Here is a 144,179-nt window from a genome sequence, read left to right on the forward strand (position 1 = left end):
CAACTATTTGTTGTAGTAGCGAGTTCTGCATTCTCACCACTCTTGTGATAAAGGGGCTTCTTCTAAATTACCTGTTGGATTTATTACTAAATATCTTAAACATCTGCCCCCCAGCTCTCATCTTTCCTGCAGGTGGAAACCTCTGCTCTATGTCCATCCTTTCAAAACACTTAAAATCCCCTATCAGGTCACCTCTCAGTCTTCCGTAGAGAAAAGCGAGTCAGCCTTTTCAATCTTTCATGATGGTTACAACCTCTCAGTTCTGGTAACATTCTAGTTTTTTTTTGCTCTTTCTACAGTGCTTCTGTATCCTTTATATAATATGCTGAGCAGAGCTGTTCACAATACGCCAAAGGCTGAATTGTCCCAAATTTGCACTAAGTGCAGTAGCGGACTGATAAAACAACCTATAAAAGGCAAGAAGACTGCAGCCCCCAGATTTAGATACACATCCCTTAAGCACCTTTTGGACACTGTGGAGGCTCACTGTGATGTCCTCTATCCCAGCTCTGGCCATAGGAGGGGCAGCAGCATTACCACTCTGACTTGGTAGGAGCTGGCAGTGATGGTCAGTGCCAATGCTGCACAGAAGAGGTTGGCCATCCAGTGCAGATAGAGGATGAATGATCTCATCCAGGCAGCCAAGGTATGGCAACCATCTCGTCACTCTAAACTCACACTCAAGCCCATCACACATTCACTGGCAGCTCACTCACTGCCAGCTCAAGGGACATCACCACTCACTCTTTCACACACACGCTCACATCTCCATCTAGCCTCATCTGCTCTGGAGACTGCCTCTTCACCTCTCAGCATGTTGAGGCCACTTGCACAGATCAATATGTGCCCGCACACAAACCCTGGAATACTCCTTCCCCAGTACAGCCCTCACCCTGCAGCCTCTTCCCTTGCCTGAGGCCACTTCTCCCCCCTCCCAAAGCAAACCCTAGTCCTGCAGCCATTGAAAAGCCACTCACACTTTATGGCTGGTCTGGTAAGTAAAGAACTGCCCGTGAGACCCCTTAAAAGTTCTTTGATGTTGTCTGTGAAGCCCGGTGCTGATGACTGTGAGTGCTACCGGAAGCAAGGTAGGCAAACAAACCTTGAAGCCTTGAGTAAAGTGCAGCTCGCCAGGTGCATGTTACTTATGTGCAGTTGTGAAACACGTCGACGTGATACAGACGACCCAGCAGGGGAGGGATGACTCCGGCGGGCTGGCCTTATAATGATATGCAGATGTGTTCCAATGAGGTTCCTGACATCCGATGGCAGGAAGTGCAGCTCACCGTCGATGGGCTGAGCGGACAATCTCAAACTGGTTTCTTGGCTTATTTTTGGCTGAGCACACCTGATGCTAGCAGGCACGGAAAGTTCCATCCCAAGTGTGTCTAACTAAGGTTCTATACAAGTTTCACCAACTTCCCTGCTTTTTGATTCTGTGCCTCTAGAAATAGAACCTACTGCTTTGTTTTTCCTATAGCCACATTAACTTGAAGATTTTGGCGATCATCGCTACTGAGTCAATCTATTCCTCCCTGATGTCCATACATATGCATTACATACACATAACTGTATCCTTAAGCTACCCCATTCAAACTTTTGTGGCAAAAATTAGTGAAGACCAAGGCAGTCTCCATTGCTACAAATAGGGCCGTGTATTGCTTCAGAGCCTAATGTTAAGAAACAGTTGAGAAACAGAGTTGTGGGCTTAATTCACTCAAATGGCATGTATTAGAATTGGCAAGGTTCCCAGCAGTGATTCTACTCCAACACTCTCACCTCTTAAAATATATAGTTCCAAGATACCCCTCACCCTCTTCTTCCCACCACCCATTAGAATCCAACATGAATGCAGAAACCCAGCTGATCTGGTCCCCACCGAAAATCCCTGCACATCCCTCACTTGCGTGGCAAAAAGCATGAGGAATCCTTAGGCAAAGGTCTTCTATTGACAATCTTACCTCATCCTGAATACGAGAACTCTGTGCAACCTCACAGGCATCACTTGACTGTATAAGAAAGAAGAATTTATCTTTCAGGTTCTCAGGACATTCCAATGTGCTCAACAGCCAATGAAGAACTTTTCCAACTGTTGTCACTGCTGGAATGTAGGAATGTGCTGTAATTTGCAAGCACAGGCAGACTATGAGTGACCTTGACATCACAAGTAGGTGTAATCATGTCCTCGCTGAAGATCTACACACTTGCCTTTTCTAGCAGCAAGTTCTGCATTGTGAACAAGTGCAGGAAACATGACAGATTCTTCATTCAATAGCCCACTTTTCCACAACAGCTGACCAACTGAAGTAGCTAAATCTGCACAGATAGTGGATCAGGGTTGGGACTCATTCCCTCATCAAGGGCGTTTTAACTCATTAAAAGCTGGATTGACCAAGGGAAGCACTAACTGAATCAGTTCTCGAACATGCATTCTCCGAAGTATCAGACAATCCTTACTATTGTACTAGCAGAACCTGATTGATCAGGGAGTTTTTTTTACTATCTTCTATATTAATAATGCTCTTGCACATTTTATGTATCTCAAATTCAAAAATTATTACATGACTATGAGGTGTCAGCCAATCTTTATGGATTTTGGTTCCGTGCTGATATCTAGAAGTGTGAACCACTTACTAAGTATTCTATGGACAGGATTTTTCCAGCCCTTTGGAGATGGGCTGGGCTGGGAGGTGAGAGGGTTGGTATTATGATAGGGAAAGAAATCAAGAGGGAAGCCCAATTTCTTCCCACTGCCATGGCAAGTTGTCAGTGATGGGAACCTCAGTGGAAAGGCCACCACTAATTGAGCCATTCAAGTGCCCAATAAAGGGTCACTTCCCACCCTGTTGGCACTTAATCATGCCAGGAAGAACCACCATTGCTTCAGGAGATTGTCAGGTAAACCTTGGCAGCCTCCCAGTGGGACCCTGTTTTGGTGGGCGGGGGGTGGGGGGTGGGGGGCTCCTCCTCTCCTTTATGGTCGTTCCATGGCCCACAGAGGGGATCCCTGGTGGTAATGACTGGCTGCGTGGCTTAAGGGGTGCAACTACTGGAATATGAACCCACTGCACCCCCCACCCCCCCCACCCCCCACGATCATCAGGCCTTGCCTGCCAGGCCCCGGCTTGCTGCAAGAAACTTAACATGTCATACAGAAGCAATCTCCCCTTCATTCTGCAGCCTCAGTGTTGGCCACTGTTAGTGGTGGCACTGCCAAGGCTGCCGAGCTGCTGGCCCTTTTATTGGGCTGGCAGCTCTGGGAGGTAAGCCACCATCCTCAATTGATTGGCTGTCTCGGTTCATTGGCCGCTGGTGGCCCCATGGCCCGCCAGCGTGGGTCAGCCCCCATGTTCAGTCCCAGTGGCTGGACGCTGTCAATTCCATCAAAACTGAACCCAAAATGCCTGCGAATGAATCACCTCACTCTGCCTGGTTAGTTGCTTTAGGTTACACATATTTGGCAACAATCAAGAAAGAGCAACAAATTCCTACAGAGATCTAATTAGTTCTGGTTTGACAGAATACACGATCAGCTCAAGAATGCCAATATTTCATAACGTCCTTCCTCACATAGCATGACTGAAGTACAAGCAACAGCTTGGACCTCCCTGATTTGGGGATAATGTGTCAATAATCTTAGAAACTCCTACCATTTGGCCATTTTTCAATTAAATTTGACATTCATTAGATAGATCATTTAATTAACTCATGAATTGGATGCCACACACACAATCTCCAGAGATGTTAAAAATCACTTTGGAAACAAATGGGAAAACACTTGTAAACTTTCGCCCTTTTATAATGATGTTTAGAAAGAACACCAGAAAGCCCTCTGGCCTACTATTAACTTCCTAATGTTAAGAGAGAACCATTTGGAAAGTCATTAAATATTAAGAATGCCATCAGTTTGTGAGTAGACCTCGACCACCCCAAATTAAATATGCGTGTAGGGAGTCCTAATTTATTTGCTGCCACATGGAGTGGTTGAATGCTGATAGCATTTGCTACGATCTTCAGCCAAAAGAGCTGAGTGGATAATCCATCACAGCCTCCTCCAGAGGCCCCCAGCATCACAGATGCCAGTCTTCAGCCAATCCAATACACTCCTCGTGATATCAAGAAACGGCTGAAGGCATTACATAGCGCAAAGGCTTTGGGCCCTGACAATATTCCGGAAATAGTCCTGAAGACTTGTGCTGCAGAACTTGCTGTGCCTCTAGCCAAGCTGTTCCAGTACAGCTACAACACTGACATCTACCCGGCTGTGTGGAAAATTGCCCAGGTATGGCCTGTACACTAAAGACAGGACAAATCCAACCCAACCAATACTGCCCTTTCATTCTACTCTCGATCATCAGTAAAGTAATGGTAGGGGTCATCAACAGTGATATCAAGTGGCACTTGCTTAGCAATAACCTGCTCACTGACGCTCAGTTTGGGTTCTGCCAGGGCCACTCAGCTCCTGACCTCATTACAGCCTTGGTTCAAACATGGACAAAGAGCTGAACTCCTGAGGTGAGGTGAGAGTGACTGCCCTTGACATCAAGGCTGAAACATAAAAACATAGAAACTAGGAACAGGAGTAAGGCATTCAGCCCTTCAAGCCTGCTCAGCCATTCATTATGATCATGGCTGATCATCCAACTCAGTAGCCTGCTCCCGCTTTCTCCCCATACCCTTTGATCCCTTTTTCCCCAAGAGCTATATCTAACTCCTTCTTGAAAACAATGTTTTGGTCTCAACTACTTTCTGTGGTAATGAATTCTACAGGCTCACCACTCTCTGGGTGAAGAAGTTTCTCCTCATCTCAGTCCTAAATGGTCTACCCCATATCCTCAGACTGTGACCCCTTGTTCTGGACTCCCCCACCATTGGGAACATCTTTCCTGCATCTACCCTGTCTAGTCCTGTGAATTTTATAGGTTTCTATGAGATCACCCCTCATTCTTCTGAACTCCAGCGAATATAATCCTAATCGACTCAATCTCTCCTCATATGTCAGTCCCGCCATCCCAGGAATCAGTCATGTAAACCTTCGCTACACTCCCTCTATAGCAAAAACATACTTCCTCAGATAAAGAGACCAAAGCTGCACACAATATTCCAGATGTGATCTCACCAATGCCCTGTATAATTTTAGCAAGACATCCCTGTTCCTGAATTAGTATGTTGACTATGAAGGCCAACATACCATTTGCCTAAAACAAAAACAGAATTACCTGGAAAAACTCAGCAGGTCTGGCAGCATCGGCGGAGAAGAAAAGAGTTGACGTTTCGAGTCCTCATGACCCTTCGACAGAACTTGAGTTCGAGTCCAGGAAAGAGCTGAAATATAAGCTGGTTTAAGGTGTGTGTGTGTGGGGGCGGAGAGATAGAGAGACCATTTGCCTTCTTTACCACCTGCTGCACCTGCATGCTTACCTTCAGCGACTGGTGTACAAGGACATCCAGGTCTCATTGCACATTCCCCTCTCTCAATTTATAGTCATTCAGATAATAATCTGCCTTCCTGTTTTTGCTACCAAAGTGGATAACCTCACATTTATCCACATTATACTGCATCTGCCATGCATTTGCCCACTCACTCAGCTTGTCCAAATCGCACTGAAGCATCTCTGCATCTTCCTCACAGCTCACGCTCCCACCCAGCTTTGTGTCATCTGCAAATCTGGAGATATTACATTTAGTTCCCTCATCTAAATCATTAATATATATTGTGAATAACTGGGGTCCCAGCACCAATCCCTGCGGTACTCCACTAATCACTACCTGCCATTTGGAAAAAGACCTTTTATTCCTACTCTTTGTTTCCTGTCTGCCAACCAGTTTTCTATCCATCTCAATACACTACCCCCAATCCCACGCGCTTTAATTTTACACGCTAATCTCTTATGTGGGACTTTGTTGAAAGCCTTCTGAAAGTCCAAATAAACCACATCCACTGGCTCCCCGTCATCAACTCTACTAATTACATCCTCGAAAAATTCCAGTAGATTTGTCAAGCATGATTTCCCTTTCATAAATCCATGCTGACTCTGTCCAATTCTGCCACTGTTTTCCACGTGCTCAGCTATTAAATCTTTTATAATGGACTCTAGAATTTTCCCCACTACCGACGTCAGGCTGACTGGTCTATAATTCCCTGTTTTCTCTCTGCCGCCCTTTTTAAATAGTGGGGTTACATTAGCTGCCCTCCAATCTGTAGGAACTGTTCCAGAGTCTATAGAATCTCGGAAGATGACCACCAATACATCCACTATTTCTAGACCCACTTCCTTAAGTACTCTGGGATGTAGATTATCAGGCCCCGGGGATTTATCAGCCTTCAATCCCATCAATTTCCCCAACACCGTTGCCATACTAATACTGATTTCTTTTATTTCCTCCCTCTCATTTGACCGATTGTGGCATCAAGGAGCCCTAGCAAAACTGGAGTCAATGGGAATCAGGGGGAAAACTCTCCACTGGCTGGAGTCATACCCAGCACAAAGGAAGATGGTTGTGGTTGTTGGAGGTCAATCATCTCAGCTCCAGGACATCACGGCAGGAGTTCCTCAGGGTAGTGTCCTCGGCCCAACCATCTTCAGCTGCTTCATCAATGACCTTCCTTCCATCATAAGGTCAGAAGTGGGGATGTTCGCTGATGATTGCACAATGTTCAGCACCATTTCCAACTCCTCAAATACTGAAGCAGTCCATGTCCAAATGCAGAAAGACCTGGACAATATCCAGGCTTGTGCTGACAAGTGACAAATAACATTTGCGCCACACAAGTGTCAGGCAATGATCATCTCCAACAAGAGAGAATCTATCCATCACCTCTTGCTGTTCACTGGCATTACCAGCACTGAATCCCCCACTATCAACATCCTGGGGCTTACCATTGACCAGAAACTGAACTGGACTAGTCACGTAAATACTGTGGCTATGAGAGCAGTTCAGAGGCTAGGAATCCTGTGGCGAGTAAATCATCACCTGATTCCCCAAAGCCTGTCCACCATCCACAAGACACAAGTCAGGATTGTGATGGAATACCCCCCACTTGCCTTGTTGAGTGCAGCTCCAACAACACTGAAGAAGCTCAACACCATCCAGGACAAAGCAGCCCACTTGATTGGCACCCCATCCACAAACATTCACTCCCTCCACCAGCGACGCACAGTAGCAGCAGTGTGTGTACCATCTACAAGAAGCACTGCAGGAATTCACCAAGGCTCCTTTGACAGCACCTTCCAAACCCATGACCACTACCATCTAGAAGTATAAGGGCAGCAGATAGATGGGAACACCACCACCTGGAAGTTCCCCTCCAAGTCACTCACATCATGGCTTGGAAATATATCGGCCGTTCCTTCACTATCGCTGGGTCAAAATCCTGGAACTCCCTTCCTAACAGCACTGTGGGTGTACCTACATAACATGGACTGCAGCGTTTCAAGAAAGCAGCTCCCCACCACCTTCTCAAGGACAACTAGGGATGGGCAATAAATGCTGACCCATCCAGCGAAGCCCCCATCACGTATGAATAAAAAAAAAACCTCACTTAGCGCAATTCAGGGATGAAAATATGGACACTGTCATTTGAAAAAGAGGCCATGGCATAATTTAGCCACAGCCAGGATCAGTAACTCAGCCCACATGAGGCTGACAGTGCATTTTGACCAAAATCACATTGTATCAACCAATGAATTACACTAAGTCAGCTCATGATTTGGAGGCAGGGCCAGATTTATGGCAAGGGTCACAGCAAACAAGCCTATTTTACAGCAAACAATGTCTATTTACTCAACAAGATCTATATAAATAACACAGTACAAAAACAGCTCACATACTCAGCAGAGTTTATTGTAAAATAATCTCTCTGAACTATATCAAACAGAACTCATGACCAAAACTACAGTAATGTCTCCATAAGTCCATAAGAGATAGGAGCAGAAATTAGGCCATTCGGCCCATCAAGTCTGCTCTGCCATTCAATCATGGCTGATAAGTTTCTCAACCCCATTCTCCCGCCTTCTCCCAGTAACCTTTGATCCCCTTACCAATCAAGAACCTATCTATCTCGGTCTTAAATACACTCAATGACCTGGCCTCCACAGCCTTCTGTGGCAATGAATTCCATAGTTCCACCACTCTCTGGCTAAAGAAGTTTCTCCTCATCTCTGTTCTAAAAGGTCTTCCCTTTACTCTGAGGCTGTGCCCTCGGGTCCTAGTCTCTCCTACTAATGGAAACATCTTCCCCATGTCCAGTCTATCCAGGCCTTTCAGTATTCTGTAAGTTTCAATCAAATCCTCCCTTATCCTTCTAAACTCCATCGAGTATAGACCCAGAGTGCTCAAACATTCCTCATATGTTAAGCCTTTCAGTCCTGGGATTGTTCTCGTGAACCTCCTCTTGACCCTCTCCAGGGCCAGCACATCCTTCCTGAGATACGGGGCCCAAAATTGCTCACAATATTCTAAATGTGGCCTGACTAGAGCCTTATAAAGCTTCAGCAGCACATCCCTGCTTTTATATTCTAGTCCTCTCGAAATAAATGCCACTTGATAAATGTCTCCTAGTCACAAGCAGTAGTACTGTATCCAGGCATGATTGACAGGGGAACTAAGTAATTATCTCCCTTCTGACTGGGAAGCGTGGTGTCACTATAGGCAGCTCATATTTACACTCACAAGGCTACATGGGCTTCCCTAGCCCAAGTCCAATGACAGGAACAAAATTGTGATTTTCCAACAACTTTCCAACAACTGTGTACTTGCAATTTTGCAACTGTTGTGCAACAAGGGGACACAGTGGCCAGTGACTGTCAGCTGGTTCCTAGCGGGTGTTTATTTGCTACTATTTTGAAGCCTATAGTGGAGATTTTCCACCAGGTTCATTTGGCACATTTCAAAAGATTTTTCATCCCCTATCCTGCTACCTGCACCATCACCCAGTTTAATGTGTAGAAAACTGTGAGCCCTCCTACTCAGGTTAAACATGTTGCTGTACCAAGGCACGTTACCAGTGGGTGAAAAGAAATGTCTTGTTAATTTTGTATCTGGATGCTAATGCAATGCTGAAAAAAGACTTGGTAAACTTTTAAGTGTTTGCTTAATTTACATTCAATTGATCAGATCCTGTGTATTATAAAACAGAAAATAACCAAGGGTCATTTGGCAATGTGGTCTGTGATATCTATAATTATTTAAATTGGATGTTGCCAGGACACAAGCCTCCAACCATTTGGACAAGCATCACAAATGTCCTTATTGTGCAGCTGTGCTCCCTGCCTCTGAAAGTAGGACGTCTTTAATCATATCCAAACTGTTTTGTATTTGCTGCATTTTACACTGGTTATCACGACACTTTGAGATAATTATATCTATCTTCCTTAATTTCTGTAATTAAATTGTTTGAGAACGTTATGTTCATTTGCAAGGCACTTTTTCAAAGTCAAGAAAATGCACTTTGCTCCTAGCTGAAGTCTCCATTTTCAAATGACCTGAGATTAAACCTGTGATACGGTTCAATTCTGAATTCACCAGTTACTAATTCCCAAGGAAATGCAGCATTGAATGCACAATGTGGAGGGATACACACATTTTGGGTCAGACGTGTAATCCATATACAAGCTGGTATAGAGCTCTAGGCTATAGGAAGGAGGTTTTAAGGAGAGCACAGCACAGGTTCAATATGATACTGCTTAGATACTGAGAAAATGCAATATTGAAGAAGGAATTGAAAAGTTTGGGTCCTTTTTCATTAGAACACCACAGATTGCAGTCGATGTGATAAAAGTGTTTAAAGTTATGAAAGGATAGGGCAGACTAGATAGATAGACGCAGACTCTTTCCAGTAGTTGATGAGTCTACAACAAAGAGACATAAATCCAAAATATAAGAAATTTGGAAGTGAGCAAGAGAAACTTACTGAGATTTGTGAGGCCGTAGCTTTTCACTTTTAAAGTTATTGGTTGAAGAAGAAACCATGGCCGGGATCTTACCAGGAAGGGAGGCTGGAGGCTGGGAGGCTGGGAGGCTGGAGGCTGGGAGTTAGGGAGGCTGGGAGGTAGGGAGGTAGGGAGGCTGGGAGGTAGGGAGGCAGGGAGTCAGGGAGGCTGGGAGTCAGGGAGTCAGGGAGGCTGGGAGGCTGGGAGGCTGGGAAGCAGGGAGGTAGGGAGGCTGGGAGGTAGGGAGGTAGGGAGGCTGGGAGGTAGGGAGGTAGGGAGGCTGGGAGGTAGGGAGGCAGGGAGTCAGGGAGGCTGGGAGTCAGGGAGTCAGGGAGTCAGGGAGGCTGGGAGGTAGGGAGGCAGGGAGTCAGGGAGTCAGGGAGGCTGGGAGTCAGGGAGGCTGGGAGTCAGGGAGTCAGGGAGTCAGGGAGGCTGGGAGGTAGGGAGGCAGGGAGTCAGGGAGGCTGGGAGTCAGGGAGTCAGGGAGGCTGGGAGTCAGGGAGGCTGGGAGTCAGGGAGTCAGGGAGGCTGGGAGGTAGGGAGGCAGGGAGTCAGGGAGGCTGGGAGTCAGGGAGTCAGGGAGTCAGGGAGGCTGGGAGTCAGGGAGGCTGGGAGTCAGGGAGGCTGGGAGGCTGGGATTCAGGGAGGCAGGGAGGTAGGGAGGTAGGGAGGCTGGGATTCAGGGAGGCTGGGATTCAGGGAGGCTGGTAAAATGGTATTGGAAGATGCCAAGAAGGAAACAAATGTGTGCCTGCTGCCACCGGATAGTTTGAGAGATAGAAGTAACAGCAACTTGGCCATCTGCTGGCCAGAGGCAAGAGGTCAGTTATGGTAATTAGCTGGCTGATTTATTAATGGCTATTCTACACCTCCACCAATGCTGTAATAGCACCCCATCATGTAAGAAAGTATGGCCTTTAATAAGCAGATATTTTCTGCATTTTATGGGATTAGCTAAGCAGCATCGATTCTCTCTCTGGAAAGAGGATTTCTAAACATTTTGACTTCTAAACAGTCTTAGTTCAGGTTGCCACGTTGACGTTCCTAAGCTGTTAGGATGGAGTCTTGTGCACCCCCTTATCCATCCAAGCGAGTGTTTAGAAAGGGCCAGGGTATGACCATCAGCACGATGTAAACTAAAAACCTGACCTCGAGCAGGGTGACGAACAGGGGAGGTGATAACCACCCTAACATTGGGTATATGTCCTATATCCATTGATCAGAAGGGTTTGGATAGGTGATTGACAGCAGGATAAGCTACCAGCTCCCAGACAAAGTGCATATTAACACGTGCTCAGGCACAAGAGCCATGTCTTGGAGGGGTCTTTTGTTGAGTTGTTTCGATGAGGTTGCCGTACCTGTCAGCAGCCACCATCCCCAGAATGGACAAGGAGAGGGAGGAAGATGAGATCAACACAACCCAGTCTGTGCCAACTGTCCATCTCTCTCCTGGGATCAGTAAAATGCTCTCAACTCTCACAGGTCATATATTTTTTCTGTCTATTTAGTTAATGCATCAAATCAAAGCTGTTCTTCTTAATAAACATAATAAACCATCTTAAAACTGCCCTTGGAGGTACCTGTGGCCCCCGAATGCAAACTCTTACAGCTGCACGCTGAGATCACTTGGTACGTCGAGGCAGCCTTCAGTGGAGGGAGGGGGGTGGGGGTGTCTTCCTTTAATGATGCTCTGTGGCCCAGGGAGGGACCCTCCCCAATGGCAATACCAGCTCCCAAGACTCTGATGCCACTGCTGGAGAATTCAGACCTTTGATCACCCCGCCTTGCTTGGCTCTGGCACATTGAAAGAATTCTCTCTGGCCCTTCAAGGATGCCTCAACATGGAAACTTCTTCCTTCCCCATCCAGTCTCAGCAACAGTCAGCTCTATTAGTGGCCCGGCCAAGGCTGCCTATTTGCTGACCCTCCTGGCCTGAGGAGGCTGGCTGTCACCATTAGTGGGATCGTGGCCCCAGTGTGGCCTCTTAATTGGCTGCCACTTGTAAAATCATCTCCATGATCCCTCCATTCACTCACATTCAAAGTTAGGTTCAATGTGAGATTATAGGAATAGGGTGGGTAAACGTGATTTAGGCTATTTGGTCCAGAGCTACATACATTAAAGCTTTTGAAGTCATTGAATGAGCTCAGCCATCTGTTCATTACTCAAAGAAGGGGAAAAGATGAATGAGCTGTCACTCAATGAAAGGATTAAATCAAAGGGGACAATTGACACAGTCACATCTGAATATCAATGTTGTTCAATGCATAAAGGTACTTTATCCAGAAAGCAGAGAGTAGGGAAAATGGGTTACTTTGGGTTGCAAGCTGTAATTAGTAAAGTGTAAGAGGGATCAGTGTGGGCTCTCAACTATTTATAATCTATAACAATGACTTGGATGAAAGGACTGGTGTGAGAATGGATTTTTTTTTTAATAGGTTGGGGAATATTGTGTTATTCTGTAAAGAAGGCTGGGTGTCCGGGTGTGGGATTTAATTAAGCTGGGCAAGAAATTGATAGGAGTCAGGTTCTTTGGGGGGTTTTAAAACGTGGAAAGAATAGAGGTGTTAAGTTTGAGGTATAAGTAAATAGGTTAGATCTAACATTTGCAATTTTTAGAAAAGTGAGAGTTTTGTTTGAATATCAAAGGGGAGTGAAGGGTAACAAGTGACATGTTTGCATCTTGCAGGAGCCCTATTGGTAAATAGTACAGTGGAATATGATATTTTATTGACCCCAGGGCAAAGACAAGGTGGAAACATGAAAGATTTTATATTTGGAAAGGTTTGAATTTTAAAGAAGTGTGAGAAAAATGGAACTAAGATGAAAGGGGAAAAATTGTCTTTCAGAGTTGCTATTGAGCTGGAGCTATGGAGATAGGTGGAGATAGCTGGAGCTGTTTGAGCTGTTTAGCTATAGGTGGAGCTCTGGGCTGGGAGAGGATGCAGTTTGAATCACCCATCCAGTCAAGTCAGAAAAGTCTTGGGCTACAGCAGTTTTATTCTGAAGTGGATTCCAGTGCAGAGTGGAAGAGGGTAAAGGATATGTTGTATGCCTTTGTATGCTACAGCAGTTTTCCTTGTGTAATATTACTGGGTTTCATAATAGACATCTAAAAGGGAGTGTTGCCTGGAAGGTGTTTACTTCTAAATTTGATCAAGTAGAGAGTTTTTGGGAGAATGTTTTACAAGACTAACCTTACTTGTGTAACTGTAATCTTGTGTGCTTAAGTTTTCTTTTATATTTAGTAAAAAAACTTTTACTTTTAATTTTTCAAGTACCATAATTGTTACTGGACTTCGTACTGCTGAGATCAGTGCATCTTCTTCTCATTTTCAGAGTATAAGGAAACAGGCTACGGCCCATAAGCCAAGTTTCCCTCTAGGATTTGGTTTGCGCAGCAATTAGCACCAGCTGAGGTCATACACTGATCGTATGGTTGTTAAATTTGCTGATTATACAAAGATAAGTAGGAAGCTATGAAGAGGACATAATGAGTGTGCAAACGGACATAAATAGGTTAAGTGAGTGGACACAAATTTGGCAGATGGAGTACAGTGTGGGAAAGTGTGAAGTTGTTCACTTTGGCAGGAAGAATAGAAAAGCAGCATATTATTTAAATGGAGAAAGATTGCAGAATTCTGCAGTACAGAGGGATCTGGGTGTCCTGGTACATGAATCACAAAATGTTCGTATGTAGGTACAGCAAGTGATTAGGAAGGCAAATGGAATGTTGTTATTTATTGCAATCAAATGGAATATAAAAGATGTGATGTTTTGCTACAGTTGTACAAGATGTTGAGACCACATCTGGAGTATTGCTCACGGTTTTGGCCTCCTTACTTAAGAAAGGATATAAATGTATTAGACACAGTTCATAGAAGGTTCACTTGACTGATTCCTGGGATGAACAGGAAAGGTTGAACCTGAATCCATTGGAGTTTAAAAGAAGGAGAGGTGATCTTATTTAAACAAAAAAGATCCTGAGGGGTCTTGACAGGCTGGATGTTGAAAGGATGTTTCCCCTTGTGGGAGAGACTAAAGCTTGGGAACACAATTGATAAATAAAGGGTTGGCCATTTAGGATGGGGATGAGGAGAATTTTTTTTCTCTCAGAGGGTCATTAATCTATGGAATTCTCTTACCCAGGAAGCAGTGGAGGCTGGGTCATTGACTATTTTTAAGGCTGGGCTGGGTAGATTCTTGATTGTCAAGGGAGTCAAAAGTTATGGGTGGGGGGTGGGGAGACAGGAAAGTAGAGTAATCAGATCAGTCACCAGCTTATCAAATGGTGGCCCAAGTTCAAAAGGCCTATTCCTCCTGATGAATATATTCATATTTTATCCATTGGATAAGGAACTCTAATGCATCTGAACACTTTTACACTTTACAATGCTAGCCAACTTAATGGTCATTTACCTTTTAAAAACAAATCTCTATCATCAATCACAGCATTACGTTATGGTATATGTAGTTCGCAACACCTTTGAACTTAGCTTTCAAGAGGTTCCCGATTCCAAAAGAGGCTTCCCCCATGATTCACAGCACTTCCGAGCTAGTGTGAACCACATCACTTTCAGAAGCCAGTCCAACTCCATCAAAATTGCCAGGTAGGGGAAGGGGGGTCTAAAATGCCCACTCCAGCAATGAAGCCAGCAAGATTGGGAATATGGCATGCAGGATTTTCACCTGCCCCATTTCCCACACCACTAAAACTTGCCGGCGATGGGAATGGTACTTCCACAAGCAGGCCCAGCTTTCCTTTTTATCCCTGACTACCCGATGTGATGGTTTGCGCTGCATCAGGATGGGAAAATCCAGCCCATGGAGTTTCAGCAACTGCCCTTGCCTCTGCGCAACCAATAACAACAATGGGTATTTTTGGGCTCCTATGACATGAAAATAAAATAAATCCCAAACTTTATTCCTTTGCCATGTTTAAAAAATGGATTTTCTGCTGAACCAAAAAAGATGGCTGCTACAAGTCACAAGACCACAGGATTGACCCTTTGTCCTGGAAGCTACCAACAGCAGTTACAAGAACAAAATAATTCCTCTTTCAACCTGTGGAAATTCACACCTCATTTTATAGGCCCCTCGTAATCAATGAAAGCAGAGGAAGTGCAGATGAACCAGCTCTTCCAACCTGAACTATCACAAAAGAGAGTGATTGAAACTCATTATATTGGAAGAGATGCTAATAGCCACTTGTCTCCCTCCTAAGGGGAAACAATGGAATTCTGGCCAGAGGCACAGAAACTGATTGTTAACTGCAATAAATCCATTAATGGGCCACAACACATGACCCAAGCCTTTAGGCTTTTGGACAGTTTTAACATTAGTTCTTTGGCCTCACAGGCAGACTGCTGTGTTAACATAAACTGGAAAGGAATCCAACAGCCTGGCTAAGCAAGCAGCCGATTAACATCTCTCAACTCCTTGAAGCCTGCTTTGTTTTAAAATTCTCTGATCAATGCCTGCCAAGCAGTCTAAGCATAATTCATTTCAAGGATTTTCCTGTTTTCGTCTCCAACTAGAAATTCTTCAGGACTGAACTCAGCCGTGAAGGAAATACCCTCTGGATTTTAACTTCGTGGACTTTAGAAATCACGTGAACTAATATCCATTTCTGTGGTTCTTGTACTGTGACTATCCATAGTTGTAAAACTCTTTTTTTCTGTCTTCCCCTGCCCTCCACTTTCTGTGTATGTATGTGGATAGTGGAGTGGGACATTGTGAACACTCCTCCCCTTGGTTTTGAATGTGGAATAAACTAACCTTCTGAGTTAATCATAACACGAGATTGCTGCAAGTTATTAGTAAATTGGATCACACAAACTGAGGGTTTGGGAAAACATGTCACTGCATACTTTAAAAATAATTCAAAATGCCTTCTGTTTATGGACAGCTGATGAGAGGAAAGAATTACAGTCTTTCTCCTGTCCGTAACAGTGCGTATGGATGCATGGTTTCATACCTGGGCTCCAGGTGATGTCTTCCAGCAGCTGTCATCCAAAGTCTCAGAGGCTCTTGATGGATTTATAATGAACATCCCCCATCAATATGGTGAAAGAAGCTGCACAGTTTCCTGTTCTAGATCTCCAGGCCCAGCAATTCAGACCAGACATGCACCTTACCCACTGCTTAATCCAGGTCTTCATGTGAAGGATTTTGGCAAAGGGGAATAGTAACTTTGAGGTGATTTCCACTTGGGAAGCCTCTTCTCTCTTCAATCATTTCTCCTTTTTGCATAATATTAACTCATAAATTGGCCCTAGACTAGAGTCTAACAGGGAGGTGTGGCATTTTGGAACTAACTCAATCCCAAAGGGATCCTGCAACAAGGAAGCAAGCTTGAAAGTTAGCTTTTCCCTTATACCTGGTCTACCCTGCTCTCCCTGTCTGGCTAAGTGATACTGCTGATGACTGCTGATATTCCATTGTGTTATGGAGGTTTTATGTTGGGCCAAGAATAAGCTGAATGGATTAGTTCTCCCACCACCACCACCATTGCAACCATTACCAGGACCATCACCTAAACAGCAAATCTCTGAATCCATCATCCTCACAGAAATACAGAAGCAAAAAATAAGCCCTTAGTTATCATGAATTTTGTTTGTCATTTCAAAAAGTACTTTAATTCTCTGACAGTTGGAGCAAGGTGTTGATGTGCTTTGGCTTCTACAGTAGAACAGTAACTTTTTAGCACCTAAACAACTCACCAAGTCTCCATCAACAGCAAATTCCAAATCCTCAACCTCTACTTTTTTTCATTCATTCATGGGATGCGGGTGCTGCTGTCTAGGCCAACATTTGTTGCCCATCCATTATTGTCCTTGTTCAGAGGGCATTTAAGAGTCAACCACATTGTTGTGGATCTGGAGTCACATGTAGGCCAGACCAGGTAAGGATCCAGGTATTATTGAGTGGCATACATGGTGAGGGATAATGGAAGTCCAAGATGTACATACTATAATAAAATAAAAATACAGCAGATACTGGAGATCCAAAATAAAAACAGGAAGCACTGGAAAAGATCAGCAGGTCTAGCAGCATCTGTGGAGAGAGAAACAGAGTTAACATTTCAAGTCCAGTGTGACTATTCTTCCTCCAAAGAAGAGTTATATTATACTTGAAACGTTTGCTCTGTTTCTCTCTCCACAGATGCTGCCAGACATGCTGAACTTTTCCAGCTTTTTCTGTTTTCATTGGATATACCACAACATAGACTAGGCATAGACTTAATGGACCAAGTGGCCTCTTTCTGTGCCATATTGACTCTATGACTGTCTTTGAAGATATGTGATTTCCAGGTGGGAAACACAGACTATTTTAAGTTCTTATTATAATTTCCAACTTCATTTTCAAACACACGGTGCTAATAAAGTCACCCTTCCATGGCTAAAATTTCAGTCTTCTTCCAAGTCCCAGTGTCTCAATCTCACTTGTCCTTCTCACCTTTAAGAAACTGAACAAAATGCTTCGAAAAGCACAGCCATCTTAAAATTCATTCCCTCTTAGCCCATATCCTCACTACAATAACAGTCTTGTTTTCAATATTTACACATGGTTAGACAGCAACAGAGCCTTTCCATCACTTTGCTGTTCCTGACAGGACTTCTGATGCCTGCAATCTGACAAGATTACTTTCATGTTACTATGTCAGTTTTTTTGCAAACTAGGTATTAGATTCCTCTAATGTTGTAGCCTCACAGAAATACAGAAGCAAAAAATAAGCCCTTAGTTATCATGAATTTTGTTTGTCATTTCAAAAAGTACTTTAATTCTCTGACAGTTGGAGCAAGGTGTTGATGTGCTTTGGCTTCTACAGTAGAACAGTAACTTTTTAGCACCTAAACAACTCACCAAGTCTCCATCAACAGCAAATTCCAAATCCTCAACCTCTACTTTTTTTCATTCATTCATGGGATGCGGGTGCTGCTGTCTAGGCCAACATTTGTTGCCCATCCATTATTGTCCTTGTTCAGAGGGCATTTAAGAGTCAACCACATTGTTGTGGATCTGGAGTCACATGTAGGCCAGACCAGGTAAGGACAGCAGATTTCCTTCCCTAAAGGACATTAGTGAACCAGATGGGTTTTTACAACAATGGACAATGGTTTCATGGTCATCATCAGACTTTTAATTCCAGATTTTTTTTTAATTCAAATTCCACCATCTGCCTTGGTGGGATTCAAACCCAAGTCCCAGAGGATTGCCCTGTGTCCCTGTATTACTAGTCAGTGACTAGTCTGTATTACTAGTCGATACCAATATGCCATCACCTCCCTAGAATGGCAAGGGCAGCAGATGTATGGGAATACCTCCACCTGCACATCCCTCCAAGTCACATGCCATCCTTACTTGGAAATACATCAGCGTTCCTGCACTGTCGTTGGGTCAAAAACTCGGAACTCCCTTCCTACCAGCACTGTGGGTGTACCTACACTACATGGACTGCAGCGGTTCAAGAAGGTGTCCCACCACCACCTTCTCAAGGGCAATTAGGAATGGGGAGTTACTGCTGGCCCAGCCAGCGGTGCCCACACCCCATGAACCAATAAGAAAAGTAAGGAAGTTGTAGACACTGTAACAGTGATTCTGACATATCTGACATAAGTTTCCACTTGCCCATCCAAGGATATATGGGTTGGTTAGCTAAATTGGCTAAATGGCTAGAGTATGATGTAGAATGTTGCTGACAGCATGCGTTCAATCCCTGCACTAGGTGTGCTAGTGCATGAAGGTCCTGCCTCCTTGCCTTGTGGGGTGGAGCCCACAAGCTACAAGCAGCCAAGAATGCTTCTCAGGTGGAAAGAGATGCTTATGGCCCTTTGGGACTGTGGCTTGATACATGTGAGGCTATTGACTTAGGGACAGAAGCAAGGCCCTAAGACAGAAGCTCCTGGTCTTACACCACGGTATAATTGATAAATTTTCTCAATCCTATCAGGAAGTGAAGCCCAACTTGGGATGTAATAAGTTTTAAGTCACTTAAGACTGCTCCTTGGTTTAAGACTCACTCCATGTCGGTAAGAGTTATGGTTTTTATTTTAAGCATTGGCAATAATTAATACATTACAGTAAGCAAAGCAAAATACTGAAGATGCTGGAAGTCTGAAATATAAATAGAAAATGCTCAAAGTACCCAGCAGGTCAGACAGCACCAACAGAGAGATAAACAGTTAAAATTTCCAGTCAATAGCCTCTCATCAGAACTGGAAATAGTTAGAGATGTTACAGCTTTTAAGGAAAGAAGCAGGGTATGAGGGAGAAGGGTAAGAGCAAAAGGGAAGGTCTGTGGCAGGATGAATGCCAAGGGATATTAAATGACAGGAAGGATAATGGTGCAGTGGAAAAAGGAACAGTAATGGGGCAGGTAAAGAGAAACAAAAGAGTCTGCAGTAAATGTAAATGGGAAAAGCAGGATGTTCACCAATATCTGCCATCTGAAAGATTGGGCACGCTGCTTATGGTTTCAACTTGTTGAACTCAGTGTTGAGTCTGGAAGGCTGAAAAGTTCCAAGTCAGAAGATGCTGTTCCTTGTGCTTACATTAAGCCTCAATTGGACAGCACAAGAGGTCAGGGAGAGAGGGGTCAGAGTGGGAATGGGGCAGAAAACTAAAATGACAGGCAACCAGAAGCTTGTGGTCACACTTATAGATTGAATGGAATTGTTTCACAAAGCAATCGCCCAATCTGCATTCGGTCTCCTCAATATACAGGAGATCACATTCTGAGCAATGAATAGAGTAAATAGAAAGGAGTAAGAGTAAATTTTACTGTTTCACCTGGGAGGAATGTCTGGGGCCCGGAATGGTGTAAAGGAAGAAAGTAAACTGGCCGGTGCCATGGAAAGGGAAGGGAGTGTGGTGGGCAATTGCAGAGTGATCCAGGCTATTGCAGAAAGAGTGATCCCTTTGGAATGCTGAAAGGGGAATGAAGGGGGCAAGGTGTTTGGTTGTAATCTCTGGATTATTCCCAGCGCCAGGTGCTAGTGAGCTCAGAAATAGGAGAATAGCGCAGTTGAATACGTGGCTTAAGAGTTGGTGCAGGAGGGAGGGTTTTAAATTCCTGGATCACTGGGAGAGTTTCTGGGGAAGGTGGGACCTGCACAAGTGGGACGGTTTACATCTGAACCAGCGGGATTAACATCCTTGCGGGCAGGTTTGCTAGTGCTGTTGGGAGGAGTTTAAACTAATCCAGCAGAGGGAGGGGACACAGAATGTTGGCAGAGTAGGGACACATCATAATACTGTAAAACAATCAAGTCAGAGGGAGTACGGCTGCATTAAATTTCAGGGGAATAAGGCAAGGCTGGATGGCCTCTACTTTAATACCAAGAGTATTACAGGTAAAACGGATGAGTTAAGGATGAGGATTGACATGTGGAATTGTGATATAGTAGCCATCACAGAGACATGGTTGAGGGAGGGGCAGGATTGGCAGCTCAACATTCCAGGATATAGAATCTTCAGGCAAGACAGGAGAGAGGGTAAAAGAGGAGGAGGCATTATATTATTAGTTAAGGAGTTGGTTAGTGCAGTAAGGAGAGATGATATCTTGGAGGGGGGAATTGAATGAAGCTTTGTGGATAGAGCTTAGGAATATAAAAGGGGCAGCCACGTTGTTATTTGTTTATTATAAACCCCCAGATAGTCAGCAGGAAATTGAGGAGCAAATGTATGCATAATTTGTGGAGATGTGTAAAAACAATAACAATAGGGTAATTATATTAGGTGATTTCAACTTTCCCAACATTAATTGGGATAGACATAGTGTTAAGGGCTTGGATGGAGTGGATTTCTTGAAATGTGTACAGGAGAACTTTTTAGGTCAATATGTAGAGGGTCCAACAAGGGACGGTGCATTGCTGGACCTAATTCTGGAGAATGAAGCCGGACAGGTGGCTGAGGTGGTGGTGGGGAAGCATTTTAGTGATAGCGACCACAACATGGTACAGTTTAAGTTTGTTATGGACAAAGAAATATTCAAGTTGCAAAAAAATCTTTTGGATTGGGGGAGAGTGGATTTTAGTAAAATAAGGCAGGATCTGGCCAAGGTAGACTAGGAATAGCTACTTGTGGGGAAATTTACAGAGAAGCAGTGGGGGGCGATCAAAAAGGAAATGGGGAGGGTACAGGCTTAACATGTTCCCTCTAGGGTGATAGGAAGGAGTAACAAGCCCAGAGAATCATGGACGACCAGAGATATTCAGGTTACAATGAGAAAGAAAAGAGAGGCTTCTCGCAAGTACTAGGGAAGCAAATCAGCGGAGGCATTAGTGGAGTAAAGAAAGTGCAGGGTGGAGCTTAAGAAAGCAATTAGATGAGTAAAGAGAGGATATGAGAAAGCTCTGGCTGGTAAAAGTAGAAGATATTCTATAAGTATTTCAATGGGAAGAGGATAACCAGGCAAAGAGTAGGATAACCAGGGAAAGAGTAGACCTAGGGGGCAATCTATTGGGTGAAGCCAGAGGACATCGGTAGAGTGTTGAACAAATACTTCACATCCATCTTCACCCAAGAGAATGAGGATGAAGGTATGGAACTTGAGGAGAGAGACTGCGAGGTTCTTAAGCAAATTGATATCAGGAGTGAAAAGCTATTGGAGGTGTTGGCAGGCTTAAAAGTGGACAAATCTCCAGGTCCGGATGATTTGTGTCCCAGACTGCTGAGGGAGGCAAGGGAGGAGATCGCAGGGGCTCTGACCCAAATTTTTAATTCCTCTCTGGCCACGGGGGAGGTGCCAGAGGACTGGAGAACAGCTAATGTGGTTCCGCTATTTAAGAAGGGTTGTAGAGATAAAGCAGGGAACTACAGGCCAGTGAGTCTCACGTCAGTGTTAGGGAAACTATTGGAGAAAATTCTGAAGGAGAGAATCTATCTCCACTTGGAGAGGCAAGGTTTGATCAGGGATAGTCAGCATGGCTTTGTCAGAGGGAGGTCATGCCTAACAAATGTGATTGAATGTTTTGAGGGGGTGACCAGGTGTGTAGATGAGGGGAGTGCAGTTGATGTAGTTTATATGGATTTCAGCAAAGCCTTTGACAAGGTCCCACATGGGAGACTTATAAAGACGGCAAATGCGCACGGGATACAGAATAATTTGATAAAGTGAATTTAAAATTGGCTTAGTTGTAGGAGACAGAGGGTGATGACAGAAGGATGCTTTAGTGACTGGAAGCCAGTGTCCAGTGGTGTACCACAGGGATCTGTGCTCGGTCCCCTATTATTCATCATTTATATAAATAACATAGATGACTATGTTGGGGGAGGATTAGTAAATTTGCAGATGACACAAAAATTGGCTGGGTGGTTAACAGTGAGTTTGAGTGTCTTGGGCTACAGGAAGATATAGACAGGATGGTCAAATGGGCAGATAAGTGGCAGATGGAATTTAACCCTGAAAAGTGTGAGGTGATACAATTTGAAAGGAGTAATTTGACAAGGAAGTATTCAATGAACGGCATGACACTAGGAAGTTCTGAGGAACAAAGGGACCTTGGCGTGTATGTCCATAGATCTCTGAAGGCAGAGGGGCATGTTAGTGGGATGGTGAAAAAGGCATATGGGACACTTGCCTTTATCAATCGAGGCATAGATTACAAAAATAGGGAGGTCATGTTGGAGTTGTATAGAACCTTGGTGAAGCCAAAGCTGGAGTACTGTGTGCAGTTGTGGTTGCCACATTATAGGAAGGACGTGATTGCACTGGAGGGAGTGCAGAGGAGATTCACCAGGATGTTGCCTGGGATGAAACATTTAAGTTATGAAGAGAGGCTGGATAGACTTGGGTTGTTTTTGTTGGATTAGAGAAGGGGGGTGGGTGACCTGATCGAGGTGTACAAGATTATGAGGGGCATGGACAGGGTGGATAGGGAGCAGCTGTTCCTCTTAGTTTAAGGGTCAGTCACGAGGGGACATAAGTTCAAGGTGAGGGGCAGGAGGTTTAGGGGGGATGTGAGGAAAAACTTTTTTACCCAGAGGGTGGTGAGGGTCTGGAATGCGCTGCCTGGGAGGGTGGGGGAGGTGGGTTGCCTCACATCCTTTAAAAAGTACCTGGATGAGCACTTGGCACGTCATAACATTCAGGGCTATGGGCCAAGTGCTGGTAAATGGGATTAGGTAGGTAGGTCAGGTGTTTCTCACGTGCTGGTGCTGACTCGATGGGCCGAAGGGCCTCTTACGCACTATGTGATTCTGTAATACTATGCAGCTGGCTTCTGTTCTTCATGTTCCAATGTTTTATTCATTCCTCCATCCAAAAAAAAAGGGAAAAATAATTGCAGGCATTCAAATCTAAATGAGTCTGTCAGGTATGGAGCTTAGTGCACTAATTATAGGACAATTATTGCCCCCTCAAGAAAATCTTAAAAGGAGAGCTACAGAATATGAATACTCATGATGGAAGAGAGTGTTCACAGATGTTAAGTGCTTGAGAAGTGTTCAGATTTTATCACCGAAACAATGAAAGAAAATAGGCTGTCTGCTGAGTCCTTTGCTAACGGTGATCTTCTCCAAGTTCTGCACCACAACCCACTTTCAAAAGTAATGTTCTATTATGTGACAAAACAGTCAACTTGGTTTTTTTTTGTGCTCCCCACAAGGATTGCCATTAAAGGGGCCTGGCCTTTAGGAATTTCTGATGTGCAAGATTGAAGTTACTGTATGAAAACAGGAGCCATTTCTACAGTCAGTGGGAAAAATGATCACTCGAAAATATTCGCAGTAACATTCAGCTCCCAAAAGTGGAAAACATCTTATTGTAGATGGTATATCCTGGAACTGCCTCTGGCATCGCTACTGATAAAGCTAGTGAATTTATTCTCCTGCCTGCAAAGATCACCTAGAAAATAATTTTCTTCAGGTCTTTGAGTGGTTTCAGGACCAGTATAATCATGTATACCTTTGACTTCAATAATACCATTCACCACTTATTATGGTGAAAACCCATACAGACCAATTGATACCTGCAGGGTCAACAGGCACATAATACAGTTGAAAATTATGCCTTTCAGGACAATATGTGAGAGTCATTTGTTACTCTCAGAGCCTTGAAATTAAGCTTCAATGCAAATTCGCTGAACTCCACAGCACTGGGAGACAAAGCTATTGCATGAATGATGACTATTGGCCCACTAGGGAGGGTGGAATGGGGGAGGGGGATGTGGGGTAGACGAGATCTCTTCCTTGTGTTTGGGTTCAATTCCTGTTGACATGTCCTGTAGTGGAAGATGAGAACCAAGTCAACCCTTTGTGACAGAATCAATAATCCAACACCTACAGCACTCTGGTGAGCTTCACTCATTAATGATAGCGAGAGGTTCTTCTTGTCAGTGAGAGCGAGAACCTTTTCCTTGGTTCTGTATGACTCTGTACATCAATGGTCCAACAGTGAGGGTGGTTGTGACTGAATGGGGAATGGGAGGTTTACCAGAGCTCACTAGGAGGCTGTGGGGGTGTATAAATTCCAGCAACATCCTTGCAGACATATGATGGGTTTTTAAGGCTTGGTCCATGTTTAACTATGTGTAAACTTATTCCGTTTGTTTAAATGGAGAGCATCCCTACAGTGTGCATTCTGTATTAGGCAACAGAGCCCCTACTGGCATAGCTTTCTCAGCAAAAACAAGAATAGCTGGAAAAACTCAGCAGGTCTGACAGCATCTGCAGAGAGGAACACGGTTAATGTTTTGAAACGTTAACTGTGTTCCTCTCCGCAGATGCTGTCAGACCTGCTGAGCTTTTCCAGCTATTTTTATTTTTATTTTTGTTTCAGATTTCCAGCATCTGCAGTATTTTGCTTTTATCTTAGATTTCTCAGCAGCTTGGTTTGGAGACAATCAAACATTTCCATGCTGTCAGCTACCCACCTGACCAAGACAAAAAGCCTATTACCAAACCTGCGCTTCTATAATAAACAAGGCATTAGAATCAGCAACTCCTGTGTAAATTCTACTGGGATTTTGTCAAGATGCTACACTATACAACATTTTGCATTCCCACTAGCAAAACAGATGTAATAAAAGAAAAGAAAGAAAGGCTTGCATTTATATAGTGCCTTTCACAACCACTGGACTTCTTTAAAGCCAGTGGAGTACTTTTGAAGTGTAACCACTGCTGTAATTGTAGGAAATGCAGCAGCAAATATTGCACATAGCAAACTCCCACCAGTTAATGACCAGTTAATCTGTTTTTTTAATGTTGGCTGAAGAATAAATATTGACCAGTTTAGCAGGGATAACTCCCCTGCTCTTCTCCAAAATGGTGCTATGGGATCTAATATCAATCCAAGCAGGGAAATGGTTCCTCAGTTTAATATCTCATCCAAAAGGTGGCACTTCTGACAGTGTAGCACTCCCTCAGTACCGCATTGGAGTATCATCCTGGATTTGTGTGCTTAAACTCTTGAACCCAGAACTGTGTGGCTCAAAGATAAGAGTGCTCTTCACTGAACCACATGACAGACTGGTCAGAAAAGTGAAATCTCATGGGAAACAGAGGAAGGTGGCGAGTTGGATCCAAATTAGCTCAACGACAGGAAACCGAGGGTCATAGTTGATGGATGTTTTTGTGACTGGAAAGCAGTTTCCACTGACATTCCACAGGGCTCAGTGTTGGGGCCCTTGCTGTTTGTTGAAATATTAATGATTTGGATTTAAACATGGGAGGCATAATCAGGAAATTAGCGGATGACACAAAAATTGGCCATGTAGTTGATAATGAAGAGGATAGCTGTTGTCTCCAGAATAATATCAATGGCTTGGCTGAGTAGTTGGAAAAGTGGCAATTGGAATTCAGTTTGGAAAAGTGTGAGGTAATGCTTTTGGAGAGGGCAAACAAAGCAAGGGAATACTCAATAAATGGTAGGATATTAAGAGGGGTTGTGGAAGTGAGAGACCTTGGAATGCATGTCCATAGGTCCCTGAAGGTGGCAGGACAGGTGGATAAGGTGGTCAAGAAAGCATATAGAATGATTTCCTTTATTGGACGAGGTATTGAATGCAAAAGCAGGGATGTGATTCCGGAACTGTATAAAATGCCGGTTAGGCCACAACTGGAATTTTGCGTACAGTTCTGGTCACCACATTACAGGAAGGGCATAACTGCTCTTGAGAGAGAGTACAGAGGAGATTTACAAGAATGTTGCCATTGAATGTTGAAAATTGCAGCTATGAGGAAAGATGGGATAGGCTGGGGTTGTTCTCCTTAGAGCAGAGGAGGCTGAGGGGGGACCTAACTGACCTGTACAAAATTAAGAGGGGCCTAGGTAAGGTGGACAGGAAAGACTTATTCCCCCTAGCTGAGGGTCAATTACCAGGAGGCACAGAGTTAAGGTGATTGCTAGAAGGATAAGGGGGGGATAAATGTTTTCACCCAGAGGGCGGTGGGCAGCTGGAATTCACTGCCTGAATAGGTGGTTGAGGCTAAAATGCTCAACTCGTTTAAGAGGTACTGGGATCAGCACCTGAAGTGCTGTGACCTGCATGTGGCCAATATTAATGTGTTAACAAAGACAATGTTGGCAGGGTCATTTATCACAGTTGGTATCAGATCCACATCTGATCCTGCCCTCCAACTCAGAGTGGCAGCAACTAGATAACAGTCAAGAATGGGAACCATGGTCACTATAGCCCTGGGGCATTCGGCCAGCTACACTGACCTTAATGCAGACTTTAGCAGAATCTTGGCGTTAAGCCTGAGACTTTTCTTGGTCTGTATGGCTACTCACTGGGCCTTTGGAGGAACCCATTGTTTCATAATGCAGATATATATGGAGTAGCTTTCAAATATATGTTGGACAATTGATTTACAGAAATTTATTAACTTCCCTCATGGAGGTGTGACCTTCAACTAACTGTGCAATGGTGCTACAAATAAAAGCAATAAATACAATACAGGAATTGCAAGGCTGGATAGGAAAGTGTAACTTGTGCGATTTTTATCAATGCCTTGTGCATGAGAATATTCATTTAAGGAAAATATTAACTGCTGCAATTTATGTAGTCAGTAGTTGGACAGGAACATTTTGTGATGAATTTAGGTTTAATATATTTAGCACCTGCAGCACAGAAACAGCCCATCTGGCTCAACAGGTTTAAGCCAGTGTATTTTCTTTTGTTTATTCTTTTATGGGATGTGGGTGTGACTGGCAAGGCCAGCATTTGTTGCTGTTGCCCATCCCTAATTGCCCTTGAACTGAATGGCTTGCTAGGCCATTGCAGAAGGCAGTTAAGAGTCAACCATATTGCTGTGGGTCTGGAGTCTCATGTAGAGCAGCTGGTAAGGTTGGCAGATTTCCTTCTCTAAAGGACATTATGAACCAGATGGGCTTTTAGGACAATCAATGATAGTTTAGTGGTTACTATTACTGAGACTGGCATTCCATTCAAATTTTAATAATTGAATTTAAGTTCCCACCCGATGATTTGAATCCATGTCCCCCAGATCATCAACCTGGGCTGCTGGATTACTGGTCCAGTGACATCACCACTACACCATAATTTACCCTTATACTTCCTACAAGCCTCTCACCCCTCTTCACCTAACCTATCAGAAAGGCCTTATATTCTTTTGTCACAGCTGTGCTTATCTAGTTTCCCTTTAAATGAATTCATGTTATTCACCTTAACTACTCCTTCTGGTAGCAAGGTCCACACTCTAACCACCATCTGGGTAAAGACATTTCTCCTAAATTCCCTATTGGACTTATCGATGACTGACTTATTTATAGTCTCCAGTTGTGGTCTCCTCACAAGTGAAAACATCTTTTCTATGTCTACCCTATCACTTTCAAAATCTTAAAGACCTCTATCAGAGCACTTTGAACCAATGTGTGGCACAAAATTGGAATGGAATGAAGCAGGATTCTCCTAACACACCTAAAGCCACTTACAGCCCCAGAATTTCCACCCCCACAAATGGTTTTTTAAAAAAGGAATGTTATTTAGGTTGTGTGAAATCATCTTCATTGCCAAGGTGTTTTTAAGTTGTTGCTTCAGTTTCAGGAGGGAAGAGTTAACTGCCCTTTCCTGTTTGATTTGCTCCCAAGGGTGGAACTGGTGAATTTGGCAATAACCATGATAAAGTTGCTCTCCACTAGGGTTGTCAACGCATACGGAATGGCCAGGCATCTTCTGGAGTCAGCATCAGTCTCCCGGTGCCCAAAGAAAGCATTCCAGGAGATAGGAACATGCCAGCCTTCTTGTTTGCTGGATCCAGCTTGTGCATGTGCGTGATAATGTCATCATGTGCCACAACATCAGTGGTGAAGGGAGAAGAGGGAGCGGGGGGAGACTCTCCTCTGTGTTTGTTTGGTCTGTGCCATATTCAATGCAGGTAGCTGACACTGCACTTGCACATGTCTGGGGCATGTGTCCTCATCGCCAGTTTGTTATGGAGTTGATTTTCCAGGCAACTTTTCTTGGTGAATACATTGAACTTTATTTACAAGACAGCAGCAGCAACTACATGTGTGCATCAAACTCTAGAACTAAAGAAAAACTCCCTCCTAGAGGTTTCCCTTGCTGCTAACTGATTGGTTTACACAAATCATGTGATCTTACAACGCAGGAATATTCTTAAAGTTATAGTTTTTCAAAACTGTAATTACTACAGCTTTGTTTGCTGCTGGGAGGAAACAGCTTCTGATTAGGAGGGATATTCCTCCAGACTCATTCATTGAGGCAATGGGGGGAGTGTTTTGCAAATAAAGCCACAATGAGTAGCCAGCAACCACTCTGCTGAAACTAACCCCTGTACTCTTTACTGAACAGAGTTTGTGATCCATCTTATGATGCACGGACTCATTCCAGGGAGATGCCACCGGTTCAAAAGACTGTGGCCGAGCTCCGCTCTCAAGCATAAGGTAAGGGGGACTCACAGGTTTGAGAGGAATGTTTTTCTCCCAATGTCGGGCATAGTGATTTAATTGCACCTGTCCATATGTGACCTCCTGGACACTTTTACACTCCACAGGGTTGAAACTTCACCGCTGTTTATTGGATTGAAACATCGGAAAGATTTGAAACGTGAAGCAGCTTGTTTTTTAAATAGCTTTCATGCCATGCAGTTGGTTTTCCACCATATTAATTTCAGGAGATTTGCCCCAAGAGGAAAAATCAGTTTGAACCAGTACTCTTATTCCCCAGTACTCTTATTCCCCAGTACTCTTATTCCCCAATACTCTTATTCCCCAGTACTCTTATTATTCCCCAGTACTCTTATTCCCCAGTTTTTACTGTATTTTTGTTCTGGGTCGTAATGTCACTTCCTGAGGCTTTCCATGATGTCACTTCTGCTGACATATATCCCGGAATATGTCGAGCCAGAGTTGGCAACCCTACTCTCCGCTGTCAGATAAGTCAACTATGGGTAATTTGAATCTCAGTCATCAGCAATGGAGGCTTATGTTTCTATCAGCGAGTCTGGAGAGAAAGTGAGCATTTCTCTTCCAACAGGAGCACTGTGAGGAATACTCTCAATTGCATTTGTTTTCTTTTCTCCTTGTGTTTCTCTTTGCTGCTGAACAGGAACAACAGAATTATACACGCTGAGTAAATTGATACTTAGAGCTAAGTGACAATGCTCAGCCTTCTTCAACTGTGATAAATCACGATTGTCAGTGGCAGGAAATCTGCAATCAGGGCTGATAAGCATATCAGATTGAAGATGATGGAATACTGAGTGGATGCAGAATGACCAAGGCAACACTGAACATTAAAAGCCTACATTTAGATAAAGATCTTCACTTAAAAGAGATGGGTGCATTAGAATTCGTAATGGGAATTCAGATTGGAAAGCCGTGGTTGAAAGGTTTTTTTTCAGGGAAGTTTTATAGTAGGGAGAGAGAGAGAGAGAGGGTGGAATTTTCCCATCCCACCTGCAGTGGGTTTCGTGGCAGACAAGAGCAGAAAATCCACCAGCAGCAAAAAGTCGGAAATCAGTCAGTGTAAAAGCAGCTCGCCATTCTCCTGACGCTGGGTTTATGGTGGCTCACTTCTCCTGCTCATTAGTGGCATGAATCCCACTTGCATTCATTAAAATGCCATGAATGGTCCATGAAACAGCCACTTGCTGGAATCTTGTCACGCCTTCCAATCCTGTGTCACGCCAGCAGGAAATTACATTGGCCTCAAACCCCTTTGAAAAGGGGGAGCAAGCACAAGGCAGGCCTCAGATTCACTGGTAACTTTGAGGTGAGCAGAACATACATAGCCTACCTGTCATAGTGCTGTGCTGGTCTTGTTACAATGGACATCGTTCTGCTGAGGCTGTAGGATTGGTCTGCTCCTGCTCTTTGCCTACATTGTCATGAAGAACAGCACTGTGCTGTGGTACTCATGCAGGCCTCTAGTTTCAGAGACTAGTGCATCAACTGGGAGTGAGCTGTGATGCAAGGGTGGGTTGATGAACACAAGGTGGGGCAATGGGCAAAGAAGGCTGTGGAATGGCAGACAGGGGAGGGATGAACACGAGGGGGGCATTTCTGGGATCACCCTCTAACCTCTTGCTGGCGAAGGAGTGAGTTCAGAAAGAAAGGAGGAAGATCTCCTTGTGCTGGAAGCCACTGAAAGCCAATAGTTTCATTAGCTCTGTTAAAGGGCTACTCAGAACTCAGTGGCTTCACATCACATTCGCTGCAGTTCAAGAGTAACACACAGGAATATAGAATTTGGGAATGTAGGCAATAGTGTGGGAGACACAGCTCTATCATATGCAGCATTCCGTCAATGAAGGCCAGTCATGTGTTCACCAGATTTGACACTCCTAAAGTGCCAAAGGGCATCCACTCATTGCCCATGAGCAACTGATTGGGTGTTAATATGCCACAGAGATTGGGTCATTCGTCTCACTGAAACTTTAGCATCCCACGAAGGGTTCAGGAAATTACATATCTGCGATGCCATCTTGGTCACCTCGATGTGTGTGCTAGTGTCTCAGGGACAAGGCAGCATCAGCCACTATACCAGTAGGGTAGGAAAAACTATGGACCCTTAGAGTCTCCAAATGTGTCATCATCTGAACTTTACTTTCTTGCCCCTTGAATCATTAATGTCTTCAATGTTTCCTTTCAGAGAGAAGGCAAAAGCAGCTATGGATCCAGGGCTCAATGCTGCCTTTGTTAGAGTCCTAATGCATTGGAGGAGGTGAAGGAGGGAGAGGTGACTCAATGTGCAGCTCCAGCAGGAGGGACATGGTTAAACGGAGCCACAGCATGAACAGGAAGATCAGGAGAACAGTCCCCGATAATGGGGGTGACTCTCCAGACTTAGGGTTTATCATAGAAGAGATTCCTATTTACAAATGAGTAGAGAGGCAGCCATGCAGGTCTGCGCTTGTCCTGAGCTTTGATGCATCACACATACCACATTCTTCGTGAAGACCTGACGCCAGGTGGAGTTGGAGGATATACCCTGGTTGCAGCACTCAATTTCTTGGCCTCTGGTTCTCTGATTTTTTTTCAACGATCAACAGGGAACCTGTGCATCATTTCTCAATCTGCAACGCATCGATGCATAAAGGAGGTCACAGGTGCCCTTTACAGGCAGGCCCATCATTATGTCAGGTTTTCTCTGGATGAAGACAGCCAGGCTGCGAGATTCACTGGCTTCGCCACCATCTCAGGCTTCCCCAGCATGCAGGGTGCAATAAACTGCACCCATGTGGCTATATGGGCTCTGGGGCAGCAGGCCCTAGTGTTTATAAACCACAAGGGCTATCAATGTACAACATAAACAGTTGGATCCTACTGAGGCATCCATAAATGCACCCTAAGCAGAGGTCCTCAAGGAGACTGTTAGAGCCTAGCAGCTTTTGGGGAAACTGATTTTTTTTTAAAACAAAATGTTTTCTTTAATGTGGAGCCAGCAGGGCAGGGAGCACATTACAGTTGTGGGTTGTTGCTCGATCCCATTTCCATTTACTTTTCTCACCCCACCCACACCCCTTGACCAGCCTTAGGCCCTCAACTGGCATTCCAGCTAGTCAACATGCTACACTGCAGAAACCAATGAGCTAACCAGTTCTATTACTGATTAAAGCCAGTTACCAGTGCACCTTGGTCCTCCCCTGCTTCATTAGGAATGCACTTAGACTATGGCCCTTATTTAGGGGAAATACAAATTTCTAGGCCTGACACCTGAAATCTGACATCTGGAGTACATCAGGCATCTGCTGGTGATGGATACAAAGACCAAGGCTGAGAGGAGATTCAATAGAGGTGTTGAAAATCATGAAGAGTCTAGACAGAGTAGATAGGGATAATCTGTTCCCATTTGCGAAGGATCAAGGACAAGAGGACATAGATTTAAAGTATTTGGTAAAATAATCAGAGGCAGCATGAGGAAAAACATTTTTATGCAGTGAGTGGTTACAATTTGGAACACACTGCCAGAGAGCGTGTTATAAGTGGATTGAATCAGAGCTTATAAAAGGGATTTGGACAAGCAGACAGAAGGGAAAAGATTTGCAGGACAATGGGTTAAGGACAGGGGAGTGGGTTTAGCTAAATTGCTCTTGCTGGGATCTGGCAAGGACTTGATGAGCTGAATGGCCTCCTTCTCTGCTGTAACTATTCTGTAATTCAATTCTGTGAAGATAAACAACATAGCACTTGGAAGCTTGGAACATTTGAATGCATTTTATTATTCAACTAACTTTGGTTTGGATTTTTCTTTCAAAATTTGCAGTAATTTCACGCTGAGCTACTAGAACTGACTCAGTTAATAGTGTGAAATAACATAATTGAATAATTTGCTCTGAGGTATATATACATTTCCATATCTGTGACTCATAGAGACTGTAAATGATTTCTCATAAAATCAGAGTTTCAGGAAGTTAGTAGCTGGACCACATATTGTCACTGATGTTGTTCATTCATGTTCATGTTTACAAGCAGGGCACTGATACCAAGCAAATGGAAACATGAACAATTTTACTGTTAAGTTATTGAAATCTGGGTGTGCTGAGGCTGCATGGCCTATCATTTCTATCCTTAATATTTTTTTATTTCTCGCCGACAAGGCATTTATTACCCTTCTCCAACTGCCCTTGAGAGTCCCTTTTTTTGGAGAGAGGAGAGATACAAAAGGAGTTCCGTACAGGGACAAGTAAATGTCAAAATGTCCTCCATTTGCTTAACTGTCCATACCAAAATATTATTAATATTGTATCAATTAAATGAAAACCATTTGCCTATTATACTCACATCACTCTTACAATGTTAGCTGTATGCATGTGCCAAGCTATTGAGACTTATTATGTTCAACAGCTGGGCTTCCAAGACAATCCAATTTAAAATTGCTTTGTCTTGCACACTAAGTGGGATTTATCATATATCTGGGGACTTTCCATTGAGTATCTTTTGTAAAGTACACTTGCCTAAACACCTACATAACAGCTCCTCATCTGAGGGAACAAGTTCCTTGGACTGAGAATCTCACACAAGGGCCAGCTGTGCTAATGACGTTTTCAATCTGCATGTTGGCAGATGGAAAGATATTACTACAAGCAGCATAAGAAAGGTATGAAACCTTCATTCATGTCACCCGGGTCACAGATAAGAATCAGCGATTCATGTAATAATCAGGTCTTAATCCTGTTCCGAAGCACAGATGGTGATGTCATCAAAACAGGATGACTAATGTGTTTTTAGTCTGAGCAACTTACCTACAGGCTTTAGAAAGTTACTGTGTTTCACTTTGCAAGTTAAGCCATTTTAAAGTATAGAAGGGGTGAATTGCTATGGGAGAGCGGTGGTGTTATATGGAATGGCTTCCAGGCCAACTCACTCACTACCTCAAGCAAAGTCCACCCCCACCACTTCTCCCATCAGTGAAATGGCCCTCTTTTCACTTAATCTCACTCTGCAACCCATAGTTACCAAATACAATCATAATTACAGTACATCGCTAAGGAGTTGCTATTCTCAGCGACTTCAAAACTAAACCACCCGAATGAGTTTTGTGTGGTGTGTCAGCCCTATTGCAAAGATGAAACACATTTTCCTTTACGTAGCAGGTGATTCTGCTATGCTTAGGCTGAGACTGGTGCAACAGAATTTTATGAAAATGCCCCAGGTTTATCATTATTTTCGTAAGAGGAAGGAGGAAGTTTTCAGAACTATTAGTCAGAAAAATAAATTGGACAAAATCTGCGTCAGGATAAATTCTTCAATATAGGGCACTCGGGTGAGATGGAAAGTCTGAGCATTCAAAGATAAAGGGGCTAAAAATCCAATTAGGCCCACTAGTGGGTACAATGATTATGATGCACAATTGCTCCACCCAAACTTTGTGCTGCCTGCCCATCTCAATGATTGTGGCATGAGGCCCAGCATAAGATGTGCTGCTGACTGGCTTCACGATCAGCAGGGGGCCCAGGTGACTTGCCCCTCATAAAGAGGAGGTACGTTCAGCCACACCTGGAATATCTGTCAGTTAAGGCCTTTGAGGGAAGCTGGAAGACTACTAGTGGAGCAACGGGTCAAAGAGAGGTTTCCAAGGTTCTCTGATTTGGCACTGGAGGCTATGATCATGCAGGTCGAAAGAAGGAGAGGGGCCATGTGCTTGCACAAGTCCTGGAGGCCCTCAAGGCTTACCCTGCAATGGGAATAGGAGTGGATGGTCAGGGAGTCTGACCAGGAGTCTGACCCTGAGGACTTGGCTACAGTGCCAAAGAAAGGTTCAATGATCTCACCTGAGTAACCATGGTCAGAAGGTCATTAATCTTTGTAATTCTCTTCTACAGATGGTATTGGAGAATGGGTCATTGAATATATTCAAGTCTGAGTTGGACAGATTTTTCATTGTCAATGGAGTCAAGGGCTATGGGGACAAACAAAAAAGTGGCGTGAAGACCTCAATCAGATCAGCCACGATCTTCTTCTTGTTTGATGAAGGAGGCTGGATGGACTGGGGAAGCTCAGCAGGTCACCTAGCTTGGGCCTCATTTGGGGAAGGGGGATGCTTCCACCATCCCCCACCCCGCAACCCTTCCTCCCATCTCCACCACGAACCCACCACCACCCAGCCTCTACTGCTATCTGTAGAAGAGAATTCCAAAGACTGACAGTCCTCTGAGAAGAAATCCCTGCTCATTTCCAATTAAATGGGAGAGCCCTTATCTTTAAATGTGTCCCCTAGTTCTAGATTCCCCCATAAAAGGAAACATCTTCTCAGCATCTACCCAGTCAAGCCCCTCAGACCTTACATATTTCAATAAGATCACCTTTCATTCTGCTAAACTCCAGTGAGTATAGGCCCAACATGCTCAACCTTTCCTCATAAGACAACCCTTTCATCCAAGTATCAGCCTAGTGAATCTTCTCTGAGCTGTTTTCAAAACAACTACCGCTGGAATTTTCTGGCCTCTTTGACATCAGGCATCATGGGGGGCGGGCCACAATATGGCAAAAAAGCCAAAAATTAGTTTCATGCAGGTGTGAAATCACAGCGGATCATCCGATGGTGTCCGCCATGACAGAACGCCAATCCCACTGGAAGTCAGCGTGAACCCACTTTGCACCCCGCTAATGGGGTAAGGCCTGACTGGAATCGTCCCCCCACGCCCAGTTTATCATTACATCAGTAGAAAAACACACTGGCCCAGCACACATTTGGATAGGTGTGACATGCAGAAGCCAGGACTCACCGTTAGGGCCTTGCTCAGATTGCAGACATCCGAGGGGAAGAAGATGCTGGAGCCCCACAGCTACCAGACCCTGGAGGAACACGTGCATTGCCTGCTGGCTGGATTCTCATGGACATGGCTCCACCACAAAGCAGCTCTCAGATGTTGGGAGGTCTCCATTGATAATTTGGGTCTGCTTTAGAATATCACAGTCTTGGCCATGGGCTGCTACAGATGACTGGTGGGGAGGGGGGAGAGAAAGATTCAGCTGTGAGTGGGAGAGGAAGGTCCAGATTTGACTGGGAAAGGAAAGTGTTGGGGGCAATGAGATTGGGAGGGCGGGAGACGAAGGTGTCAGTGGGGTGAGGTTGGGAGGGGTTAGAGGAGGGAGTACAGGGGGAGAAAGGAATTATGGGGGAGAATGCAACAACTGGGGAGGCAGGTGTAGGGGAGAAGGAAGGTGTAAGGGAAGGAGCTCAGAGTGGGGAAGGAATTTGGCCAAGGGAAGGACGTTGGACTAAGGTAAGAGTTCGGGGAGAGGAAGGAGTTCGGTGGAGGGGGTGGAGGTAGGAGTTTGTGGGGGAGGAAGAGGATTAGGGGGAGAAAGAAGTTCAGGAGGATAAAAGGGTCTGGGGAGAAAGGAGTCTGGGGGGAGGAAGTCGTTCGGAAGGGGGAAGGAGTAAATGTGGAGGAGGGAGTAAGGTGGGGGGATGTCCAGGTGAACATGCAAGAGAGGTGTCTGTGGAGTCAATGACTGCCTCCTGGAGAGTGAACGGAGGGTGGACATGTTAGGAGGGAATGGTGAGAATGACTGAGGACAGAGTGAGGCGGAAGGGTGGGAGGGTGAGGGTGCGATGATGCGGTAGAAGGGGTGAGGACCCAAAGGCAGACACGGACCCTCGGAGTGGGAAGGAGGAGGTTGGGAGGTCAATGTGGATGGGTGTGGGATTCTTAGGAATGTAAGGAATGTGCACATTCACCTGGGCATCCTGGAAAGAAAAGCTTCTGGTTGGTTGGTGACGGTGGGGAGGAGGAAGGTGATGCCAGGGGCTCAACAGTGATGGGGGAAAGGACACGGGCGACAGGGGGAGGAGAAAGGACAGGGGAGCTTAGCAAAAATGTGACAACTACCATTTTTCTCAAATCGAAAGTGAGAGGAGCCTCATATTGGATGGGAACAGGTGCTGCATGGGAGTGAGGTCAGTAGAGATGCAGCTCAGCTCAGATGGACAACTGGAAGAGAACCCCAGCAGGCAGCATTGAAAACGCCCTGGACATTGAGATGAGAGTGATGGATGAAGGCTCCGAGTGGAAGAGTGCTCGCACGAGGCTCTGAAAGGCCCGGCCACACACACACACTTCAGTGAAAGTGAACATAATTTCAGATTTTAAAGTGATGAAATGTGTTCGCCTGTGCAAACATTTGTGATCAAAAATTCTTAATCTTTCTAGGCCTATCATTTCTCCTGGGTGCTGCCCTGACATCTGCAGCAGGAGTGGAGACAGCCTGAGAAATGATTGGCCCTGTTGCCTCTGATTACTTTGGCGTGAGTCCTCTGGAGAGCCAAAGCCTTAAGGGTCCCCAGTTTGCTTTGGCTGTCCTCCTGTGGGCAGTGACAGAGGGTGAGGTTGAGGGTGCCACAGGCAAAGGGGACTTAAAGTGAGAGACCAGCCTCCAATATTCCTGAATGGATGACTCCAGCGGCCGGTCCTCCTCTCTTCGGGTACCTGTGGGCCCCAGCCTGACTCCTTGAGGAGAAGGAGCACCTGAAGGGACATCGTGGTGCCCTGTTTCCCTCTCACGTTGCCCCTGCAGGAACTCACACATTGCTCCAGCGATGGAATGCATGCCTGCGTACATCTCCGCATTCTGCTGGACCATAGTCTCTATGGCGTCCACCATCTTTCCCATGGACCCCTCCATGTGTGCTCATATGGGCAGCACTTCATCAGAGAGCAGGCGGACACACTCCTCCGACTCACGTACCACTCTGCTAAGGGCTTCCAACATCTCTGCGTGATGTTACCCCGCCTTCTGCTGACTCTCCATGATGAGTTGGAAGGCTGAATCCAAAGGCTCATCATCCGATTCAAACCTCACAGATGCCTCTTCTCCAGCAGTCCTCCAAGTGCCAGGGAGATCGGCCGAACCTGTCTGCATATGCTGCAGTCACATGTCCATGCATTGACCACCAGATTGTGAGCCAGAGCCTGCTCTAGATCTAGGTCCCACCGAGATGTCTCAGTGCTTACCCACGCCCTGCACCAGTGCAGTGACCTGTCTTCCAGGCTGCTTATTTCCAACTTTTCAATGGAGGAGGTGTCCTCTTGGTTGGAGCTGAGGGACTGGCTGGCTGAGGGTGTCAGTCACTTGGCAGATCTCCCTGTGAACCAAAGTCGAGATAGTTAATGCATGGCAGCAGAGTCATAAGCAGGAGAGAGAGCATTCACAGTTGTGTAGAGAGAGGGATGATGGGGTGCAGGATCCTCATGTGGGTGTTCACCATCGATCTCGCCGTCACCGCAGGCACGGTCCATGTCCTCACCGATCAGCGCGATGGCACACTCCTTAATGTGAGTGAGGGGCCAGTGTGGGCCACTCAACCCCTGGTCTGGGTCCTCTCCCTTCTGTTGTGAGCCAGCTTCTCCTGCATGCAAACAGTTAGAGAGAGTGTGAACAGGACACATGGTACTGCCTGAATGTTTGTGTGTTGAGCGGAGCCATGGGTGGGATGAGAATGTGGGCTCTGGAGGATATGAGCCTGATGGGGATGTGAGGGGGGGTGTGTGGGAGTTAGTGGTGTTGCCCCTCGAGTGTGAGATCCCTGTGGGTGTGAGATGGGTTTGTGAGTGTGAGAGTTGAAAGTGAGGAAGTGGTTGACTTACCCTGGGGAACAGATGAGAGCATTCACCCTCTTCCTGCACTGGATGGCTGACCTCTCCTGTGCTCCGGTGACGCTGACCATCACTACCACTGCATCCTAGGCCAGATTAGTGACTCTGGTGGACCTCCTGTGGCCAGCATGGGGGTAGAGGACCAGCAGGTGCCCCACAGGGGCGTCACTAAATTTGGGGGCTGCCGTCTTCTTTGCTTTCGGGGCCGTCTGTCTCCTGGAGCAGCCCTGGTCTGAAGACAAGAAGCAAGCAGCGCTCTGATGTGCTTTAAATATGGCAGAAGCGTTGAGGTCACGGCATGGCGAGCAAATCCCAGCCCCGCCTACCAACCATCCAGAGTGTTTCCCGTGAATGCATTATTAATGAGGTGGGACACGCAAGGAAGGGGATGAAATGGTTTGAAGAAACACCATTGCAGCCGGCGGGCAAAACATCTTTTCTCACACCCGCTACAGCACTTTGGACAAATCTGGGACTGTTTCACCCAGGATCCAGAGAATTCTGGAAGATTCCAACCAATGCATCCATTATTTCTGCAGCTGCTTCCTTTAAGTCATTATGCCATAAATTTAATATAATGCTTATATCTTCCCAGGACCAGTTTAAACAACTGCCCCAGATTAGAGGTGGGTGGGATGGGGGCTGGAAATAAACTTAGAACTCACCAATTATCTACTTACCTAATGCCTCCAGGTTTCTGCTCTTGTGTATTACTGTCCCTATATTTTAATTTTCCCTATATTGACTGGGAATCACTTAATGCTAGGGGTTTGGATGGTGCAGAATTTGTAAGGTGCATCCAGAAGGGCTTCCTGAGACAATAAGTAGATAGTCCAACTAGGGAAGGGGCAATACTGGACCTGGTATTAGGGAATGAACCCGGCCAGGTGGTTGAAGTTTCAGTAGGGGAGCATTTCGGGAAAAGTGACCATAATTCAGTAAGTTTCAAGGTAGATAAGGATAACAGGAGTCCTCGGGTTAAGGTGTTTAATTGGGGGAAGGCTAATTATAACAATATTAGACAGGAACTGAGGAATCTAGACTGGAGGTGGATGTTTGAGGGCAAATCAACAACTGACATGTGGGGGGGCTTTCAAACGTCAGGAATTCAGGACTGACATGTTCCTGCTAGGATGAAGGATAAGCATGACTAGTTTCAGGAACCTTGGATAACGAAGGATATTGTGAGATTAGTCAAAGAGAAAAGGGAAGCATTCGTAAAGGCTAGAAGGCTGGGAACAGATGAAGCCCGTGGAGAATACAAAGAAAGTAGGAAGAAACTTAAGCAAGGAGTCAGGAGTGGTAAAAGCAGTCATGAAAAGTCATTGGCAACCAGGATTAAGGAAAATCCCAAGGCCTTTTATACATATGTAAAAAGCAAGAGGGTAGCCAGGGAAAGGGTAGGCCCACTCAGGGACAGAGGTGGGAACCTGTGTGTGGAGCCAGAAGAAATGGGAGAGTAACTAAATGAATATTTCTCATCAATATTCACCAAAGAGAAGGACTTAGCAGTCGATTTGTCTAGGGAAGAGTGTGTAGATAGCCTGGATCATGTTGAGATCAAAAGAGAGGAAGTGTTAGGCATCTTGAAGAATATTAAGGTGGATAAGTCCCCAGGGCCAGATGGGATCTACCCCAGAGTACTGAGGGGGCAAGGGAGGAGATTGCTGGGGCCTTGACAGAAATCTTTGTATCCTCACTGGCTATGGGTGAGGTCCCAGAGGACTGGAGAATGGCCAATGTTGTTCCATTGTTTAAGAAGGGTAGCAGGGATAATCCAGGAAATTATAGGCCAGTGAGCCCTATGTCAGTGGTAGGGAAATTATTGGAGAAGATTCTTCTTGACAGGATTTATTGCCATTTGGAAGCAAATGGGCATATTAGTGAGAGGCAGCATGGTTTTGTGAAGGGGAGGTCGTGTCTCACTAACTTGATCGAGTTTTTCTAGGAACTGACAAAGATGATCGACGATGGAAGGGCAGTGGATGTTATATACATGGATTTCAGTAAGGCCTTTGACAAGGTCTCTCATGGCAGACTGGTACAGAAGGTAAAGTCGCACAGGATCAGAGGTGAACTGGCAAGATGGATACAGAATTGGCTTGGTCATAGAAGACAGAGGGTAGCAGTGGAAGGGTGCTTTTCTGAATGGAGAGCTGTGACTAGTGGAGTTCCACAGGGATCAGTGCTGGGACCTTTGCTGTTTGTAGTATACATAAATGATTTGGAGGAAAATGTAACTGGGCTAATTAGTAAGTTTGCAGATGACACTAAGATTGGAGGAGTTGCAGATAGTGAAGAGGATTGTCAAAGGATACAACGGGATATAGATCGGTTGGAGACTTGGGCGGAGAAATGGCAGATGGAGTTTAATCCGGACAAATGCGAGGTAATGCATTTTAGAAGGTCTAATACAGGCAGGAATTATATAGTAAGTGCATTGACGGGCAGAGGGATCTGGGTGTACAGGTCCACAGGTCACTGAAAGTGGCAACGCAGGTGGATAAGGTAGTCAGGAAGGCATATAGCATGCTTGCCTTCATTGGCAGGGGTATTGAGTATAAAAGCTGGGAAGTCATGCTGCAGCTGTATAGAACCTTGGTTAGGCCACACTTGGAATATTGCGTGAAATTCTGGTCGCCACATTACCAGAAGGATATGGAGGCATTGGAGAGGGTGCAGAGGAGGTTTACCAGGATGCTGCCTGGTCTGGAGGTTATTAGCTATGAGGAGAGGTTGGAGAAACTCGGATTGTTCTCACTAGAGCGACGGAGATTGAGGAGCGACTTGATAGAAGTTTACAAAATTATGAGTGGCATGGACAGAGTAGATAGTCAGAAGCTTTTTCCAAGGGTGGAAGAGTCAATTACTAGGGGACATAGATTTAAGGTGAGAGGAGAAAACTGTAGAGGAGATGTGCGGGGCAAGTTTTTTACGCAGCAGGTAGTGAGTGTCTGGAATTCACTGCCAGAGGAGGTGGTGGAAGCAGGTATGATAGTGGTGTTTAAGAGGCAGCTTGACAAATACATGAATAGGATGGGAATAGAGGGATACGGACCCCGGAAGTGCAAAATGTTTTAGTTTGAAGGGCAATATGATTGGCGCAGGCTTGGAGGGCCGAAGGGCCTGTTCCTGTACTGTACTTTTCTTTGTTCTTTGTTCTTTGCCTCTGGATCCTTCTCTTGGGCCATTCTGCTTTTGTAAAAGGCCAGAACAGCACTCCCTCCCTCACTGCACCAAATTCCCCTGCTTTCTAAATCCCTGAATTTAAGCACTTGGTCTCAGCTTCGAACCCACCTCTCCAACCCCTCAACCATTATTTGTTGTGAGCAGACCCTTAATGGTGTGTTTCCAACTTGCGTGAGCTGTTTCACAGCAGAGCCATGTCCATGAAACCCACCCAGCCTGCGATGGACCTTCCTCCAGTGCTGTTGCTTTTGGGCTCCAGCATCTTCTGCTCCTTGGATATCCACGATGTGAGCAAGGCCCTGGCGGTAAGTCCAGATTTCTGCACATCACAATTGTCAAGACATGTTTTGCACCAGCGTGCTTTCCTGCCGACATGGGCGGACTATCAGTTGGGGGTGATTCTGGCGGGCTGGCCTTATAATGATATGCAAATGTATTACAATGAGGTTCCCGGCATCCGATGGTGGTAAACATGGACCACCATCGACAGGCTGAGTGGACGATCGCGAAGTGGTTTCACAATGTCGTGAAACTGATATTTGTCCTTCTCGCCATATTGTCTGCTCACTCCACCGAACATGTCCAACACCAGCGGGCAAGGAAAATTCCACCCTTTGAGCTTGGAGAAAGGTTGGCTCTTATGAACTGGAGGGTGAAGGACAGAGAGACACTGGCCTGGATTTTCACACCCTAGGCAAGGGAAGGGGAAATTTCCTTGCTCACTGCACCCACCTTGGTGGAAGCTTCCTTGAATGGCGTAATCTTTATTCCGGGGGGAGGGGTGTGGGCTGGAGTGGGGTCACCAGCTCCGAACACAGATCGGAGATGGCCACATTTACGTTTGCTGAGGCGGACTGTTTAAAAGTTCTACACCAAAGTCCTGGTGACAGGGGCTGCACACTCATGAGAACAAGATGGTGGGGGGGCACAGCAGACCTTCATGAGTTTGCACACGTGCTCCAACAAACATTTTGGGTTCATCAAGCGGCCCAGGCTGTGGAACTGTTGTTTGAGAACACCGGTGATTTGCTCCACAATGTTTCCGGTGGCAACATGGCTCCCATTGCACATGACAGAATTTCAGGGCTCGGGACCCAGGCAACTGAAGACACACCTGCCAATGGTGGGGTCAAAAAATGTTGGAGATGTGTCATAATCCAGAATTGGAGGAGCGAAGAGATGTCAGAGGGTTCTGGGTCTGGCAGAAAATCACTGTTGAAAAATTTTTACAAGTTATCCAAGAGAACAGTTGGTAATATTATTCAAAATTAACTATAATGTGTCACATAAAAAATGAGAGCTAGCTGGCTAGTTACCTAGTTAAGTAAGCATTTTTACTTTGTGCCCTTTAATATCCACAATTCTCAATGTTCCATAGCAAAGCATTTAAATATGAGAGAGAGTGTAATATTTAAATTCATATAACGCCCCATTATGACAAAATCTCTCAAACTACTCCACTATCCCAAATCACTTTTGGAGTTCAATTACTGTAGATATGTAAAGAACCGTAACAATAATACTGCAGCATCGCCAACCTATAAATGGCGCTGAAATAAATTACTCATTTATTTATTGTTAGAAGTGTTGTTTGATGGCAAAATGTTGTTTATGACAAGAAGATACCTTTCTGCTTTACTGTGAACAAGCCTATGGATCCTTTTAACATGCACCTGGACAGGCAGAATGGAATCTCTGCCCATAGGTTCCAATTTTGCTTGAGCAGGGTATCTTGCGTAGCACATTGATTTGATTTGTTCATGTATGTTTAGGCTTTAAAACTTTTTGCCCACCAATTTACTGAAAGTGTGAGCTGATAACAGTGCAGCCAGGGTATGAGGGTATCTGGGAACTTGGCAAAGAGTGGGACAAACTGTGTACCTCCTGAACCAATGAGAGTTAAGGATCAGGAGATAAACAGAGGAAGGAGTGAGAAGGAGGGCAAATTAAATGGGGTGCAATCAATGTCATATCAGGTGTAGAAAGAGGAATTTAAAAGGAAAGAGAAAGGAAGGAAAAATAAAAAAGGAAGTTAATATTTTAAAAAAAGACAAGTTTTAGATGATTTACATCCTGAAGGAATGAAATTCCTTACATTTAATTGTTTGCTTTCTTGGCAAGACCGGTTGATTGGCCGTCACACATTAACAAGTATTGAATCATTAAATAGACTACTTGTGCTGTTAGTTACTGGACTTACTTTTCTGTGTGATTTAAATCGGTAATTACTATTCAAATGCAGTTTCATAAAACTCACAAGGAGTCTAAGGGCAAGGTGCACTTTCATGAAGCTGATAGTAGAATGGTGCAAATCATTCAGCAAGTTGTGGTGATTTGCAATTCACAAGGTGTCTCTTCTTCGTCACAAGTTGCTAGTCAATTTGCACATTAATAATGATGCGTGTTTTCATGCTGTTACAAATACAGCCAAATCTGGATCTCTAACAATCGAGTAACGCCTGGGTATTGTTTTAACAAACCTCCATCCGAAAGTAGATGTCCCTACCAAGCCAACACCAAGAACAAAAGAGCCCAAGATGGAAAACCAAGTAACTCAATGATATTAATCTTGACTCAGTTCAATCAATTTTTGTTTCATAAACAATTGACACAACAAACAGGGTACATCACATGGATACATACAGCAAACTGATGATTGGAGTTTGTGAGACATTTGAGTTTATAATTACTTCTATCAACAGAAGAAAGCAACAGACAACAGTACTCATCAATCACTTTTTAAATGGATTTTCACACCAGTTGTTTAGTTGTTGTATTTGACTCAACATGAATTCAACTTATATATGTGATGGGTGAGAAGTCTTTTTATAATTCATAGATGTCTAATAGCTTTTCTGTCATTTATAAAGTCTGCATCTGAAGTCATTTGGAATGTGTTCACTTCCAATTCTCAACCCACTATTCTTCAAAACACAAACAACAACAAAATTCTAAAATGTATTATCCTATATTATTTTTTTCTAAATTAAAAAGAAACTCCATAGGAAATAATGTAAATTTATGCCAAGCATTTTGTGCATTAATTACATGCAGATTCTGATCCAGCTTAGTTCACTAATAACGTACATTATGTACATTTTTAAAAATTTTGTTTGCTTTTTCGCAGCACATGAAAAGGTCAACATTTCTTAACCTCCTGTGCCTATTTTTACAGGCTGAAAGCTATTTTACCAAATGGATGTTAAATGTACAGTATGTTCTAATTTTCAGATTCACTTGCAAAGGGTGTGAATTAAACCTTTCAGGCTAATATAGCTTTTATAACTGTTTATTAGTGAAGACATCTGATATGTGCATATTTATTTTAGTTTGGCAATGATGTAAAGTTCATTCAGTCCTCTGGAAGCCAGAGAAGGCATAAGAGAAAGGAGGTAGGAGAGAGTTAGGCAGCCTCCACCTCTGCTGTGCATGTCCAGGGAGCACCAAGGCATAGTGGCAGGGTTAGGAAAATTAAGAAGAATTAGTTGCACATCCTGGGCATGGGTGTTAATCACTTGTACATACTGTTCACTATTGTCAATAAACTCCCAAGAATGTCTCCCTGCCTATGACTCCTTGTTCTGATGAGCAGTGTTCTTGTCACTCAGATGTGAAACCTTTCTGTACAAGATAAAGGAAGATGTCTCAGTCCAGGGCCTCTTCCCTGTGTCTGTGCAGCCTTCAGACCAAAGTGATGGTCCAGCCTCACACTCCCTGGACACATTACTGACGCCTGCACCTCAATGTTGCTGGTCATTGCTGCCAGAATGTAGTGGGCAGGCGTCACAGAGTTCCATCATTCTCTCTGTGTGCTCTCAGCAGCTTTAAGGTGGGGCTGACCCTCATCTCTTCAGCATCTGTGACTAGTGACACTGTGCTCCTGAAGGTCTCAGGTGCTGAAGGTTGACAAAGGATCAGATGTTTCTAAAGTTTCATGGCTGTGTCTCTGTGATATGATCCTGATCACAGAGCGCAAGCGAGCTGCCCTCGGCCAGACAGGAGTCAGACATTCTCAGAGGGTATGTGAAGATCTATGGAGTGTCCTCACTGCATGTTGTCATCATCCTCCTGCAATCGAGTAACTTTAAGGCCTTGACTGTGTGTCCATGACAGGAACATCCTCACGGGAGGGTATTTGCACTGCCATAAGCGAAATTGGAGTCAAATATTCACAAATGCAATGTGAGGATCTATGAGGTCACCTGACTGCATGTCATCATCATCCTCCACAAATTGAGCACTATGAGGGCCTCTCAAGTGTGCCTGCCTCGTCTGGCCAGTGTCAGGGCCGTATCCCTGTCATTGTCACCTCCGAGGACCCCCTCACTCTCATCCCTATTGGCTTCCACTTTAACTGAGGAGACCTCCAGCTCCTCCACCTCCTCCTCAGTCAGCTCCTCTCCCTGTTGCAGTGTCAGGTTGTAAAGGGTACAGCAGGTGATGACGATGTGTGACAACCTCTGTGGACTGTATTGCAGGTTCCACCAGACAGGTCCAGGCACCGGAACCTCATCTCCAGCATCCCGATGATCTGCTCCACCAAGTTGTGAGCTGCAGCATGAGCCTCATTATAGCGTCGCTCTGCTGCAGTCTGAGGCTGCCTCACGGGTGTCATCAGCCACGGCCTCTGTGAGTGGCCCTTGTCCCGGAGGAGCCAACCCTGCAGCTTCTGTGGACCCTGGAGGACTTCAGGGATCTGTGACTGACTGAGGATGTAGGAGTCGTGGACATTCCCTGGAAACCGTGCACAGACCTGCAGGATGGGTTTGTGGTGGTCGCACACCAGCTGCACATTCAGCGAATGGAATCCCTTGCAGCTGATGTAGTTCACACTGTGTGTTGCGATGGAGACTTGAGCAGCATGTGAGTGCAGTCGATCACACCTTGCACCTGTGGGAAACCTGAGATCTGGGTGAATCCAATCGCTCTTGCGTTCTGGGTCTACTAGTCCCGGGTGAAATGCACGAAGTTGTGTGGCCCTCGCAAATCCGTGACCTCATGGATGCACTTGTGGGTGGAGGCTTGTGATATCCCACAGAGGTCACCCATGGAGCCCTGAAAGGAGCCACTGGCGTAAGAATTGAGCACCACGGTCACTCTCAAGGCCACTGGCAGTGGATACCCTCCATGTCCCCATGGCACCAAATCCTGCAGCAGCTGGCAGATGTGGCCGGCCAGTTCCCTAGACATGTGCAGTCTTTGGCAACATTGGTTCTCGGTCATCTGCAGGAATGAAAGGCAGAGTCTATAGGTGCTAGTTGTCGCTCGGCTTCTTCTTCCTGAGGTTGCTGCTCCTGCCTCTGCTCAGCCAGAAGCCTCAGTGGCTCTTCTCCTCCATGGCCTTCGCTCTCTGTAGGCCATTGGGCACACAGCTAGTTCACCAGGCTTCATGATCCTGATTGATTCCTCCCTGCAGGATGGAAGAGAGAGACACGTGGTTAGCTTGGGTGCACTAAGAACTTGTCCTGGTTAAGTTTGAAGGCCCCTTAATACTTCCCGGAGAGTGCTGGCCCCCACTTGGATGGCCAGAGATTAGTGCGTTCATTGGCTGCCTGAAACCCCACCCACATCCGGCCCACTCTATCTGACCAATTGGCAGCAGCTTTGCCCATTGGACTGCAGGCTGTGCTCTCAGCTCAGGCACAGGCATTCTCCTAACCCACGCTGCAAGGCTGCACTGTTAGCTTGAACCATGGGGGAGACTGGTCCAAACCGGGATGATGACATTGCCTCCAGCAGTGACTGCTCCATGGCCAGCTTTAGCGAGGAGATTGTACAATGTGCCCAGTCATCAGTCTGTTCTGCAGTTCACTAAAATGCTCATAAATTTGCAGTCTGTGCCCGAGGGATGAAAAGCTCTGGAGCACTTGGTGTCACTTTGATGCCTCTGCATTGCTTGAGTGAGCAGATAAGCTAGAGGCTCAACTCCAATCGTATCCATGTGGCTGCGCCTGAACTGTCTCAGCTACAGAGGAGCAGTCACTTTTTACAAGTTTCCCTAATGTGTGGCCACTTCCCTCGCCCACCCTACCCCCAACCCCCAACGTTTGTGTGCTGTATTCAATGACAGGCCCATGCCCCCGACCCGGCCACAAGTCGCTTCAATGGCAGGGCTTCCCTTAACCCCAACCCCCCAGTGCCCCACAATCTTGAAGTAACAAGCGACCCTGGTGAGCGCTGCACAACGTTACTGTGTACTCACCTCCGAGTTCCCCTCAAAGTGCAGCCCACCAAACACACATCACTAATGTGCTGTTGTGAAACACATTGGCATGTTTTCCTGCCAGTGTGGACGGACGATCCAGAGGACAGGGTTAGGGGGTCAATTCTGGCAGGCGGGCCTGGTAATGATATGCTGGCTTATTAGAATGAGGCTCCTGATGTCTGATGGTGGGAAACACGACCCGCCATTGGTGGGCAGAGCAGGCAGGTTTCACACCATCGTCAAACCGATCGCGCCATATTGTCCGCTCACGTCACTGAACACGCCCGACACCTGCGGGCATGGAAAATTCTGCCCTAAATCACCCAAGTTACATTCCTCATCTCTTCTCAGTGACATGGTGAAAAACAGAAAGTCATCATGACTAGGGGAAGGGGAGGTGAGATGAGTAAATCCTCATTCTCATCACTAAATGTGACAGTGATGCACCACACCAACCTTGCTTACATCATTACAACAGAATATATAGTCATTATATTGCTGTTTTGGGGATTGTGGGGTGCAAATTATTTTTATTCCTTTATGGGATGTTGGTGCTGCTGGCAAGACCAGCACTTGCTGCACATCTCTAATGCCCTTGGCTTGTTTGGCCATTTTAAAGAGCAGCTAAGAAATAAACACATTACTATATTGCACATCAGTCAAACCAGGTAAGGATGGCAGATTTCCTTCCTTAAAAGTCATCAGTGAAAAGGATGGAATTTTACAACAATTGATGATAGTTTCACGGTCACCATTATAGCTTTCATTTCCAGATTTATGAATTGAATTTAAATTCCAGCTGCTGCTGTGGTGGGATTTGAACCCAGGTCCCCAGAGCTTTAGCCTGGGCCTCTGGGTTACTAGTCCGGTGACAAATTAGCTGCCACGTTTCCTACATTAAGTGATTATGCTTCAAAAGTACTTCAATGGCTACAAAATGCTTTGGGATGTGCTGAGGATTCATAAGGCACTATATAAACGTGGATCTTATTATAATATTATTACTAAATTGCTTTACATAAACATTAGCATATCAATGCTTATTGTATTTGTATTAATTTGCACTGTCCATTGTCTTAATCCTTTCTACGTCCCCCTTAACATAGCAGACAAAGTAATTTCATATAGATTTTTTAAGCACTTGTACACTAATATTCACAGTGTAATATCAAAACCCGGCTTTTTAACTTGATCCCACTTGTTTACAAGTGGATTTGTAGAACACATCCTAAATCAATCAAAGCTTGGTCTGATGAGATATGTATTAAAACAAAGATCCAAAGACCTCTTGGATTATCACTTCGCAATTCACTTAATTAACACTTCGAACAAGAGCAGGTACAATCTAATCTATTTCTCATTGAGCAGTAATACCATCACAGATAATAATGTGTGAAAGAAAAACTGATTTGGCTTTAATGTTGCGATTTGTGGCTTCTGACCCCTCTCAGTCGTGCTGTGGTTTTGCACTTCCCTTGCACTTATGACTATCCTGGATGCCACCTCGATCACTGTTCACAGTATTCTGGGTAGAAACAGATGGGATGGAACTGGTGTTGTTAATCTCATCTGCTCACTACTTTCCTAAAAGTGAGATCTCAGCATCTCAGTGGGAATTTTTAACAGTAAATTTAAATTGAGAAGAATCCAAAGTGATGTATGTGCCCATCTTTGGGGAGCACCATGAGCAGTTATGAACAGGTTCATCCCTGCCAACTTTTGGACTTATTTTAAAAGATACCCAAAGACAAATTGACTGGTTGTCAGTTAGAAAGTAAAAGATCTACTCTGGCAAAGGACAGATGGGATAAAAGAGACCAGCCATAATGGTTCTGAGTATTTACACTATCAGGAAGGGTTATTGATATTCAGAGTGATTTAATTTAAGTTTTGAGTTAAGGAAAGGCATGGCAAAATTTGAGCAAAGCAACTTGTTTATTATCAGGAGAGATTTAATGAAAATTATTGAGTGAGGAGTGAGAAGAGTTAGGTAGATTTCCTTCTAATTTAATAATAAAATGGTACCTTGATCAGAAGACCTTTGGTTCATTTAATCTACCTTTCCAGCGTTTTCACCCCATTTTCCTTACGAGGATGGTGGCCTCATTATTTCTGAGTATTACATAGAATTCATACAATCATTTTTAAGCTGGTTCCCTATTCCCATGTCCCTGCTGACAATTTCTCCCATAATTCTATCATTCCCTTGCTAGAAAAATGTTATCTAAATTGTCTTTGAAATCCTTAACTTTAAACTGCAGCAACAAATCCTTGAATCTTGGACTTGACAAAAGACATTTCTTGAATTCAAATTCTCTGCACTCGTGAGAATCTATTAAATAAACATTGGCCTGAATCTTTCCCTCACTGGGCACACGCAATCGGCAGGCCCACAACCTGCTGGGAATCAGGCCCCCGACCCCGATGTCACACTGGATTGCCAATTAAGGCTGGCCCAGCATGAAACGCATCTTCCCAATGGTCGGGAAGGGGCCGGTAGGGGCCTATCAGGTGTCGTGTCCAATGGCAACCCGGCGGACACTTTAAAATCAGCAGAGACAGCTGCCTGGAGGCTGCCAGGGGAGAAACTTTATTCAGTGCGGAGACTGGAATAATGGCCTCACCAGCGGCAATAAACGTCAGGCGGGAGGGCAGGTCAGGTGGGCACTGGGTCCCCTGTTTCCCGGTGAGTGCCTCATGTTCCTCGTGGAGGAGGTGGATGTCAAGTGGGACACCCTTATTCCCAGGGATGGTAGGAGGAGGCTACCACATCAGACCAAACAAGCCAGAGAGGGGCTAGCAGCCAAGGTCAGCAATCAGGTGGAAGCAGATCTTTGGTAGCCTTGCTGAAGGAGCATTGGATCATTGTGTCCCTGGTGTCCCTGCCTCTCTGAAGGATACAGCCTCAGCATTCTCCTCACCACACTCCTCTCCTGACTCACCAATGGACTCATCATCTGTGGCCTGTGGAGCTGCCTCAGGACCCTCTTCCTCCAATGGGTCCCTCCTTGCCAGTGCCAGATTGTGGAGAGTGCAACATGCAACCACTATCAGCTCTGGGGGGTGTATTGCAGTGCTACCCCTGAATGGTCCAGGCATTGGAAGTGCATCTTGAGAAGACCTATGGTCCTCTCTATCATCGTCCTTGTGGAGGCATTACTCCTATTGTAACACTGGCCTGCCTCTGTTCTTGGATGGCGGAGAGGTGACATAAGCTACCTTTCCAACAGGTAGCACTTGTCACCCAGCATCCAGCCGGGCTGGAGCACTGAAGAGCCCCGGCACCTGGGAGTGTCTGAGGATGTAGGCGTCGTGGGAGCTGCCTGGGTACCTTGCACAGAATCTACATCTTGTGGTCAAAAACTATCTGGAAGTTCATTGAGTGGAAGCCCTTCCTGTTGATGAAGGCAACCGACTAATCTGCTGGTGCTGTAATGGCCACATGTGTACAGTCTATAGCAGCCTGGACACAGGGGAACCCAGCAATGGCTGAAAACCCTCTGGCTCACTCAGCTTGGCTAGCCTCGTTCGTATGGAAATGAATAAGTGTCATTACCCGCTTGAACCAAGTTCAAATACAACTTCAATAGCACATCTTTAGACTTACAAGCCATACATTACATCCCAAAATTTTATTTGCCTTCTTTACTACATGCAAGCCCAGGGCCAATTGTTGATAATCTATCCACTAAATATTTCTAATCTCTTTCCTGCTTTGTTAGCTCAGGCATATAGCCATTTAATATGTAACCCACATTCTCGTTTCTTCAACCTAATTTCATGACGTTAAGTTTATTGGTGCTGAACTCCATCTGCTACCCATGTCCCTCTGAGCAAGAGTGTTCAAATCCCCTTAGCTTATTGCGCATTGGTTGGATACCGCACCCAATAGGGAGTCCTCCGCAAACATAGAAACCTTGACTAATATTTCATCCTTTAGATCATTTACAAATAGTCTAGACAGGAGATGTGTTGACATCAGCCTCTGTACAATTCATTTACCAACTAACATCCACCCTGACACCACTCCATACACCATCACCCTTTGTTGTTTATATTATAGCTATTGACGCATATGATCCCTTATGCTTTTCTTTGTTAAAATCTTCAACACTTGCCCTGCAATTTTGGTAGTAATTACAAGTATGTAATGTGAGGGTTTGGCCCTTGTTTTTATCAATGAAAGTCATATTTGCTGCTTTCCAAATCATTGAAATGTTACCCCTGCTTCCAATTGCTTCACAAGATATTGGTGAAGAGTTTTGCAATCCCTTCAGTCAACTCCATCATTATCTTTGGAAGGAAATTTTCAGCTTTGTTTACCTTCAATTTGCTTAGTCTTTTTTTAAATCCCTTCACCTGTGATACTGAAGATTTCCAAACTGCTCTCTCCTTTACCTTCCTCTCCTAATCAAGGCATTCTTTCCCCTCCAGTAGATAAATTAAGGGTTTGTTAATTGTGCCACCTCTCTGCCCTCTCACACCACCTTTCATATTCTTCTTTCCATCTTGAATCAAGTTTTAAGCCTTCCGCTGCTTGATTTTATTATTTTCCCCTTTTCACCTATTTCGATCTTACTTTCTGGTACAATGCTCAACTCATTTGCTGAAAATAAACTACCTCCACAATGCAAAAACAAAACTCCTTAGGTCACTCTTATATTCCCTTGACACCATCTTTAATTAGTTCTTCCCACATTTAATCCCCTCAGAAATTTGCTCTCTGAAAACTAATTTCTTGAGAGTTTTAATTTTCTGTTCTGTCCCCATTTTGATCATAAAATTAAAAGCTGTTTGAACTTTAGTCCCCAGATGGTCCATCACTTAAATTCTGCTTATAGTCCTGTCTTCACTAGTGAGGAGTTATTCTAATATGGCCTTCCTATGTGGGGGTTTTCTGGTGCACACAGATTCTTCCTCCTGTAGTCTGTCAGAAAGATTAAAAGACCTCATAATTACAACCGAATACTGTGAAATCCTCCCACAGCATTACACCCACCATCAAAATTAATATTGTGGGTGTGTGATAGAGAAGACCTTATAAAAATGAATAGTTCAGATATAACATCCCTTGTCAATTCAGTGGGTTTTTTTGAGATAGAAAGAATTGAGGGACATGAAGAGGCGGGTAATTAGGACAGATCAAGAAATTAAAGAGCCTCCTTTGCTGAGCCAAATCCCCATCCTCAGTTTTTATCTTTTTTACATACAAGTGTCATCGCTTCTGCTTTTGTCTACATATTCATTTATTTCCTTGCATATCCATACCCTCCAACTAAATACAAGAAGGTAAGGAGGAATAGAGTTAGCAATAGACACTTAATGCTTATAAAGCAGACATTTAGCATGTTTTCCAAAATGAATTCAGGGCTGATACAGGGCACATGTACACAGCAAGGAAACATCTGCAACGAGTATTAACATCTTGTCAGAAGGCAACAGTGGTGGACTGCTAATGACTAAGGAAGTGGACCATGGCCAAGATTGAGGGTATGAATTTTAATGAAGTCTGTTGAGTGAAATTCTATGTTTAAAGAAAAAGACAGATACTGCCTTCATGAGCATGGTGATCAGATATTTTGGTCTGTAGAATCTTAGCAATGGGAGTAGGCCATTTAAGCACTCAAGCCTGTTTTGTCATTTATTGAGATCAGTGACCTAATTCCATATAGTCACCTTTGCCCCTAATCCTTTTCTTTAACAGAAATCTATCAACTTCAGTTTTAAAATTAAGAATTGATCTAACATCAATTGCTGCTTTCAGAAGGGACTTCCAAATTTCTACCACCCTATGCATGAAGAAATGTTTCCCAAATTCACTCCTGAAAAGTCCACTTCTAATTTTGAAACCATGCTCATTAGTCCCTGAGCCCCCTATCTGTTCCATTAATATCTTTAAAATTTTGATCAAATCAAGTGATGTGTTGTGACTGAAGAATGTGGGAGCTCCTGGGTGCCATTGTAATCCAGGGCAAACCTCTCCGCACTAAGTGTCTGCAACTCGGGGAGCTTCAGCTCAGAGTCACTGAGCTGGAGGCCAAGCTGCAGACACTGTGATGCATCAGGAAGGGGATATTACCTGGATACTTTATTCCAGGAGGCGGTCATGCCCCTTAGCATAAGGTCATCTGATTGGTCAGTGGTCAGGGACAGGGAGGTGTGACTGTGAATGAGGGAGGTAATGGGATTGAACACATAGAAATGGAGGAGCCTCAGCCCTCACAATTGTCCAAAAGGTTCAAAGTTCTTGCAACCGAAATGGATGAAATCAGTGACTGCACGGTGGATTAGTGAACTAACCATGGCACAGGAATCAATTCAAGTGGGGGAGTTAATGGAAGTGTAGTGATAGTAAGGGACTGTATAGTCGGAGGGATAGGCACACTTCTCTGCAGCCGGGTGCAAGTGTCCAGATGCTGTGTTGCCTCCCTGGTGCCAGGTTTCAGGGCACCTGCTCTGGGCTGGAGAGGAACTTGCAGTGGGAGAGAGAGAGGGTCCAGTGGTCATGGTCCACATTGGTACCAATGTAGGATTAGGGAAGAGGTTTTGCTTAGGGAGTTTGAACAGCTAGGGGCCAAACTGAAAAGCAGAAGCTCAAAGGTAACAATCTTAGGATTATTACCTGAGCCATGAGAAAATTGGCACAGGATAAATGAGATTGGAAACTTAAATATGTGGCTTAAAAATTGGTGTGGGAGAAATGGGTTTTGATTCACTGGGCACTGGCACCAGTACTAGGGAAAGAGGGAGCTGGAGCATTGGGACAGTCTTCACCTGAACCATGCTGAGACCATGTTTTAGTGAGTGGTATAACTCGGGGTTTTAAACTAAATAGTGGGGGTGAGGGATCAAGTGTGGGAAGATGTGATAACTTAATAGGAGAAGACAAGGCAAGAGAGTATGGTAACAATAAGGAAAATGATAATCGGAGCGTGGTAGGAAAAGACAGAGTGTACAAACTTAAGAGTGAGCCAGCAGATAAGGCTCGAGGTTGTGAATAAAGTAAAAGATCAAAACAGAGGCTTTGTATCAAACAGACAGCATTTATGAAAAAAAGATGAATTAAGAGTGCAAATAAAAATAGATGTGTACAATCTGATAGCCATTCCAGAGACATGGCTGCAAGATGACAACAGCTAGGACCTGAATATTCAAGGGTATATTTTGGAAAGACAGGAGGCTACAAAAAGGTGGAGGGGTAGCTCTGCTAATTAAGGATGGCATTAGTACAATAGAGATGACCTTAGTTCTAAAGATCAAGATGTAGAATCAGTATGGGTAGAGCTATGAAATAGTAAAGGCAGCAAGTCACTTGTGGGAGTAGTTTATAGGCCCCCTAACAGTAACCAACACTGTAGGATGAATATCCAGGAGCAAATAATGAAGGATTGTGACAAATGTGCGGCAATATTCATGGGTGATTTTAATCTTCATATATATTGGACAAATCAGGTTTGCAAAGGTAGCCTGGAAGATGACTTCATAGAGTGTTTCTGGGACAGCTTCTTAGAGCAGCTCTTCCTACAGAGAATGGGTTATTCCAGATCTGGTAATGTGCAATGAAACAAGATTAATTAATGACCTCATAGTAAAGGCACCCATAGGTCACAGTGAGCATAACATGATGGAAGTTTGCATTCCATTTGAGGGAGAGAAGAGTGGGCCTAAGACTAATGTTCTTAACTAATGTTAAGAGGGTATGAAGACATAGCTGGCTAAAGTGAACTGGGAAATTAGGTTAAGGGATAGGTCAGTAGAGATGCAGTAGCAGACATTTAAGGGGATATTTCATTACACTCAGCAAAGATAGGTTCTACTGAGGAAGACCTAAGGGGATGGACACATTATCCTTGGCTAAGTAGGGAATTCAAAGATAGCATCAAACTGAAAGAGAAAGCATGTAACTCTGCAAGGATTAGTGGCAAGTCGGAGAATTGGACAGAATATAAAAATCAGCAAAGAATGACTAAAATGAAAATAAGGGAGAAGTTAGAGTACAAGAGAAAGCTAGTTAGAAATATAAACACAGATAGTAAGAGTTTCTAGACATATTTAAGAAGGAAAAAAATAACTCAGCTTGTCCTCCAGAGAGTGAGTCTGGAAAATTAACAATGGAAAATAAGGAAATGGTGGACGAGTTAAACAGATATTTTGCAACTCTCTTCATTGTAGAGGATAAAAAATGATAACAGAAATAATTGTGAATAAAGAGGTGAAAGGAAGGGAGGAATTTAAAACAACTACAATCACCAGGGAAAGGATGCCAGGAAAATTATTATAACTAAAAGCTGACAAGTCCATAGGTCCTGGTAGACGTCATCCTCAAACTAAGTGGCTGCTGGGATAGTAAATGTATTGGTTTTGATTTTCCAGAATTCCCTAGAGTCTGGAAAATCGCAAATGTAACTCTTCTATTCAAAAAGGGGCAGAGACAGGAAGCAGGAAATTATAGGCCAGTTAGTTTAACATCTGTCATAGGGAAAATGCTGGATTTATTATTATGGAGGTTATAGCAGGGCACTTAAAAAATCTCAATGCAATGAGGCAGAGTCAGGGTGATAGGAAGGAGTAACAAGCTCAGAGAACCATGGATGACCAGGGCTATTCAGGTTACAATGAGAAGGAAAAGAGAGGCTTTTAGCAGGTACAATGGAAGCAAATCAGCGGAGGCATTAGTGGAGTATAGACAGTGCAGGGTGGAGCTTAAGAAAGCAATTAGGAGAGCGAAGAGGGGATATGAGAAAGTTCTGGCTGGTAAAAGTAGGGAAAATCCCAAGATATTCTATATCAATGGGAAGAGGATAACCGGGGAAAGAGTAGGGCCCAAAAGGGACCAAGGGGGCAATCTATGGGTGGAGCCAGAGGACATTGCCAGAGTATTGAATGAATACTTCATGTCCGTCTTCACCCAAGAGAATGAGGATGAAAGTATAGAAATCGGGGACGGGGATTGCGAGGTTCTTGAGCAATTGATATAGGGAGTGACAAGGTATTGGCGGTGTTGGCAGGCTTAAAAGTGGACAAATCTCCAGGTCCAGATGATTTGTGTCCCAGACTGCTGAGGGAGGCAAGGGAGGAGATCACAGGGCCTCTGACCCAAATTTTTAATTCCTCTCTGGCCATGTGGGAGGTGCCAGAGGACTGGAGAACAGCTAATGTGGTTCCGCTATTCAAGTAGGGTTGTAGAGATAAGCCAGGGAACTCCAGGCCAGTGAGTCACACGTCAGTGGTAGGGAAACTATTGGGGAAAATTTTGAAGGAGAGAATATATCTCCACTTGGAGAGGCAAGGTTTGATCAGGGATAGTCAGCATGGCTTTGTCAAAGGGAGGTCATGCCTAACAAATGTGATTGAATGTTTTGAGGGGGTGACCAGGTGTGTAGATGAGGGTAGTGCAGTTGATGTAGTTTATATGGATTTCAGCAAAGCCTTTGACAAGGTCCCACATGGGAGACTTATAAAGAAGGCAAATGTACATGGGATACAGGGTAATTTGATAAAGTGGATTCAAAATTGGCTTAGTTGTAGGAGTCAGAGGGTGATGACAGAAGGATGCTTTAGTGACTGGAAGCCAGTGTCCAGTGGCATACCACAGGGATCTGTGCTGGGTCCCATATTATTTGTCATTTATATAAACGACATAGATGACTATGTTGGGGGAGGATTAGTAAGTTTGCGGATGACGTGAAGATTGGCTGGGTTGTTAACAGTGAGGTTGAGGTTTGAGTGTCTTGGGCTACAGGAAGATATAGACGGAATGGTCAAATGGGCAGATAAGTGGCAGATGGGATTTAACCCTGAAAAGTGTGAGGTGATACACTTTGGAAGGAGTAATTTGACAAGGAAGTATTCAATGAATGGCATGACACTAGGAAGTTCTGAGGAACAAAGGGACCTTGGCGTGTGTGACCATAGATCTCTGAAGGCAGAGGGGCATGTTAGTGGGGTGGTGAAAAAGGCATATGGGACACTTGCCTTTATCAATCGAGGAATAGATTACAAAAATAGGGAGGTCATGTTGGAGTTGTATGGAACCTTGGTGAGGCCACAGCTGGAGTACTGTGTGCAGTTCTGGTCACCACAATATAGGAAGGATGTGATTACACTGGAGGGGGTGCAGAGGAGATTCACCAGGATGTTGCCTGGGATAAAACATTTAAGTTATGAAGAGAGATTGGATAGACTTGGGTTGTGTTTGTTGGAGCAGAGAAGACTGAGGGGCGACCTGATCGAGGTGTACAAGATTATGAGGGGCATGGACAGGGTGGATAGGGAGCAGCTTTTCCCCTTAGTTGAAGGGTCAGTCACGAGGGGGACATAAGTTCAAGGTGAGGGGCAGAAGGTTTAGGGGGAATATGAGGAAAAACTTTTTTACCCAGAGGGTGGTGAGGGTCTGGAATGCGCTGCCTGGGAGGGTGGTGGAGGCGGGTTGCCTCACATCCTTTAAAAAGTACCTGGATGAGCACTTGGCACATCATAACATTCAAGGCTATGGGCCAAGTGCTGGTAAATGGGGTTAGGTAGGTAGGTCAGGTGTTTCTCACATGTCGGTGCAGACTCGATGGACCAAAGGGCCTCTTCTGCACTGAGTGATTCTGTGATTCTGTGAACATGGTTTTCTAAAAGGTAAATCACGTGTGATTAATTTATTGGAGATCTTTGAGGAAGTAACAAGCAACGTGGATAAATGAGAACTTGTGGATGTGGTGTACTTAGTATACAGAAGGCCTTTGACAAGGTACCACATCAAAGGTTACAACACAAAATAAGAGCTCATGGTCTAGGGCGTAACATGTTAGCTAACCAATCTTCTATCCATGCCAACAGGAAACAAAGGCCTAGGTTTTCATCCTTGAGGCAGATAGCAGGAGTTGGTAAAATTCACGGCTTGGGAGAGAGCACCTGCAAAGATGGGATCTTTATTGCCAGGGTGTGGGCTTGGGCGGAGTCAGGCCAGCTGACCCAGGAAGATGTTTGGAGGCAGCCACAAGGGCTGCAAATTGCTGAGACAGACACAGAGTCTGCCTCAGTGCCATGGTACTTTTTCCAAATTAACATAAAAATACAAAGGCCTCCATCGCTCACTCCTCACACCCCTTCACCCTCAAACACTCCTGATGCCCCATCCATGCCACCTCATGCCCTCACCAATCTCCTGAGGCTCCTCATACTCCTTATGCCAAGCTCTGCCCTTCCCCCCACTCCCCACGGCTCCTCATGCCCCCTATGCCAAGCTGTAACTCTTCATGCCCAATGACCCATTGTATACTTTCTAGAACCATTGAATCCTATAGGGTGTAGTGGAATGTGTAAAAAAAAGCTTTCATAAAAAGGTAATCCATTCATAACTTTCTCCTATGTTAAAAAAAGTCTTCACTACATGCTAATAAAAGTGTCAATTATCCAGACCATTTAAAGTATCAATAACAAAACCACAAACCCTTGAAACTACTTAACTTATGTAAACAAACATTGTGAAATTGAGAGATCAGAGAGCCTGAGATGTCAATCAAACAATGTTTTCTCTGGGGAGCAGGTGTTTTACTACTCTAATAGATGTCTGGGCTCTCAGCTAAGCGTACATAACGAGAATTGGCTGAGAGCCTAGACATCCATTAAGTTTGTTGAAGGATCTGGATGACCTGTTCTATGAATCACAAGAAGTTAGTATGTAGATACAGCAAGTAATTGGGAAGGCAAATTGAAGGTTGTTATTTATTGCAAGGGGGCCTATAAACTACTCCCACAAGTCACTTCCTGCCTTTACTATTTGCAAGGGCAATGAAATATAATAGTAGGGATGTTTTGCTACAGTTGTACAGGGCATTGGCGAGACTACATCGAGAGCACTCTGTACAGTTTGGGTCTCCTTACTTAAGAAAGGACATAATTGCATTAGAGTAGTTCAGAGAAGGTTCACTCAATTCCTAGAATGAATGGGGTTATTAATAAGGAAAGGTTGGGCAGGTTGGGCCTTTATCTGTTGGAGTTTGGAAGATTGAGAGATGATCTTATTGAAACATATAAGATCCTGAGGGGATTTGACAGAGTGGATGCTGAGAGGATGTTTCTCCTTATGGGAGAGACTAGAACTAGGGGACACAGTTTAAAAATAAGGAGTCTCCCATTTAAGATGGAGATGAAGAGAATTTTTTTTCTCTCAGATGGCCATGAGTTGGTGGAACTCTCTGCCCAGAGAACTGTAGAGACAGGACCATTGGATATTCTTAAGGCAGAGGTAGGCTGATTCTTGATTTACAGGAGCATCAAAGGGTATAGAAGTAGGCAGGAAAGTGGCATTCAGGCCACAATCAGAGCAGCCATGATCTTACTGAATGGTAGAGTAGGCTCGAGGGGTCGAATGGCCTACTCCTGCTCCTAATTCATATGTTTATACGTTCATATAAGCTTTCATCTTCTAAATTCCATAGGATACAATACAATTTGTGTAATCTCTCCTCTGGCAAATCCACCTTGTGCTCCCTCCAAGGACAATCCTTCCTTCCTAAGGAGTGGTGCCTAGAACAGCTCAAAATACTCCAGGTGGGATTTACCCAAGGCTTTATATAGCTGTGGTATTCTACTCCTCTAGAAATAAAGACCTCAGCCCAGTAGCATTTTTGATTATTTTCTGTTTCTGTATGTGACATTTTAACGATATATGTACTTGGGCCTCCAAGTCTATTTATCAATCTCCATTGTTTTTAGCTTTTCTTCAATTAGAAAGTATCCTCCCCTATTTCCTTTAGCTCTAAATTGAATTGAATGACTTCACATTTGCCTCCATTGAAATCCATTTGTTACAGTTTTGCAATTGATCTAATCCATTAATATCTATTTGAAATGTTATGCTTCTATCTACACTAATTACAATGCCAATTATCTTTGTGTCATTGACAAAACTAACTACATGGCATTCTGTCCCAACTTCTAAGTCATTAATAAATACAGTCAACAGTTGAGATCTCAGCACAGACCTTGCAGAACACCACAAGTCACATCCTGCCAATTGGAGCATCTGTCCATTATCCCTACTCTCTGTCTTATTCCATCCAGACAATTCCCTAACCAGGTCAATAATTTATCTTCAATCTGATGAGCTTCAACTTCAGCTAACAGTGTCTTATGAAGGGTTTTAAAAAGTGCCTTGTTGAAGTGCGTTGTCCTGTCTACTAATTTAGTCACCTCTTCAATCAGATTCGTCAGGCATAACCCATGCTTTACAAATCTTTGCTGCCTATCTCTGATTAGCTGGAAATTTTCAAGGTGGTCAATCACCCTATTCTTAATTATAGGCTCTGTAATTTCCCAACGGGGTAGAATAATTCACCTATAATACCCCAGTTATGTCCTGTCCACAAAAAACAGGACAAATCCAATCCAGCCAATTACTGTCCCATTCTTGGCCATCAGCAAAGTGTTGGGAGATGGCATCGACATTGCTAACAAGCAGCACTTACACAGCAATAATCTGTTCCCTACCGCTCACTTTGGGTTCCACCAGAGCCACTCAGCTCCTGACTTCATTGCAGCTTTGGTCCAAATGTGGGAAAAAAAGCTGATTTCATGAGATAAGATAAGAGTGACTGAGCTTGACATCATGGTAGCATTTGACCAAGTGTGGCATCAAGGACCCCAAGGAAAAATTGAAGCCAATGGAAATTAGGGAGAAAACTTTCCACTGGTTGGAGTCATATCCAGCACAAAGGAAGATGGTTGTGGTTGTCGGAGGTCACCCATCTCAGTCCCAGGGCATCACTGCAGGAGTTCCTCAGGGTAGTGTCCTAGGCCCAACTATCTTCAGTTATTTCATCAAGGTCCTTCCCTCCATCCAGAAGTGATGATGCTTATTGATGATTGTTCTATGTTCAATACCACTTGCAACTCTTCAAACACTGAAGTCTGTGTACACATGCAGCAAGACCTGGACAACATTCAGGCTTGGGCTGATAGGTGGCAAGTAGCATTCATGCCACACGAATGCCAGGCAATGACCAACTCCAACAAAATAGAATCTAACCATCTTCCCTTAACATTCAGTGGCATGATCATCACTGAATACTCCACCATCAACACCCTAGGGATTACCATTGACCTGAAGCTTAGCTAGTCCAGCCATATAAATACAGTGGTTGCAAGATCAAGTCAGAGGCTGAGAATTCTGCAGCGAGTAACTCACTTCCTAACTCCCTAAAGTCTATCCATCATCAGCAAGACAGGGGTATGATGGAATACTCACCACTTGCCTGAATGAGTGCAGCTCCAACAACACTCAAGCTCAACACCATCCAAAACAAAGCAACCCGGTTGATTGGCACCACATCCACCGTTTTAAACATTCATTCCCACCACCACTGGAATACAGTGCCAGCAGTGTGTACCATATACAAGATGCACTGCAGCAACTCCCCAAGGCTTCCACAACAGCACATTCCAAACCCACCACCTCTGCCACCTAGAAAAACAACAGCAATAGACACATGAGAACACCACCACCTGCAAGTTCACTTTCAAGACCCACACACCATCTGCACTCCCTGTCACCAGGTCAAAATCCTGGAACTCCATTCCTAACAGCACTGTGGGTATACCTACAACAGATGGGGCTACAGTAATTCAAGAAGGCAGTTCACCAGCACCTTCTCACAAACAATTACAGATGGGCAACAAATGCCCACCTTATCAGGGACACTCACATCCCATGAAAGAGTGAAAAAAAACAACTTGTTGGGAGGCAGAGGCCTGGTTGGGTTAAGGCACAGGATGGAGGGCTGATGAGTAACATGGATGGCTGTCCAATGACAGGCACATTATTGGCCACTGGCAATGCAGGCCCATCTGGTCCTCTGTGAAGGAGATCATATTCCAGGAGGCTGTAGATGTTAGCAGTGACCTTCCTGAGGCACTGGTCTCAGACATGTTGAGATAGCTGATCTTCTGAGGACCTTGTGTTGGGGGTCTCACCTCTTTTCAGTTGTATTTTGGTGCCCATCCCATCTACCTGGTGTAGCGGCCCAGGGCTGAGGAGAAGGCAGCTGGTGCTACTGCCAGTGTTGCTCCTGCTTCTGCTGGAGCTATTGACATTGCTGTAGTCTCTGCTGTTGACCTTCATCAGGAGGTGGAGGTGGAACATATAAGTAGCTCCCGTGCCATGAAGGCTTGCAGCAGAAGGTAGATGATGTACTGGACATGTCAAGTGCCAGCCAAGCAGTTAACAATCACCCGTCAAACAGTGAAAGCGTTCTCTGAGATCGGTGCTTTGATCAGCTGTCTCTCAATGGCCAAGCCTGGAGCTCTTCAGTTTAACAAGATCAAAGCCTTTACCACTTGTCAATTTCACTGAAGAATCTCTTCTCACTGTGCACTCCTCTCAGTAACCCTAGCAAGTAGATAACATGTCGGGAAACATGTTTCATGGCCATTAATTGCCTTCTTAATGATCTCAATCACTCCTTACTTACTTACCTAACAGACCAAAGGACATTCCTCACTGTCCTTCAGTCCCATTCTGGAGAAAGTCGACAGAGGGTGGAACCCTGATGCCAATTTCCAGGACTTTCCCATCCCAGCTTGCAGTCTGACCTAGAACAGCTTGGGAAAATTCCCTTTGTGTCTTCCTCACAGCTTACTTTCCCACCCAGTTTTGTATCACCACAAAATTTATATACATCCATTCATCTAAGTCATCATTAAAAATTGCTGAAAAATGATAAAGATGTAATTAGAATTATAGATAGAAAAACATTACTTAAATTATATCATTTTATGTGTCAAATTGTCACAGGGGCAGCATTCTTGCTTGAGTGATAAAATTGTGGGTCAAACCGTACTTCAGAATTTAATCTCGGCTGACACCTTCATGTCAGACTACTGCACCAGTGGAGGCGTTCTTTGGAATGAAGCATTAAATCAAATTTCCTGCTCATCTAGGTGGATTAGGATAATTTGATGGTAATATTTCAGAGAAAAGCACAGAATTGTCCCAACGTCCTGGCCAATGACCGTTCGTCAACCAACAACAGCAAAGTGCTTCGCTTGGTCATTGCTGTTTGCTGCAATGTAAGTTATTCTTCCACAAGAAACAACATGACTACAATGCAAAATAAAGTAATTCCTTGGCTGCGGAGCACTTTGTGATATCCCAATGGCATAAAAGTCACAATATAACTGCAAATATTTCTTTACAGACTGAAGTTTTCAATGTATATTCTATGGGCAGGATTTTACCGTGGGTGATTGGGGGCGGGGCCCACTCGCCGATGGGTAAAATGATGCAGGATGATGTCAGGCAGAACTCCCAACATCATCCCAGCTCATTTAAATTTTCAGGAAGGTGGGGGTGCAGCAAAATCAGCTGCGGGTCCGCCAACCTGTCAATAGCCAATTGAGGCCATTGACAGGATCAATTAAACAATTAAAGGACCTGACCGTCCAACCTTAAGGTTGTCGGGTCGGCCAGGACCCCGGCGGCAAATAGAGAAAACGTGAAACCTCATCCAGCGGCGGCATGAGGTTTCATGTAGGGATTTAAAAATTGTAATAAAGTTGTTATGGAAATTATGAACATGCCCCAACTCATTGTCACATGAGGGGACATGTAAGGGATTTTTCTTTCCTCTATTTTAATATTTTTAAAAGTAGAGCCGATCTACCTGAGGCTGCACTTAGCCTCAGGGAGATGAATGTGATCGTTCATGAGCATGTGAAAGAGTGTACTCTTGATTTTAGGGATTCCATTCCCACCCCCCACCCCACCACCACCCCCCCCCTACCCCGCCCGTACAGGGAGTGCATAGCGCTTCCCGGTGGACATCATGCTGGGTGGGCCTTACTTGGCCCGCCCACATAAAATGGCGCCGCACCTCCAATCGCTGGTGGCGATCGGCTCCGCCCCTGCCCGCGATTGGGTCAGCTCCACCCACCCGACAAACGGAAAATGCAACCCAGGTAATCCAAGCAAAAAAAATAATGTTCCATAGGATTAAAACTGCAATGACAGGCTTTCTTTCATAGGAGGTTACAGAGAAATTATGTATTTATTTAACTGTTATAGCTACTTCCAGTCATAAAATACAAATTTCCATAATTTGCTTTAAGCAAGTCTATTTTGCTGAGTAAAATATGGCCTTGATGTTTTCCCCTGATGATAGTGAAGGAAAACCTAGCACCATTAGAGACAATATTTGTTTAGTGTATAATCTTGTAGTCTATACGCAGCATGAACATTCAAACAGAAGATCAATAGTCCCCATATATATTATTACAAATGCTAATCTCATAATTAATTGACTCAAGGGACAGTTCAGCTGCCTCATTATTAAGTCAATAATTCAATGATTCATTGGATTCCAGCCAATATTGAATGTCCTCAACTTTTTGACAGCAAAATAAGAAATATAAGTTTGCAAGTTTGCTATCTTAATTCTACTTAACTAATAAGCAAAATACCACTGCTGGTGCAAATGGCCCCTCAGTGTTAGTTGGCTGCCCACCTCTGTAGAGGGAACACACTAATCAGGTTTCAAGTTTGCCCCTGGGAAAGTCCCCCAGATTTCCAAAAAGCGGAGGTTTACGTTCCCATTTGCAGCCAGCGTCATGGTAGCTGGGGAGAATTCGGCCGGAGAGGCAGAAATCGGTTTCACGTTGGCATGAAATCGCATCAGGATCATCCGATGGTGTCGGCCACGGGAGATCGTGAACCCCACAGGAGGACAGCATGCCACTAATGGGATGCAAACTAAGGCTCGAACAGAAAGGTCTGCCCCATGCCTAATTTACCATTACACTGTCGGTGAAGCACGCCAGCCCAGTACAAGTCTGGAGAAGGGTGACATGCAGAAGTCAGGACTTGCTTTTAGAGCCTTGCCCAGATTGCGAACATCTGAGGGAAAGAGGATGCTGGAGGCCGACAGCTACCAGGCACTGATGGAACATATACATTGCATGATGGGTGAATCCTCATGCACATGGTTCCTCTGCAAAGCAGCTTTCAGAAGGTGGGAGGTCTCCACGCAGCAGCTTCAGCTTTGCTGAAGCTTCAGATCTGCTTCGATACTTTAGGGACTTTGCATTGGCTTGCACCATCTTCCAGGGACTTCACCATGGGCAGCTGTGGATAAGTGGTGAAGGTTGGGGTGGGGGGAGAGGAAGGTCTAGGTGTGTGTTATAGAGTTGATCTTCCAGACAACTTTTCTTAGTGGACACATTTAACTTTATTTCCAAGACAGCAGCAGCAACAACACGTGTGCATCAAACTCTATAACGAAAGAAGAACTCTCAACTAGAGGTTCCCCGCGCTGCTAACTCATTGGTTTACACAGATCAATGGCAGAATCTTTCATCCCGACCCGATTGGGAGTAAAGGCGTGCACGATGACATCAGGCAAGTGTCCCGAAGTTATTGCGCAGTCGTGGGATATTTCGCTCAGCGGGTGCTCGCAGATTCCAGAGGAACACTCGCCATTGATTAAACGGCCACTTAAGACCCTTAACGTTCCAATTGACTGTGATTTTTCCTTGGGGCCAGTGCGATTTTCTGCTTGTCACACGGGCAAAACAGGCAGGCGGCCAGTCAAAATGTTCACCCACCTCATTCCAGGGCGGGATAAAAAGAGTCAGCAGCATTGCCAGCGTGAGTGGTGAAGAGTTTTGGAGATAGTTTGCAGCTGGTTGCTTATTGGTACTTGGTAGCCTCATCTCTGTTCAGGGCTTCATTCTTAGCATTTCCAGGCTTCATTTCAGGATTCGTTGCTGTCTGCCAGGCCCCAGAGGATTCAGGCCGTGTGGACCCTTCCAGGTATCAGACAGCCCTGCCTTACCCTGGGAATGGGGATTGTGGTCTCCGCTGGAGGCACCTCCCCTGAGGAGGAAGAGAGGGGCAGAAGGGAGAGGGGGTCAGGTGTCCCAATGCAGCCTCCAGGGGAGGGACCTGTGGGAGGAGAGGCGCAGGCACAAGGGGCACAGGGTCAGCAGGTAGTCCAAGGTGGAAGGGGCCACAGAAGATGCCACTATCCTGCTGCCAGGGTTTACAGGCAGTGATGCAGCTACCTCAATATGTCCGAGGTGCAAAGCTAAAGGAGGCTCCACCTTTCAAGGGACACAGAGACCTCCATTTGTCAGGTGATTGGGCCTGAGATCAGCTCCGACTGTGTGGGTGGACACCCCATGCCAGTGGCTCTGCAGGTCACAGTGGCCCTCAACTTCTACGCCTCCAACCCTTTTCAGTGGTCAGGGATGATCTGTGTGGAGTTTCCCAATCAGCTGTCCACAGCTGCGCCAAGCTGGTGACAGAAGCTCTGTTCAAGCCGGTACTGACCTTTATTCTTTACCGTATGGAAGAGGCCAGCCAGGCTGAGTGAGTCAGAGGCTTTGCAGTCATTGCTGGCTTCCCCCGTGTCCAGGGTGCTATAGACTGTACACATGTGGCCATCAAGATGCCAGCAGGTGAGCCCGGTGCCTTCGTCAACAGGAAGGGCTTCCACTCCATGAACGTGCAGATAGTGTGTGACCACAGGATGCTGATTCTACAAGTCTGTGCAAGGTACCCAGGCAGCTCCCACGACACCTACATTCTCAGACACTCCCAGGTGCCGGGGCTCTTCAGTGCTCCAGCCCGGCTGGATGGGTGACAAGGGCTATCTTTTGAAGAGGTGGCTCATGACACCTCTCTGTCACTTAAAGACAGATGCAGAGCAGTGTTATAATAGGAATAATGCCCCCACAAGGGCGGTGATAGAAAGGACCATAGGTCTTCTCAAGATGCGCTTCGGATGCCTGGACCATTCGGGGGAGCACTACAATACCCCCCAGAGTGGGTGTCACTGATGGTGGTTACATGCTGCGGTCTCCACAATCTGGCACTGGCAAGGGGGGGACCCACTGGAGGAAGAGGATCTTGATGCAGCTCCACAGGCCAGAGGATGAATCCAGTGGTGAGTCAGAAGAGGAGCACGGTAAGGAGAATGCTGAGGGCATGGAGGCAGAGCTCGGTAACCTCCAGGGAGGTGGAGACACTAGGGATGCCTTGATCCAACGCTCCTTCAGCTAGGCTATCAAAGATTAGCTTGAAACACATGCCAGGGCTGCTGCCTCCATCCTGAAGGACCCTTTCCTTTGAACCCAAAGAACACTTAGTGCCTGTGCAATAAAGTTCAGAACCAGCTACATCCAGCATTACACACTGGTGTTCCCCACATCAGTGAAATAAAAAGGTGAAGCTACACAGGCCAGGACAACAAAACCACAATTTATGTCATTCTGACAGTTCAATAACAGAAACGTTTTTGTTATTAAATGTCAGACCAGTTACATAAAGTAAACAAAATTGATCATAAAATTACCCATGAGCCGTCCCTCTTGAGCTCATGGTGCCTTTAACTTAAGTTTGCGGGTGCTACGTCTAGGTGCTCCCCGCCTTGCTGGCATTGGAGACATCCCGCTGACTCTGCTGTCTTGTTGGCCTTGATGACCTTGGTGGGCATCCTCTGGCCAGTGGAACCTGTGTTGGCCCCAAGTGGGAGGGAGCGGCCAGTGCCAAAGGCTGGCATCTCCCCAGTCATCGCAGCCTCATCAGATGCCACGGTCACTAGCAGAGGGGTGAAGGAGCTGCTGCCCTCATCCAGAGAGACAGGCAGCTCATGCACCAACGTGAGGTCACTCTGGACTTCCTTGCACACCACTGATGGACGGGCACCGAGCTGAGATACTGGGTGCCTCATCCACCTCCCACATTGACACTGACCACCTGAGGTTAATGCCTGTGTGAGGACTGCATGTCTGAACGAAATCCCAGGAACCCCTCATTCTGTCCCTGGAGCTCCCTCTCCATAGGAGTCTCCACTCTCTCAATGGAGGAGGCAGTGCACTCGGCCATGAGGGTGAACGCAGTGCTGATGCTCCGTAAGGACTCCTCCATCAGGGAGACCATGGCGCGCAGACCCTCATGGATCTCCAACTGATCCTCCCGCACATCTGGCTGGACATCCAGTATCTGCCGCCTAATGGACGACTCCAGAGGCCCATCACCTGCCTTCGACTGAACATCATCCTGTGCACACTCTCTGCCTCTGCCTGCACCTCAAGCGATTGTGAAGTGCCCTCAATGTACACTGAGATACTAGCCGCCGCTGTAATACCCACCAAGGCGCTGGTGCAAATAACGCCCGGTGGTCCTCCGGTGTCAGGGGCGGCCATTCGGGGTCCGGAGAGTGACACCTGCTCAAACCTCAGAGAGGGAGAGGAAGGACAGGTCATTAGTCAAATTCATCTCACTGTCACTGTGCAGGTCAGGCACCCTGGTGAGACAATGGAGATCTGCATCATGGTGCCCTTGTCTTCCAATGATCAATGGGGACTGCAGGTTCAAGGCTCCCATCAATGAAGAGACTCCACTAGAATGGTTGCACAAACCGAAACTCTCACCTCTGTGCACTCACTCTTACCTTCGTCTGGCACCCACACCTCTCCACACCCGGTTGCACTTAGGCCTGTCTGCTCTTACACTCTAGGGTGTCTTGCTCATATCTCAAGAGTATTAGGAGGCTAGTTAGTCAGTGACCTTTCTATATTGTTATGGGCTGTCTTCTCCTGGAACAACAGAGAAGTATTGATTAGTCCCCTCTCTACCTGCTGCGCCATTGCACCCTGGCCAACCCCACCTGAGGAACACCTGGCAGGGCACATCCGAGTCCTGGCCCTCGATCATTCCAAGCAGCCAGGGCTTACCCGTTGGCCAGCTCTGGCATCATTGACAGTTGGCACTCAGGCTCTAGCACCGCTGGAGGTCCACGGAGGGGGACAGCCAAACCTTAACACTTCTGCTCACTGACCCATGCCAACACACTACTGACCCTCCCCTGAGCGCACCAGGTCATTGAAGCACTTCTGGCACGGCACCAGGAGCGCCACACCATGTCACGGCTGCTGACCAGCGCTGCCACCTCCTCCCGTGCCCTCTTGGTGAGGTGCAGTGGCCTCCTCCTCCTCCCATCCCCGGGGATAAGGGTGTCCATCCCGGCAGCCACCTCCTCCAGGAGGATGGGTGAGGCACCTGTTGGAAAAGCAGGAGGCCGAGTGCCCACCCAACCTACGTTCCCGCCTACTGTGCCCAGCTACGCTCAGGTCCATACCAGCTCAGGGAACGCCCTCTGTGGCAGACCCCCAGGAGCTGATAGGCCCCCTGCACCCACTCGGCCCTTCACGGCCAGCACAGAGCCGTGTTTCATGCTGGGCAGGCCTTAATTGACGGTCAGGGCCTGATCACAAGCAGTGGCCACTCTCGGTTCCACCTGCTACATCCGCCTAACGAAAGGAAAATCCTGCTCTGTCTGACCTTACAACACAGGTTCATTGTTAAAGCTACAGCTCTATGTTTATCCAAACTATAATTCCTACAGTGTGATTGGCAGAGGGAAGTGTACAGGGGGGTGAGGTTTGGAGGGGTGGAGGACAAAGATGTCACGGGGGGGAGGGGTAGTGAGGTTGGCGGGTGTTGGGGGGATGAAGTTAGGGGGTTATGTGTAAGGGTGGGAAAAGTATATGGGAGGGGTATAGGAGGAAGGGAAGATGTAAGAGGGGAAGGGGTAAGGAGTGAGGAAGACGTAAGGGGTTATGTATGGAGGGGTGACGATGTAAGGGCGGGGGGGAAGGTGTAATGGGGGAGGAACATGTAAGGGGGAATGAATAGAAGGGGGAAAGTGTGAGGTGGGATGGAATGTCCAGGTGAACATGTAAGGGAGGGGTCTGCAGATTCAATGTGAACCTCCTGGGGAGCGAATCCTGGGCATGGCACAGGATGGAATGGTGAGTGCGAGGTGGGGGGCTGCAGAGGGAGCCAGTAGGGTGGGAGGGTGGGGGTGCGATTGTGCTGGTAGAAGGGGCAGTGAGGGTGGTTGGTGGGGATCCTGCAGGTGGGAAGGGGGGGGTCAGGGAGGTCAATGTGGATAGGGGTGGGATTTTCAGGAAGGTAGGGAATGTGCACATTCACCTGGAAGTTTGTGAAGGAGAAGGATTCAGGCTGTAGGGTAACGGTGGGGAGGTCGAAAGTGATGCCAGGGGGTCAGGTGTAATGGGGGAAAGGATGGGGGAGGGGAAAGGATGGGGGAGGGGAAAGGATGGGGGAGGGGAAAGGATGGGGGAGGGGAAAGGATGGGGGAGGGGAAAGGATGGGGGAGGGGAAAGGATGGGGGAGGGGAAAGGATGGGGGTGCTTATCTAAAACTTAAAGACTATCATGCTGTGCAAATCGAAACTGAGCAGGGCCTCATGTTGGATGGGCACAGGAGCTGCATGGGAGCGTGGTCAGTGGGAGCGCGGTCAGTGGCTGGGCGGTCAGTGGGAGTGCAGTCAGTGGGTGGGTGGTCAATGGGAGCGTGGTCAGTGGGAGCGCGGTCAGTGGGTGTGCGGTCAGTGGGAGTGCAGTCAGTGGGTGGGTGGTCAATGGGAGCGCGGTCAGTGGGAGTGCAGTCAGTGGGTGGGCGGTCAGTGGGTGGGCGGTCAGTGGGTGGGCGGTCAGTGGGTGTGCGGTCAGTGGGTGTGCGGTCAGTGGGTGTGCGGTCAGTGGGTGGGCGGTCAGTGGGTGGGTGGGCAGTGGGAGTGCAGTCAGTGGGTGGGCGGTCAGTGGGTGGGCGGTCAGTGGGTGGGCGGTCAGTGGGTGGGCAGTCAGTGGGTGGGTGGTCAGTGGGAGCGCAGTCAGTGGGTGGGCGGTCAGTGGGTGGGCGGTCAGTGGGTGTGCGGTCAGTGGGAGCGTGGTCAGTGGGTGGGTGGTCAGTGGGTGTGCGGTCAGTGGGTGGGTGGTCAGTGGGAGCGTGGTCAGTGGGTGGGTGGTCAGTGGGTGTGCGGTCAGTGGGTGGGTGGTCAGTGGGAGCGTGGTCAGTGGGTGGGTGGTCAGTGGGTGTGTGGTCAGTGGGTGGGTGGTCAGTGGGAGCGTGGTCAGTGGGTGGGTGGTCAGTGGGTGTGCGGTCAGTGGGAGCGCGGTCAGTGGGTGCATGGTCAGTGGGAGCGCGGTCAGCGGGAGCGCGGTCAGCGGGTGGGCGGTCAGTGGCTGGGCGGTCAGTGGGAGCACGGTCAGTGGGTGGGTGGTCAGTGGGAGCGCAGTCAGTGGGTGGGCGGTCAGTGGCTGGGCGGTCAGTGGGAGCACGGTCAGTGGGTGGGCGGTCAGTGGGTGGGCGGTCAGTGGGTGGGCGGTCAGTGGGTGGGCGGTCAGTGGATGAGCAGTCAGTGGGAGCGCGGTCAGTAGGAGTGCGGTCAGTGGGAGCGCGGTCAGCGGGAGCGCGGTCAGTGGCTGGGCGGTCAGTGGGAGTGCAGTCAGTGGGTGGGTGGTCAATGGGTGGGCGGTCAGTGGGAGCACGGTCAGTGGGTGGGCGGTCAGTGGGTGGGCGGTCAGTGGGTGGGCGGTCAGTGGGAGCGCAGTCAGTGGGTGGGCGGTCAGTGGCTGGGTGGTCAGTGGATGTGCGGTCAGTGGGTGGGTGGTCAGTGGGTGTGCGGTCAGTGGGTGGGTGGTCAGTGGGAGCGTGGTCAGTGGGTGGGTGGTCAGTGGGTGTGCGGTCAGTGGGTGGGTGGTCAGTGGGAGCGTGGTCAGTGGGTGGGTGGTCAGTGGGTGTGCGGTCAGTGGGTGGGTGGTCAGTGGGAGCGTGGTCAGTGGGTGGGTGGTCAGTGGGGGGGCGGTCAGTGGGAGCGCGGTCAGTGGGTGCGTGGTCAGTGGGAGCGCGGTCAGCGGGAGCGCGGTCAGCGGGTGGGCGGTCAGTGGGTGGGTGGTCAGTGGGTGTGCGATCAGTGGGAGCGCGGTCAGTGGGTGCATGGTCAGTGGGAGCGCGGTCAGCGGGAGCGCGGTCAGTGGGTGGGCGGTCAGTGGCTGGGCGGTCAGTGGGAGCACGGTCAGTGGGTGGGTGGTCAGCGGGAGCGCGGTCAGCGGGTGGGCGGTCAGTGGCTGGGCGGTCAGTGGGAGCACGGTCAGTGGGTGGGCGGTCAGTGGGTGGGCGGTCAGTGGGTGTGCGGTCAGTGGGTGGGCGGTCAGTGGGTGGGTGGTCAGTGGGAGCGCAGTCAGTGGGAGCGCGGTCAGTGGCTGGGCGGTCAGTGGGAGCGCGGTCAGTGGGTGCATGGTCAGTGGGTGGGTGGTCAGCGGGAGCGCGGTCAGCGGGTGGGCGGTCAGTGGCTGGGCGGTCAGTGGGAGCACGGTCAGTGGGTGGGCGGTCAGTGGGTGGGCGGTCAGTGGGTGTGCGGTCAGTGGGTGGGCGGTCAGTGGGTGGGTGGTCAGTGGGAGCGCAGTCAGTGGGTGGGCGGTCAGTGGGTGGGCGGTCAGTGGGAGCACGGTCAGTGGGTGGGCGGTCAGTGGGTGGGCGGTCAGTGGGTGGGCGGTCAGTGGGTGGGCGGTCAGTGGGGGGGCGGTCAGTGGGTGTGCGGTCAGTGGGTGGGCGGTCAGTGGGTGGGTGGTCAGTGGGAGCACGGTCAGTGGGTGGGCGGTCAGTGGGGGGGGCGGTCAGTGGGTGTGCGGTCAGTGGGTGGGCAGAGATGCAGCTCAGGTGGACAACTGAAAGTGAAGCCCCGCAGGCAGCATTGGGAATGCTCAGGACCGTGAGATGAATCTGATGAATGAAGGCACTGCGTGTGTGGGAGAGGCTTGCATAGGCCCCAAAAGACCCTGCCACACACACACACTTCTCCCTCCAGATTCACTCCTGGTCCGGCTGTGTGTAGCTGCACTGCTAGTGGGAGGGGATGCAGTGGGAGGACTCACGGAGTCTGTTAATGAAGCTGAAACACAACATTAGACATTAGTCAGTGAAAGTGAACATATTTTCAGGTTATAAAGCAACAAAATGTGTTCACCTGAGCAACCACTCATGATCAAAATTTCTTAACTTTTCTAGGGCTACAACTTCTCCTGGGCGCTGCCCTGACATCCGCAGCAGGGGTGGAGGCAGCGTTTGCAAGGGTTGGCCCTATTGCCTCTGATGCCTTTGTCATGAGTCCTCTGGAGAGCCAAGGCTATGAGGGCCCCGGTTTGCTTTGGCTGTTCTCCTGTGGGCCAGCTGCTCCCTCTGTGGTGACAGAGGATGAGGCTGAGGGTATCACAGGAAGAGGGGACTCGGAGGGAGTGGATAGCCTCTGAGATTCCTGAGTGGATGACACAGGGGTGTCCAGCTGCCACTTCTCCTCTCTTCTTCTGCCCAGAGCCCCTGGCCAGGCTCCTTGAGGGGAAGGTGCACCTGAAGGGATACCGAGATGCCCCGTTTCCCTCTGGTGTTGCCACTGTAGTAACTCATGCATGGTTACCGTGATGGGGTGCGGATCTGCATTATGCTGGACCAGGGTCTCCATAGTGTCTGCCATCCCTCCCATGGAGACCTCCATGCATGCGCATGTGGGCACCACTTCAATAGAGAACAGGCAGACACATTCCTCCGACTCATGGGCCACTCTTTTGAGGGGTTTCAACAACTCTTTATGATGTTCCCTCCATCTTCTGCTGACTCCCCACAGTGAGTTGGAAGACCAAATCCAGAGGATCATCATCTGACTTCAACCTGACAGATGCCTCTTCCCCAGCAGCTTGGCTGAACCTGCCTCCTCCTGCAGTGACCACCAGATTGTGAACCTGAGCCTGCTCTAGATCGAGGTCCCACCGAGGTGTGAGTCTCTGCGCTGGTGGAGGGTGTGGGTAAGCGCTGTGATGGGTCTTCCAGGCTGTTTATTTCTAGCTCTTCCGTGGAGGAAGTGTCCTCTGGGCTGGAGGTGAGACCTGGATGAAGCTGAGGGTCTGGCTGGCTGAGGGTGTTGGTTGCTTGGCAGAGCTCCTTGTGAACCAAAGTAAAGATAATTAGTGCATGGCGCAGAGTCAAAAGCAGGAGAGAGAGCACTCACAGTTGCGCTGAGAGGGGGATGACATGGTACAGGATCCTCGAGTGGGTGTTCGCCACCAACTGTTGCCGGAGGCACCATCCATGTCCTCACATGTTGGCATGATGGCACACTCCTCAAAGTGAGTGAGGGGCCTCATTGGGCCACTCTACCCTGGGTTGGGACTGTTCCCTGCTGTTGTGTGGCATCTTCTCCTGCATGAAAACAAATAGAGAGAGTGTGAGCAGGACGCATGCCACAGTAGATGATAAGGATGTGTGGAATATTCACCTGATGAGCAGAGCTACGTTTGGGATGAGGTCCCACTGAGGTCCAGAGGGTATGAGCCTGATGGAGATGTGAGGATGCGTGTGAGAGTTAATGGTGTTGTGCCTTGAGGTGTGAGATCCCTGTAGATGTGTGATGGCATGGGGAGTATGTGTTGAGAGTGATGAGGTGGCAGAACGAATGAGATCATTCATCCTCTTCCTGCACTGGATGGCTGACCTCCTATATGCTCCATTGATACTGACCATCGCTGCCACTGCCTCCCAGGCTGGACTCTGGTGGACCTCCTGTGGCAAGAGTGCGGGTAGAGGACACTGTGGTGACCTTCCACTGTGTCCGGCAGCACCCCAGAGAAGTGTTACTAAATTTGGTGGCTGCAATCTTCCTGACCTAGAGCAGTCCTGGTGCAGACATGAAGCTGGCTGGGTTCTGGTGCACTTTAAACATGGCACAAGGACTGAGGAAGCATTGAGGTCACGGCATCACAGGCAAATTCAAGTTGCCTGCCAGCGATTTGGTGTGTTTACCGTGAATGCATTATTAACGAGCCTGGAAATGGACCATACAGTGCTAACATTGTTTTTTACGCCTGCTACTGCCGTCAGTGCAATTCAGGGATGATTCCTCCCACAGCCTTTTGCTTTTGTTTACTAGCTGCAACGAGGGGGAGATGGTGGTGTAATGGTACTGCCACTGAACTAGTAATCCAGCAACCCACCCTTCTCAGGATAGCGGCCGGTGACTAGTGGAGTTCCGCAGGGGTCAGTGTTGGGATCACAACTTTTCACTTTATACATTAATGATCTAGATGAAGGAACTGAGGACATTATGGCTAAGTTTGCAGATGATACAAAGAGGATGCAGGGAGTCTGCAGAAGGATTTGGACAGGTTCGGAGAATGGGCAAAGAAGTGGCAGATGGAATACAATGTGGGGAAGTGTGAGGTCATGCACTTTGGTAGGAAGAATAGAGGCATAGACTATTTTCTAAATGGGGAGAGAATTCAGAAATCTGGACTGCAAAGGGACTTGGGAGTCCTAGTCCAGGATTCCCTCAAGATTAACTTGCAGGTTGAGTCGGTAGTTAGGAAGGCAAATGCAATGTTGGCATTTATTTCGAGAGGACTAGAATATAAAAGCAGGGATGTGCTGCTGAGGCTTTATAAGGCTCTGGTCAGACCACATTTAGAATATTGTGAGCAATTTTGGGCCCCGTATCTCAGGAAGGATGTGCTGGCTCTGGAGACGGTCCAGAGGAGGTTCACGAGAATGATCCCAGGAATGAAAGGCTTAACATATGAGGAATGTTTGAGGACTCTGGGTCTATACTCGATGAAGTTTAGAAGGATGAGGGGGGACCTGATTGAAACTTACAGAATACTGAAAGGCCTGGATAGAGTGGACGTGGGGAAGATGTTTCCATTAGTAGGAGAGACTAAGACCCAAGGGCACAGCCTCAGAGTAGAGGGAGGACCTTTTAGAACAGAGATGAGGAATTTCTTTAGCCACAGAGTGGTGAATCTATGGAATTCATTACCACAGAAGGCTGTGGAGGTCAGGTCATTGAGTGTATTTAAGACCGAGATAGATTGGTTCTTGATTGATAAGGGGATCAAGGGTCATGGAGAGAAGGAGGGAGAATGGGGTTGAGAAGCTTATCAGCTATGATTGAATGGCAGAGCAGACTCGATGGGCCGAATGACCTAATTTCTGCTCCTATGTCTTATGGTCTTGTCGTCTTATGGGTTCAAATACCACCACGACAGCTTGTGGAATTTAATATTCCACCTGGAATTGAAAGCTAGCCTTCATATTGGCGAGCATGAAACTATCATCAATTGTCATTAAAGATCCATCTGGTTCACTAATGTCCTGTAGAGAATGAAATCTGCCATCCTTATCTGCTCAGGTCGATGTGTAACTCCAAATACACAGCAATGTGGGTGACTTTTAACTGCCCCCTGAAATGGCCTAGCAAGCCACTCAGTTCAAGGGCAATTAGGGATGGGCAACAAATGCTGGCCTTCTCAATAATACCCACATCCCACGAAAGAATAAACCACTAGGCGTGGATATTGGCAGAAAGCTGTCATTATATTGACTATTGTTCTTGTCAATGTATGAACACATTTTCAATGCCTGGCTCTTAAACATATAAACTTTTTTTGACTCAACAGCTACGGTATATATTGCAAGCAGAAACTTGAGCTGGTGTGAACTCATTTTGGTTGAAAACAAATTACTTAAATGTAGCTTGTTTCCAAAACCTTTCTGTGATGATACAGTCAACAGATCTGGAACTTGAATATTGCTGAATGTTGCTGAAGCTTTTTGTCTCGCACTCATCAGGACAAACTCAAGACAAATTTCAAACAATCACAACAATTAATACCACAGGAGAAAAGGGTGCTGATTGGCTGGTAAGTTGACTCTGAATGGCCGAGGAGTTGCCATGGAGAAAGCACCAGGGATCTATGGGCTCCCCAAACTACTGGATAATTCAAAAAAAGGCTCAATGCTTGAACATATTCCTTTTGTTCACAGAGACAGGTCGCTGTGTATGAATGTATCTCAGTTCTGGCAGGTGGAAATGAATCATGTAGAAAGTATTAAAGTGTGTAAGGAATTTCTTACATGTGGCTACAGATTCAAAAATCACAAACAAATCATCCACGTATTGGAAATGTGCACAGGGTAGGAGGCTAGGTCTCCTTCCTCCTTATAATAAGCAGGGTACAGATCATACTCAACCAGCCCACGCTTGCAAAACCCAAAACCAAATGTCTACTCTTAAATGTGATTGGGCTGCACTTGCTGGACAATCCTGGTTGCGCTACTAACCAACAACAAGTTTAAGATAATGAGTCAAGCTTGTAACATGGTTCATTTATGAAAGACATAAGACAGAAGACAGAAAGTGTTGGCAACATGTCCAGCTTCACAGAAATATTCAAGCACTGGAAATTTGAAACTGTGAGGTAAATTTTCATCTTTATGATCTGATCATTCAATATCTATTGGGTGGAATACATGGATGAAAGTTCCATGGCTAGGATTTCCTTAAAACCTTCCATGCAATTAAACAAAAATAAAATTGGTTGCGTCTTGAGACCAATCTGCATTCTGCTCAAACAGTGCTCAATGCCCAAAGACAAGATACTTCTCCTAGCATTCTGAACAAGGATAAGAAGTATCCATTATCAAGCCTCTGGCGATAAATTGCATTGTATACATTTAATTTCCCCAGTCAGTTTCCTTTGAAAATCCACCCATGCTACCAGAGACAATACTCAGAGGATTGGATCTTTGGATTGGAAATTGTAATACCTGAAGCTATATTGAAACTTGTCTGCTAAATTTTCACTGCCAGCTTAGTGCATTAAATGTCACTGCCGAAGAATATTTAGAGTGGGAGGTGAAGGGATACTTGGTTTGTCATTTTCTGGTCTGGGGAACATGTCAAAGCAATTTTTAAAAAACTGTGGTGACCAGATTTAGAGTACAGTCTTCAATTCTGATCGCCACAAAATACATTGAACAAAGTGAAGAAACAACAATAAGATTGATGGATTGATGAACAAGAGCATGAGGAAAGGTCAGAGAAAATTAATTAGCAATTCAAATTATACCAAGAAAGCATCACCAAAGGACATGAATTTAAATGATTGAAGAATCCTTTTGAGGCCAACATTAGATAGGATTTCTTTATTCAAAGATTCATAAATGTTTGGAACAATCTGACAGGCAAAGTGATGTATGGAGAAACATTAGAAATGTTCAGAATGAGGCAGAACACTGTAAATAGCAGTATAGGAGGCTAGAGCTCCTTCCTCCTTGTAATAAGCAGAGTACAGATCATACTCAACCAGCCCATGATTGCAAAACCCAAAACCAAATGTCTACTCTTAAATGTGATTGGGCTGCACTTGCTGGACAATCCTGGTTGCGCTACTAACCAACAACAAGTTTAAGATAATGAGTCAAGCTTGTAACATGGTTCATTTATGAAAGACATAAGACAGAAGACAGAAAGTGTTGGCAACATGTCCAGCTTCACAGAAATATTCAAGCACTGGAAATTTGAAACTGTGAGGTAAATTTTCATCTTTATGATCTGATCATTCAATATCTATTGGGTGGAATACATGGATGAAAGTTCCATGGCTAGGATTTCCTTAAAACCTTCCATGCAATTAAACAAAAATAAAATTGGTTGCGTCTTGAGACCAATCTGCATTCTGCTCAAACAGTGCTCAATGCCCAAAGACAAGATACTTCTCCTAGCATTCTGAACAAGGATAAGAAGTATCCATTATCAAGCCTCTGGCGATAAATTGCATTGTATACATTTAATTTCCCCAGTCAGTTTCCTTTGAAAATCCACCCATGCTACCAGAGACAATACTCAGAGGATTGGATCTTTGGATTGGAAATTGTAATACCTGAAGCTATATTGAAACTTGTCTGCTAAATTTTCACTGCCAGCTTAGTGCATTAAATGTCACTGCCGAAGAATATTTAGAGTGGGAGGTGAAGGGATACTTGGTTTGTCATTTTCTGGTCTGGGGAACATGTCAAAGCAATTTTTAAAAAACTGTGGTGACCAGATTTAGAGTACAGTCTTCAATTCTGATCGCCACAAAATACATTGAACAAAGTGAAGAAACAACAATAAGATTGATGGATTGATGAACAAGAGCATGAGGAAAGGTCAGAGAAAATTAATTAGCAATTCAAATTATACCAAGAAAGCATCACCAAAGGACATGAATTTAAATGATTGAAGAATCCTTTTGAGGCCAACATTAGATAGGATTTCTTTATTCAAAGATTCATAAATGTTTGGAACAATCTGACAGGCAAAGTGATGTATGGAGAAACATTAGAAATGTTCAGAATGAGGCAGAACACTGTAAATAGCAGTATAGGAGGCTAGAGCTCCTTCCTCCTTGTAATAAGCAGAGTACAGATCATACTCAACCAGCCCATGATTGCAAAACCCAAAACCAAATGTCTACTCTTGAGCTTTGATGGGCCAAATGGCCTTTTCTTCTCTTGCATTATGGCCAACAGAAGCCAACCACAGGAAAATGTAAAAACTTTGTAATAGTCACCATCAGTAATAACAATTAAAAAATAGCAACAGACAACCAGTTATTGAATACAGGAAAATCTTCCTAGCATAAATTACAACATAATAACAGACTCCAGCTAAGTGCAGGCAGTAATCTGTTAATGGTTAAAAAAAGATACATCTACGTAGAGTAAAAGGTTAACATCAGAAGCACATGATGTTGATGTAATAATGATGGCAGATCACATGACAGAAGTAAGCAAGAAAGATCTAGAAGGAGGAGAAACTCCCACCTCGTGTAGAGGTCCAATTGTATCAGTATTTGCTCTAAATAAAAAGTGATGGTTTTGAGAATCTATAGACTTGAGCAGCATGCTTTGGGAGAATAAGCAACCCCCATAACCCCTACTTGAACTCCAACCACACAACGAAACATGGTGGAAGTGAGTGAAAGACCCTGGGACCCTTAAACAGAAGGTACAGAGCAGGCAAGAAAAGAGATCCTCAAAGGAAGAACAAAAGAAAAAAATTTAAGATTCGTCAAGAAGCCGGAACATCCCGGAAGCAACCGATGCAAACTGGGAGACAGGCTCGGAGCCTGCACAGCATTCAGCACAGACCCAAAGCAGAAAGCAGCAGCACAGAAGCAGGAACAAATCCACGGCTCAGCAGAAGCATAGAATCCACACTACCACTCCCAGATCCATTTCAGAGTGCAGAAGGCTCACAACAGGCCCAAAACTGGGACAACTGGATAAAAAGGTTCACAAGACACGGGGACTGCAAAAGAATGGATTCGTTCATCAATGACCTCTATAGGCTGGCAGGGAAGTGTGATTACAGAATCTTAAAGGATGAACTGATTCATGACAGGATCGTAGTCGGTGTCCTGGATGAAGCATTATCAGATCTCTTATGGACAAGAGAGGATTTAACACTAGAGAAAGCAGCACAATTTGTGAGGCAAACAGAACTCAGGAAACAGAATTGGGCATTTGTTCACGACCTTTGTAGAGGCCCAAATGTGTAAATACTTGCTGTAAGTAAGAGCAATGTCCGCATGCTTGACACGAGACTCCCAAAACAAGCACTATATTTGGAGTTTTGACACGACAAGTGAGCCCTAGGAGGACAGAGGAAACACTTCAAGGACACCCTCAAATCCTCCTTGAGAAAAGTGCCGACATCTGGAAATCCCTGGCCCAAGGCTGCCCAAAATGGAGGGAAAGCACCCAGGAAGGAGCTGAATACCTCAAGCCTCATGGCCAAGGTCCAGCTGAAGCCAAGTGTCAACAGCGAAAGAAGCGCATGGCAACCCAGGCACCCCACCCACTTGTCCCCTCTACCACTATCTGCCCCACCCCTAACAGAGACTGTAGGACATGCATTGGACTCTTCAATCACCTGAGAACTCATGTTTAGTGTGGAAGCAAGTCATCTTCCACCCCGAGGGACAGCCTAAGAAAGATATATACACCTAAAAATGACTTTTTATAAAAGGATGTAGGCTGTGCAATGAGAAGTATTTCCAATAGCAAAGCAATTGTGTCTCCTTGTCACAGTCTGTAACACAAACTAGTTCTCATTTTACAGAGAATGTACTATGAATGTATATTCTGTCCACTGAAGTCCTGCAAAAAAACACACAAGCTGCCTCCTCAATATTGTCTTTTTATTTCATTTGCTTCTCAGTAACTGACATTTTATAGCCTAGATTTCTCTGGTGATACCTCCGAATTCAGGCAGAATTAAGTTGCTATGGCGATGGGGCAGAGAAACCTGCCATTGAAACCGTTGTTGGTGAAGGGGATCTTGCCCACCAGTTGAAGAACTGGGTGGAAATCCTGTGTCGCCTCCGTTGGGATGATCCAATCAAATGAATTGCTTCTCAGACACTTAACTGGCCAGCGTTGGGCATTTTCCGAGATTTAGGGCTCAAGTGGCAGAAATCCCGCCACCAAGAGCTGTTGGCCAATCAGAGGCTGCCAGCTCTCCGTTGCCACCAGCGCCACCTGGAGTGACGGCAATAAACTGCTGCCGATAATGCCCCAGGGACTTCAACAGGAATTGTCTCTGCATCCCTGGACTCAGGCGGGAGGGGGGTTGCAGAAGAGGGGCAGAGGCCCACAGGCCAGTGCAGGGGAGTGAATTTCAGTGACCACCTCCCTTCCACCTCAACTTTCCGATGTCCAGTCCCTTGATCAGGCACTGAGTGCTTGTCAATGAGGAACCCTCCCTGACCCCCCCAACCCCACCCCTGATTGCCAACTGGCAAACCTAACAGGATTTACCGGGTTGCCTTCTTGAGACACAGCAAAGCTTGTGACTCCCATTTAATCCCTGAGTTAACATTAAATTCCAGTGGGCCCCAGGATAATTGGCGTCAAGTGGCTCATTAATGAGCCTAATTGGCATCCTGCCACCATCAGGTGAGTTTCTTTCAATGGCCGTTTCCCACCTCTGACTTAATCTCAGGAAGCTTTCCTGCTGCCAGGAGACCAACCTCTCCTGTGGGTCTCTCCCACGGTGAAGCGGGCCTCTCTGTCTTGTTTTCCTTGCTGTAATGGACTGGATTAAATTCCGCCCTCCACCTCCAGAGAATGGTGAGGTAAGGTCAGAGTGACTGCCCTTGATACCAAGGCAGCATTTAACTGAAATCAGTGGGAATACAGGGGGAAATTCTTCAATGGCTGGAGTCATAGCTAATACCAAGAAATATGGTCTGATTGTTGGAGACCAATCACCTCAGCCACCGGACATTGCTGCAGAAAATCCTTAGCACAGTGTCTTCGGCCCAACCACCTTCAGCTGCTTTATCAATGAACATCCTCCATCATAAGGTCAGAAGTGGGGATATTCGATGATGATTGTATCTTGATCAGTACCAATCACAACTCCTTAGATAAAGAAGCAATGTTATGCAGCAAGACCTGGACACCATTCAGGCATGGGCTGATAACTGGCAAATAACATTTACATTTGCAAGTGCTAGGCAATGACCATCCCCAACAAGAGAGAAATGAACCAGGACATTCCACAGCATTCCCATTGCTGAATTCCCATGCAATTAAAATGCTGAGGTGGGGCATTGGGCAAGGGTGGTCACCATTGACCAGAAACGTAACTGGACCAATTACATAAATAAGTCAGGAGTGTCATGGAATATTCTCCACTTTCATGAAAGAATGCAGCTCCAACAACACTCAAGAAGCTCAACACCATTGAGGACAAAGAAGCCAGCATCCACCACCTTAAACATTCAATTTCTCCGACACCAATACATCATGGGAGCAGTGTGTAACATTTACACTAAGCGCTGCAGCAACTTACCAAAGTTCCTTCGATGACACCTACCAAACCTACGATCTCTATCACTTGGAAAGACAAAGACACCAAATGCAAGGGAACACCACCACTAGCAAGTTCCCCTCCAAGCAGCACACCATCCTGACTTGGACCTTTAACATTGTTCCTTCATGATCACTGGGTCAAAGCCCTGCAACACCCAACTTAACATCAATGTAGGTCCACCTACACCACATGGACTGCAGCTGATTAAGACGGCTGAACATACCTTCTCAAGGGCAATTAGGGGTGGGCAATAAATGCAGGCCTAGCCAATGCAACCCAGATTTCATGAATACATTTTTAAAAGACTCCTGTTTGGGGGTCTATAAACTCCTCCCATCAGTGTTTTCTGACCCTTGTTGTTTCTTATCTCCATCCATACTGATTCCACTAACTGCTGATCCAAGCCAAGATCCTTCTGCATCACAGTCCTTATCTCAATCTTCATTGTCAGAGCTAACACCCACACCAGCCCCCACCTTCGCCCCCCCATCCCCCATCCCCGAGTCCCCACAAACTCCTTTCCCATTTTATTTGCCTTTTCGGAATATTCAGTTCTCAGCCTTGGTCACCAAACAATGACATCTCTGAGGTGGCTGTTAGATCAAACTGCTTTATCTCTATTTGTGTCATAGTTTTTTCCATCTTGTTATGGATGCTTCACGCACTCAGACAATTCTAACATTTTTACCATTTTTCCCTGATTTGACCTTATTCACTGATGCGCTATTTACTGCCATTAAAGTTTTTGTCCCTTCCTGTCATCCTCTGCTTATCTTTACCCAAAACACTAAAGCTGCTCTCAGGCCCTGATTTTTCCCTTCAGATTTATCAATTTGCTCTCCCTTGAACTCTCCACCCATGCCACCAACCCTGTTTAGTTTGAAGTCCTATTTGAAACAATGGGCAGATCCATCCCAGATTCGCAGGAGAAACCAGCCGGCTGCAATGGCAGCTTCTCACACCGTATCATCCTGTTCCCACCTCATTAGTCATGCATTCCCAGGAAACACGCCGTTTCGCTGGCGGGCAGCCTCTGATTCGCCCTCCATGCCATCACCTCGCCCGCTTCCCCACACCGGGTGCCATATTTAACATGCAGCCATGGGCACACCTCTCAGTGCTTCCAGGCCAGGACTGCTGCAAAAATATGGCTGCAAAAGGCAAGAAGGCTACAGCCCTCCGGTTCAGAGATGTGTGCCTGGAATGCCATTTGGACACCGTGGAGGCCTGCTGTGATGTCCTCTACACAACTCTGGGCGAAGGCCAGCAAGCAAGGTGACAATTCCAGAATGGGAGGCAATGGCAACTGAGGTCAGTGCCAACGCCCTGCAAAAGAGGACAGCCACCCAGTGCTGCAAGAGGATGAATGGTCTCAACTTTCCCCCCAGGGTAAGTCAACCACCTCATCACTCTCAACTCACACACTCACAAACCCATCACACATCCACAGGGATCTCACACCTCAAGGGACAAAACCACTATCTCTCACACACACCCTCACATCTCTATCAGGCTCATACCCTCCAGAGCCCACATCTTCATCCCATCCATGGTTCCCTCACCATACAGACATTCCACGCAGCGCCATGTGTCCTGCACACTCTCTCCATCTGTTTTCATGCAGGAGAAGCTGGCTGACAATAGCACGGAGAGGTCCCAGACAGGGGTGGGGGGGGGGGTGGGGGGGAAGCAGGGGGGGGTGGAATGGCCCACATTAGGCCCCTCAATCACTTTGAGGAGTATACCATCGCGCAGACTGGCGAGGACAAGGATCGTGCCCTCGGTGACAGTGAGGTCAGCAGTGATCACCCACGTAAGGATCCTGCACCACATCATCCCTCTCTCAACACAACTGTGAGTACTCTCTCTCCTGCTTTTGACCGTGCTGCCATGCACTAATTATCTCTACTTTGGTTCACATGCAGCTCTGACAAGCAACCGACACCATCAACCAGCCAGTCCCTGGCCCAAGACTGCCCAAAGTGGAGGGAAAGCATCCAGGAAGGAGCTGATCACCTCAGCTCCATCCAAGTCCTCACCTCTAAGAAGGCGCCTTCTCAATTGAAGAGCTGGAAATAAGCAGCCTGGAAGACCCATCACAGCGCTTACCCACACCCTCCACCAGCGCAGAGACACACCTCGGTGGGACCTCGATCTAGAACAGGTTAGGGTTCAGAATCTGGTGGTCCCCACAAGGACACGTGTACACAGGAGGAGGAGGCAGGTTCAGCCGAGCTCCTCGGCACTTGGAGGACTGTTGGGGAAAAGGCATCTGTGAGGTCCGAGTCAGATGATGATCCTCTGGATTCGGCCTTCCAACTCATCGTGGAGGGTCAGCAGAAGGCGGGGGAACATCACGCAGAGATGTTGGAAGCCCTCAGCAGAGTGGTACGTGAGTCAGAGGAGTGTGTCCGCCTGCTCTCTGGTGAAGTGGTGCCCACATATGCACACATGGAGGGCTCCATGGGAAGAATGGTGGATGCCATGGAGACTCTGGTCCAGCAGAATGTGGAGATGTGTGCAGACCTTCACTCCATCGTGGGAGTCATGGGTGAGTTCCTACATGGCAACGCGAGAGGGAAACAAGGCACTTTGTCATCCATCCAGGTTCTATTTCCCCTCAAGGAGTCAGGCCGCTGCCCTCAGACACCTGATGGGAGGAGGAGCAGCAGCTGGACACACCTGGGTCACCCACTCAGGAATCTCAGAGGCTGTCCTCTCCCTCCGAGTCCCCTTTGGCTGTGACCCACTCAGCCTCATCCTCTGTCACCGCTGAGGGAGCAGCTGGTCCGCAGGAGGACAGCCAGAGCAAGCCGGGGCCCTTAAGGCCTTGACTCTCCAGAGGACACATACCGAGGTCATCAAAGGCAACAGGGTCAGCCATTGCACAGGCTGTTTCCACCCCTGCTGTGGATGTCAGAGCAGCACCTAGAAATGTTAGGCCTAGAAAATTTAAGAAATTCTGATCACAATTGGTTACATGGGTGAACACGTTTTGTCACTTTATAATCTGAAAATATATTCTCTTTCACTGAATAATGAGAAATGGTACCTTTCAGCTTCATTGACAGGCTTCATGAGTCCTTCCACTGCAACCACCCACCCTCCCCACCCCCCCCACGCCCCCCACGCCCCCCACGCCCCCCACGCCCATGAGCAGTTCAACCGCACACCACTGGCCCCAAGTGAATCTGGAGTGAGAAGTGTGTGTGTGGCAGGGTCTTTCAGAGCTTCGTGCTAAAACTCTCCCATGCTCACGGAGCCTTCATCCATCACAATGGGTCATCTCAATGTCCTGAACATTCCCAATGCTGCCTGCTGGGGTTCTCTTCCAGTTGTCCACCTGATCCTGACCTGCATCTCCGCCCACCCATTGACCACACTCCCATGCTGCACTTGTTCCCACCCAATACGAGTCTCCTCTCACTTTCGGCTTTAGAAACATGGTGAGTGTAACATTCGTCATTAGCTCCCCTGTCCTTCCCCCTCCCCCAGTCGCCCATGTCCTTTCCCTAACACTGGCGACCCCCCCTGGCATCACCTTCCACCTCCCCACCATCACCTACCAGCCAGAACCCTTTTCTATCGGTGGGTGTCCAGGCAGACATGCATGTTCCCTACCTTCCTGAAGATCCCAACACCATCAGTATTGACTTCCCCAACCTCCTCCTTTGCATCCCCAGGGTCTGTGTCTGCTTCCGATTCCCCACCAACCACCCTCACCATCCCTTCTACCAATACCATCACACTCTCACCCTCCACCCTACCAGCTCACTTGCCCTCTCTCATTCTCACCATTCCCTCCTACCATGCCCACCCTTATTTCACTCCCAAGGAGATAGTCATCAACTCCACAGACCTCTCCCTTGCATGTTCACTCGGACATCTCACACTTACTCCTTCCTCCTCCCAGACTCCTTCTACCACCCTTACTCCTTTCCCCCTCCACTCTTACTCCTTACTCCATCCTCCACCCTTACTCCATCCTCCACCCTTACTCCTTCCCTCCCCCAGACTCCTTCCCTCCCCCAGACTCCTTCCCTCTCCCGGACTCCTTCCACCTTTGGGATGCCTTCCTCCCCCTCAATTCTGCCCCCCTTGTAACTCTCTCCTCCCCCAAAGTCCTGCCCACCTCCAAACTCCTTCCATCACCCGAAGTCCTTCCCTTACACGTTCCTCCCCCGTTATACCTGCCTCCCCGGTTCCCGTTTTCTCCCCCGTCACACCCAGCTCCATCCATACACCCTACCCACCCACTTCACCTCTGACACCATTTTTTGCCCCCCGGTCTGACCCCCCCCCGATACCTTTGTTCCCCCCCTCCCAACATCACCCCCAGCGCCCGAGGCATGTTCCTCTCCCAGTCAAACCTAGATCGTTCTCTCCCACCACCGCATCCCCCCCCCCCACCCCTGGTACATTTTCCTCTCCCAGCCAAACCTACACCTTCCTCACCACCCCCTCAATGATCATCCATAACAGACCACGGCCAAGATACTGAAGTCCCGAAGCAAACCTTCAACAGTGATATTCCACCTTCCGTGAGTTACTTTGAGGCAGAGCCATGTCTATGAGATATCACCCATTGCCGTGCGGCTCCAGCATCTTCTGCTCCTCAGATGTCCACAATGTGAGCAAGGCCCTAATGGTAAGTCCTAATGGTGGGCTTCACTGGCTGGGTCAGCATTGATTGCCATCCCTAATTGTCCTTGAGATTACTTGGCCTCATCTCCCTTATCTGGAAGGAGGAGAGCATGCCAGGAGATCTCAGAGACACTGTAATCATGACCATCTTTAGGAAAAGTGGCAAGTCTGCCTGTGCTAACTACAGAGGACTCTCCCTGCTCTCAGCCACAGGGAAGGTCATCTCAAGGATCCTCCTCAATCGCCTTCTCCCTAGGCTGAAAAGCTCCTCCCAGAGTCGCAATGTGGATCTCTCCCACTAAGGGGCACAACAGACATGACCTTCACCACCAGCAACTGCAGGAGGAATGCAAGGGAACAGCACCAGCCCTTGTATCTGGCCTTCTTTGACCCCACAACAGCCTTCAACAATGTCAACAGTGAAGGATTGTGGACCATCCTTCTCTGTTTCAATTGCCACCCAAAATGTTGTCACCATCCTCTGCCTGCTCCATGATGACATGCAAGCCGTGCCAATGGATCCACCATAGACCCAATCCATGTTTGGACCAGGGTCAAGCAAGGCTCTGTCTTCTGACGCTCTTCTCAATCTTCCTTGCCGCAATGTTCCATCTCACCCTCAGCAAGCTCCCCGCTGGAGTGGAGCTAAACTATAGGATAAGCGGGAACCTGTTCAACCTCTGCTGCCTGCAGGCCAGACCCAAGGTTGTCCCATCCTCTGTCATTGACGCAGACGATGCTTGCATCTGCACACACTCAGAGGCCAAGTTCCAAGACACTGTCAACATCTTTAATGATGTGTACGAGGGCATGGGCCTTACACTAAACATCTGTACGACAAAAGTCCTCCACCAACCTGGCCCCTCCACACTGCACTGCCACTCCCCCCCCCACCCCCCACCCTGGTTATCAAGCTCCACAATGAGACCTTGGACAATCTGGACCATTTTCCATACCTTGGGCAGAAATTGACGACAAGGTTCAACACCACATTCAGCGTTGTCAGCGCAGCCTTCAGCTGCCTGAGGAAGAGGGGGTTTGAAGACCAGCACCTCAAACCCGGTATCAAGCTCATGGTCTACAGAACAGTAGTGATACTTGCCCTCCTATATGGCTCAGAGATGTGAGTTATGTACAGCAGGCACCTCAAACTCTGGGAAGTACAACCAGCGCTGCCTCTGCAAGATCCTGTAAATCCATTGGCAGGACAGATACACCAACATCAGTGCTCTCATTCAGGCCAACATCTCCAGCATCGAAGCATTGACCACACTCGATCAGCTCCACTGGGTGGGCCACATCGTCCACATACCTGACATGGGACTCCCGAATCAAGCGCTCTACTCAGAGTTTCAACACAACAAGCGAGCCCCCGGCAAGAGTTCCACACTTCTATCACCATTTGCACCTTTGCACAAAGTGTGAGACAAACTTCTCTCCTGAATGGCCTGGCTTTCATTTCAAATTTGTACCCACATGTCCTAGGTGCCCTCACCATCAGAAAGAGTTGCTCCATGTCAAAATCTTTCAAAATCTTAAAAACCACAATTAAATCGCTCCTTAACCTTCTAGATTGCAGAGAATACAAGCTTTGTTTATGCAATCTCTCCTCATTATCTAGCCTTTGGAGACCAGGAATATTTGGGTGAGTCTGTGCTACACTCCTTCCAAGGCCAATATTTCCTTTCTAATTTGCAGCACCCAGAACTGTACAATTACTCCTGGTTTGGTCTAACCAAGGTTTTGTATTGCTGTAGGAAAACTTCTCCTCTAGATTCTCGCCCTCAAGTTATAACGGCTAACATCCCATTAGCCTTTTTGATTAATAAATAATGAATGATCCCAAGTCAAAGCAAGTTATTCTATCCTGCCTTTGGTCACTAATAAGGTGACATCTGGAGCTCTGTGGATGCCCCTGTAGCTTCTAAACGACATTGCTGAGTGTGTTTGGAATAAAGCTACAAGAATTTCACAACTAAACATTCTGAGTTATTGAAAGAGACTCAAGGAACGGAATTTAATTCCTGATCTCTGCTGCTACCAGGCACTGGGAGTGCTGAAGCAGAAAATATCCCTTTAAAATTATTTTTTTCAAAGCACAGTAGGTCTGTGCAATGGACCCCAAGTGAAAATACTTGACGCTGTGTCATTAACTCCATGAAAACGAAGTTGGGTACCGAAGATCTGCGTGAGGAGAAAAATGGAAATTAGAGGGATAAGTACAACCTGAAATGATCAAATTCCCATTCAGACACATTCATGTAGATTTTCCACCTGAGTTTGCACAATTTCTTTCCCAGAATTCTAGAAACTGCTGGAATTGCTCAGAAGACATCTTTTAGCAACAGAAGGGGAGAGGGCTTGGAATTGATGGGAAACGATGATGTGAAAGAAAACCCAAACTGCAGGCACAGGCCTGGAGGTAAGTGGTCCACACAGCCCTCGGCTTCATCGCCTGGGAGTGGGGGCTGGGGGCGTGCGGGAGATGGTGGGGGTGGAGCAGGGTGAGAGGTGTTGTGAGGAGGCTGATCACCTTTGTCACAACACTATCCCAATAACTTGAAACTGGAGCATACCTGGAGAGGAGTGAAAGCAGGGACGATGAGGGCTGCAGCTGACCTGTGCAGATATTGGCTGTCCGAGCCCTGTGTGCATGTTTACTGAAGGTCTCCTCTGACTCTATCCCATAGTCATTGCCAGATAGATGTTCCAGTGCCTGTAGGTATGATGGTTAAAAGTCCACAGTCATTCCAGCATATTCGTACCATAACTCCCATACAGGAAGGGCTGTACATTAGGTGCATTGAGTCCTGACCTATTGATTCTATGGGCTTTGAAAGGAACCGATGCTCTTCTTTCTAACCCTAATAAGGCTGGAAATGTAGAAAGGATGGACCAAGAGATCCGAATACCAGCAATTTCCACCTACTATCAGACTGGTGTCTCATTAGCAGAATACTTGCCAGGTCACCAGCTGATGGTAGTTGGGCCCCATTTGGGGTCCAGACTAGCAAAACAGCTTCACTTTTTACAAAAAGATATTTAAATGGGTCCCTGACAAATTAGACAAAGGGAGCACTTCATTTTCAGATTTCATTTCCAGTGAAAGCCTGACACGCAGCTCATAATCTGGTTGGCCACTTTTCCATCAGACTATTTAGCCCCCTCAGGTGAGGCCGTTGCTTTCTTCTGTTGGAACCTGAGGCCTACAACCTGGAGCAAGGTACAGTGACCCCAAAACAGAGGCAGTGTGTGTAGGATTCCTACAATGGTGCAAATTCACCAATACACTTCAATTCTGTGAGTCCTTGGCAGATGTTTCCCTACAAGACTTCTTCTGTTGTGTGTGAAAGGGTTGAGGCTTGTATATTGTTCAATTAAATCTTCAAAAATCACCAGCTCACATCACAGCTGCTGCCATGTTGCGTTCTTCTGTTTAGCGCAAATGTACCAATCATATATCAAGGGTTGTTAGAACACAATGTGGTCCTTTATATGAAGATATATACACACAATGGTAACTGGGCGGCTGCATAGGCACTTCTGATCCATTGCGCTGTTCTGTCTACAGAGTACATGGGATTGTACATCACATCCTGTGTTGTGGTGGATAGTGATGGACAGCAGTTTAGGATATGTCCCTTAAAGGCACATCACAACAGTGGGCACACAAGACACATTGCTCATTGCCCAGTTGCTCAGCATTGCCATTCAGCCACAGGGACACCCCACTGACCCAGAGTCAGGGGTTCAGCAGCAGAGGCTTTGTTTATCGATATGGGTGCAGTGCTGAAAGTGGGAGCAGATCCAAGGTAACAGATGGTGGAAACTCAGTGGAAAGCTCTGACTAATGGTGCTGGTTCCACTTGCACTGCTGAAGCAGAAATCAAATCTCATACGTCTTTGGAATCAGCTGAGCTAAATAGTGAAACACCATAACCTGTCATGTTATCACTCCTTGCTACTAATATTTACCAAGCCTGACTGGGGGGCCGATCCCAGAGGGCTAATCTTGGGTTGGGGAGGCGGTGGGGTGGGGGATGGGTTGGGGGGGTGGGGGGTGGGGGGGGGTCGGGGGATCGATTATGCTGCCTGCTGATCCCAGGGTATGGAGGTAGGGGAGAAAGGGGAGGGGGTCAATCTGGAGGGTTACTGATCTCAGGGTCCTGGGGTAGGGGAGTCAAGGACCTTGGTCAAGGGAGGTCAGCGGGGTTTGAAAATCAGAGGTTGAGTGTTGCAATGGTCTGTGGCCTCGGAGTGTGGAGGGGGAGCAGGGGAGCGAGCTGTGGGTCAGATGCCTTGTGGAGTAGGAAGTTAGGGGCTTTAGTTGAGGGGATCAGGGGCCTGGAGTCTGAATGGAGGGTGTGAGGGATCAGGCCTGGGTAAGGTGGGGTGGCATGTCATTGGAAGCCTGGGTTGGCAGGGTGGGGTTGGATGGGGAAGGTTGTGGGGTAGTGCCCACTATGGTCCACGTGCAAGAAGGTTGAGTGCAGGAGACAAATAGGTGTAAAGACATTGCCAGGTTCCCTGACCCTCAGGAAATCCAAACGACTGGGGTTAAATTTGTAAAGCTGAATAATAATGAGATTTGCACCCTCATTAGCATATGTACAGCACCATCCTCCCCGGAATGGGTTGCCCACCCCCTACCTTTTGGTCTCAGTTACAGTTGAAAGTGATTTGGTTTGAGGCAGAACAGAAACAAAAATAGCTGGAAAAACTCAGCAGGTCTGGCAGCATCGGGGGACAGGAACACAGTTAACGTTTCGAGTCCGCATGACTCTTAAACAGAACTCTGTTGAACAGAACAGCTCTGATGAAGGGTCATTCGGACTCGAAACGTTAACTGTGTTCCTCTCCGCAGATGCTGCCAGACATGCTGAGTTTTTCCAGGTATTTTTGTTTTTATTTTGGATTTCCAGCATCTGCAGTTTTTTGCTTTTACTTTGGTTTGAGGCTGGTTTGTCTTGGGAATCTGATTATTAAGACTTTAATCCCACTGAACCAACCCAAACCCATCTGTTTCTTTAAGTTAAAATTCTGCCAATATCTGCCGCTGTCACCACTGGGAGCTTTCTGGACAGGCTCCCTGTCAATGCTGCCAAGCATATTGTGAATTCACAGGAAATAACAGGACATTCTGTAAGGATGAGATGTTACAGTGAGAGGCGATTATGTAAGAAGTAATATGTCTTTGCGAATGAAGTTTGTGATTAGATTGTATCTTACAATTTAGCAGGTGACATTTTCAGATTGCTCAGTCAAACTGGATTTAACAAGGCAGAATCCAGTTAAGCAGAGTTTGCAGCATAAAATATTTGACATTTTGGTAATTGGTACCTGCATTGTCATAATATTTGTTTTTACTGGCTGATCCATTTTATATTTTAATTATGACAACCAGAAACAAGCATAAAATAATATTACTGAGAACTGAGATACTGATTGCATTTTGCAGTCTGCTCATTTATAACAAGATCCCCCCTTACCCATAATATTATGTAATTGTGTTATGGAGTAATAGCCAGAATATAGTTCAAATTTCTGTGCTAATCAGAAATTGCCTCTTTTTATAATTACTTGTGCTAAGCACCATGGTGACCATCTGTCATGAAATAAAATAAGGGACAATTGATCGTGGGACTGGGGGTTTAGTGGAGTTCTGGTAACCATAAGAGACAGTGTGGAGAGAGTTTAGATGACCCCATTGGCGACCACCAGCCAAAGTGTTCACACTCACAAAAAAAGCAAAGAGACAAAGGCCTGAGGAGAATCCCAGGCAAAAGGTTTCCCTTAAGGAACCCGGGGCAAACAGTCAAAATAAGGGACAATCCCTTAAAATATGGGACAGTCGATCACCCTGCTAATTACCAACCTCACTTTAATCTCACCTCCTGTGGATATATCTCATCTTCATTTGTCTCCCGTATCTGTTTCAGTCCCACTGCATACATGGACTAACAGTCTCCAGACAGGACATGACATGTTTGACTGCAACTTGCCATCTCAACACTGCAGTCATTCTTTGGAAATGTTTGTTTGTTACAGTGTGAAGGAATACCCTGATGTGCCCTCTAGCCAAGTTCTAACTCATACAATTGATTGGTTTTAAACATCCTTTTATTTGTACATCAATAATTGAGCATTTGCATCCCATCACCCTCCTAGATCCTTCTTTTTGTCAATTGCCTCCTTCCAGGTGTCTTTGTCAACAAAGCGTTCCCTCTCCTGTCCAATCACAATCACTAAATCGCATTTCTCCTCATCCTTGGTAAATTCAACCTCAATCTTAACATCATCTCTGACGCTGTGCTTGCCTATTTCTCTTGCCTTAACATTACTTTCCACAATGAGTCCTCCCCTCCACACCAGATTATCCCTTCAATATTGTTCTCCAGCACCAATATGACTCTCTCTCCAATGACCTTCACAGTACATAAGAACATAAGAACTAGGAGCAGGAGTAGATAATTCAGCCCCTCAAGTCTGCCTCGCCGTTCAATACGATCATGGCTGATCTCATTTCAGCCTCAACTCCAATTTCCGCCCTCTCCCCATAAACTTTCAACCTGGTAGCCAGAGATGAGAGATTTAAGACAGTTGACAAAAGAACTGGGCAGGGTGGGGGGTGGCACTGGGGGTAGATGAGAATACCTTCATTTACACAGTAGTTGTTATGAACTGGAATTCACTACCAGAGAGAATGGTGGAAATGGATTCAACAGTAACTTTCAAAAGGGAATTGGATATATACTTGAAAAGGTTAAAAAAAAAAGAACTGCAAGGCTGTGGAGAAAGAGTGGAGGAATGGGTCTAATGGGTAGATCTTGGAGAAAGCTGGCTGTGGTACGATCGATCAAATGGCTTCCTTTTGTTCTGTTCCATTCTGTGGTTCTATTGTTACTGAGAGAGCACAAATCCAGAGTCTCTGGTTGTTGTTATTGAGGTGGAACCAAAAATAAAAGGTGCTGACAAGGGGCACAACTTAGGAAACAGCAGGTCTGCAAACACTGACTCTACAAGCTTTCAAATTGATGAATGGAAAATCAGAGGCTGCAGACCCATAGGGCAGAGTTTTCCATTTGTGAGACTAAGTACAGTGGTGGGCAGATTTAGCAGTGCCCACCGCACTGGCTGGAATGGCGGGAATTCACGCCCGATTCCACACTTGAAAGCTCATTAAATATGCACAGGTGAGAATCGGGCCGAATCACCTGGCGGGTCATGAGCCGATTCAGCTGCTGCTGTCAGCTGGCGGGGTCGAAGGTCAGAGTACCACATTTAAATGCCAGTCCAACACATAATCTCACAATCTCCAACTCACTGGTCTTCAGGACATGTGCAGAGGTGTCTTCCAGCCACAAGAAGAGGGCCGATAGCCTCAAGAAGATGCCAGAACCCAGCTTCACCCAGCAGGCCCTCCAGGCCTTGATCAGAGGAGCGCGGGTGCACAGGCAAGACCTCTATCCCAGGGACGGCTGTAGGAAGACAGCATCCTTATGTCTCCGGCCTGGGAGGCCCGTGCGCAGCGGGTCAGCACGCCTAGCAACCACGACAGAGGTGCCATCCAGTGCAGGAAAAGGATGAACAACCTCATCTGCTTCATCAGGGTAAGTCACCCTTCAACTCCATCCAATATCAAACTCTCATCGTGGCATCATTCACTGCTCTCTTCAGGGGTTTCACACAACCATTAGCGAGGGACACATATCAACACTCATTCTCTCACTGAGACTTCCACATCACCACCATCTCATCTACCATGTTGCTCACGCTCCATCCCCTGGCCCTTCTTGGTGAGCCACCACACACAGGGGTCATGCATCTGACCCAGCCTCTGCTCCATCCCTGCCCATCACCTGCCTTTCTTTCTTATTCAGACAGACGCTAAAGATCACAGACCGGAGGAGGGACAGCCGACATTATTATCCTCAGTGAATTTGAGGAGGCTTCAGCCAGGCTGGCTGGAGAGGAGCAGGAATCACTCCTGTGGAGAAGCGGAGATCAGTGTCCCCTAGCAGCCTAGTACAGACCACAGCTCCATCACTTCATCAAATCCTGGAAATCACAGTCTTATATAGCTCATGCTCATCAATTGAAACTCTATTTTCAGTTAACTAGGCACCAGCAGATAGAGGCCCACATGGCAGTTGAGCACCAGCCCAAGTCCCCAGGCCATATCCAAAGTGGAAGCTCTGGAAGAACCATCACCACACTCACACGCACCCTCCACCAGCTCAGAGACACAGACATCAGTAGGGCACAGTTGTAGATTAGGCTCGGGCTCACTTTCTTGGGAACACCTCACTGACACGTCCCCGCAGCAATCAGAGACAGGGACAGCCTTGGTCTCCAGCACTCAGAGGACTGCTGGACACCATCCACCTGTTCAGTCCAAGTCAGATGATGAGCCTCTGGAAGCAGCCACTAAATCTATGCTGGAGATGCAAAGATGGGCTGCCGGAACATCAGGCAGAGATTCAGCAGTCACTCAGCAGACTAGAGTGAATGTTGGAGGAGTCCGGCTGCATTTTGTCTGATGTCGTGGCTCCGACATGCAAGCACCTTGAGGTCACTATGGGAAGGCTGGTGACCACCATGAGGACCTTGGTCCAGCAGGTCTTGCTGGATTTGTACTCGGCCCTGCATTCCATGGCCAGACACCCTGTTGGGAACCATCAAGATAAAGGCGACATGGGGATGAGGCACCTTGAACCCCCTCCCCCGTCTAGGTGCACCATCCCCTGCAGGAGTCAGGGCTGGGCCCTCAGGCATCCACAGGGAGGACGAGCGTCAGCCGGACACCCTGGGGGCCTCCTCTCAGGACACTCCAAGGGTGTGCAGCTGCTCACAGCCCCCTCTGCCTGTGACCCCATCTAATCCAGCTGCTCAGGCCACCAAGGGTGCTTCTGCCACTGACTAGGTGTCCTTATCAGGCCTCTGGTCACCAGAGGACATCTACCAAAGTCATCCCAGACATCAGGATGTAGCAGTCAGCAGGCTGCCTCCACCTCTGCTGTGGATGTCAGGGATGCACCCAGGTGTAGCGCTAGAGTTAGGAAAGTTAAGAAAAATTTGAGGTCGCTTTAGGTTATGGGTGTGGTTATACATGTAAAGAAGTTGCAATTTTGTGAATACATTTGATGTTATGTGAACGTTTTGGGAAACTGAAGACGCGATTTTGTACATTGGAGTCCTCTTATTTCAAGGTTTAGTCTTCCTCTCACTCAGTGATAGTGTCCCACTGTGAGAGTCACATTCCTGTGATGTCAATCTCAGTTGAACTAGTCTCCGCACCCCTTGTGTGATGTCAGGGAGATGTGTTTAAATCTTTATTGGAAATGTGTGATGTAAGCGTTTCTAACTCTTCTCCCTCAAGGAACACCATTGAATGAGGGCAGCTCATCAGCATTGATAATCTAGCAGTATTTGTGTCTCCTCAGTGGTAGTGTCAGAAGAAAAGACATGCACAGGAGGAGGAGATCCCGAGCATGTCCACATCTCAGTCGCAGCAGTGTTTGCATTGTTAGATGGCGGTGAAGGCTTCAAGTTTTCTCTCACATCGCTCTTGTTCCCAAGTGGACTCTCAGTTCCCAGAGTGAGCTCACTCACAGGGTTCCATGGACCAAAGAAAAGATCATAGCCTGATGATTCATGAGGCAAGTGCAAATGTGGGACTTGTTCTCGCTGCAAGTGAGTGGACATCCCCTGAGCTGAAACAAGGTGGCATTGAGGATGAGGAGAGACGTGGCCATATTTCCTCACATAACTTTACTCTTCATGGAACCTGTCAGCACATCTCCCAAGTCTTCCTTCCTCCATGGCGTGATCACGCTCATACTAACCCTCAGCAGCCTCCTGAGGTCCCTGGGCCTCCAGATCTTCATTCTCCAATGAGCCCTCATCCTCCCCCAGTTCATTCTCTGGCAGGGGGTTCATCTGTTTACATAGCCAGACCATGAAGGGCACAACACACTGCGGTGATGTGGGAGACCCTGTCAGGAGTGTATTGGAGTGAACCACCTGAGTGGTCCAAGCATCTGAACCGCATCTTCAGAAGCCCTATGGTCTGTTCTGTAAGGGAGCATAAGGTGCTGTAAGCAGTGTTGTACCTCTCCTCAGAACGACTCTGAGGGTGACGCACTGGTGTCATTAACCAGCATTTCAGTGGGTACCCCTGATCTCCAAGCAGCCACCCCTGCAGATGTAATGGCCCCTCGAAATTCTCAGGCACCTGGGAGTGACTCAGGATGTAGGAGTCATGGTAACTCCCAGAGTACAGTGCACAAACGTGCAGTATGTGCTTCTGGTGATCACACACCAGTTTTACATTGATGGAATGATAGCCCTTGTGTTTTATAAACATTAGAGCCTGCTGCATGGAACCTGTACAGCCACATGGGTGCAGTCTATTGTACCCTGCACTCTAGGGAAGCCTGAAATGGCGGTGAAGCCGGTGAATTTCGCAGCCCGGCTATCTTCGTCCAGAGAAAACCTGACATAATGATGGGCCTTCCTGTAAAGGGCACCTGTGACCTCGTTTCTGCACCAATGTGTTGCTATTCTGAGATATGCCACGAAGATCCCCTGTTGATCCTTGGAAAGACTCAGCGCTGTGGTCACCTTCAAAGCCACTGGCAGGGGATACCCTCCAAATCCACGTGGTGTCAGGTCTTCACGAAGACTATGGTATTCGTGATGTACTAGAGCTCAGGACAAGCGCAGACGTACACAGCATTGCCTCTCCACTCATTTGTAAATAGGAGACTCTTCTATGATAAACTCTAGGTAATAGCGAGTCACCCCCATTGCCTGGGTCTCTCCTCCTGACCCTCCTGTTCATGCTCTAGCTTCACTTGACCATGTCCCTCCTGCTGGAGCTGCACACTCTCTGTCCTTCACTTCCTCCATTGCATTAGGACCCTGACAAAGGCAGCATTGAGGCCTCTATCCATATCTACTTTTCCCTTCTCTCTGAAAGGAAACATTGAAGACATTAATGATTCAAGGGGTTAGAAAGTGAAGCTCAGAAGATGAAATGTATGGAAACTGTAGGGGTCCGTATTTTTTCTGCCCTACTTTCAAGGTGGCTTATCTCTGAGACACTAGCACACAAACTGAGGTGACCAAGATGGCATCGCAGCTAAGCAAATCCTGAGCCCTGTGTGATTCTAAGATTTAATTGAGATGAGTGATCCAACCTCTGATGTGGCATATTAATAACAAATCAGTTGCTCATGGCCCATGAGTGGATGCCCTTTGGTCTGTTTGGAATGTCAAATCTGGTGAGCACATGACAGGCCTTCCTTGATGGAATTCCATTTATTTGCAGCTGTACCTCCCTCACTATTCCCAAATTCTATATTCCTGTGTGTTACTCTTGAGATGCAGCGAATGTGATGTGAAGCCACTGAGTTCTGAGTAGCCCTTTAACAGAGCTAATGAAACTATTGGCTTTCAGTGGCTTCCAGCACAAGGAGATCTTCCTCCTTTCTTTCTGAGCAGACTCCTGCTCACTCTCGCGACAAGTTAGAGGGTGACCCCAGAAAGGCCCACTCGCGTTCGCCCTTCCCCCTCACAGCCATTCCTCCCCTTTGACCCCCTCGTGTTTGCCCTTCCCTCTCACTGCTATTCCTCCCCTTTGCTCCACTCGTGTTTGCCCTTCCCTCTCACAGCTATTCCACAGTCTCCCCTCCTCTTTGACCCCCTCGTGTTTGCCCTTCCCTCTCACAGCTATTCCACAGTCTCCCCTCCTCTTTGACCCCCTCGTGTTTGCCCTTCCCTCTCACAGCTATTCCACAGTCTCCCCTCCCCTTTGACCCCCTCGTGTTTGCCCTTCCCTCTCACTGCTATTCCTCCCCTTTGCTCCCCTCGTGTTTGCCCTTCCCTCTCACTGCTATTCCTCCCCTTTGCTCCCCTCGTGTTTGCCCTTCCCTCTCACAGCTATTCCACAGTCTCCCCTCCTCTTTGACCCCCTCGTGTTTGCCCTTCCCTCTCACAGCTATTCCACAGTCTCCCCTCCCCTTTGCTCCCCTCGTGTTTGCCCTTCCCTCTCACAGCTATTCCACAGTCTCCCCTCCTCTTTGACCCCCTCGTGTTTGCCCTTCCCTCTCACAGCCATTCCTCCCCTTTGACCCCCTCGTGTTTGCCCTTCCCTCTCACAGCTATTCCACAGTCTCCCCTCCTCTTTGCTCCCCTCGTGTTTGCCCTTCCCCCTCACAGCTATTCCACAGTCTCCCCTCCCCTTTGACCCCCTCGTGTTTGCCCTTCCCTCTCACAGCTATCCCACAGTCTCCCCTCCTCTTTGCTCCCCTCGTGTTTGCCCTTCCCTCTCACAGCTATTCCACAGTCTCCCCTCCTCTTTGACCCCCTCGTGTTTGCCCTTCCCTCTCACAGCCATTCCTCCCCTTTGACCCCCTCGTGTTTGCCCTTCCCTCTCACAGCTATTCCACAGTCTCCCCTCCTCTTTGACCCCCTCGTGTTTGCCCTTCCCTCTCACTGCTATTCCTCCCCTTTGCTCCACTCGTGTTTGCCCTTCCCTCTCACAGCTATTCCACAGTCTCCCCTCCCCTTTGCTCCCCTCGTGTTTGCCCTTCCCTCTCACAGCTATTCCACAGTCTCCCCTCCTCTTTGACCCCCTCGTGTTTGCCCTTCCCTCTCACAGCCATTCCTCCCCTTTGACCCCCTCGTGTTTGCCCTTCCCTCTCACAGCTATTCCACAGTCTCCCCTCCTCTTTGCTCCCCTCGTGTTTGCCCTTCCCCCTCACAGCTATTCCACAGTCTCCCCTCCCCTTTGACCCCCTCGTGTTTGCCCTTCCCTCTCACAGCTATTCCACAGTCTCCCCTCCTCTTTGACCCCCTCGTGTTTGCCCTTCCCTCTCACTGCTATTCCTCCCCTTTGCTCCACTCGTGTTTGCCCTTCCCTCTCACAGCTATTCCACAGTCTCCCCTCCTCTTTGACCCCCTCGTGTTTGCCCTTCCCTCTCACAGCTATTCCACAGTCTCCCCTCCTCTTTGACCCCCTCGTGTTTGCCCTTCCCTCTCACAGCTATTCCACAGTCTCCCCTCCTCTTTGACCCCCTCGTGTTTGCCCTTCCCTCTCACTGCTATTCCTCCCCTTTGCTCCCCTCGTGTTTGCCCTTCCCTCTCACTGCTATTCCTCCCCTTTGCTCCCCTCGTGTTTGCCCTTCCCTCTCACAGCTATTCCACAGTCTCCCCTCCTCTTTGACCCCCTCGTGTTTGCCCTTCCCTCTCACAGCTATTCCACAGTCTCCCCTCCCCTTTGCTCCCCTCGTGTTTGCCCTTCCCTCTCACAGCTATTCCACAGTCTCCCCTCCTCTTTGACCCCCTCGTGTTTGCCCTTCCCTCTCACAGCCATTCCTCCCCTTTGACCCCCTCGTGTTTGCCCTTCCCTCTCACAGCTATTCCACAGTCTCCCCTCCTCTTTGCTCCCCTCGTGTTTGCCCTTCCCCCTCACAGCTATTCCACAGTCTCCCCTCCCCTTTGACCCACTCGTGTTTGCCCTTCCCTCTCACAGCTATCCCACAGTCTCCCCTCCTCTTTGCTCCCCTCGTGTTTGCCCTTCCCTCTCACAGCTATTCCACAGTCTCCCCTCCTCTTTGACCCCCTCGTGTTTGCCCTTCCCTCTCACAGCTATTCCACAGTCTCCCCTCCTCTTTGACCCCCTCGTGTTTGCCCTTCCCTCTCACTGCTATTCCTCCCCTTTGCTCCCCTCGTGTTTGCCCTTCCCTCTCACTGCTATTCCTCCCCTTTGCTCCCCTCGTGTTTGCCCTTCCCTCTCACAGCTATTCCACAGTCTCCCCTCCTCTTTGACCCCCTCGTGTTTGCCCTTCCCTCTCACAGCTATTCCACAGTCTCCCCTCCCCTTTGACCCCCTCGTGTTTGCCCTTCCCTCTCACAGCTATTCCACAGTCTCCCCTCCTCTTTGCTCCCCTCGTGTTTGCCCTTCCCTCTCACTGCTATTCCACAGTGTCCCCTCCCCTTTGCTCCCCTCGTGTTTGCCCTTCCCTCTCACTGCTATTCCTCCCCTTTGCTCCCCTCGTGTTTGCCCTTCCCTCTCACTGCTATTCCTCCCCTTTGCTCCCCTCGTGTTTGCCCTTCCCTCTCACAGCTATTCCACAGTCTCCCCTCCTCTTTGACCCCCTCGTGTTTGCCCTTCCCTCTCACAGCTATTCCACAGTCTCCCCTCCTCTTTGACCCCCTCGTGTTTGCCCTTCCCTCTCACTGCTATTCCTCCCCTTTGCTCCCCTCGTGTTTGCCCTTCCCTCTCACTGCTATTCCTCCCCTTTGCTCCCCTCGTGTTTGCCCTTCCCTCTCACAGCTATTCCACAGTCTCCCCTCCTCTTTGACCCCCTCGTGTTTGCCCTTCCCTCTCACTGCTATTCCACAGTCTCCCCTCCCCTTTGACCCCCTCGTGTTTGCCCTTCCCTCTCACTGCTATTCCACAGTCTCCCCTCCTCTTTGACCCCCTCGTGTTTGCCCTTCCCTCTCACAGCTATTCCACAGTCTCCCCTCCTCTTTGCTCCCCTCGTGTTTGCCCTTCCCTCTCACTGCTATTCCACAGTCTCCCCTCCCCTTTGCTCCCCTCGTGTTTGCCCTTCCCTCTCACTGCTATTCCTCCCCTTTGCTCCCCTCGTGTTTGCCCTTCCCTCTCACAGCTATTCCACAGTCTCCCCTCCTCTTTGACCCCCTCGTGTTTGCCCTTCCCTCTCACAGCTATTCCACAGTCTCCCCTCCTCTTTGACCCCCTCGTGTTTGCCCTTCCCTCTCACTGCTATTCCTCCCCTTTGCTCCCCTCGTGTTTGCCCTTCCCTCTCACTGCTATTCCTCCCCTTTGCTCCCCTCGTGTTTGCCCTTCCCTCTCACAGCTATTCCACAGTCTCCCCTCCTCTTTGCTCCCCTCGTGTTTGCCCTTCCCCCTCACAGCCATTCCTCCTCTTTGACCCCCTCGTGTTTGCCCTTCCCCCTCACTGCTATTCCTCCCCTTTGACCCCCTCGTGTTTGCCCTTCCCCCTCACAGCCATTCCTCCCCTTTGCTCCCCTCGTGTTTGCCCTTCCCCCTCACTGCTATTCCACAGCCCTCCATCCCCATTCCCTGCCATGTGTTCATCAACCCTACCCTCGCCTCACAGCTCATCCCCAGCTGAATTGCTATTCTCTGAAAGTGAAGGCCTGCATGAGTACCACAACATAGACAAAGATCAGGAGCAGACCAACCCTACAGCCCCAGCAGTGCGGTGTCCATCGCAATGAGACCGGCGCAGCGCTATGACAGGCAGGCTATGTATGTTCTGCTCACCTCAAAGTTACCAGTGAACTGAGGCCTGCCTTGCACACGTTACCCCTTTGAGGTCAAAATAAATTCCCGCTGAACTGTCTCAGGATTGGAAGACCTGAGAAGATTCCTGTAAGCAGCCGTTTTAATGAACATTCATTCGATGTTAATGAATGCAAATGGAATTCACACCACTAGTCAGTGAGATAACCAACCCGCTGGAGTCGGGAGAATTGCAAACTGCTTTCATGCCTGGGGGGTTTCTGACTTCTTGCCTGCCGCTGGATTCTCCGTTCCAGCCCACCACCAAACCCACTGCGGCTGGGATGGATAAAATTCTGCCCATAGTTTCCCAGCAGCACTTTCAACAAGCACCATTTCCCAACAGGAGCACCTAATTGCAGAATCAGCCTTGAAATATCCACTGATGTGATCCTGAGGAAGAAGGAATATTAAGGAAAAAGAAAGTTAAAGTGAAGCATTGCAGTAACTAAGCGTGCCTAGACTCTGCTGACCTGGTATCACAGTCTGCATTATTAAAGACAAATGTGTCATTGTAAAATCCCGCTCTCCGCTATCTTAATGCCATCATTGTCGGTTTTTTGAAAGAGTTAACACCTTTACTAAAATAGTATACGGTGGTATTTCATAGAAAGGAATGAATGTTTTTGTTATTAATATCACAGCATAATTTCAACTACTTCATCTTATTACTGGATCATAAAACCTCATCATATTGAGGACATTTCAGTTTCATTCCTGAAATAGAAAGCAATGGGTGGATAGATGAGTGGTGAAACCAAAATTTAATTGTCACCCCCTCATTCTCCTGAAGGATTTGATTCTCTGCTCAGGGACAGTTCGAAAACTCCACTAACTCCTTAGAGTCTTATTTACGTGGCCATTTTACAGGCATGTGAGCCCAGACTTTATTGCTCTTTAACCTTTCATAAGATGTGGGCATCACTGGCAAAGCCAGCATTTGTTGCCCATCCCTAATTGTCCTTGAACTGAACACTTCAGGGGGCAGTTAAGAGTCTACCACATTACTGTGGCTCTGGAGTCACATGTAGGCCAGACCAGGTAAGGCTGGCAGATTTCCTTCCCTAAAGCAAACCAGAGGGTCTTTACGACAATCGATGACAGTTTCATGATCCCTATTACTGAGACTAATTGTGTATTCCATATTTATTCATTGAATTTAAATTCCACCAGCTAACGTGGTGGGATTTGAGCCCTTTTCCCTGAGCATTAGCTTGGGCCTCTGCATCACAAACTCAGTGACATTACCATGAAGCCACCGTCTTCCCCAGTCTGCTGGTAGACTGTTCCCTCTAAAAAACATCACAATCAAGCATGATCCTCCCTTCAAATGATATCCTTCACATAGAAGTCACATTATAGTGATCAGAAGTGGAAATCCTGTCAGATGCGTTGCCGCTACTCAGCTATGTGGCCCTGTAAGCAACTTAAAAATAACGTCCCTGACCACCACCTCAGCTTAACCCAGGAGCGCTAAGAACGTCTCCCGATCTATGCGAGTTGTCTCACCATTTACCAATTGATTCAGCAGGACACCTAGCAAGATGCTTCGTTAATTATGTGATATCTGTCACATAACATGAGAAAATAGCTCAACCAATTAAGCAACTTCGTCCAAAATCTGAAAGTAAAATTCTGCTTTGTATTTTCTTGTAACCATGTATATTGACTACTCAATTGTTAAAATATTTATCACCTGGTATGATTTGGTAGCAGAGACTTTTATGGAAAGGGGTTCAGTATTTGGGAGCAATTGATACTGTGGAACGATTGTGCCGTCTAGTGATGTGGTGATGTAATTAGGGAGGATAAAAGAGAAACTCTGAATGCTTGAGATCTGAAGCAGAAATCTGAAACGATGGAGGCACACAGCAGGTCCAACTGAATTTGAAAGATGAAGGACATGTTAATGAATGAACTTTTCTCAGCATTGGTATAATTTGGAAATCATTTTGAGGACATGACAGCAAAGTAAAAGGAATTTAAGTGTCTGCTGTTCATTATCTATGGCGAGCTATAGCCACAAACCATCCCCTACTGATTCCTGAACAGATTCAGCTCAGTTATATGCTTTCTGTTAATCTAGCATCTGACGAATATTATTAGGGGTGCAAATTAAATTTTGAATAATTTAAGGATGGACGAGTTAAGTAACTTTACCATACAGCCCAGCAAACAATGCTATATGAAACTAGGAAACAGTCAAAAATTGGATAGAGCTTTGGAAATAGAAGCAATCATGGCATTCTTTTCAATTAAATTTTAAGTTACAATTGTGTTTGATAGAGTTAAATTAGCGATTAGTTGCAAAGTTGCATTAATGTAGTTGCTTGTAGACTTTTCTAAGCAGTCAGGTTCTTGGTGCAGCTTTCTTAAGGCTTAATAGTTAGTAGTTCTCACATTGAAAAATTTCTCCTTAAACTCCTCTCACTTCCTCCAAATAAAAGGTGTGGCTATGGGTACCCGAATGGGCCCCAGCTATGCCTGTCTCTTTATGGGGCATGTGGAACATTCCTTGTTCCAGTCCTACTCCGGCCTTCTTACACAACTCTTTCTCCGGTACATCGATGATTACTTCGGTGCTGCTTCATGCTCTTGTCTGGACCTGGAAAAATTTATTAATTTTGCTTCCAATCTCCACCCCTCCATCATTTTCACATGGTCCATCTCTGACACTTCCCTTCCCTTCCTTGACCTCTCTGTCTCAATCTCTGGTGATAGATTGTCCACCAATATCCATTACAAACCCACCGACTCCCCCAGCTATCTCGACTACAGCTCCTCACACCCCGCTTCGTGTAAGGACTCCATCCCATTCTCTCAGCTCCTTCGCCTCCGTCGCATCTGTTCCAATGATGCTACCTTCAAGAACAGTTCCTCTGACATGTCCTCCTTCTTCCTTAACCGAGGTTTTCCGCACACGATGGTTGACAGGGCCCTCAACCGTGTCCGGCCCATCTCCCACTCATCCGCCCTCACACCTTCCTCTCCCTCCCAGAAACATGATAGGGTCCCCCTTGTCCTCACTTATCACCCCACCAGCCTCCGCATTCAAAGGATCATCCTCCGTCTTTTCCGCCAACTCCAGCATGATGCCTCCACCAAACACATCTTCACTTCACCCCCCCAGCGACATTCCGTAGGGATCGTTCCCTCCAGGACACCCTGGTCCACTCCTCCATCACCCCCTACTCCTCAACCCCCTCCCACAGCACCTTTTCATGCAACCACAGAAGGTGCAACACCTGCCCCTTTACTTCCCCTCTCCTCACCGTCCAAGGGCCCAAACACTCCTTTCAAGTGAAGCAGCATTTCACTTGCACTTCCCTCAATTTAGTCTACTGCATTCGTTGCTCCCAATGCGGTTTCCTTTACATTGGAGAGACCAAACGCAGACTGGGTGACCGCTTTGCGGAACACCTTCGGTCTGTCTGCAAGCATTACCCAGACCTCCCTGTCGCTTGCCATTTTAACACTCCACCCTGCTCTCATGCCCACATGTCCGTCCTTGGCCTGCTGCATTGTTCCAGTGAAGCTCAACATAAACTGGAGGAACAGCACCTCATCTTCCGACTAGGCACTTTACAGCCTTCTGGACTGAATACTGAGTTCAACAATTTTAGATCATGAACTCTCTCCTCCATCCCCATCCCCTTTCCAATCCCCCTTTTTTCCAATAATTTATATAGATTTTTCTTTTCCCACCTATTTCCATTATTTTTAAATGTATTTCCATCCATTGTTTTATCTCCACCTTTTAGCCTATTTCAATCCCTTCCCCCTACCCCACCCCCACTAGGCTATCTGTACCTTGCTCGTCCTGCTTTCTACCCTTAACTAGCACATTCCTTAGATAATATCACCACCTGCGACACCTCTTTGTCCTTTTGTCTGTGACATGTTTTGGTTGTCTCCATCTATCACTGGCCCTCTATCCAGCTCTACCACCCACCCCCACCACCCCTTAGACCAGTTTATATTTCACCCCTTTTCTATTTTTACTTAGTTCTGTTGAAGAGTCATACGGACTCGAAACGTTAACTGTGTTCCTCTCCGCAGATGCTGCCAGACCTGCTGAGTTTTTCCAGCTATTTTTAGTTTTGTTTTGGATTTCCAGCATCCGCAGTTTTTTGCTGTTATTTTAATAGTTACTATGTTCTTTCATTGTGAAAGGAAAAACAAATCAACAAAAAAGGAGAAATCCTCACACTTCAAACCCAGCTGATACATTACTGCTTGAGCAGGACTCAGCGTGTGACTTGTGTGAATCCCTGTTGGAGCTGGATTTCCTGGATGTCCACCAATGTATATGAGCTGAGACTAGGACAAGCTGCCTTAATGACAGAGGAGAAAACATTCATTTGTCTGGAATCTCTGAACGATATAGCATCTGTGTAAATGGCAAACATTTTTAACACAGCAACTACTGGTCTGAGTTTCACACAGGCAGTGTTTTGCTTATACTGCCCCATGTCCATGTTCTTATCATAGAATTATACAGCACAGAAGGAGGCCCTTTGGCTCATCATGCTTGTGCTAGCTCTCTGAAAGGACTACCAATTAGTTCCAATGCCCTGCTCTTTCCCCTTATCCTTGCAAATTTATGGGCCTTGAAATTCCACTGAACAAAGATTAGCCCTGAGATAGACTGGGCAAAGGTGGCAGAGAGAGTAGAAATGACAAGGGTGGTGAGGGGGCAGTGGATAAGTGTTTTTTTTAATTGTGGCTACCTTTCAGCATCTGTACCAAACTGATGCTGTACAGCTGCAATGCAGATTAGTTCCAACTGTTATCTGATGGGGTGCCCTCCGAATTATTTATTATTCCGTACAGTCTGTGGACTGCCAGCACCTTTCATGCTAATTGGCCACATTGAGATATGCTAGGCATCGCAGTCACATTGCAAATGTCACACCTCTGCATCCAATAATATATGTGAGTTCCCACCGCTGTCTCACCATTAAGTGTTGGTAATGCTAATTTACACACAGCTTAACCTTGCAGTCATTATCATAGCCAATTTTAGTTTCAGGCAATGTTGCCCATTGGAAAGATGACAAGATATTTCCTTTAGTCCATCGCTGAAGCCAAAGGAGGTGGGGGGAAGGGGGTGGTGGTGGTGGATTTAACCACAAAGAACAGGCAGGTTTAGGTCAGTGGAGAGGTTTAAGTCAGAATCCTGACACTAGGTCACCTCCTACCCAGCCACTTCTGGATTTAATGGAGGTGCGATTGTGGGTGGGTAACCCAACGAAGCAGTTTGGCACTTTATATATTATAATGAGGCAGTGAGTCTCATCGTTATTCAAATTTTTGAATTCAGGGCAGGGAAACCAGTTGGTGACATCACACGCGCTCGGAAGTTAAAACTCTATAGTGAGTGGGGTGGAGAGGGGTTCCCCACATCTTACCAACACCCCCCATCCTCCACCTCTTCCAATGGGGTCCAGGTAAGTTAAAATCCAGCCCATAATTTGAGTTATTTCAGGTTTCAGTGCTATGCAGATCAAAAGGAGGTTTCTAACAAAGGAAATCAGGACTAATATCACAGACTAGAGCATGCATTGTCAACAGTAAAATCAAATACAGAATTAGTTCAATGGAGGAAAGAAAGGTTGACTGCTCTGTTTCATGGATATAACAGATCAGGGTGGAGGCAGCACAATTTCAATACAAAGACAGATTGACTAAATGATAGGTACTCAGGGCAGAAAATACCATCGTTATTTGACTGTCTGTTAACTATAGTGATCATGCCATTTATAAATGGTGTAATTCTCCCATGCACGTCAGTCTCACATGGTGTTACTGGGGCTACTAGTCTGGCAGTTTACAGACTGAAGAAAACAATTAGCATGGAATTATATCGCAGAGGAAGAGTTTGGCAGACACTGCATAGCCTCAAAAAGGGTTAAGTTGACAATTAAGACGTGAGCACTGGTTTAATTGTCACCTGTCAGAAGGGAGGAGCACCATGTGGAGGAAATGCTTATATCATTGTAAGTACAGTGTAAAGTGATTTGGAAAAGGGCAGACAGACATGCATGGCACTCTGGGGTAATGGACTTTGGCAGCTTTGTGGAAGGACCTCTTGGGCGCTGTCTGTCAGCATTCAGACTGAAAAAAAGGTTGTACAGAATGACAGAAGCAATTTATCAAAACACCGCGTCTCCTCTGTGCTCGGAGACTCGACAACTGTTTTATTTGAGATGTTTTTAGCCCGATTGTTGAAAATCAGAAGTGAGTTGCTCTTGGTACTTGGACTTGTCAGAATGGCTCTGAGCGCTTAATTGAGAAAGTGAAATACTCTTTGTTCTTGCAAGTACCAAGGGAGGTGCTGTCCACCTTTCCAAAAAAATTCTCTTGCGATTGAAATGTGGATCTTGTTACTGCTATTTGTGGTAACAAGTTATTTTGCGAATATTTTGACTGGAGAGGTACCTGTTCAAAAGATAAACACTGAGAAAGACTGACAGAAACAGTGAACCCATGCTCCCTGCTCACCAGATAATGATGACATGTGAATTCCATCTTTCAAGCAAGCTATGAGTTTCACCACCTGGATTGAAATGCAAACGTAACCCGCTTTAAATTTTGGTAAAATAACAATTGGATATTCTATGGAAGGTCATGGATGGCGTCTCTGCCTTTGAGCCAGAAGTTCCAGGGTCAAGTTCCACTCCAGGACTTGATGGCCAAAGAATGGATCAACTTGTGAATCCTTCCATCCTACACCAATGACAGTTGGTAAGAGCAGGAGAGATTCCTGGTTAGATATGTGATGAATATAGAAAGAAATTGGAATCTCTGCCATCACTATCCATAGCTCCAGACTACAATATGCATGTAAAAGTGTACGTCGCCACAGCAACTCAGACTCCTTGGGTGGGTGGGGATGGGGTTGGTGGCTCATTGGCCGGATGGTGGTGTGGATCAGGCTGATGCCAACAGCACCGGGCCTCGATCCCTGTTCATGCTGGGGTGGAATGGGGACCTACCTCCTGGCACTACTCTGTGTTGGAGGTCGTGGTGCTGTGAGTCAGACCTGCCTTTGGGCAGAAAACTGAAGAAGAGGAAATTTTCATACAGATTTGTATTTGCCCATGTCTACATCAGGGGGAGAATTTTCTCCCCGTCGGGGGGGGGCGGGGGGGGCGGGAGTTGGATGGGACTGGGCGTGGGTGGGCGTGCAGCCGATCGCCACCCACGATTGGCTGGGCGCTGCCATTTTACGAGGGCGGGTCAGTTAAGGCCCGCCCAGCGTGACGCACACCCAGAAGCGCTGAGCACTCCCTGTGCGGGCTGGGGGAGGAGGCTGAGTCGGGGCCTGCGCTTTGTGCATGTACGTGAAAGCGCACAGAAATCTCCCTGAGGCACAGAGCTGCCTCAAGGGGACTAGTTTGATTTTTAAAAATTTTAATAAAGAAAAAAATAAATTTTTTAAGACTGTGTCACATGAGCTGGGATATGTCAATGAACGTTAATAAAAACTTTCATTTAATTTATAAACTCTTCATGAAGCCTGATCCCGCCCGTGGCCTGAGCTCTTCACCTGCACCCCCCCCAGCCAACTTTGAGGTTGGACAGACAGCTCCATTAATTCGCTTAACTGATATTTAAAAGGCTTTAACAGGCCTTCGACAGTTCGGCAGGCGTACAGCCGACTCTGGTACGCGCCCACCAAAATGAAGATCTGAATGACACGCGGTGACATTAGGACACATGCCCGACATCACCACGCATCATTTTACACATTGATGTGCGGGTCCTGCCCCCAGACACCAACAGGAAAATTCTGCTCCGGATTTCCATTTCAGACCCTCCTTAATCCTATCTCGGAGTTTTGTTTCTGGTTTTGTAGCTGTGGAGCAGCTTGGGATACTTTCCTCTGTTGGAGGCAGATGATCAATGTGAGCTGCTGTCGCAATTAGCTTTGAAATATCTTTGGGCATTGCTTGTCACAGTTCCTGTCACTGAACAGGGCGACTAGTCAATATAAAGCATCCTCAGTCTCAGTAATAAGGTGGCAGGCTGACCATTCCCACCCTAAAAGGCACAATTTTTTCAACTGAGTTTTAATTGGGCATCCCCAATGAGAAGCCACGCCCACTAGTTATGAGTCACACTCCAAAGGTGCTGGGAGTGCTGCAGTGTCGGGTGTTGCTGTCTTTTAGACGAAGTGTTAATACAGGACCCCACCTTCCCTCTCAGTTGAATGTAAAAGCACAATTGCAAAGAAGGATAGGGCAGATTGCCCTGATGTTCAGACCAATACTCTCAACCAAATTAATCACTAAAAACAAATTACCTTGGCATCATCACATTGCCACTTGTGGGACCTTGATGTGTGTATATTAGCTGCTGCATTTCTGACTTTATAACTGTGAAAGCACTGCAAAAGTACCTCATTGTCTGGAAAGCTCTTTGGGCCATCCTAATCTCATGAAAGCACAAGTCTTTTTGAATTCTCAGAAAGTTTTACAAAGTACCTTTCTCAGAATCACAGAATCACATAGTGCGTAAGAGGCCCTTCGGCCCATCGCGTCTGCACTGACACATGAGAAACATCTGACCTACCTACCTAATCCCATTTACCAGCACTTGGCCCATAGCCTTGAATGTTATGATGTGCCAAGTGCTCATCCAGGTGCTTTTAAAGGATGTGAGGCAACCCGCCTCCACCACCCTCCCAGGCAGCGCATTCCAGACCCTCACCACCCTCTGGGTAAAAAAGCTTTTCCTCACATCCCCTCTAAACCTCCTGCCCCTCACCTTGAACTTATGTCCCCTCGTGACTGATCCTTCAACCAAGAGGAACAGCTGCTCCCTATCCACCCTGTCCATGCCCCTCATAATCTTGTACACCTCGATCAGGTCGCCCCTCAGTCTTCTCTGCTCCAACGAAAACAACCCAAGTCTATCCAACTTCTCTTCATAACTTAAATGTTTATCCCAGGCAACATCCTGGTGAATCTCCTCTGCACCCCCTCCAGTGCAATCACACCCTTCCTATAATGTGGCGACCACAACTGCACACAGTACTCCAGCTTTGGCCTCACCAAGGTTCTATACAACTCCAACATGACCTCCCTATTTTTGTAATCTATGCCTCGATTGATAAAGGCAAGTGTCCCATATGCCTTTTTCACCACCCCACTAACATGTCCCTCTGCCTTCAGAGATCTATGGACACACACACCAAGGTCCCTTTGTTCCTCAGAACATCCTAGTGTCATGCCGTTCATTGATTACTTCCTCGTCACTTACTTTAAATGCTCAAAAGTGACTCTCAGCTAAAACAAGGGACGGAATTTCCCAGACACCCCCTAATGCCCGTTCACACCCGTACATCACCCCAATGCCCATTCATACTCGCACACTCCCAATGCCCATTCACACCCGCACATCCCCCCAATGCCCATTCACACCTGCACACTCCCCAATGCCCATTCACACTCACACACTCCCAATGCCCACTCACAACCGCACATTCCCCGATGCCAATTCACACCCACACACACCCTCATCCCATTCACACCCACATACACCCTCATCCCCATTCACACCCGCACATCCCCCCAATGCCCATTCACACCTGCACATCCCCCCGATGCCCATTCACACTCGTACACTCCCCAATGCCCATTCACACCCGCACATCCCCCCAATGCCCATTCACACCCATACATCCCCCCAATGCCCATTCACACTCGCACACTCCCCAATGCCCATTCACACCCACACACACCCTCATCCCCATTCACACCTGCACACTCCCCAATGCCCATTCACACCTGCACACTCCCCAATGACCATTCACACCCACACATGCCCTCATCCCCATTCACACCCGCACAAACCCTCATCCCCATTCACACCCACACATCCCCCCAATGCCCATTCACACCCACACATCCCCCCAATGCCCATTCACACCCACACATCCCCCCAATGCCCATTCACACCCGCACATCCCCCCAATGCCCATTCACACCCGCACATCCCCCCAATGCCCATTCACACCTGCACATCCCCCCAATGCCCATTCGCACCCGCACATCCCCCCAATGCCCATTCACACCCACACATCCCCCCAATGCCCATTCACACCTTCACACTCCCCATGCCCATTCACATCTACACATCCCCCCAATGCCCATTCACACCCACATACACCCTCGTCCCCATTCACACCCGCACATTCCCAATGCCCATTCACACCCACACATCCCCAATGCCCATTCACACCCACACACACCCAATGCCCATTCACACCCACACACACCCTCATCCCCATTCACACCCGCACACTCCCTCATGCCCATTCACACCTGCACACTCCCAATGCCCATTCACACCCGCACACTCCCCAATGCCCATTCACACCCGTAAACCACATCCCCCACCCACAGTCTAGCACAGCCCTTCCCACCCTCCCTCCTCATACCAGCTCACCCATTCCATCGAACCCTGCAGCATCTCCCTCTTCCCCCACCTCCCCCAACCTTCAAAGCTTTCGTCCGCATCTAATCCCACTCCCCCAGCGCAGACAATCACCACCCAACAGTATCTTCTGCAGCCATCAACCTGCAGCTTGAGGATCCAAACCTGGAATAGGCTGTGCCGCAGACACCCACCTCCTGGAATCTGCTGTGCTGAACAGATCCAGGTGGTTGATGCCCCACCCACCCACTGCTGCAGGTGGTGTTCCAGGGTGCACAGTCGCTGGGGGTCTCCATCCTGATCTCCGCAGCCTGCCCCAGGCCTTCTTCAGGTAAGTGCCAACATTCACACACCCCATTGGCCAAGGTGTGTCCTAGCCTGGGGTGAAAACTCATTGACGGTGTGGATGATTGGGTGCGTGGGGGTGGGGGTGGGCGTGGGGGTTTGGAGGGTCCAATTCTGGTCGGGCCTTCATCTGCATCCCATTGATGGGATGCCAATTGGTTTCACGCTGGTGGGAATGGTGACCTGCCATGCTGGGCAGGAACACATGTTCCCCCCGTCATTTAATTCCAGCAGGAAACCGACTTTTCGGCTGGGGTTGAAATGTTGCCTCACCCACCCCCCCCAACCCCCATTAAACCCGCCGAGAGGGAAGGGGAACAATGGGGGGGTGAACAGGCATGTGAGGGGTGTGCATGTGTGAACAGGAGTTGATGGGGGAAGAGGGAGAACAGTGTTCAGAGGGAGGGGTCTGTAGTGTCAATTGAGGAGTCCTGGGGGGGGGCGGGGGGCAAACTCAGAATCAGTGAAAGGAAAGGATGGTGAGGCTGAAAAGGGGGCAGTGGGAGCTGGTGTCATGGGCAGGTGAGGGTCCTGCAATGGCAGGTGAGGGGGTGCTGAGGGCTGTTGGAGGGGTTGCGGAAGGAGAGGCAGATTCTGGGGATCGGCAAGATGAGGGGTGGTGGGCAGATCTCCAGTCAGGGGAAGGTAGGAGATGTGGACATTCACCTGCACAGGATGAAGGGTGATAGGGTGGTTGAAGGGTAACAGTGGGGTGGTCAAATTTTGCACCCGGGGGGTCAATGGCTATGTTGCGGGGGAGGGTGTGGGTGATAGCGGGAGGGGAAAAGGTGTTTGACTGGATGTTGAAGGTCACAATAACCATGTCTGCTCAAGATCTGCAGAGCCTCATGGTGGAGATCCCAAGATGCTGCATTGGAGTGGAGTCATTGAGGGTGGGCAGAGGTGTAGGTCACCTCAACTGGACAACGACAGGGGAACCCCAGCATGCGGCATTTACAATGCTAGGGCCTTGGGATGGGTAAGTGTGTGAAGAGCAAATGCTCAGTGTGCGCGGGAGACTTGTACATAACTCGCAAGGGCCCTGGCAAATATCTTTGTCCCCCTGCACATGCCTGATTCCAGGGACATAGGCCCAGGCCGGGGTGTCCCCTGGAAGATGCAGTGGGGGAGGGGACCCACAGGCTAAAGGACTACGAATTGCAAATAAAGCACATCAGACCTTATTAAAGTACAAGTGGATTATATTTACAAACTGTCATAAGATTAACAATCATAATTCTCCCATGCAACCACACACGAAATCTAATCTTCTCAATTTTGAGTTCCCTATTGCTTCTTCTAGCCGTCCCTGACATCACAGCGAGGGTGGAGACAACCTGCTGAGTGCCCTGTTGTCTTGGATGACCTTGGCAGCCATCCTCTGGAAGACCCCGGCTTACTTTGGCTGTCCTGCTGTGGGGCAGATGCTCCCCCTGTGGTCACAGGAGACGAAGCTGAAGGGGTCACAGGGAATGGGGATTCTGAAAGACCGGACAACCTCAGAGAGTCCTGAGTGGAGGTCCCAGGGGTGTTCAACAGCCGTTCATCCTCCCTTTGGGTTCCTGAAGGCCCCTGCCTGACTCCTTGAGGATCAGGGGCACCAGGAGGGAGTTCGAGGTGCCCTATCCACCTCTCACATAGTCACAGCAAAAAGATCACTCATGGCTGCAGCGATGGAGTGTAGCTCTGCGTGCATCTCCGGTAGAAACTGGGCATTCTGCTGGACTAGGACCTCCATCCACTCTCCCCATGGAGACTTCGATGCGCAGACATGTCAGCACCACTTCATCAGCCAGCAGGCAGATGGACTCCTCCACCTCACGTGTCACTCTGTTGAGGGCCTCCAACACCCCTGCCAGATGCCTCCATCTCTTGCAGTTTCTCCAGCACCTCATGGACGCCCAATCCCAGAGGCTGGTCGTCCGACTTGGAAGTCACAGATGGCACAGGTGAGCTCGGCTGACCCTGCCTCCTCCTGCTGTGAACACATGTCCACACAGTGACCCCAGAATGTGAGACTCAGCCTGAACTATATCTAGTACCCCTGAGGTGTGTGCCTCTGTGCTGGTGGAGGATGCAGGTCGTTGCTGTGACACCTCAACAGGTGCACTTTCTTCCTCGGTCCTCTGTGGGCTGAGGAGCTGCTGGGACCTGTAACTGAGAGAGGAGAGAGCAAGTGACTGCAAGGGCTGCCTCCAATATGGAGGAACACGTGACCCTTAGGTTTCTATGTGACATGCATGAATTCTTCCTGGCTGGAGGCTGCCTGCCGATCTCTCCATCACTGCAAGCTCAGTCCAGCTCCTCCTCTGCCAAGGGTACCCGCTCCACAAACTCAGTAAGGTTCTTGAGGTCAGGCCAACCCCCTTCTGTCTTCTCTCTCTCTCTCCCTCTCTCTGTCTCTCTCTCTCTCTCTCTCTCTCTCTCTCTCCTTGTGCCTTAACTTTTCCTGCACAAAGAGAAAAGACGGGGCTGAGAACAATTGGGTTTCAAGTATCTTTCTCGTGCTTCCAGTCTTACAAGTTCCCCACTGGATTGTGTGCCCTGTGCTTGATGTCCTGCAGGTTGTCCGGGGGCGGGGGGGTTTCTGGGGCTAGACCCTCCAGAGCGGTGAGTCCTTGCCAATAGAGGAATAAGGCTCACAAAGGCATGTCTTTGCTGGTGGTTGCTTGTGCCCTCAACTGCTAACTTCCTTGCCCCACATGGCACACCACCACCCCCACCCCCTTGCAGACAGCATCTGAGCTCACTGTGTGGAAGGGTCAGGGACCCACAGTGGCCTCTCCACCTGCAGACTAGACAGTGGGGCTATGAGGCATCACCTTCCAACATTGATAAGTCACTGAGGCCCATGTCCCCCCAAACGTTCAGTGAGGTGAGTGTGAGCAGTTGAGGGTTCACTTACCCTGGTGGAGCGGAAGAGGTCGTTCTTTCATTGCAGGGCAGTCCCCTGATGGAGGTCCTGGCATTGACCTCCCTGGAGACTTCTTCCCATGCTGGGTTTGTGTAACAGCTCAGCCTCCTCCTTCCATCCTCTGGGCAGAGGACCTTCTGGCCTCCACTGTAGGTAGAGGGTCTTCCAAGGAATTATCACTGAGCCAGGGGCCAGAGGGCCCTGTGATCAACAGGCCATCTCCAGTGGGTAAGCTGATGTCCAAGTGCCTTTTCAATATGGTGCCCAGGTAGGACAGCAGGGCACGCGCCATCCCACCCGCTGCGCAAAACATCGGGAAACCCCTGACTGCATAATTAATGATGTCAGAACCGCGCGATACAGCACAAATGGGAAACACTTCCTGTTCCCGCCCCCTCCACGGGACTTAGTCCTGGAACGGACAATCCCAGCCTAGGCTGCGGAATTGTGTGACCATTGGAATTCCCAGTCTCCTCTGCCTGTGGTGTGCCATCTGCACTCAGGCAGGGCCTGTGCAAGAGCATTAGACACCCTCAGCCCAGCTCCCACAGCCACCACCATCCATCTCCACAATCAACTGCTGAAAACGAATATTGTGCATTGGTCTGAATAAAAATTCTGCATTTATAATTACAGATTTATTCTACATGAAAATGGGGAGTGTTGTGATACTGATTGCACATTCTCATTGTTCTACACTTTACAGAGGATATGTACGAGCAGAAATGCACATTATAATGTTGAATAAGGCTCACATGATGTGATATTTTGTGATCCTGCAACAGCTACTAGATCTTATACACAATTTACACAATCAAAACTCATTACGATAGAATTGGCTAAAATAAATTATGTTATTTGTATTATTTACTGGTTCACAGTTTTGGAATAGCCATGTAGATCTACAAATTTGTAGTTGACGTTTCGAGTCCTCATGACCCTTCGACAGAACTTGAGTTCGAGTCCAAGAAAGAGTTGAAATATAAGCTGGTTTAAGGTGTGTGTGTGGGGGGCGGAGAGATAGAGAGAGAGAGAGGTGGAGTGGGGGTGTGGTTGTAGGGACAAACAAGCAGTGATAGAAGCAGATCATCAAAAGATGTCAACAACAATAATACAAAAGAACACATAGGTGTTAAAGTTAAAGTTGGTGATATTATCTAAACGAATGTGCTAATTAAGAATGGATGGTAGGGCACTCAAGGTATAGCTCTAGTGGGGGTGGGGAGAGCATAAAAGATGTAAAAAAAAAAATAAATAAATAAATAATTTGTTTTTTTTTTCTCTTTTTATAATGGAAATAGGTGGGAAAAGGAAAATCTATATAATTTATTGGAAAAAAAAGAGAAAAGGAAGGGGGAAACAGAAAGGGGGTGGGGATGGGGGAGGGAGCTCACGACCTAAAGTTGTTGAATTCAATATTCAGTCCGGATGGCTGTAAAGTGCCTATTCGGAAGATGAGGTGTTGTTCCTCCAGTTTGCGTTGGGCTTCACTGGAACAATACAGCAAGCCAAGGACAGACATGTGGGCAAGAGAGCAGGGTGGAGTGTTAAAATGGCAAGCGACAGGGAGGTTTGGGTCATTCTTGCGGACAGACCGCAGGTGTTCTGCAAAGCGGTCGCCTAGTTTACGTTTGGTCTCTCCAATGTAGAGGAGACCACATTGGGAGCAACGAAAGCAGTAGACTAAGTTGGGGGAAATGCAAGTGAAATGCTGCTTCACTTGAAAGGAGTGTTTGGGCCCTTGGACGGTGAGGAGAGAGGAAGTGAAGGGGCAGGTGTTGCATCTTTTGCGTGGGCAAGGGGTTGTGCCATAGGAGGGGGTTGAGGAGTAGGGGATGATGGAGGAGTGAACCAGGGTGTCCCGGAGGGAGCGATCCCTACGGAATGCCGATAGGGGGGGTGAAGGGAAGATGTGTTTGGTGGTGGCATCATGCTGGAGTTGGCGGAAATGGCGGAGGATGATCCTTTGAATGCGGAGGCTGGCGGGGTGATAAGTGAGGACAAGGGGGACCCTATCATGTTTCTGGGAGGGAGGTGAAGGCGTGAGAGCGGATGTGCGGGAGATGGGCTGGACACGGTTGAGGGCCCTGTCAACGACCGTGTGTCGGTTAAGGAAGAAGGAGGACATGTCAGAGGAACTGTTTTTGAAGGTAGCATCATTGGAACAGATGCGACGGAGGCGAAGGAACTGAGAGAATGGGATGGAGTCCTTACAGGAAGCGGGGTGTGAGGAGCTGTAGTCGAGGTAGCTGTGGGAGTCGGTGGGTTTGTAATGGATATTGGTGGACAGTCTATCACCAGAGATTGAGACAGAGAGGTCAAGGAAGGGAAGGGAAGTGTCAGAGATGGACCACGTGAAAATGATGGAGGGGTGGAGATTGGAAGCAAAATTAATAAATTTTTCCAAGTCCCGACGAGAGCATGAAGCAGCACTGAAGTAATCATCGATGTACTGGAGAAAGATTTGTGGAAGGGGGCCAGAGTAGGACTGGAACAAGGAATGTTCCACATACCCCATAAAGAGACAGGCATAGCTAGGGCCCATGCGGGTACCCATAGCCACACCTTTTATTTGGAGGAAGTGAGAGGAGTTGAAGGAGAAATTGTTCAGCGTGAGAACAAGTTCAGCCAGACGGAGGAGAGTAGTGGTGGATGGGGATTGTTCGGGCCTCTGTTCGAGGAAGAAGCTAAGGGCCCTCACACCATCCTGGTGGGGGATGGAGGTGTAGAGGGATTGGACGTCCATGGTGAAGAGGAAGCGGTTGGGGCCAGGGAACTGGAAATTGTTGATGTGACGTAAGGTGTCAGAGGAATCACGGATGTAGGTGGGAAGGGACTGGACGAGGGGAGAGAGAAGGGAGTCAAGATAACGAGAAATGAGTTCTGTGTGGCAGGAGCAAGCTGAGACGATCGGTCTACCGGGGCAGTTCTGTTTGTGGATTTTGGGTAGGAGATAGAAGCGGGCCGTTCGAGGTTGGGTGACTATCAGGTTGGAAGCTGTGGGAGGGAGATCCCCAGAGGAGATGAGGTCAGTGACAGTCCTGGAAACAATGGCTTGATGTTCAGTGGTGGGGTCATGGTCCAGGGAGAGGTAGGAGGAAGTGTCTGCAAGTTGACGCTCAGCCTCCGCGAGGTAGATGTCAGTGCGCCAGACAACAACAGCACCACCCTTGTCAGCGGGTTTGATGACAATGTCAGGGTTGGACCTGAGAGAATGGAGTGCAGTAAGTTCAGAGAGAGACAGGTTAGAATGGGTGAGAGGAGCAGAGAAATTGAGACGACTAATGTCGCGCCGACAGTTCTCAATGAAAAGATCAAGAGAAGGTAAGAATCCAGAGGGAGAGGTCCAGGTGGAGGGAGAATATTGGAGATGGGTAAAAGGATCCGTTGAACTGGGAGAGGACTCCTGCCCAAAGAAGTGAGCCCAGAGATGAAGACGGCGGAAGAAGAGTTCAGCATCATGCCGAGCCCGAAATTCATTGAGGTGAGGGCGTAAGGGTATGAAACTAAGTCCTTTGCTGAGCACTGAACGTTCAGCATCGGAGAGGGGAAGATCAGGGGGTATAGTGAATACACGGCTGGGGTTTGGATTGGAAGATGGGGTGGGGACGGAGGGACGGGCAGGGGTGGAGGGTCCTAGATGGGTGTTGGTGTCGATGAGTTGCTGGAGCTTGCGTTCCTTAGCACTTGAGAGAAAGAGAAAAAGTTTCTTGTTGAGGCGTCGGATGAGATGAAGAATAAAATGAAACTGGGGGCACGCGCAGCTTTGAAAAAGGGTACAGCGGTGCTGCTGGAGGGAGAGGTCGAGTGTGTTCATATGGCGGCGTATGGCACAGAGTGTGGATCTCAGAATGTGACGGGAACAGCAGTCCGAGAAACGTTTTATGTCCCGGAGATACCTGTAATCCTGGGTGGGTTCGAAACATGAGGGGTGGAATTTCAGTTGAAATCCACGTGGGGTAAGTCGGAGATGGAGACAGTCGCTCTCTTGCCCACATGTCTGTCCTTGGCTTGCTGCATTGTTCCAGTGAAGCCCAACGCAAACTGGAGGAATAACACCTCATCTTCTGAATAGGCACTTTACAGCCATCCGGACTGAATATTGAATTCAACAACTTTAGGTCGTGAGCTCCCTCCCCCATCCCCACCCCCTTTCTGTTTCCCCCTTCCTTTTCTCTTTTTTTTCCCAATAAATTATATAGATTTTCCTTTTCCCACCTATTTCCATTATAAAAAGAGAAAAAAAAACAAATTATTTATTTATTTTTTTTATTTTTTTTTTTACATCTTTTATGCTCTCCCCACCCCCACTAGAGCTATACCTTGAGTGCCCCACCATCCATTCTTAATTAGCACATTCGTTTAGATAATATCACCAACTTTAACTTTAACACCTATGTGTTCTTTTGTATTATTGTTGTTGACATCTTTTAATGATCTGCTTCTATCACTGCTTGTTTGGCCCTACAACCACACCCCCACTCCACCTCTCTCTCTCTCCCTCTCTCTCTCCGCCCCCCACACACACACACCTTAAACCAGCTTATATTTCAACTCTTTCTTGGACTCGAACTCAAGTTCTGTCGAAGGGTCATGAGGACTCGAAACGTCAACTCTTTTTTTCTCCACCGATGCTGCCAGACCTGCTGAGTTTTTCCAGGTAATTCTGTTTTTGTTTTTGTTTTGGATTTCCAGCATCCGCAGTTTTTTTGTTTTTATACAAATTTGTAGCATTGTTGCATAAACAGAATAAGGAATATAATATGAAATTTTGGGAAAGACTGCAGTGTAAATACATGGAAATGTATATGTACCTCAGTATATGTGGATATATATCAGTAGACATAAACCTTTCATTCCCACTGCTGAAGCCTGTGTGTTTACTTATGTAGTTTCATGAATAGCACTTTCAGTTTTTTGCTGCCCCCCCTCACCAAATTTTGCCGCTGTAGGGCCACCGCTTAGTTTGTCTAGTGGTTGCACCAGCCCTGCACTCAGCACCACCACATCTATAGTGGCAGTGTAGCGAGTGGAAACACAGGAAGGTCTTGAGGTGCATTTGACCATGCCCCATTTATTTAAATACAGTAGAGCTGTTCTTGTGGTGTAATGAAATCACAGCAACCACTTTTTAGAGGCAGAGTTTTGGCAGGGGGCCTGTCTTCACCATTTTACTTTCTCAACTGCCACTTCTTCACCTTCATTGACCGGAAATTGAACTGGACTAGACATATAAATACTGTGGCCACAAGAGCAGCTCAGAGACTAGGAATCCTGTACGAGTAACTCATCTCCTGACTCTCCAAAGCCTGTCCACCATCTGCAAGGCACAAGTCAGGAGTGTGATGGAATACTCCCCACTTGCCTGGATGAGTGCAGCTCCTACAACACACGAAGCTTGACATCATCCAGGACAAAGCAGCCGCTTGATTGGCACCACATCCTCAAACATTCACTCCCTCCACCACCAACGCACAGTAGCAGCAGTGTGTACCATCTACAAAATGCACTGCGGGAATTCACCAAGGCTCCTTAGACAGCACCTTCCAAACCCAAGACCACTACCATCTAGAAGGACAAGGGCAGGAGACACGAGAGTATTACCACCTGGAAGATCCTCTCCAAGCCACTCACCATCCTGACTTGGAAATATATCACCGTTCCTTCACTGTCACTGGGTCAAAATCCTGGAACTCCCATCCTAACAGCACTGTGGGTGTACCTACACCACATGGGACAGCAGAAGTTCAAGAAGGCAGCTCACCATCACCTTCTGAAGGGCAACTTGGGAAGGGCGATAACTGCTGGCCTAGCCCACATCCCATGAATGAATAAAAAAAAAATCTCCTGAAAATGGGCATTTCTTTTTAAAGTAAAATCCAGGCATTTCTCTGCCCTGATTTTCAAAACATTATCAAAGCTGCAGCAGTAGAACTGCCTACATTACCCAATATTTGCACTGCTATCGATCTAGGGTTAAACTGTTCTTTGCTTTCCAAACCACAGCTTTAAAGGTCACAAAATCAAATTAAACAGCTCACCTTGCACTGAATGGATTTTGTCTATAATGTGCTACTATAATCAGATTCTTCAGAGGACTGATGATGATGAATAACATTTTATCCACAGACTAACAACTGACAGAATTAGGAGACTCTTCAAGTTGCTTTTGTTGATTGAAGGATTTTAGGGGCGATTTTGGTCCAAATACATTAGACACTAAAGAGGTAAAGAGATATTAAGCTGCAAGGCCAGCTTAAACCATGTCAAGCAGAAGGTGCCATCTTGATAATAGAGTTGAAAGCCAGCACTATCGACAGCCACCGGATGATCATTAAGAAGCTGATTGACAATTAAATTGCCTGTTGGCAATCATTAAAGATGCTCCATGCCATGGAGGAAAATGCTTTACCGAAAGCCTCTGCTATTGGTGATCACCTGATCAGGAATGGCAAAGTCATTGCAGGAGGTTCGACTGCACACTTGCTGCCGGAGGCTTGAAGGGCACCTTTGATTCGCATCAGGAGACTTTCTAGTACAGTTTGTCAAGACTTCACCAGCACTTTCTATCAGTTATTCTGGAAAGTCTCTTAAGACTTTACCTAAAAAGAGTAAGCACTGTGTCACTCTGCCATATAGGAGTCACCAGTAGACAGGGAGTGCTCGCCCGTCAGTATGTTGTTAGCGGTTTCTCGTGGCAAGCAGAAAGAAGTGGAGGAGGAGGAGGTGAGCCCAGGCAGAACACCACCAGTTTCTGTAGGGAGAGGGATAGTAGGATGAAGTGGACTCCTCCCCTGCTGTAGGTACAGGACATCTCTCCTCCTCTGGACCTCCTCCAGAGGACCTCCAGTGCCACACCTATGAGCCCGCACCCTCAGTCTCTGAGCCTTCCTGCAACCTGCCACTGTCAGTTAGCAAGCACACTCCACACCAACTGTGGCATTGGGTCTGAGGAGCCCACATATATTGCTCCATGAAAATTGCTTCTAACCAGCACTTGAGTATTAAACCTGCAGGTTTCCTGTTTAGCAGCTCCAGGCAAGTCCAAATTATGATAAACAGCAGTTAGGGTCAAATTATGTGCTAAATCCAGACTATGAAATTGGGTAATTTTATTTGCACTGTATCCATTTAGCTCCCATTTTCACCCTTTGGTCAAAATATCCTCCTGCATGTTTTGGTTTGAAGTCACGTCTGCATTTTCCAAAGTAATCATCTTCATAGTGATCGATATAACACGTTTGGGCACAAAAATTTGGATTGATAGCGCCAGGAGGGATGGTGCTACATATACTAGGGGTGTGAGGATTCAGGTATGCAGCACCACAGACTCTTCAGCTGTAGCCCTCAGGCTGCCCCATGATGGGAAGGGTCGTGCCCGTGTCCTTCGGGCAGAATGTTTTGCTCGGTGAGCGGACACGAGACCAGCATGCTCGAGTATGAAACAGCGCGTGATGACTTCAGGCAAGCCACCTGACTTCATTGCGCACTGGCACTTTATTTTGGCTGGCAGGCACGCGTGAGAGTCAGCAGCGCGCCCGTCGACAATTAAGAGGCTTCCTAAGGCCATTAATGTATTAATCAGCTGGGATTTTTCGCTGCCTGTGCAAAGTTCCGGTTGGCGATGGACAAATCAGCCAGGCAGCCTTTGCCTTTTTGAGGAAACCTCATCCAGGGACGGGACATGGATTCTGATATTCATTTAAAAAATATAAAAATGTTTACAAAGAATTTTCATCTGGTGTATGTTCTGGTGACTGATCCTGATGGATGGGCATTTTTCTCCAGTTTTTAAAATCTTTATTTTTTGCATTTAAGGGCGAACCTTTGTGTTTGATGTGTGACGTGTGGGGGGTGGGGAGGGGTGGTGGGGGTGGGGTGGGGGGGGTGGGGTGGGGGGGGGTGGGGTGGGGGGGGGTGTGGTGGGGGGTGGGGGTGGTTCCCGCATGTCAGTGTGTAAAATGACCCGTGGTGATGTCAGGCGAGTGTCCCCACATCACTGCGTGCCATCGCGATATTTCATTGGGTGGGTGCGCGATGAAGTTTGAAACATACCCGCCATTTATTAACGGGCTAGTTTAGGCCCTTAACTTGACAACTGACACTGACTTTCAGGGGCCTGTGTGATCTTCGGCTCAGCAATGGGCACAACGGGCAGGCGGGTAAGGAACTTTTTAACAAACCTCATCCACGGGCAGGATAAGAGGGCTCAGTGGGGTTGTCAATCTGGTCTGTGAGTATTTATTGCAGAAAGTGTTTTAAACCTGCCTGTGTGATCTGTAGCAGTTCAGAATGAATTCCAGCAGCTTTCTCAGTACTTTAAGCTTCAGCTCAGCTCTCTGCAGTCAGGAATCTTTATCGGGCCTGCAGCTTTCCGGAGGCCTCCCTTTAGCCTGGGTATGGATTCTGACATCTCCACTGGAGGCAGCTCCTCTGAGGAGGAAGGGAGGGATAGAATAAGGAGGAGGCCAGGAGTGGACAATCAGTCTCCAGGGGAGCCACCTTTGGGAGGACAGGCGCAGGCACAAGGGGCGCAGGGCCAAGAGGTTGTCCAAGGTGGAAGGGGCTGCAGGAGACACCACTATCCTGCTGCCAGGGTTTACAGGTGGCGAAGCAGATACCTCAATATGTCTGAGGTGCAGTGCCAAAGGAGGCTCCATCTCTTAAGGGAGACAGTCAAATATATCTGTCAGATTGGCCCTGAGATCTCCCCTAACTGTGTGGGTGGACACCCCATGCCAGTGGCTCTGAAGCTCACAGTTGCCCTCCACTTCTATGTCTCTGGCTCCTTCCAGTGCTCGCTGGGTGATCTTTGCGGTGTCTCCCAATCAGCTGTCCACACTTGTGTCAAGAAGGTCATAAAAGCTCTGTTCAGACGGGCATTGACCTTCATCCACTTCCGCTGGGACCTGGCCAGTCAGACACAGCGAGCCAGAGGCTTCGCGGCCATTGCTGGCTTCCCCCGTATCCACGGTGCTATAGACTGTACACATGTGGCCATCAAGGCACCAGCAGGTGAGCCCGGTACGTTCGTCAACAGGAAGGGCTTCCACTCCATGAACATGCAGATAGTGTGTGACCACAGGATGCTGATTCTACAAGTCTGTGCAAGGTACCCAGGCAGCTCCCACGACACCTACATCCTCAGACACTCCCAGGTGCCGGGGCTCTTCAGTGCTCCAGCCCGGCTGGATGGATGGCTGCTGGGTGACAAGGGCTATCCCCTCAGAAGGTGGCTCATGACCCCTCTCCACCATCCAAGAACAGAGGCTGAGCAGCAGTACAATAGGAGCCATGGCTCCACAAGGGCTGTGGTGGAGAGAGCCATCGGTCTTCTAAAGATGTGCTTCCGATACCTGGACCACTCAGGGGGTGCACTCCAGTACCACCCAGATCGTGTCTCGGTGATAGTGGTTGCATTCTGCACTCTCCACAATCTTGCGCTGGAAAGGGGGGACACAGTGGACGATGAAGACGTTGACACAGTGGATGCAGCTGCACACGATGAGTCCAGCAGTGATTCCGAGGATGAGGAAGCACAGGGCAATGATGAGGGGCTAAACGCTGACCTGGGACTACACCAAGGAGGCAGGGTCACCCGGGAGACTTTAATCCAATGAACCTTCAGCTAGCTCCACACAAATGGATCAGGAGGACCAGCCTTGCCTGACACTTCCACACGCGGCACTTGGGTGCTACATCTTCCACCTCAGCAGCTGCAACTAAGGGCTTTGGACACAAACCTCAATGTCCACTCAAACACTCATGATATGTCTGTGAAACATACAAATGCAGCACAAAGGAACCACCCTCAGCCATGGTAACATATCTGGATTTAATTTTCTCCATCATAATGTCAAACAAAATGAAGGCAAAACGTTTATCAACCATAAAGAAATAATAATTCCCTAATCTAGGGCCAACACAAAATCACCAGTGACAAATCCGTGGAGTGCCTAACGTGCCTTATGCTTTCATTTCCGGGTGCTACGTCTTAGTGCTGCCCCATCACTGGGAGTGGTATCTGAGCCAGCTGCTGACTCTGCTGTCCTGTTGGCCTCGATGACCTTGGTGGACGTCCTCTGGCCAGTGGAGCCTGTGCTGGTCCTGCCTGGGAAGGAGTGGCCAATTCCAGAACTGGCACCTCCCCAGTTGTCGCAGCCTCACTGGATGAAGCGGTCACTGGCAGAGGGTCGAAGGAGCTGCTGCCCTCATCTGGAGCACCCTGAGAGGTGCCCACAGAGACGACAGGCAGCTGCTGCACTGACGTGAGGTCGCTTCGGGCCTCCCTGCTCACCGTGGATGGATGGGCAATGAGCTGGGACACTTGGTGCCCAGACCATCTCCTACATTGGCACTGACCAGCTGTGGCCACTGGCGCAATGGGGGTTTGCAGGTCCGAGCGTATCCCCAGGAGAAGCTGCTTGTTCTCCTGGAAACCCCTCTCCATGGAGGAAGCATGGCGCTCTGACATGAGGCTCATGGCATCACTGATGCTCCGTGTGGATTCCTCCACCACGGAGACCAAGTGAAGCACAGCCTCACGTATCACTCCCAGATGTTCCCACACACCTGGCCGCATTTTCTGCAGCTGCTGCATCACGGACGACTCTAGTGACACATCATCACAGCCCAACTCAGCATGTGGCTGGTCCCCTGCAGCCCCCTGACTGCTGGCGCCATCGGCACTCTCTGTCTCTGCCATCTCCTCCAGCGATTGTGAAGTGCCCTCACCACTGTGCCCCGGGACACTAGCCGATGTTGCAATGCCCACCGAGGTGCTAGTCCCTGAGCTGGTGCCTGCCTCACTGAAATGGTGTGATGCAGGTGACAGTTCAGGCCCCTCAGGTGTGAGGGGGGGGCATCTGCACTTCCTCCTGGCAGATAGGCTCTGATGATGCTGAAATTAACAACAAGGACAGTGGATCAGTTAGCGTCCACACAGTGACACACTTCATCCCTTTCCCCCAGGCTCATTATGTGCTCAACATTCCAGAACCTACAGAGACGAACATTGGTGGATGGCAAATAGTCAGGAGGAGACCCAAACATTACAGGCGGATACAGACGGGCTGGTCAGGTGGCCTAAGGAATGTCAAATGAAATGTTATGTTGGTAATTGTGAGGTGATGCACTAGGGCAGGAGAAACAAGATACGGGAATACATGAGGAATGGTAGGACCGTGGGAAATAAGGAGGATCAGAGGGACCTTGCTGGGCATGTCGACAGGCCCGTTAAGGTAGTGGGACAGGTACATAAGGCGTTTAAGAAGGTAAATGCCATACTTGCCTTTATTAGCCGAGGAATAGAATTTAGGAACAGGGAGGTCATGTTGTAAGTGCAGAAAACGCTGCCTAGGCCACAGCTATAGATCTTGGTGCAGTTGTAAAATGCACTTCATGGGAGGGATGTGACTAGAGAGAAGAGAATGCAGAGGTTCGTGACCTGGATGCTGGCTGGGCTGGAGTGTTGGAGTTATGAGGAAACATAGCATAGGCTGGTGAAATTTGCCGTGGAGCACAGGAGATTGAGGGGGTGACATTATTGAGCTTTATAACATTATGAGGGGCATAGATAGGGTCGACAGAAAGGAACTTTTCCCCTTGGCGGAGGGATGACTAACCAGGTGGCAGTGATTTAAGGTAAGGGGCATGAGGTTGACAGGTGAGGTGATGAGAAACTTTCGCACACAGTAATGTGGGACGCACTGGCTGAAAGGGTGGTGGAGGCAGAAACCCTCCTAACATGTAATAAGTATTTGGATGTGCGGTAGCGATGCCCTGGCATACAAGGCCATGGTGATAGTGGTCAGAAATGGGACAAGGTGACTTCGGAAGGTGGTTGACATGCGCATCTTCGAAGGGCCAAGGGACCTTTGTCTATGACACACACGTCTGCCTCTATCAGTCTGTGAATGAGCAATGGTGCTACATTAGCGATTCATACAATCATCAGTGCTTTGGATGGTGGGAAGACAGAGCGGATCTCACTACTGGCCTCAAATACCTGGCCGCTTCACCCTAGCCTCACCGACATCTGTTGACCTGGGTGCATGGCGCCTCTCAAGCTCCAGACCCTCCTGTTCAAAATGGGTCAAGATGACGAGTTGGGCCTGGCCACCTCCAGTGCGTGAACGTTCATACGCATTATGCACATTTTCTTCTGCAAAACAGAGAAGACCATTTATTGGGGCTGATCGCTCATGGACTCTGCACGTGCACACCGCACCCCAATCACAGTGGCCCATATCAGGCCTCCAGTGCCTCCTGTCCACGCTACTGCTGATCAGTCACACAAAGATAGTACAAATGCTCCACACCCCCACCCCCCAAAGGCCACCTTGGACACGTCTGCTCCTGCTTCCCCCGCCCACCAAATGGGAAATTTTCGCCTAAATTCTTCAGCTCCCTGAGGCAGCACTCAGCTCTCTGCCTTCAGGAAGCTTTGATTCCGCGCTCCCCCACCCTGCACTGACTTCAGTGTTCACCCTCCTCCCACCCCAGAAGCGCTGAGTCTTTCACACTGACTGGCCATTAATTGGCCACCCAGAGTGAAGTTGCGGTCAGGAACCAATCGTGGTTGTGGGTCCGTTCCCCGGCCACTCCTGGGCCAGCCAATCACGAGCACCCGCCAAACTAAAAACCCTGCATTGAGGAAACAACGAGACAGTCAGATTTACTTAAATAGATCAGGCACCTCTCACTCGCTTGGCATTTAAGGTAAACATTAACTTTAATATTTTGATTGATATCCTCCTTAAAATATTTCTACTGTGTCAGTTGAAATTTAAAACTGGATTCTCTATTAGAAATGAGACTGTATCTTTTCTAGAACCTATTTAACATTGTGATTGACTATTTCCACCAGCCGTTGAATTGCATGTTCGAGACTTTAATAAACATTTACATATTTTAGTATTTTTATTTTCTCTAGGACCCCCGCTTCTTATTCCTTATGGTGGAGGAATACATTCCTGAGGAGTTTTTACCCAGTTCCTAATAATATCTGGCAAGTTATAATGTGGCTTTAATTTACTATAAAGGCAATCCGGAAGATGGTAATAGTCTCAGCTGGTTATTTCCTTTGGGGACGGATGGATCCGACCTTCAGATCCATTGAAGCATCTTTGGGATCTGCCTTTCTCCACCTGAAGTTGAGTGGAACCATTTTAGAGATACTCCTGGGGCAGGATTCTCCCCCCGTTGGGGGGGATGTTGATGGGCGGGCGCGCTTCCGATCATTGCCCCCAATCGGAGGCGTGGCGCCATTTTACACGGGCTGGCCAGTTAAGGCCCACTCAGCGTGATGTCCACAAGGATGTGCTGTACCCTCCCTGTGCGGGCAGGGGGAATGCCTAAAATCGAGAGTGCGCTCTTCCTCGCGCCTTAGTGCAGCCTCAGGGAGATGGCCTCTGCTTTCAAAAATAATAAAAATAGAAAAAAATATTCCCTTACATGTCCCCTCACATGAGTTGGGACTTGTTCATAGTTTCCAAAACAACTTTATTAAAGTTTTTTAAACCCTGCATGAAACCTCATCGCACCCTTAAGGTTGGACAGGCAGGTCCATTAATTACTTTAACTGATCCTGTCAATGGCATCAAGAGGCCATTGACAGGTTGACGGGCGGACAGCTGGTTCTGCTGTGCCCCCGTCTTCCTGAAAATTTAACTGGGGCGCGATGACATCGGGAGTTCCGCCTGATGTCATCCCGCATCATTTTACTCATCAGCGAGCGGGTCGGGTTAGACCATCATGACCCACACCCAAAAAATGGCACTGACCAAATTTTGACCTTTGAACATTTGAAAACAACAAGTAGCGATAAAAAGGGGCAAACTGAAAATCTGGAACAAAAACAGTAAATGCCACCCATGTCCAGCAGGCCATTCGCTATTAAAAAAGGAACAGACAGGATAATATTGTGGGTACAGACTCGAGGGATAAGTTTCTGAAAAGCTGGGAATGGTGTTATTATCACCGTTTACTCCATTCTTCTGGGATCTCTGCCACTTTTCCATTGAAGTTATGACTGAGAAGTGGGAATGAACTCCATGCAACCCAGTCAGTGCTGGGAGGTTTCAGAGGTTGATCTTAGCTTGTTGTTGTTTACTTGAATCACTTCAGATCTTGAGCATTGATCTAGGTGGACAGTTCAATGTTACTGACCAAGTGATGCATGGTTAAGTGTGCTGCGCTTCAGGCGATCATTCAGGCATCATTATTCAGCCTATCTGACAGTGCAAAACCAATCTGCCAATAAGCTAAAGGAATCCTGCTTCCAAAACCTCACCAATAAGCAACTCAACATCTCTCGGGGCCAAGACTAGACGACTGATTGGTGAGCCAAAATCGCCAGCAGTCTGAAATATTGCATTGATCAGGTCGCTTGCAGATTCATTTTTTTATATCCATGCATGTGTATTACTGCTCCTATTGTAGCAATGGATGAAATTTTATGCTAGCTTTCTCTGAACTCCTTCTAATGCATTTACATCTTTCTTTAAGTAAGGAGACCAGCCCAGCACTGGATTTTACGGTCCCGCCGAATTCAATGGACTTTTAATGGCTCGTCAACCCCACTGTGATAGGACAGTAAAATTCCACCTAATGTTTTACTTATTTGTGGTCATTAATGCTTGAAAGATCAAGAAGCTATCTTTCAAAGTCCTGAAATAATTTAACCGAATATTTTCTCAGCTATAGCCTGGTATCTGAGGCAACCAGACATTTTGATCCTTTTGGTGCTCAACTATGAACTTGTGGATGAAGTGGTGAGGGGTTATCACCAGCTGTAAACAACTAAAATGAATAGGTGGAGAAATGTATTGGGGTTGTAAAATTTATTCTCAGGATATCGATTCGCTGGTAGATCGGTAATGTGTTTCACAACCCTCCCAGACAACTGAGCTGCTTGACAGGACACCTCAGAGGACATTAGGAGTCAGTCCCATTGGTGAGGGACTGGAGTCACATGTAGGCCAGGTTGGGTAAAGATTTCAGGCTTCCTTCTCTGAAGGATATTAGTGAACCAGCTGAGTTCTCACCCCAATCAACAGCTTCATTTTACTGATAGTAGCTTTTCATTTCCAATCTTTTTTCAACTGAATTTGACTTCTCAGTCTGCCACCATGAGATTTGAACTCGTCTTCCCTGGATTTATTAGAATAGCAACCAAGCCACAACACTATTGTTAAAACCCAGCCCTAATCTGTCTGTTTCAGTGGCTCTGATAGATGTCAACGTTCCTATGGAACTATTTCAAGACCACCACATTCTTTTGGTATCTGGACCGAGCTTCCTCCTACAGCCAATACCATGAAAAGTATACTAATTGGCCCTTGAGCTGATGACTATTTGTGGATCTTACTGTGCATAAGCACTGTACTGTGCTCTGACTGCATATCTTCCCACATAAGAACTTTGTTCCTGATGTGCTTTGAGGCGTTGCTGAGGGATGTGACAAGTGACTGATTTTTTTTTTGCTTTCTTCTCCAGTGATCCAGTGACTGAACCGATTTGTTTATCAATTTGTTTGGATCAGGTCACCATTTACTGCTGGCATTTGGAAATTTTACAACACCAGCAAATTTCCCCAACTATTCATTTCAGTTGTGCACAGCTGGTGATGACCCCTCATCACTTCACCCCCAAGGTCGTAGACGAGCATCAAAAGTTTCCAGATGGCTGGTTGCCACAGCTGCTAGGCCACAGGTGGGAGAACATTTAGCCAAATTGTTTCAGGACTTTGAAAGATAGCTTCTTGCTCTTTAAAGCATTAATGACCACAAATAAATAAAACATTGTTATATAAGAGCAGTAGGATAGTTTCGCTCATATGTGGATCTAAAAATAATATGAATCTTTACCGTTTGTGAGCTACCTTATCAATGCTGTATTTCAGATTGCTATCAAAAATCCCAAATAGCAGAAATCAGCCAAGTTTGGTTATTGACGACATGGCTGACCAATCAATCATCTAGCCCTGCCCCCTAGAGATGTTGTGTTGCTTATTGATGCAGTTTTGAAAACAGGAATTCTTTAATTTACTAGTAGATCAGTTTTACACTGTCAGATAGGTGGTATAATGATGCAAAAGAGTCCAAGCAGAATGAAGATTTAATTAAAAACATCTCCTCGTTCACACATTCAGTGTTGCACATGATAGTTCAGCATTTAGTCCCTCTCAAACTCTCTCTTGTGTGCTGCCACTTACCTTCAATATGTGCGCACTCAAAAAAAAGCACACCACCTCTACAGCTCCACTATTGAAGGATTTTGTTGTTTTCTACTTACTTTGAAATTATCTCCCTCATGCCAAATCCAGGCCTGAATTTTTCCCGCATTGGGTGGATTTGGCGGGAGCGGGCGAGAGAGGTTGGGGAGCAGGAGGGAGAAGTTGGGGAGTGGGAGGGAGAAGTTGGGGAGCAGGAGGGAGAAGTTGGGGAGCGGGAGGGAGAAGTTGGGGAGCAGGAGGGAGAAGTTGGGGAGCAGGAGGGAGAGGTTGGGGAGCAGGAGGGAGAGGTTGGGGAGCAGGAGGGAGAGGTTGGGGAGCGGGAGGGAGAAGTTGGGGAGCAGGAGGGAGAAGTTGGGGAGCAGGAGGGAGAAGTTGGGGAGCAGGAGGGAGAGGTTGGGGAGCAGGAGGGAGAGGTTGGGGAGCAGGAGGGAGAGGTTGGGGAGCAGGAGGGAGAAGTTGGGGAGCAGGAGGGAGAGGTTGGGGAGCAGGAGGGAGAAGTTGGGGAGCAGGAGGGAGAGGTTGGGGAACAGGAGGGAGAAGTTGGGGAGCAGGAGGGAGAAGTTGGGGAGCAGGAGGGAGAAGTTGGGGAGCAGGAGGGAGAAGTTGGGGAGCAGGAGGGAGAAGTTGGGGAGCAGGAGGGAGAGGTTGGGGAGCAGGAGGGAGAAGTTGGGGAGCAGGAGGGAGAGGTTGGGGAGCAGGAGGGAGAAGTTGGGGAGTGGGAGGGAGAAGTTGGGGAGCAGGAGGGAGAGGTTGGGGAGCAGGAGGGAGAGGTTGGGGAGCAGGAGGGAGAGGTTGGGGAGCAGGAGGGAGAAGTTGGGGAGCAGGAGGGAGAAGTTGGGGAGTGGGAGGGAGAAGTTGGGGAGCAGGAGGGAGAAGTTGGGGAACAGGAGGGAGAAGTTGGGGAGCAGGAGGGAGAAGTTGGGGAGCAGGAGGGAGAGGTTGGGGAGCAGGAGGGAGAAGTTGGGGAGCAGGAGGGAGAAGTTGGGGAGCAGGAGGGAGAAGTTGGGGAGCAGGAGGGAGAGGTTGGGGAGTGGGAGGGAGAAGTTGGGGAGTGGGAGGGAGAGGTTGGGGAACAGGAGGGAGAAGTTGGGGAGCAGGAGGGAGAAGTTGGGGAGCAGGAGGGAGAAGTTGGGGAGCAGGAGGGAGAAGTTGGGGAGCAGGAGGGAGAAGTTGGGGAGCAGGAGGGAGAAGTTGGGGAGCAGGAGGGAGAAGTTGGGGAACAGGAGGGAGAAGTTGGGGAGCAGGAGGGAGAAGTTGGGGAGTGGGAGGGAGAGGTTGGGGAGCAGGAGGGAGAAGTTGGGGAGCAGGAGGGAGAAGTTGGGGAGCAGGAGGGAGAAGTTGGGGAGCAGGAGGGAGAAGTTGGGGAGTGGGAGGGAGAGGTTGGGGAGCGGGAGGGAGAGGTTGGGGAGCAGGAGGGAGAAGTTGGGGAGCAGGAGGGAGAAGTTGGGGAGCAGGAGGGAGAGGTTGGGGAACAGGAGGGAGAAGTTGGGGAGCAGGAGGGAGAAGTTGGGGAGTGGGAGGGAGAGGTTGGGGAGCAGGAGGGAGAGGTTGGGGAGCAGGAGGGAGAGGTTGGGGAGCAGGAGGGAGAAGTTGGGGAGCAGGAGGGAGAGGTTGGGGAGCAGGAGGGAGAAGTTGGGGAGCAGGAGGGAGAAGTTGGGGAGCAGGAGGGAGAAGTTGGGGAGCAGGAGGGAGAAGTTGGGGAGCAGGAGGGAGAAGTTGGGGAGCAGGAGGGAGAGGTTGGGGAGCAGGAGGGAGAGGTTGGGGAGCAGGAGGGAGAAGTTGGGGAGCAGGAGGGAGAGGTTGGGGAGCAGGAGGGAGAAGTTGGGGAGCAGGAGGGAGAGGTTGGGGAGTGGGAGGGAGAGGTTGGGGAGTGGGAGGGAGAGGTTGGGGAACATGAGGGAGAAGTTGGGGAGCAGGAGGGAGAAGTTGGGGAGTGGGAGGGAGAGGTTGGGGAACAGGAGGGAGAAGTTGGGGAGCGGGAGGGAGAAGTTGGGGAGCAGGAGGGAGAAGTTGGGGAGTGGGAGGGAGAAGTTGGGGAACAGGAGGGAGAAGTTGGGGAGTGGGAGGGAGAAGTTGGGGAGTGGGAGGGAGAAGTTGGGGAACAGGAGGGAGAAGTTGGGGAGCAGGAGGGAGAGGTTGGGGAACAGGAGGGAGAAGTTGGGGAGCAGGAGGGAGAAGTTGGGGAACAGGAGGGAGAAGTTGGGGAGCAGGAGGGAGAAGTTGGGGAGCAGGAGGGAGAAGTTGGGGAGTGGGAGGGAGAGGTTGGGGAACAGGAGGGAGAAGTTGGGGAGCAGGAGGGAGAGGTTGGGGAACAGGAGGGAGAAGTTGGGGAGCAGGAGGGAGAAGTTGGGGAACAGGAGGGAGAAGTTGGGGAGCAGGAGGGAGAAGTTGGGGAGCAGGAGGGAGAAGTTGGGGGGCAGGAGGGAGAGGTTGGGGAACAGGAGGGAGAGGTTGGGGAGTGGGAGGGAGAAGTTGGGGAGCAGGAGGGAGAAGTTGGGGAGCAGGAGGGAGAGGTTGGGGAACAGGAGGGAGAAGTTGGGGAACAGGAGGGAGAAGTTGGGGAGCAGGAGGGAGAGGTTGGGGAGCGGGAGGGAGAAGTTGGGGAGCAGGAGGGAGAAGTTGGGGAGTGGGAGGGAGAAGTTGGGGAGCAGGAGGGAGAAGTTGGGGAGCAGGAGGGAGAAGTTGGGGAGCAGGAGGGAGAAGTTGGGGAGCAGGAGGGAGAAGTTGGGGAGTGGGAGGGAGAGGTTGGGGAACAGGAGGGAGAAGTTGGGGAACAGGAGGGAGAAGTTGGGGAGCAGGAGGGAGAGGTTGGGGAGTGGGAGGGAGAGGTTGGGGAGCAGGAGGGAGAAGTTGGGGAGTGGGAGGGAGAAGTTGGGGAGCAGGAGGGAGAGGTTGGGGAGCGGGAGGGAGAGGTTGGGGAGCAGGAGGGAGAAGTTGGGGAGCAGGAGGGAGAAGTTGGGGAACAGGAGGGAGAAGTTGGGGAACAGGAGGGAGAAGTTGGGGAGCAGGAGGGAGAGGTTGGGGAGCAGGAGGGAGAGGTTGGGGAACAGGAGGGAGAAGTTGGGGAGCAGGAGGGAGAAGTTGGGGAACAGGAGGGAGAAGTTGGGGAGCAGGAGGGAGAAGTTGGGGAGCGGGAGGGAGAAGTTGGGGAGTGGGAGGGAGAAGTTGGGGAGCAGGAGGGAGAAGTTGGGGAGCAGGAGGGAGAGGTTGGGGAGTGGGAGGGAGAAGTTGGGGAGCAGGAGGGAGAAGTTGGGGAGCAGGAGGGAGAGGTTGGGGAACAGGAGGGAGAAGTTGGGGAGTGGGAGGGAGAAGTTGGGGAGTGGGAGGGAGAGGTTGGGGAGCAGGAGGGAGAAGTTGGGGAGCGGGAGGGAGAGGTTGGGGAGCAGGAGGGAGAGGTTGGGGAACAGGAGGGAGAAGTTGGGGAGCAGGAGGGAGAGGTTGGGGAGCAGGAGGGAGAGGTTGGGGAGCAGGAGGGAGAGGTTGGGGAACAGGAGGGAGAAGTTGGGGAGCAGGAGGGAGAGGTTGGGGAACAGGAGGGAGAAGTTGGGGAGCAGGAGGGAGAAGTTGGGGAGTGGGAGGGAGAGGTTGGGGAGCAGGAGGGAGAAGTTGGGGAACAGGAGGGAGAAGTTGGGGAGCAGGAGGGAGAAGTTGGGGAGCAGGAGGGAGAAGTTGGGGAGCAGGAGGGAGAAGTTGGGGAGTGGGAGGGAGAGGTTGGGGAGTGGGAGGGAGAAGTTGGGGAGTGGGAGGGAGAAGTTGGGGAGCAGGAGGGAGAAGTTGGGGAGCAGGAGGGAGAGGTTGGGGAACAGGAGGGAGAAGTTGGGGAGCAGGAGGGAGAGGTTGGGGAACAGGAGGGAGAAGTTGGGGAGTGGGAGGGAGAGGTTGGGGAGCAGGAGGGAGAAGTTGGGGAGCAGGAGGGAGAAGTTGGGGAGTGGGAGGGAGAGGTTGGGGAACAGGAGGGAGAGGTTGGGGAGCAGGAGGGAGAAGTTGGGGAGCAGGAGGGAGAGGTTGGGGAGTGGGAGGGAGAAGTTGGGGAGTGGGAGGGAGAGGTTGGGGAGCGGGAGGGAGAAGTTGGGGAACAGGAGGGAGAAGTTGGGGAGCAGGAGGGAGAAGTTGGGGAGTGGGAGGGAGAAGTTGGGGAGCAGGAGGGAGAAGTTGGGGAGTGGGAGGGAGAGGTTGGGGAGTGGGAGGGAGAAGTTGGGGAGCAGGAGGGAGAAGTTGGGGAGTGGGAGGGAGAAGTTGGGGAGCAGGAGGGAGAAGTTGGGGAGCAGGAGGGAGAGGTTGGGGAACAGGAGGGAGAAGTTGGGGAACAGGAGGGAGAAGTTGGGGAGTGGGAGGGAGAAGTTGGGGAGCAGGAGGGAGAAGTTGGGGAGCAGGAGGGAGAGGTTGGGGAGCAGGAGGGAGAAGTTGGGGAGCAGGAGGGAGAGGTTGGGGAACAGGAGGGAGAAGTTGGGGAGCAGGAGGGAGAAGTTGGGGAGCAGGAGGGAGAAGTTGGGGAGCAGGAGGGAGAGGTTGGGGAACAGGAGGGAGAAGTTGGGGAGTGGGAGGGAGAGGTTGGGGAGCAGGAGGGAGAAGTTGGGGAGCAGGAGGGAGAAGTTGGGGAGCAGGAGGGAGAAGTTGGGGAGTGGGAGGGAGAGGTTGGGGAGCAGGAGGGAGAAGTTGGGGAGCAGGAGGGAGAAGTTGGGGAGTGGGAGGGAGAGGTTGGGGAACAGGAGGGAGAAGTTGGGGAGTGGGAGGGAGAAGTTGGGGAGCAGGAGGGAGAAGTTGGGGAGCAGGAGGGAGAAGTTGGGGAGTGGGAGGGAGAGGTTGGGGAACAGGAGGGAGAAGTTGGGGAGTGGGAGGGAGAAGTTGGGGAGCAGGAGGGAGAAGTTGGGGAGTGGGAGGGAGAAGTTGGGGAGCAGGAGGGAGAAGTTGGGGAGTGGGAGGGAGAGGTTGGGGAACAGGAGGGAGAAGTTGGGGAACAGGAGGGAGAAGTTGGGGAGCAGGAGGGAGAGGTTGGGGAGCAGGAGGGAGAGGTTGGGGAACAGGAGGGAGAAGTTGGGGAGCAGGAGGGAGAAGTTGGGGAGTGGGAGGGAGAGGTTGGGGAACAGGAGGGAGAAGTTGGGGAGTGGGAGGGAGAAGTTGGGGAACAGGAGGGAGAAGTTGGGGAGTGGGAGGGAGAGGTTGGGGAACAGGAGGGAGAAGTTGGGGAGCAGGAGGGAGAAGTTGGGGAGCAGGAGGGAGAGGTTGGGGAGCGGGAGGGAGAGGTTGGGGAGCTGACTGCCACCAGCGATTGGCTCCGCACTGCAATTTCACGCAAGCGGGCCAATTAACTTGTTAGCTTGTGCCTACTTGTGCGGGTGGGGGGGAGGAGGGACAGCTGGGTCTAGCGCGCAGTTCAGACATGCTCGCGAAAGAGATCTTCAATCCCCTTGAACCATGGAGCTGCCTCAGGGAGGGTGAAGTACTTTTTAAGAAAATAAAGACATTAAAAAGTTAATGAGACATGTCCCCTTAATGTGACTGTGTCACTTGAGATGGGACATGTTTTTATTTTCAAAATAAATGTCTTATTTAATTAGTATTAGCTTTAGGAAGCCTCATCCCTCTCACGGATGAGGTTTCCTAGATAATGTAGAGGCCTTTTCACCTGCCATCAACCATTAGACGGACACGCAGCATAAATTTCAAGGTAATTAGGTCCTTAATGGCCTCAATAGGCCTTTCAATTATCGGCGGACACGCAACTGACCCCGGCGCACCCGACAAACGAAATATCGCGCGAGTGCACAATGATGTCGGGACACACGCCCAGTGTCATCACTGTCATATTACGTTCCGTCATATCGGGTGTGCGCCCACATGCTGAAGGTAAAATTCAGGCCCTAGAGTGGTCAAATTTGGAATATTATTTAGGGTGAGATTTATAATCACGAAACAAAGCGGGTGTCAGCAGGCCTGCTGTTCAATCTCCAGAATTCAGGAGCAGCGGGGGAGGGGCTGTAAAATATGCCAGTCATTCTAAACTCCATTGACTTTGGCGGGAGCATAAAATTCCGCCTGCATACAATTCCGCCTGTGTACAATTCCACCTGTGTACAATTCCACCTGTGTACAATTCCGCCTGCGTACAGTTCCGTCTGCGTACAGTTCCGCCTGCGTACAATTCCGTCTGCGTACAGTTCCGTCTGCGTACAGTTCTGCCTGCATACAGTTCCGTCTGTGTACAGTTCTGCCTGCATACAGTTCCACCTGCATACAGTACCGTCTGTATACAGTTCCATCTGCATACAGTTCTGCCTGCATACAATTCCACCTGCGTACAATTCCTCCTGCGTACAATTCCTCCTGCGTACAATTCTACCTGCGTACAATTCCTCCTGCGTACAATTCTACCTGCATACAATTCCACCTGTGTACAATTCCTCCTGCATACAATTCCACCTGCGTACAGTTCCACCTGCGTACAATTCCACCTGCGTACAATTCCTCCTGCGTACAATTCCACCTGCGTACAATTCCGCCTGCATACAATTCCACCTGCATATAGTTCCGTCTGCGTACAGTTCCACCTGCATACAATTCCACCTGCATACAGTTCCGCCTGCATACAATTTCACCTGCATACAATTCCACCTGCATATATTTCCGTCTGCGTACAGTTCCACCTGCGTACAATTCCACCTGCGTACAGTTCCGCCTACATACAGTTCCGCCTGCGTACAATTCCACCTGCGTACAATTCCACCTGCGTACAATTCCACCTGCGTACAGTTCCGCCTACATACAGTTCCGCCTGTGTACAATTCCACCTGCGTACAATTCCACCTGCATACAATTCCGCCTGCGTACAATTCCGCCTGCGTACAATTCCACCTGCATACAGTTCCGTCTGCGTACAGTTCCGCCTGTGTACAATTCCACCTGCGTACAGTTCTGTCCCAAGCCTATTTGATATCTTTCAATAAATGGATTTTCCACTTTCGTATTCTTGGTCTGTATCAGGAGCACATGTCTAAATCTGAGCATGATTTTATACCCCATTAAATTGAACAACTGAAATGAATGGTTGGGGAATGTGCTGGAGAAGTAACATTTCCAAGTATCAGCAGTAAATGTGAACTGGGTCAAAATAATAAAGAAAGGGAGACTAAAACTAAAACTAAAAAATGAGGAACGACAGAAGGATGTATTAAGATCTGAATGCACCACCTGAAAGGGTGGTGGAATCAGATTCAATAGGATGTTTCAAATGGATAATTAGGCATGTCCTTGAAAAGGAACAATTTGCAGGGTTATGGGGAAAAACCTGTGAGTGGAACTAATTGGATCATTCTTTCAAAGTGCTGGCACTTGTGATAGGCCTAATAGCCTCTTTCTGTACCGAAAGATTCTCTGATTCTATAACCCTGTAGACATTTGTCTTTATGGCCTGGACTCTAAACATAGTCAGGCACTCTAAAGCACAGACAAGAAAAATCTAGTAGAAAGGATCATATGTCCCTTACAAACCTCCCTTACATTAATACATTAATAAAGGCGGAAAAGGCTGGTTGATTCTCCCATGAACATGCAATCCTGTCTGCCAAATTTCCTTTCTGCTGTCCACCCTTGGCCATGTTAATGGTCATGTGCTAAAGGCTCAAATCACCCCCAAGGAGTGGCAAAAATGATTAAGTATGCCCCGTCCCCACTGTTATCACAATACTGTGTACATCCCAGCCACCCTCATCCCTCACTCCACCAATCGACAGAGAGAAAGTTCCCAGAGTTGGCAGTTGAAGATCTAAAATGCAAATAATATTGACTGTGCGTCAAGTTTTGCAACACAAGACTAACCTAGTCATTGTAACTGCATCACTACAAACCTATTCCCACAATAAACGTTTAGTCTGATCCCAGCAAAAACTCCTTTATTATTATGGCCAGTGGAAGGGCTCCCTGATTTAAAGAAAAACTATTCTGCTGCCCCCCTCGAGTTTACAGTAACATGTTCGGAATGTATTATTTCATCATAGGTTTGGAATTGCAATAGCTGCACATCATGCAGCAGCAGCAACTTTATTTATTCTTCACCTTATCAACCAGATGATGATATGAGCTGTGCTTATCATGTCCCTTCAGTACTGAGACGTTCCCAGGCAACAAAACATGCATATTTTTCACAACAGTAAAACCAGCTATTGTCATTTTATTACACATTCTGAAGGAGAATTGGAGAAGCATGTAGTATCTCAGGGCATTTCTACTTCACAGAATTTTCAAAGTAACTTTGTGCATCGTTGCAGATGTGGGGTGTGTGGTTTATGTTTGGGGTGGAGGTTCGCTTACTGGAGTAGGGTGGTGCTGGAATTTGCGCGATAGCACTAAACAGGCAATAACACAACCAACTGTCCACTTTATCACTCAAATTCCAGCACTGTTGATGTCAACGGAGCTGAATATCGGCTGAGGATTAGAACATGAAGCAGATATAGCACTATCTCCCAAGATGATTTTTAATCTTAGATGTTTCTTACACGACTGCAGCCCTCGAGGGGGTGCTCAAACAATGACGCCTCCACAACTGATGGTTGCAATCCTGTTAATTGCTCTGGGATATAACGATCAGACAATAATAGAGCACCAAGACATTTCCATAATAACCCATAATTTCTGTGCAAGCAATAAGACCATTGCCTTAAAGGGGTGTAACTGGGAGTCAGGTTATATAGTAGTAATTTGTAGACCTATGTATGTGCTTGAAATATTTTCTATTGTAAATAAATATTTTAATTTAATTCTCCAAAGCAAGGTCATCCACTGTATAAGCCCACATTCTGACTGCACTTTCAGTCTAAGTACATTCCAACATTATCAACAGCCCCCTGATTTGCATGGATCAATTTAAATGTAGTTTGGCTTGGCCTTTTGGTATTTTGTTTCTAACACGCAGATTACAAACTAAAACTATGTGTACATTTACTAAGGAGGGGAATGTTAAAAGAGTTACAGTAAATGGGGGAAGGGCGAGAGGTGTGGTGGGGGAGCCTTAAATGTGTGTAACTGGGAGTCAGGTTAATTAGGGATTTTAGGAGTTGTTGTTGTAGTAATTTGTAGACCTATCCATGTGCTTGAAATCTTTTCTTTAATTAATAAATATTTTAATTTAGCTTTTTTTTAAATCTCTAAAGTCTTGGTGGACTTATTACTTCTGAATTCCAGTCCTGCATCTTGAAATGAATACAAATTGCAAAACCGTTGTGATTGTACGATCAGGTTTCCCTCATGGACCTGACACACATCATCTGCCACATCATAACAGGTGGGTCCTATGAGCTGCAGGCACAGCCATGCATGGATGATACTTACATGGGCTAAATACAAATCAGCTCTTTAAGATCTCTTGAGTGTGTCATCATGCAAAAGAAGTGTAAAGTTGTGATGCATTCAAATGAACTGGCCTCACACGGGGAGGAAGATTTAGACGGGACTCTGGCTGTGGGTTAAATCCAGTTACTAAAACAATCTGAGTCAGTATTCCAGGCCTGCTTTGGAGTTGTCAGCTTTTGGAGGCTGTGTCAGCTTCCAGGCATTGCATTCTGGGGCCCGGGAGGGAGCCGGGGAACTGAAGACGAAGCTGAACACAGGGCCCCACTAACTTGTAAATCTGTCAATGGAAGCTAAAGATTTGCAGTGAGCCTCAGAACCCTAATGTCAGAGCCAAATGGGAGTCCTAAGCCTGCACCTGCCGACAGTGAGATTAGCCCAGCACTTCCTAACTACCGGGAGGCGGCCTCCTGAATAGCCATTGCTGAAGCTCCGGGCAGGCTCTAGATGTTATCTACAGAATGAGTTACCAACTCTTTAAAAAATGCAGATAGTGTAAATTTCTATCCTGAAATCAATGCACCACATAACATATGGATCCTGCTCAGAGAAGTTCAATAGGCTCCATACACAACAATCAGAGTTTGTACAAAAAAAGTCATTGTAATATTGAAAGATGTAACAAAATGCACAATGCAGCAGAATCACAGAATCACACAATGCAGAAGAGACCCTTTGGCCCATCGCGTCTGCACCGACACATGAGAAACACCTGACCTACCTACCTAATCCCATTTACCAGCACTTGGCCCATAGCCTTGAATGTTATGATGTGCCAAGTGCTCATCCAGGTACTTTTTAAAGGATGTGAGGCAACCCGCCTCCACCACCCTCCCAGGCAGCACATTCCAGACCCTCACCACCCTCTGGGTAAAAGGTTTTTCCTCACATCCCCCCTAAACTTCCTGCCCCTCACCTTGAACTTATGTCCCCTCGTGACTGACCCTTCAACTAAGGGGAACAGCTGCTCCCTATCCACCCTGTCCATGCCCCTCATAATCTTGTACACCTCCATCAGGTCGCCCCTCAGTCTTCTCTGCTCCAATGAAAACAACCCAAGTCTATCCAACCTCTCTTCATAACTTAAATGTTTCATCCCAGGCAACATCTTGGTGAATCTCCTCTGCACCCCCTCCAGTGCAATCACATCCTTCCTATAATGTGGCGACCACAACTGCACACAGTACTCCAGCTGTGGCCTCACCAAAGTTCTATACAACTCCAACATGACCTCCCTACTTTTGTAATCTATGCCTCGATTGATAAAGACATGTGTCCCATATGCCTTTTTCACCACCCCACTAACATGCCCCTCTGCCTTCAGAGATCTATGGTCACACACACCAAGGTCCCTTTGTTCCTCAGAACTTCCTAGTGTCATGCCGTTCATTGAATACTTCTTTGTCAAATTACTCCTTCCAAAGTGTATCACCTCACACTTTTCAGGGTTAAATTCCATCTGCTACTTATCTGCCCATTTGACCATCCTGTCTATATCTTCCTGTAGCCCAA

This window comes from Carcharodon carcharias, chromosome 17 (genome assembly GCF_017639515.1).
Source record: "Carcharodon carcharias isolate sCarCar2 chromosome 17, sCarCar2.pri, whole genome shotgun sequence".
Classification (NCBI taxonomy): domain Eukaryota; kingdom Metazoa; phylum Chordata; class Chondrichthyes; order Lamniformes; family Lamnidae; genus Carcharodon; species Carcharodon carcharias.